Genomic DNA, 140,720 nt, shown 5'->3' with positions numbered 1-140,720 from the left:
CCTCATCCAAACTGCAAAGCAATAAAACCTCTTCTGTTTGTTGTTTTGTATCGTCCACCAGGCCCTTACACTCAGTTTTTGGATGAGTTGTCAGATTTCTTATCTGATTTGGTGTTAAATACTGATAAGGTTATTATAGTGGGTGATTTTAACATCCATGTTGACACTGAATGTGATAACCTTAGTGTAGCCTTTAAAACTATCCTAGATTCAATTGGTTTTGTTCAAAATGTGCATAAACCGACGCACTCTCGGCTCCATACTTTAGACCTTGTGCTGACATATGGCATTGATTGTGAAGAATTAACAGTATTCTCTCACAACCCTGTCCTGTCTGATCATTTTTTAATAACATTTGAGTTTAATCTAACTGAATTCTCCACCCCCAAAAGAGGGTTCCATTATAGTAGATCTTTATCGGATAATGCTGTATCAAAACTTAAAGAGTCTGTCCCCTTCTTAATATCCTCAGTATTGCAGAAATGCCCTGTAGATGGCAGCATTGCTGTTTCTTCCCATTCACAAATCGATACCTTTGCTAACAATGTGACTTCCTCATTGCGTTCTGCATTAGACAATGTAGCTCCCTTGAAAAAGAAGGTGATTATTCACAGGAAGCTGGCTCCTTGGTTTAATTCAGAGCTGCGTTCCTTGAAGCACAATGTTAGGAAATTGGAGAGAAAATGGCGCTCTACACACCAAGAGGAATCCTACTTAATCTGGAGGGACAGACTATTGTTGTATAACAAGACCCTCCGCAGAGTTAGAGTAGCATATTTTTCATCATTAATTGAAGAGAATAAAAATAATCCTAGATTTCTCTTTAGTACAGTTGCCAAACTTACCCAGAGCCACAGCTCTGTTGATCCATCCATTCCCTTAGCTCTTAGTAGTAATGATTTTATGGGATTCTTCATAAATAAAATTGATGCCATTAAAAATAAAATAATTGGCATCCTCCCAAACATGATTACCTCGTCCTCAGTAAGTGAGGCAGCATTGGAGGAATCTTTAGAATCTGCGCAGTGTTTGAACTGTTTAGAAGCAGTAGAGCTTTCTGAGCTATCTAAAATTTTAGCTTCATCTAAACCTTCTACCTGTATGTTAGACCCAATCCCAACCAAGTTGTTTAAGGACATATTCCCTTTGATCAGTGGCACTATTTTAGACATAATTAATCTATCCTTAGTAAATGGATATGTACCACAGGTTTTGAAAGTAGCTGTTATTAAACCTTTACTTAAGAAACCTTCTCTTGATCAAGATGAGTTAGTAAATTACAGACCTATATCTAATCTTCTTTTCTTATCTAAAATTCTTGAGAAAGTAGTTGCTAATCAACTTTGTGAACATTTACAAAGTAATGACCTACTTGAGGAGTTTCAGTCAGGCTTCAGAGCTCATCATAGCACTGAAACAGCTCTGGTGAAGGTCACTAATGATATTCTCATGGCCTCAGATAATGGACTTGTGTCTATACTTGTCCTGTTAGATCTCAGTGCTGCGTTTGATACAGTTGATCACAATATTCTCCTACAAAGACTTGAACATACTGTAGGGATTAAGGGGAAAGCATTAGGCTGGTTTAAATCTTATCTGTCAGACAGATTCCAGTTTGTTCATGTTAATAATAAATCTTCCTCAAACTCTAGGGTCACCTGTGGAGTACCACAGGGTTCAGTCCTTGGACCAATTCTCTTTACTATATATATGCTTCCGATAGGCAAAATTATCAGACAGCATGGGATTAATTTCCACTGTTATGCTGATGATACTCAGCTATATTTATCCATAAATCCTGATGAATCCAATCAATTACTTCGACTGCAGTCATGTCTTGATGACATCAAAAGCTGGATGACTTTAAATTTCCTGCATCTAAATTCTGACAAGACCGAAGTTTTAATCTTTGGGCCAGAGTCCTCAAAAAATAAACTTCTTAACCAATCACTTAATCTGGGTGGCATTAACCTGGCCTCTGGTAATAAAGTAAAAAATCTTGGTGTTATTTTTGACCAAGACATGTCATTTAAATCCCATATTAAACAGGTTTCCAGAGTTTCCTTTTTTCACCTCCGGAATATCGCCAAAATTAGAAACATTCTGTCCAGGAGTGATGCTGAAAAACTGGTCCATGCATTTGTTACTTCAAGGCTGGACTATTGTAATTCTTTACTATCAGGAAGTCCACAAAATGCAGTTCAAAGCCTTCAGCTGATCCAAAATGCTGCAGCAAGAGTTCTGATGAAAATCAACAAGAGGGATCATATTTCTCCAATTTTAGCTTCCCTTCATTGGCTTCCTGTTAAATCAAGAATAGAATTTAAAATTCTTCTTCTAACGTATAAAGCCCTTAATAATCAAGCTCCATCATATATCAGAGCTCTGATTACCCCGTATGTTCCTAACAGAGCACTTCGCTCTCAGACTGCAGGTCTGCTGGTGGTTCCTAGAGTCTCTAAAAGTAGAATGGGAGGCAGATCCTTTAGCTATCAGGCTCCTCTCCTGTGGAACCAACTCCCAGTTTTGGTCCGTGAGGCAGACACCCTGTCTACTTTTAAGACTAGGCTTAAAACTTTTCTTTTTGACAAAAATTATAACTAGTGACTCATGTTACTCTCAGCTACCTTTATAGTTTTACTGCTATAGGCTTAGGTTACTGGAGTATATCAGGATCTAATTTTCTCACTATATTGAGTTCTACTGTTCTTCAATTATGCATTATGTGTTGTCATTTCTGCTTTAACTTTCTGTTCTCTCTCTTTTCTCTTCATAGTAGGTACACCTGGTCTGGCGTTCTGTTAACTGTGACATCATCCAGAGAAGACGGCTCACCTGCTACTACCATCTAATGTAGAACAGATTACTAGATCAATGTGTGCTTCTGTGCTTTTTTGTTTCTCTTGTTGTGTCTCTGTTCTGTCTTCTGTAACCCCAGTCGGTCGAGGCAGATGACCGTTCATACTGAGCCCGGTTCTGCCGGAGGTTTTTTTTTCCCGTTAATGGGTGGTTTTTCTTCCCACTGTCGCTTCATGCTTGCTCAGTATGAGGGATTGCAGCAAAGCCATGTACAATGCAGATGACTCTTCCTGTGGCTCTACGGTTCCCCAGGAGTGAATGCTGCTTGTCGGGACTTTGATGCAATCAACTGGTTTCCTTATATAGGAAATTTTTGACCAATCTGTATAATCTGACCCAATCTGTATAATATGATTGAACTTGACTTTGTAAAGTGCCTTGAGATGACATGTTTCATGATTTGGCGCTATATAAATAAAATTGAATTGAATTGAATTGAATTAATCAGAGCTCTGATATATGATGGAGCTTGATTATTAAGGGCTTTATACGTTAGAAGAAGAATTTTAAATTCTATTCTTGATTTAACAGGAAGCCAATGAAGGGAAGCTAAAATTGGAGAAATATGATCCCTCTTGTTGATTTTCATCAGAACTCTTGCTGCAGCATTTTGGATCAGCTGAAGGCTTTGAACTGCATTTTGTGGACTTCCTGATAGTAAAGAATTACAATAGTCCAGCCTTGAAGTAACAAATGCATGGACCAGTTTTTCAGCATCATGTTCTCTGCTTTTGTAAGTAAGCTGCTGCAGTTCAGCATGCTTGTCTCAGTTATATCCAGATGTTACTTGACTTGAAATGTAGAGGAGATCTGAGTGTACCATTATAGACTGTTTTCCCCCCATGTAATCAATGTTTATATTGTAAAATAAAGCATTTGATTATTGTTTTAAATATTCCCGAATGTCCTGCCTTTAAAACAAGAGTTATTAATAATGCATTTAAATCGCACTGAAAATGCAAACAATTGATTATTTTCCTTATCCTACCAGACTGGGCATGCTATTGGGCATAATAATAGCATTAATAATAATATGAAGCTGAAGCTGTCCTCCAATTCACAGCTTATTTTTATGCATTTAAGGGGAAAATAAAAAAGAAACAGACAAACAAAACATACTGTATATGTAAATTAAATGAAACAATATCTATTCCTCTGTATCCCTTGGTAATTACCGAGGCGTAAAATCCTTCAGGAGTTCTATGACGGGCTGCTAAACATCTTGGAGAGGCAGTCTATTGACATGGAGGGGAGGTTTTTAGTCACAATTTAGTTTAATTAAGTGCTTTGGGTCACACAGTAAATCTAGGAGAAGACATCATTACTTACAAATTTAAATACTGTTTTCCAGCATGTACATAGAGCCTTTTTGTTCCAATACGGAAGGTTCACGTTGCATTTAGGGGCGATAAACATAACTTTTTACATTATTTTCCCCCCACAATAACAATAACAGTAGTATAGGCGATGGTGAGGAAGGACTACGCTATCTTTTAATACTTTACTTGGAAATGTAGAAATATAAAGTTAAAATAATCACATTCTCAAGACCTGTCTCACCCTAGCTTTGCTAACCTGCTGTACTCTCTGTTGTGTTTGGGACCAAGGACAGCTCCCAGGTCAATAATTGCCCAAAAGCCCAAGCTACTACCTCAGTTTGAGGCGATAGATGCTGTCAAACGGCCACTTTATTCAAAATAATTCAAACTTTATGGAAAGATACTAGCTAGACCTATATTTGACATGCAAAAGCCAAGCATAGCTCGCTTACTTATCTCACTATCTTACGCCATAGTTGCACAAAAAAAACGAGTAAAACCAATAATCAAACAAAGTATCATACCAAGCAAACAGCAAGCTAACCACATTAAGTTATATGTTTTACTTACTGCTTCATTGACGTTGCCACAATCCATGCTGAGGTCTGAACAATCTGAACTCCACCAGCCGAATGCGCCTAGTGCTCATAATAGGGTAGTTCACGCGTGACGTCAGCGCTACATCCGGGTCACGGTGGTAGGCAAAAACAGTACTGTTCTCGTCTACTATATGACAAAACGGGTGATTTAGAGCATACTTTTAGTTAGTTTATTTTTGGAATCTAAACAATGCCTACGACTTGTTGTGCTCCCGGTTGCACACAGAGGCATTCCAAATCGTTGGATGTACGTTTCTGTCGTTTACCGAAGGACGAAGGACGAAGAAAGAATTGGATATTTTCAATGAAAAGAGCGCAGACAGACACTCCCAATGGACTGTGGGAGCATCATACGACTTTTGCAGTCTACACTTCATCTCCAGTAAATACAACTTAATTCTGCTCTAGTCATTGTTCTACTTAAATAGCGGCGGAGGGGAGGTGGCGATCGCTACACGGGCCGGAGAAGCGGCAGTAGCAGCAGCAGCCGCTTCTCCGGCCCGCTTCTCCGGCTGTCAGGAGCAGCAGCAGGCTTCTGCTCCAGAAAGCGGCTCCATTACGCCCCCGTTCACACGCGCTAGTACTTCTGTGTTTACGCTGCAATGTCGCCAACACCCCCACCCATTTTAACAAGACAAAAACACCAAAATAATCCGTAGTGAACATTGTTTTTTTTTAACCTACCGGCCGGGTCTTCCTCTCTGCTGAGACGCAGTCTATGTCCGACTCTGCTTTCTGCTGTTACACAAACATGTCTGAACATCCATCCATTTTCTGACCGCTTAATCCCTCATGGCGTCGCGGGCGTTGCTGGAGCCTTTTTCCCGATATAAAATAATTGTAGCCGTCCAGTGGTTTCATGCTACCATGCTCTCTTGTCCGTACTGGCCTGCGTGTTTATAAAGCAGCTGTGTCGCGGTACGGAACACTTGGCCAGCATTTCACAGACTCGCTCCGTCCCTTCAGGCTTTTGCTGTGTGGATCTGGCAATCTGATATTATCAACCATCAACTTACTCTTAAAACGATCTTGTGATACGTTATCTAAAGAGGAAAAATACGTGGAGAACTCGTCAGTTTCTCTGTTTGCGTCCGCCATTGTGTTCGTCTTTTGCCTACCGGTCTGGCGCGCATGCGCGAAAAACCCGCATCAAAACAATAACAATGAACTGGTCTATACATGCATAGCGCTGAATGGTTGCAAATCATTCCCTGTTAAAAAAAAAGGCGTTTGTGTATCAAGTCTCAAAAATCTACACACAAATGCAGTGAAGTCTAAAGACCAACAGGTATTTTGTTAATCAGTTTATGATTGTGTATGGACCAGACATACTTTCGTAAAGCTTGTACTGTGTGTGTGTGTGTGTGTGTGTGTGTGTGTGTGTGTGTGTGTGTGTGTGTGTGTGTGTGTGTGTGTGTGTGTGTGTGTGTGTGTGTGTGTGTGTGTGTGTGTGTGTGTGAGAATCTTGTCCCGTGGATGTACAAATCACATATGAGTATTTGTAAATATTGAGACTCTTCTAGTTCCATACAGCCAGGGTAGAAAAATCAATGAGACAGAGACAAGGTCATAACGAGGAGATCAGACACTGAAACATGCTGGACATCTGCTAGCAGGAGCTGTCGGTATTCTGGTGCAGATCTGTAGGTAGGAGAGCGACTAAACAGGTGCAAGGCATGATCCTGACTGCAGCGGAGCGGGTGGGAGGTAAATGCCCAAATACTGCAGGGGCAAATGAAATTCAAACAAAGAATAGACCCCAGAACTGAAGTGATCAAACTGTAGCAGAATTAAAGGTTCTGACAGATGAAGATACTCCTTTGGGGTCAGAACCTCTGGATTAAAGCATCTGTTGTTCCTCACAGGCCTGGATTGGTTTGTATGACGATGTGAACAGCTGGAGGTGGTCCCTGTCGGATGAAGCGTTCTACTCCGGCTACGGGACTCTCTACAGGAACTGGCCGTCTGGACAACCGGACAACAGCGACAATGGAGAGAGCTGTTTGGAGATGCTAGGAAATGGAGAATGGAACGACATCGGTTGTGATGTTACGCGTATTCCGATCTGTTCTACCGTCAGCGGTGAGTCGTCCATGTTGGTTTAATTTAACTCGTTAGTTTTACATCTGTCCTTCTGTTTTTACTTCCCTGACCAGGTGAGTATTCCACAGGTCTCAAAGTACAAGGTGACAATTTATTGATAAAATGTCTTACAGATTTCTTACCCAGGTTTCAAAATATTCCAAAAAAAGTATATATTTTTTAAAAACAGAAAGGAAAGAAAAGAAAAAATTTGTGATTTTTATTTTCCACATTATTTGTGGAACCTCTGAGGAAAACCTCTGTTTCCCCACAGAAACAGTTGCAGCTCCACCACGGAGAAAACAACTGTCCGGTAGTGAGTTGGGTTGGCATGACCCTCATCATTCTCGCTCTGTCGTCTTTTTCAGGGACAGCAGCAACGTTCACGGTCGGCCCCTCACCAATGACCTGGGCTGCTGCTCAGAGCTACTGCAGAACCCACCACACGGACCTGGCCAGCGTGAGAAACGACAATGAGAACGAGCAACTAAAGGCAACTAAACCTGATAAGGAGACTGTCTGGCTCGGACTCTTCAGAGACAACTGGAAGTGGTCCAACGGATCCCAGGTCACATATACTTACTGGGGGTCTGCTGAACCCAGCGGTCCGACGGAGTACTGTGCAGCAGCAAACTTTGCCTCCCTTGGACACTGGGTGGACTTGGAATGTTCTCTGACAAAAGCTTTCATTTGCTACCACGGTGAGCTAAAAACTAACGGTTCACATTATTTTCTGGAAGCGATGCCATCAAAGTTGGAGGCAGAACTGAAGGAAAAAATTATGACAAACAAACGTGTAGCTTTTGCTTCCAACTGAATCACCACTTCTTTGTTCTAATTTCTATCTATATTTTATTCCTACTTGCTTTTATTCTGTTTTAATTTGCTATATTTTAATCATGTAAAGCACTTTGCATTGTCCCTGTACTGAATTGTGCTATATAAATAAATTTGCCTTGCCTTGCCTTAGCAGAACTGCTGCTACTAATAAAATGCTCTGTGTTTTTACAGAAGTGCCTTTCACAAAGCATGTGATAAAACTCAAGCTGGTGGGAAACTCCGCTCTGGACCTGAATGCTGCTGCCGTGCAGGAAGGCCTGCTGAACGAGGTCTTTAGTCCTGCAGCAAGTTTTTCTTGAAGTTTTTGCTTCCGTTTCTCGGTTTAGTTTGTCAATAATCGTTTTGAAGATCATTTTGTTAACGTCGCATCCTTATGAAACTGGCTTATAGTACAGTTTTAGTCAGAGTATCCCACCCACCTGTCATGAATGCCTGATTCATTTTGGGTTTTTAAGGACTTATTAGAACTATACAACTTACAGCAGCAATACATTTTTGAAAACCGGAATAATATGCATAAGTGTCAATTAACTATGGGTTTGGGTCTAAATTATACATATAAATGCAAATATATACATCCTAAAGCCCCTCTGTATTTGGATAAATGTGTTTTAGCTGAATGCTGACATTGTCAGTTCACCAAACTGCAGTTTAAACATAAAATCTGTGCTACAAGGATATGTCCTGGGATCATATTTAGAGGTCATGAGGAGGAGGAAGAGGATGAAGAGGAGAAAGCATCTGAAGCAGCGAATAAGGCTTGTGATATAATTACTGAATAGTCACAGCAGAACCCAGAGGAACCACATTCAGGCTTTAAGCCTCAGAGCGATCATCTTACGGCGATCAGTGAAAACACGTCACGCAGAGCGCTGTGCCAGGCTAAAAGGCTTACGCAAGATTACCGCCTCATTCTCAACCTGCTGGACACCTGTTGGAGCTGCTGATGGAGTTTCCTCCTCTAATACAACGCAGAGACTGAGGGTGGAGGTGCAGAAACTTTAAACACAAACAGGGAAATTCTGCAGTTTGTGAGAAAGGACAAAGAAAAAGAGCAGAAGTGAAACAGTTGCGAGGACATTGTGGGAGGAGGGCGTGGAAAGGAGCAGAGGAAACTGTTTTCCAGGAACTTTCAGAAGAAATTTAGAAGAAGTGGTTTTCTAAATTTGACACAAAGTTTAGATGAGAGGAACATAGCGATCCTTGATACTGTAGGTCGGTTTAATCTGGAGTGAGACTTTAACGGGTTGAAATGGGAACGTTGGGATGTTGACACCGAAGAAGTTATCCTGAAGATTTACTGGGACATTATTTGTTTTGCATTTTACATCCTTAGGTTTGCTCTCAGTCTCAGCGCCTTTATTATTATCTTAATGTGCATCGTGTGCTGTAAAATAGGTTTGCAGAGAATAACTTATTTATTTAAATTTCAGCTGAGAAAGAAGCTGAAGGAGCAGGGAGTGACTGCAGACGTCAGACTGAGCTGGAAGAAGCAGCAGGATGGAAACATCTTCCACCAGGAGAAGCAGGGCGTCCAGAACTGAAGAGTGGAGCGCGCTGACAGGAAGATCAGCAAAATCATTCTGTGCAAATGAAATAATACTATACTTAAGCCTTTTAGTATAAATATTTAAGGGTTTTTAGTGGAGCTTTCAGTTTAAATAGAATTCACTATATTGGATATTAAAGACAGATATTACTGTACATCTCTGTTATCGTTTGGCCCAGTTTGCTCAACAATGAATGTTAAATTGTGTTTAATCACAATATATCTCACATTTTGACTTCTTCTTCTGCTCCCTGTTAACTGCAGCTGATGATACTTTTTCTTAGTTTCCTAAATCTAGAATGATGTACCAGGCTGCAGGTTATCTGGCATCAGATAACCTGTTTTTTATTTAACAATGAGTTAAATAAAAAAACAGATAAAGAGGATGAAACTGAGTCATACAGCGACCCGGTCAGTCTCATGCAGACCCACAGTGTGACCGATAATAAACAATGTCGATAAATCTGCCTGATACTTGGACAACAACAGGATAACAATAGGACAATAGATTCTCTGCTCTTCTCCTAGAACCGCTCCTGCTTGTGCCGCCGTGTAACTCTCTCTGAACCTTTTTCTGCAAATCCTGAAAACCATGGATCTGGTCAGCTGGTCGCTCAACGCAATAGATCAAATTTTCTCAACGAGAAGACCAGACGTAGGGGAGCCGAGCTGAGGGTTTTTATCAGCGTCCTCCTACTGTCTCCCCAAAGAGACTTTTTCCCCTCAACCGTCCCAATAAATCCCTTTTTATTGAGACATGGCCTCAATGAACCCGTCTGCTATGTTTGTCTTTCTCTTGTTGAGTTATACGGAAACATGATTTCCCCCACGGGGGGCAATAAAGCAATTCAGTTCAATTCAACATTACTATATTTTTTTTGTTTTTATGTTTGGAAATTAGAGTCTTATGCATCAAAACCCTGCAGCAAGAAGGTCCTGGGTTTGCATCGTGGCTTGTGGTCTTTCTGCATTGAATTTGCATGGTCTCCATGTGCATGGCTAGGTTATCTCTGGGTACTCCCTCATTGGCCTTTCTAAAATACTGTTAAGTGTGAGTGTTTGAAGGGCTGTTGATGGACTGGTGAGCCGTCCAGGGTGGATCCCACCTCTCCCAATGGCCGCTGGAGATGGGCACCAGGCACCTGCAACCCTACAAGGATAAATCATTATACTGTACTGTGGTGAGCACCGTGTCCGTGCTCACCACAGTACAGAGACCGCCCTTATCAAGGTGTTTAATGACATCCATATAAATACAGACTGTGGAAGAACCGCAGTGCTGGTACTATTGGACCTCAGTGCAGCATTTAATACTGTGGATCACTCCATTCTGTTAGAACGCCTGGAGAACTGGGTCGGCCTCTCTGCTACAGCTCTCCACTGGTTTTAAATTCTACTTAAAGGACTTTTAGTGTCAGTAGGTAACTTTACATGAGATGAGAAAAATCACATGTGGGGTTCTCCAAGGGCCCATCCTGGGTTCCTCCTCTTCAATATCTACATGCTCCTCTAGCTCAGATCATAAACAACAACATCAGCTACCATAACTATGCAGACGACACACAGCTTTACATCACCATGTCACCAGGTGACTATGAACCAGTTCAAGCACTGAGTAAATGCCTAGAAGAAATCAATGCATGGATGTGCCAAAACTTTCTTTATCTCACTAAAACCAAAACTGAAGTAATCATTTTTGGACCAATAAAAGAGAGATCCAGAGTTATCTCACAGCTTCAGCTGCTTCAGCTAGGAACCACTGATCAGGCCTGAAACCTGGGAGTAGTGATGGACTCAGACCTGAACCTCCATCTAAAGACAAAGTGGACCTCTGCATCCTCCACCCTGCTCTGCAGCTCCCTGTGATGACGCCTGCTGCATCTTCAGCCTCCAGAGATCTGTCTGCTGGACCAGAGGCTGCAGCAGCGCCCTCTGCTGGACACGCAGGTTAAGGTTGGTGTGGTGCTGGCTTCTTGTTTGCAGTTACACAGATTATAATCTGACAGATTTCATTGTGTTTGCGTGATTTTGTGACTGCAGGGGTTCAGAGCGAAATGTGAGCAGGAGCAGAGGTTGAAGGTGAGGCGTTAGAAGGAGCTCAGAGTGGCTTTTTGTTAGAGCAGGAGGAGAGGAAACAGCTGCTTTGCTTCGGGATAAGGAGCTACAGGACGTAAAATTATTACAATCAACAGCAGCTGCGTGGACCGAACCTCACATCTAAATAACAGAAGCATCAAATGCGTGACAGCTGAAACTTCATCTGCCTCAGATGTTCACAAAGAGTTTAATCATAAAAAAAGTCTTCAATGAGAGGAGAAGTCAGTCACATCAGTGGTTGATGCTCTGCATCAGCATAGGGCAGGTGTTTAGGTTTAATACGATTTAATAAACTCAAAGTTGTTCATAAAGGTGGTTATTAAAACAGTGAAAGAGCAGATGGATGAGATTAAAGCCAGAATGTCTCTGCAGGATTTACCCGTTTCCTGCATAATCAAGATCCTCCTGCTCCTCCAGCAGTAAAACAGCCTTTACTGCAACCTGACTGAATTCATTTTATGTCAGTCTGGATTTAAAGCAGCCAGCAGCTCCCGCTCATCAGTTTAGAACAGGGGTGTCAAACATACGGCCCGCGGGCCGGATCCAGCCCGCCGAACAATTTTGTCCGGCCCTGTGGCTAAATGCATTATCATTATAAAAAAAAAAAATTTCCAGTGTCCTGTCTGGCAATGTGGCAATAAGAATTGTTGTCTTAATGGCAAAAAGAGCTCATCAGATTTGACTTTCACAAGTGGAGCAGTACAGTTTTTGCCATAGTGCTCCGCTTGATTTATGAATGTGAATAGTTTTATTATGATTCATGCAGGGATTATCTCAAATGATATGGACACTACAATGGGAAAGTAGGAGAGGAAAGGAAGAACAAGAAGAAAAGAAACAAAAGATAGAGAATGATAAAACAAATATTGAAAAAAACATGTACTTCGTTTAATTGAAAATATGCAGTTCCTATATTGTCCACGAGGGGCGCTGTGTTTTAATTAGCAGATTAAGCTTCAGGTGTGGAAAAAATTAAATAATTTCTTAATTTTTATCTGTTTGATGTATTTTGTCAGGTAGGACAGTGTTTTTAAGTTCCAAAAAAATGTGAATAAATGTTTTTCAGCATTGTATAATCACTGTGATCAGTTCTTGTGCATAATGCACAAGTAAATGTTTAACTGAGTAAAAGTATTGTTGAAATTGCACATACTTTTCTTAAAAACGCTGAGGTTATTCATAATATATTGTATAAAAGTGAAATTAATTTAATATAAAAATCAACAAGTCCACATTTATTAGTTCTATTTAATCTTGCAATTAGTTAACGCGTGTGGCCCTCTTGAGATCAGATTAAGCTGAATGCGGCCCCTCAACCAAAATGAGTTTGACACCCCTGGTTTAGAAGAATCAAATATTCATCTGGTTTCTGTTCTACCCAAACCTGTAAAATGACTGGCTGACCCAGACCAGCAATCCTCCACGTCTGGACTCCGCTCCGGATCTGAACAAAAGGGCGAGACAATCCAGAGGAAACTCGAGGCGCAATAAAATCAGAACAGAGTCATAAAAGTGTGGAGGAGACGAGAATGAGAAATATTTGATGGTGTTCTTACCAGAACTGGAGCAGGTTCTGGCCTGCAGGCAGAAATGGGTGATGAGATGCACAAGAGAAGCAGAACCCCTGCAGACACATTCACATAGACCAGTGCTTCTCAAATAGTGGGGCGCGCCCCCTAGGGGGGGCGCGGTGCAATACCTGGGGGGGCGCGTGTGACCCTGAGGAACAGGCTTTTTTTTTTTTTTTTTTTTTTTTGGCCGTACTAGTATAAAGTGTAATTGCTCATCCACTACAGTAGGGGCAGTGGCGCTCTCATTGTTACTTTTGTCACGTTTGCGACAGTGCAACATTTTACGACTTACAGGTTTGCCTTGGTTACCAGTGTTGAGTCAACAGAAAGCTCCGACTGTGTTCTGTCTACAGCCTCCGTTATTCAACATAACAACCCCCAACATGAAAAAGTTTTTAACAGGGATGAAAAGGAAAGCGGAGAGATACAAAGATAATGAGACAAAAGAAAGTCACCCGAAAGCTAAGACGAGGAAATACGACGAAGCGTATTTAGCGCTTGGCTTCACGGTGACTACAGTTGGAGAAGAGGAAAGACCGCTGTGTTTGGTGTCTAAAAATGCTCGCAGCGGGCAGCATGAAGCCAATAAATTAGCGCGTCACCTAAATACGTCATCTAAATACGTTACACCCCAATCACGCCGATAAGCCACTAGAGTTTTTTCAGCGAAAACGTGCTGAATATTGCCAACAGTCATCCCGCTTTGTGAAGGCTACTTCGGTAAACCATTGAGCGCTGTTAGCATCATATAAGGTGGCGTACCAAATTGTGCAGTGCAAAAAGCCCCACACCATAGCAGAGGAGCTGATACTGCCTCTTCATTTTGATCAAAAAAAGAAAGAAAAAATGAGCACAAATTGTTTAATTAATTTTGGTTTTGTAGGTTCAAGTGTTTTATATATTGTGCTCCTGAGTTAATGTTGCTGAACTGAATATATATTAGTTATTATTATAATTAAATATTTATTGATCGGATTTAATTTTGCAATGGTGCAATTAGTTGGTCAAACATGTTTACAGTTTAAACAAGGATTTATTTATTTTTAATTTCAGGCATTGATGCATTTAAAATCTTTTCTGTTGCAGACTTAAAACACGATTTAATAAAGTTATTTTTTGTAAATTTGACCATATGTCTTTCTTTTTTTCTTTAATGTTAATAAGGATAAAATGTTATGCAGGGATGGATAGTCACGGTGGGGAGTGGGGGGCGCGAACAGTTTTCTTCTTGCTAGGGGGGGCGTAACAGAAAATAATTGAGAAGCACTGACATAGACGGTCCTGTTCATGGTGCAATGAGAGGACCTCCTTATGCTCCATGAGAAGGAGATGGGTCCTGGTTCTGTTCCAGATCCAACTCAGGAACATGGATGCTTTAAGTTATGAGGACCTCAGTTCCTCCTGCATCAGCTGTTTAGATGAGTTGAAAGAAAAACTGGATGTGCACGCAAGCTTCCTGCAGGAAAAACCTGGAAACAGTACATCAGAGGTCCTCCTGCAGCATGGCTGCTGCCTTTTAGGTTTCTCACATTCTCCAAGACTTCAGCTAGCCTCGTGAGACCATCCTGATCTCGCGAGCTTTCAAGGTTTCACTCGCAGATCAGTCTGGCTACTCTCCGTTAAAGAAAATTTGGAGCCGTTCACCAAACGAACGTCCAATCAGCGTTGGCTTTGAGGCGGGTTGAGGTGTGACGCAACGAGAAGCGCGACAGTTCAGTCTAAAGAACATGGCGGCTTCAACCGATGAAACTAGCGTTAGCGTGGCTATCGAGCAAGTTTTATCGGAATTACAGAGTATTTATCTGCTGAGCTAACGAGCCTTTACCTGCAGCAGCAAGAGTAGCTTGGCTTGTGGTTGTGTTCGTCGTCGCTCTGTTACGAGCGACGACGAATCTGATTGGTTCATTTGGCCCGTCTATCACCAACATAGGCCAATCAGCTAACCAGTATTTTCGCCCCTTCCCAAAGTTACTTCAACGGAAGGTTTCCAGATGGATATGCGGAGCAAATCTATCTGGCGGAGTCAGGTAAGACTTCAGCACCTTTAGTCTGAGATCTCAGACCAGCTGCAGTTAAAACACAACATTATAATTATCATTATTACAGGCCAATGAAATGTGTCCTCTACATTTAACCCATCCAGCAGGGAGCAGTGGGCTGCCACTAGGTGGCGCTGTGGGAGCAATCTGGGGCTGAAGGTCTTGCTCATGGCCCCAGAGTGGCAGCCAGTGGGAATCAAACCCGGGAACTTGCATCCTTCCAGGACACAAGCATCCTGCTCCAACCACAAGGCCAATCATCGGTCTCCTTTAATTTCAACAAATGATGGGAAAAAAATCCTTTATTTAAGGTATTTAATTAGTTTTTAAAGCACATTGCAGAGTTTCTGCAGAGGTTAACCCGCTCTGAGAGTACGACCCAAATGCCTCACTGACTACTGGAGCCTCTAGATCTGGGGTCAGCAACCTTTTTGATTCTGAGAGCTACTCCATCGGTGCTGTGTCATATGTACCGAACTTTGAACTAAAGAGTCAGACTTCACTATAACTTCATGTTATTCAGAGGGGGCCAGTGTGGGGGGAAAGCATCGTAGCCGTCATGTAGGCACAATGCTCTCCACACAGAAGGTCATATAATCAGTGATGCATTCAGTCAGGCTGTTGATGTCATCGCCATGAGAGCTTTGGAACATGCTCCAGTCTGTGATTCTGAAACAATCCCTCAGTCTCTCACTGGCTTCGTCTGATCAAACTTTCACTGACTTCTTCTGTGCCATTGTCCTCCTCACCAGTGGAATGTAATGGAGGGGGGGGGGGGGGGGTGGCAGGTAGACAAGGTTGTGATCCGAGCGTCCGAGTGGGGGGCGGAGGTGTAGGCGTCCTTAACATTAGCGTAAAAAATGTTGTTTTTTTTTATGGTGGGGAGGGTGGAACGAAGGGAGGCTCGACTGAAATCTCCAGTGATGAGCTGTGTCTGCAGTCTGGTCCCCGCGTCGTGAATCCGATCACACGCAGCACTGGAAGGAGGGATATAAACACACAGCACGATCACGTGACCAAACTCTCGCGGCAAATAATAAGGTCTCATGCTCACAGCGAGTAACGCAGCGTTCGAGCAGCATATCTGCTCGAACGCTGCGTTGCACCATCTCTCATTCACAAACACCGTCAGCCCCCCTCCTCTCTTTTTTCCGCTCTCCGCCAAAGTTCTGTCCGTGCAGATACGTTTAAAGCCGTCCAGGGAGACCACTAAGTCCGGGACAGATCCATCTAACTACGTCTCCGTGAAGCACATGATACTTGGGTCCCTGTACCTTCTTTGGAAACGGGTTAGTGCTGCGAGCTCCTCGGACTTGTTGCGGAGAGATCTTACGTTTCCCATGACAACCGATGGTAAATAACTTTTCCTCCGCTTCGTCCTGCCACCCCTGCAGCCTCTCCGTCTCCTCCGTATGTCTGCGGGGATGTCTGGTTTCTCAGCGTGGTGGGGAGCAGGGCTGCAGGGCGTAGAGTCCCGTAGTCCGAGGAGCTGGTTCTGCGTGTAAACAACGGGACGCCCAGAGTCACGGACAAAGGGGTCCCCCTTGCAGCATCAAAAAGTAGCAGAAAGCTGAAGAACTTCTTCAGTGCACATAAGTTCGGGATGCCAGGTACGGTATTCATTAATATAAAAACACTCAAAAAAACACTATAAAGAAGAGAAAGTAGAAAAATAGAAGACAGAGCCGAGGTGACTGGCTGCTGACTGCACAGCTCCATCTTGGAAAAGACATCAGAAAGTTAAAATTCAGGGGGTGACTCTGACATCCATACAAGAAATAAGAGAGCTAATGAAATGTTGTGAATGTTTGTTTTAAAGACTCTGTGCCTTTCACAAATCAAGTAGTGAAAGTGAAGCTGGTGGGAAACTCTGCTCTGGATCTGAATGACCCTGCTGTCCTGGAAACCCTGCAGGAGGAGGTAAGTTACATCAGGAAATCACCTCCAGGTTCATTTAAATAAACCAACAAGGGCTGGACTTTGTAGATCAGATTACAGTGTTTTATATACATATTTGAAACTTTTAGTATTTAGACTAAAATATATTCAGCAACTCAGCAAATTTTGTTTTCCAGCTCAAACAGAAGGTGAAGGAGAATGGCGTGGATGCAGAAATCAGGCTGAGCTGGAAGAAACAAGTGGATGGAAAGATCTTCTACCAGGAGAAGGAGGAGAAGGACCAAAAGTGACACGAAGACATGTTGATGAGAAGCTGTTCAATTATTACTACATCCTTTAATATTAAACACACGCTAGACATAATATTAACTAATCAGCAAAAATATGTTTTGGTTTAGAACTACAACAACACTCTTTCTTTTATTACAGCTTTAGTCATGCTCAAGGGCTTCAATCCAAAAAAAGTGCGGAGTTCTGAGCTTTATAGACCTGCTGGCAAGGCCTCATTAGAGTTTAGATTTGCATGTAGATTCACCTGGAACTGATCGCCCCTACAATGGAGAGTTGTTAGGCTCATCATTTGCCATGGCTTAGAGGAGAAATGTTGTGGTTACAAGCAGGTCTATAAAGCTTAGAACTCCACACTACTCCAGACATTTTGAATGGAGAAAGCTTCCTGGATGGGAAATGAAACGTCTTCATCTTCAGAATAGAAGTCCAGTTGTTTTGTATTTTGTTTGTTATGTGTTTCCTGTGTTCTTTCCTCTGGGTATTTTGCATTATACACTCCTACTTCCAGTGATTTTATGTTAGTTTCAGACTTTCTTAGCTCAGCTGTTAATTACTGAGCCTCTATGGAGTAGGAAAGCTGTAAAACAGATATGTGTATGATTTTAGCAATTCAGATTCATATTTTTATGTCAATAAAAAGATAATACAAACATTCAAATACAAAATTCTGTTGTCATATATGTGAGTGTTAAATGTTGTGGGTTAGGATTGTCTATATGTGAGAGTGAATCTAAAACTAAGAGTCCAAAGTCTCCTGAATACAACTCTAATTTCTACGACTCAAATGGGGCAGTTCTCAAAAGACGTCATAATTTTCCAGAGAAACCGGTTTCCTGGCTGGTCAGACAGAAAGAGAGCAAATTACATTGCCAAAAACTGCAATGCTAGACATTGTGGAAGATCACAGCATCCCGGGAGCTTCATTTCAACGTGCTTCAATAGAGAGACCCAGCATAGAACAGCTGAAACTTTGGTTGAAATATAGAAGGCTCAAAATGAGTGGAAAGAAAGCAGTATTAGTTGAAAGGTAGGAGAGGCTGTCCTCTCCTCTCTCACAACGGATCAAACTCCAGGAAGAAACCCGCCGAATCTGCAAAGAATTGCAGCTAATGCTAAGAAAAAAATAGATGTATTATTACAGGTCTGTGTTTTAATTTATCATAGAGATCATTGCACAAAATAGACTTAAAAACAGTAAACGATTCCACTGTAATCAGACACTTAGATCCCGTCTTCTCTCCACACACACACAAACACACACACACCCTTCCACAGAGAAGGAACATCGGCTTGATCCATGAAAAGCAGAAAACCATTAACAAAACCACCACACGCTGCTTCTAATCGTCACAAATGCACATATTCTGCTGGTATTTATACACACCAGGACATTTACTGCTCATAAAGTAGTTGTTGAGAGAGGGGGGTCAGCCCCATTCTCTTGCTGCGCGTTGAGTTAACCAGAAAAAGGGGTTCGGTCTGAAAAAACAAAGCCCAAAAAAGTGACCGCATGTTCAGAAACAACACCAAGAAACCACAACCAGTGACTCATGATAATTACAAGTGATTTTAGAGAAAAACAAGCCCCATGTCGCTGATAATAAGTGGACTAAAGGCAACACTGAAGCTCACATGAACGCCCCTCATGAATTGTATGAAGTTTTAAAGCCACTGGGAAAAGCCAAATAAACATCACCTACCTGCACAGATGCTGCAGTCGCTGGTTTCAGGTCTGGACGTTCAAATGTTGGCTTCTTACCACCGAGGAAATATAGAGACCACATTTAGGTGTCTTTGGTCATATTCCACAGTAAAATCCACTTTGTTAGAAAGCTCGTATGCAACACTGACATTTCTCTGCAATCCTCCAGGGATTTGGAAAATCAATAGAAAAAAATCTATATAATCACCATGTCGTTAGTCAATCCAGCATATACCAATGCAACAGTGGTGTTTTGTTGTTGCCATATTATTGTCTGTTAAGATGATATTCAGGAGAGATATATTTACTATTCAAACATCCCTACTCTGCTTGTATGACCACAAGAGGCCACCAACGCGTCTAAATTTAATAATTTGACGTAATTTGAGGAATGCCCTATTCAAGTCTGAGAGTTTGAGTAGTAAAGTGTTGAAATGACGTCACAGGGGGCATATTGAGGAAGTCTTTGCAGAGAGTTTCTTGTTGCTTGGGAGGTGTTTATGTAACACATGATTGGTCAGATTGACAAGTTTGGGTGGGGTTTGAAGAAGCTACAGTGTTGGAATCATTATTTTATTTCCTCCGCTCCAGGCAGCTGCAGCATACAGCATAGCCGCTAACTAGTGTTAGCTAACACGCTATATAAGTCTTAGATACTTTTTAATATAATTTATCTAATATATTGATTTTATTAACCTATGCTCCTCGCTTCCAACTGTGCTGCCGTCAAATAGTGAGGCAACAATGACGGAGACAATCAACAAACTGTAGCTACGCACACCAACAGCTCACCAAATGCTTCCGCTCATTAGCCTAGCAATTAGCCATCATGCTAAATCTGGCTGCTGTTTATGAACAGTTTGCTCAAAGCTCTGTCAGCTCAGCAGATATTCCGTTAAATTCCCTTTATTTCCTTTATTTAGATCTACATGTTCATTTAAGCCACTGAAAGGAGTGACAAATGCTTTAGTTGTAGATTAAAGACAACTTTGTAATTTTTTATTGAATATTTCTACAGGATATATTGACGTAGACCCAATGAGAGCAGATTAAAGGTCCATTAAGCCAGTACGGGATCACAATGACTTTATAACTTGTTTAATTTATTGCTTAAATTGCTAATTTACTTTCAACTTCATTTGGTACTTTGTAAGACGAAGCAGAAGTCTTTGAAGGTGAAAAAAAGAGATCAATGTATTTCTGCCTGAATTAATATTAGATTCACGTTTTTCTAAAGAAAACAAAAAAAAACATTGTTGCTTTGATATTTGATTTATCTTTGCCCCATTTTCTTTTAAATACATAAAGTCTAAATGATTTTATTCTATATGGTGTGTTATATACATACATACAAACTTTTGCACCTTTGATTGTTTTGGGAAATAAACACTTCATGACAAAACAAAGAACTTTCATCAAACTGATTAAAAATGTTTTTCAGTTTTATTTTTAAATAAGGTTCAAACACACTGAAAATGATTTCTGTTTAGAGGTCGGCGTCTGTAGAGTTTTTCCTCCTTTAGTCCGCATCTTTCTCTGAACTTATTAAAACAAAGTCATGTTTAGTTCATGACTTTATTTTATTAAATAAAGCAACCATAAGTATGAAGTATTTCTGGAGTAAGTATTTCGGCAGTAAGTCCTTGAATATAAATACCCTGAGCCAGTTTAGGTGGCATACCAGCACATTTCCTTTAACCATAAATCCTGCTGTAAATTGATGGCTAGGTAGCTCTCATCATCAGCTGTTTCTGAAAGGTCAAACCCCAACATGGCAAAAGGCTAGCTGACTCACACCTTTTACCTTCGGCCATGCAAAGAACTGATGCAAAATGTTTTCTAACTAACCCAGGCTACCTAGAAGCAAGACGTGGTGGAGTATACGCTTAAATCTTGTTGTTGTTACACCTGACCTTCCTGGAGTTTGGTCTGAGGCGGGGCTGTGACATCATCATTTTCTTATACTTGAAAGCTGTTTTTGTTAATTCAATAATTTAAAATGCCTCTCCTAAAACGGACCTTTGAATTTTGTATGAAGGATAATGTTAACAAAACATTGATGGATAAAAATAAAATAAAAAACAACATTTGACTGCTTCAAGCCTCAGGGTCATAGACTACTGCCTCGGTAAACACTTTCTAAAGTCTGACCCAACAATCGAGGATGTCTGGTGGTGAAGCCTCTGGAGTCAAATGAGTAATTTGGCATTTAAACCCTGCTTTACTTGGTTTGATTTGATGGCATCTGTCAGAATAAACACCTGTCGTCTCAAATGCAAATCTTTTAATCAATGACTTTGCATTTTGGTGTTTAAACGCTGAAGGTGAACATCTTCAGTCTGAAACTGAACAGAGAACTGATGAGGATGGAAAAAGTTCTTCAGTACCTCATAGCTGCTTCAGGCAAGTGGATTTAATTCATTTCTTCTATCAAGTTTTTTATATGACAGCTTTCAATTTTTATATAAGTATAAATGAGTTACTTTGAGTGTTACAAAACATTCATCTTTAATTTTAGAGATCGTTTTACCAATGAAAATAATTTATTAATATCATGTAACAGATTTATTTTTCTTATTCTATTTTTTAAAACCCGTTTATGTTCCTGCAGCTCTGTGCACCGTCTGCTCTGGAACTGTACGCCAGTACCACTTCATTTATGACCCAAAGAACTGGACCGAAGCGCAGAGTTACTGCAGAGAGAAGTACACGGACCTGGTCACTGTGGACAGTTTGGAAATGGTGAACATGCTGAACAGCATGGCAGACATCAGCAGAATGGGCTCAACAACAGATGTAAGTTCTCTTCTTTTTTCTGTTTCCATTGAAAATATTCAGTCAGTCTACCGTTACAAATAATCTGAAGCATTGGACATTTAGAAGAAGTCATTTAATCTATAAAAGTACTTTTAAATACTTTTAACAGTTTCTATTTAACAGACCCATTTCATGTGTTGATGTATTCATTGTATTCTATTATACTCTAAGAAAGGGAACGCTGTTGGAGCACGCTCAAAGGAAAAAGTCTGCCAGAAACTAGGATAGACACTAAGGTTTTCACTTCCATTCTAATGTTACTAAGATTTTTTAATTTTCCGAGTTCAGATTTGTCAACCCTTGTTTTGCCCTATTTTGGAGCTAATTTCAAAGAATGCACTTGCAAATATCTTGTCTTATTTCAGGGTGTTTGTCTTTGCTCTACACCTAAATACGAACTCTGTAATCAAAGACTGACATAAAAGATACATCCATCCATTTTCTGATCTGCTATGTCCCTCATGGGGTCACGGGGGTTGCTGGTGCCTATCTCCAGCGTTCACTGGGCGAGAGGCGGGGTACACCCTGGACAGGTCATAAAGGATACATTTTGGCATAAATGTGTCCGTTTTTGAGGCACACCCTATTAGGAGTAATGAACACACCATAATTAAAGACCCATGTGAGTCCTGACTACATAATGATTTCACTGGGACAGATGCAGGAAGAATTTATGCTGAAATCAGGATTTAATGGTAGAACATGTCCCCATGTTACCACCACAAGCAGGTATAGGTTTCCCAGGACTGAAGGAACTGACGGATAATGAAACTTGAGAGTTACGCAGAACTGGGTTAGATTTGACTTTAAGTTCTTCTTTTCTACAGGCCTGGATTGGTTTGCACTTTGATGTGATCAGCTGGAAGTGGTCACTATCAGATGAATATTTCTACTCAAAAGATGAAAACTTCAGAAACTGGGCAGGTTCAGAGCCAAACAGCCTCTGGTACTTAAAAGAATGTGCTTATATGTATGACAACGGACTATGGTACGATATTCCCTGTCAGGGGCTTCATGGATTCATCTGTGCCAACATCAGCGGTAAGACTATTTAATCAATCCCGTTTTCTTTAAAAACAACTTTGACATTTTTTTTAAAGTTTATAAGAGGGAATATTCAGGTATTCTTTTCTCTGGAGTTTTTCTGAAATATTTTTTTGGAGAGCAGTCAGTGATGTTTCAGCTACTCAGAACCGAGCTTAATTAGGAGCAAAGTTTAGTGACGCAGAAAAAACTCAAACTAAAAAATCCAATATACATTTTAACAGCATCAAATCTGCATTACAAGGCTCAGGGTTTGGGTGAGGTTGCAATATGTTTCTTTTTAATTATTTAGGCCCCTCCACTATTTTGGCACCACTAATAAATAGGTGTTAAAGCCTTAAAATAACTTTGATATCTCACACTTTGCTGCAGTACAGCATGCGGTTTTTTGGGGGGTGTATGCCGGCAGACACAGGTTACTGGCCTGGTGGCCTTTCTGCTCCTAAGTGGGTCTGGGGTAGGTGTCAAAACTCATTTCCCCCAGAAACACGCCAATGCAATCCCAGGATGCAACCCCAGGACCATATGTACTGGCAATGCACTCATGAGTACATAGCCAGGGTGTTGGGCAGGTGCATGTACCATCATCTTGTTTCATTTGCTCTCTCCATCATGGAGTGCATTCTGCTGGTAGGGGGGATCTGAGGGAGGGTATGGTGTGTACTCAACCAGTATGTCTACTGTCGTTTTTCTGGGAGCTCTGTGAAGGTTGTGGTGAATGTAACTTTTATTCTGGGTTTTGGTGGGCAGCCTTGGGTCTGGTTGGGCATTGTTTGAGTTACGGCGGATCTGGTCTGGATTCCAACACCAGAGAGTCCCTCATTTCCCTCAGTTCTGGTTCAAGGCGATTCTTGATTCAGCTTCTGTTTGGAGGCGGGATTGGAGGGTTTTGCATGGTTTGGGTTGGCTGGCTGGCCGGAATTGCTTTTGGGTCGAGTGGTCACAGTGTCTCAGTGGGTTTTAGTTTTGGCTCTGTGGGCGTTTTGTCTTCTGTGGGCTTCAGTGTGGGATGTCTCGGCAGCCTGCATCTCGCTGGGGTGTAGGTGTCATAGGTCTTCATTTTCCAGGGATAAGTTCATAGGAGACTATTTCTGGAGGGCGTACGGGGTGCAATTGTGAGGTGCAGCTTTGTGCATGGCTCTTTGTTTTGCTCTGCCCTCCCTCGGATGGCATGCTTTGTTGGTGGTCCTGTGTTGCGCTGCTAAGGTCATTGCTGGAAGATGCGGTGGGGTGGGTGTTGCTGGGCTCTGTGTTTGCTCCAGGCTTTTCGGCCTTGTACTGGGGTGAGGTGGACTTATCTGTTGGGTGGTTTTTGGTAGTTGGTGTTTGCTTAGGGTTGGTAATTTTTCCCCAGAAATGTGTGGTGTTGGTGTGCCGTTTGCTCAGGTTAGAGTTGTTGCTTGGCTTTGCTCTGTTGTTGCTTGGCTGGCCTTGATGTTGGTGGTTCTGGGTATTGGCAGCCTGACTGACGGTGGCAGTTTCAATTCATTAGTCATTGGAGAGCTGCATGTGATTATAGTTGGCTGGGTGTTTGAGTTTGGGATGGCGAGCCACTCTGGGTTGGGTGTGGCATGTTGGACATCTTGGTATGGGTGTGGGGCTTGTTTTATTATTCTGCTGGTCTAGTTGTGGCTGTGATCCATTGCTGGGCTGGGGTGGGTGTGGCAGGTGGTGACAGGGGCTGGTATAGGTGGCTCGTCGCAGACTGGGCATTCTGTTGCGTTTGCATCATAGGAAACATGTTTAGGTCATGCTGTGTATTCTTGTTACGGGTGTTGCACTAGACAGACTGATCAGTTTATTATGCTGAGGTGGAGCCACGCAATTTATCACAACTTTACAACATCATGCTACACTTTTACAACACTTTGGACTGCCACAAACATTATCTAATGATTTACTTTTAGAAATAACAGGAGAACCATAGTCATGTAGTCTGAATGATCACATGGTTCTCATTTGGTCTGCTTTCAGGTCAGACTGCGTCATTTTTCTTTATCAGCACACCAATGAACTGGACTGATGCTCAGAGATACTGCAGACAACACTACACAGACCTGGCCAGTGCCAGAAACCTGCAGGAGAATGAGCAGATAAGGACAGTGAAGCCTGCAGGTTGGATTGCCTGGATTGGACTTGACAAAGACACCTGGAAGTGGTCGAATGGAAACTTTTACTTATTTTACTACTGGGCATCAGGAGACCCAGATGGCGGGACGCAAAAATGCACCGTAGCAGACTTCAGTCGCTCTGGTCAGTGGGAGGACTGGCCTTGTGACTCGAAGAAGGCATTTATTTGCTACCATGGTGAGACATGATCCATGTTCTGGGTAGACTAAAGGACAGAACAAGGACAGCAAACCTAAGCTGGTGTCATCAACCTCCAACAGAAATGAGTTTGTATCTGATGAAATGTTTCTTTGGTGTATTTCAAAGATGTGCCTTTCACAAGGCAAGTGGTGAAGGTGAAGCTGGTGGAAAACTCTGCTCTGGATCTGAATGACCCCAATGTCCTGGGAACCCTGTTGGACGAGGTAAATGTGCATTCAGCTAACTGGTTTCTTCAAAAAAGGTGGAAGACTGTGAATCAGACTGTCAATAAAATGAAATCAATTGTTCACAATATTGTTGAATATTCCTAAAACAGTTTGAGTTTCTATAAAGTTTTAGTTGTAAACCATTTATAACCATCACCAAGGACTTCCTACAGATGCATTAACTCACTTTTCTTGGCACTAAGGTTTCTGACAGCCTTAAACTCAGAGCTTCAGATGTTTCTGTGTGAGTCATCTTCAGGATGAAAATGGATGTTTGTCTTTCAGCTCAAACACAAGGTGGAGGACCAGGGAGTGAGAGCAGCCATCAAACTCAGCTGGAAGAAACAGCCTGATGGAAAGATCTTCTACAAGGAGAAGCAGGACGACCATAACTAACCCAAAGATACTTGAGGTGATAAAAAGTCTGTTTCGGTTTCTGTTTCAGTTTATTAGTCCATACAACCCTCTATCCTTTACCCATAACCAGGAAAGCAGATTATGCATTTTAGCAACATTTGTCCTGATAACACATTTTAGAGCCACATGTGATTTTTTATTTTTCACCAGCTGTAATTTTTAAGTATTGCTCAATGATGTATTGGAACAAACCACAGAGCAATAATCCAAATGTGACAATACTAAAGTTTGAAAGACATATGGGAGTGATGGTTTAGTCTAACCATTACTGTTACTTGATAACAGACAAACTACTACCCATTTTAGAGACTACTCTCTGGATGTGTTTATCCCAAGAGAGTTTACTGTCTATGAGAATTCCTAAGAGCTTCACCTCCTCTTCTTGTTTAACAGATGCATTCTTAATATGGAAATCCAGTTGAGGTTTAGCTCTCAGAACATTTGTGCAAATGACAATGCTCAATGTTTTCAAAATATTTAAAATGAGTTTGCTACTGTCCACCCACTCAACTATACACTTAAGTCTGCTGTCACTAAGATAACTACTGATAAACTGTAAAGCTGATTCTGCAAAGCCATTCAAGTTTCTTCAACAAAATTATATGATCAATAATGTCAAAGGATGCTGAGAAGTCACATAACATAAATCCACTCATATTATTATTTTCCATTTCCCATAACCAGTCATCAGTCATTTGAGTTAGAACAGTTGCGGAAGAATATTTTTCTCTGTAAACATGTTGATAACGTCTAATAATGTCATTGACTTTAAAATGAAATTTAATGAGTATAATGTATCATTTTCTTTCCAATATTTTACTCAAAGATGGCAGTAAACTGATGGGTCGATGGGTTTCTGTAAATATATTTTATTTGTTTTTGAATAGAAGCACTTTTATATTTTCCAAGCTGACAGGAACTTATTTTTATTAAAACACTGATTAATTATATCAAGTAAAGATGCTAGAGTCCAGGTCAAGTCACAAGTCTTTTCTTATATACCTGAGTCAAGTCTCAAGTCTTGACTTAAGTCTGACTCGATTGAAGTCTCAGGTTAAAGTCCACAGCTCTAGTAACTGCTTGGCTACATTTTCCCTCCTTTAAACCAGGCATGTAACAAGCAAAGATCCTCTGAGGTAAAGGTACTGCTCCACTAACAGATGTGAGGAACGTCAGGATGAAGCTCTGACTGCTGAGATGTATCGACTGAGACCATCAGGACTTATTTTGTGTTCTGTTTTGTCTGATTTTTAGGTCTGATCGTGTTTCTTGCATCAATAAACTGACTAGAACACCTGAAGACCTGGCAGGGTGGTAAAAGTTCATGGGCTCTTTGAACATGAGAGCAAGCTCTGCTTAAACTTCTTTTGACTGACAAACTTAATTTTACTTATTATCTGATGTTTTTCCTCACAGTCTGTGAGAATGATTATACACAGTTAGTGGATTTATGTTGAAACCAAAATATGTTTGTATCTTCATCCTTTTATTTCTGACATCTGTTTGTTTGCAAGGATAATCTGCTGATATAAACTAACATTAGAATAATGGGACTATGTATCAGAGTGTACTTTATTCAACAAGTTTATGCTCTAATATAATCTGCTTTTTATCAGAAAATATGTCTTTCTATTAGGTTTAGCTTGAGCTTATTGTATGTAGCTTATTAAAAGAATATATATTAACAAGCAAAAGAAGGTCAATAGTAAAGTATGATAATACATGTTTGATTCTGTATAAAATCAAACTTTGTTAGAAAATGAAGTTATTTAGCAGACCTCGTAGTCTGTCTGTTATCTGTTTTTTTTATCTTAGATTAAAATCACTAAATAGAACATCTTTTTCTTCCATTTTGAATCTTTTTCTCAAAGATCTACTTTTTATTAACTGTCATCATGTGACGCAGTCACGAATGAGGCCAGGTTTCCACCCTCCGACGCATTGAAGCTGTTTAGTCTTCCCATTTTTGTTTTCCCATTTTGTTCTGATCTGCTTTCTCTGCTGACAGTGATATAATATCTGCTTGATAGTTCAATTAAAAGAAGGGTTGAGAAAGATTGTGCCATATTGAGAGATTTATTTATGAGAAATAGAAAGTGCATGCTCTTTCTGATCTACAGTTCTACTTTATATCTGAAAAAAAAATCATCTGAATCAATATTTAACCTCAACTAGAAAGAAAACAAATTCTTTGTTGAAATTAGAAGATTCAAATTTTTCAGCTGTTAGTCTGTGGTTCTGCTCATTTTGGATCCCTGCCTGCCAGAATCTCTGACTCAGTCTTTTGCTTCTGTTTTAATTTAAAAATGTAAAATACGGTTAGTGGTATGAAGTAATAAGTCAAAAATTGGTTTTGGACATCAGCAACTGAACATGAACAACATCAATACGTTCGGAACCTAGGGAAGATTTTGAGAAAGTGCTTTTGAAAGCAGGGAGGGGTCCAAGTTTATCCTAAAATACCTTAAATAAATGAGCCACATTATGTGAACAGTGAGTTTTATATATCTAAGATGTGACTTTCTCCTTCTGCTGTGGATAGTCATTGTCTCTTTACCAATAAATCCTGTCTTGACACCCAACTCTCCATGATTTATTTTATTTTTGTTAAGGTATTAGGTACAAACTGAAGAAGAGAGCTAAAGGAATAAAAAGGACAGATATGAAAAAAAGAAACAAAGTACAGAGACAAAGAGAAAATATATAAACAGAAATTAGAAAAGCTGCTAAAAGAAGATGTCCAAGAGGAAACCTAGGAAATACAGCCTTGAACACGTGCAAAGGGATAATATTAGTAATAAAAAAAAACACATTAACAACAGCAGCAACAATATTTAACAAAACTGTTGATATTGATGGAGAAAACGTCAAAACAGCTACTATGTTATGAAAATAACAATAATTTTTCTTAATGTAAACCCCACTGAAGGGGTCTAACAAAACCAAAACTTGAGTCGGTAAAATGGGGGGTTAAACATATGCTACAAGGTCTGCCACAGTTTTCCTGCTGTTTTTTTCTCTCTCTGTAATATAGTTTTCTGCTGTTGGCATTTTTACTGCATGTTGACGGTGAACAACGTTCAATAAACTGAATGCTTGGTCGGATCTGGATGGGGACACCGCCCTCTGCTGGAGTCTTGATAATCTGCAAGACACGACATCTGGTTGCATGCATTAATGCACAGAGTGGTGGCTTTAGCCTTCTTTATAATCTGAGAATAAATTACATCTGTCATTAACACCTAAAATACATTTTACAGTGTTTACAGTGGTGGGAGAAACGATTGCCCCTCAAAGATGCCTTGTTTTGCTTTTTGTGACATTTTAATGTTTCAGATAGTCAATCTAATGATAATATTAGATAAAGAACACCTACGCCACAGAAAGCAGTTTTCAAATGATAATTTCATTTATGAATGGAGAAAAGCTATCCAAACCAGTCTGGCCATCAAGGGAAAATTAATTACTTTCTATCAGAATGAGACTAACAGAAGTGGAGCTTCCATACAATCAGTGCCACTGACAACAAACAGATGTTAAATATAAATGCATAAACTTTAGAGAAAAAAGTACATATCTGGGCATGTACATCCCATATTTTCTAAGCTTGGTTCTTAAAAATCTGTTTAAAATATGCAAATATTATTACCTGACTTTCAGAGCTACATGGTCAGGCTGTGAAGTGTTAATTGTCATTAATATCACCAGAGAAACAGCCTGGAGGAAGAAACTGTCTCTGTGGTGTCTAGTTTTTGTAAATAACGCTCTCTGAAGGTAAAAGTCTAAAACCAAAATAGAGTATTTGTGATGATTTTTTCTCCACAGATTCCTTCAGGTCTGTTCTTTATGTTGTTCCTCCGTCTGAGCTGCAGGTCTGTTTCTTAATGTGAGAATAAATTAAACTTTGTGGCGGTATTCCAGAGGTGAGACCACCACGTTTCAGTTTCAGAAAATATTTTACCAACTAGAACTATGCTTCTTCCTGGAAGGAGAACACAGAGGAGGTAAGCACAGGATCATGAGAGTACAAAGTAGTATTCTAGCATCAGTCTCAGGGATTCCCTAACTGTAGTTATGCTCCTTCTTATTGAACTGAACAAGCTTCAGCTGTGTAGACACACCTTCCAGTCACCAATGCACTTTGAGGAGGTGAGCACACACACCCAATGCTGCACACAACCCTGAGGATATAACATACAGAATATTAGTTTGACTCTTCTCTCAATTCAATTTTTTTTCAATTCAGAAGCACACATTGATCCAGTAATCTGTTCTACATTAGATGGTAATAGCGGGTGATCTGTCTTCTCTGGATGATGTCACAGCTAACAGAACGCCAGACCAGGTGTACCTTCTATTAAGAAAAAAAAGAGAGAGAACAAAAAGTTAAAAGCTGAAATGACGACAAGCAATGCGAAGCTGGAGAACAGTAGAAATCAGCAGAGTGAGAAAAATAGACCCTGATGTCTTCCAGTAGCCTAAGCCTATAGCAGCATAACTATAGAGGTAGCTCAGGGTAACATGAGCCACTCTGACTATAAGCTTTGTCATTACATACTATGAAGAAAAAAGAGAGAGAACAGAAACTTAAAAGCTGAAATGACAACAGTTATTTCAATGCAATGCAATGCAAAACTGGAGAACAGTAGAAATCAGCAGAGAGAAATAGACCCTGATATCCTCCAGCAGCCTAAGCCTATAGCAGCATAACTATAGAGGTAGCTCAGGGTAACATGAGCCACTCTGACTAGAAGCTTTGTCACAAAGGAAAGTTTTTAGATTAGTCTTAAAAGTAGACGGGGTGTCTGCCTCACGGACCAAAACTGGGAGTTGGTTCCACAGGAGAGGAGCCTGATAGCTAAAGGATCTGCCTCCCATTCTACTTTTAGAGACTCTAGGAACCACCAGCAGACCTGCAGTCTGAGAGCGAAGTGCTCTGTTAGGAACATACGGGGTAATCAGAGCTCTGATATATGATGGAGCTTGATTATTAAGGGCTTTATACGTTAGAAGGAGAATTTTAAATTCTATTCTTGATTTAACAGGAAGCCAATGAAGGGAAGCTAAAATTGGAGAAATATGATCCCTCTTGTTGATTTTCATCAGAACTCTTGCTGCAGCATTTTGGATCAGCTGAAGGCTTCGAACTGCATTTTGTGGACTTCCTGATAGTAAAGAATTACAATAGTCCAGCCTTGAAGTAACAAATGCATGGACCAGTTTTTCAGCATCACTCCTGGACAGAATGTTTCTAATTTTGGCGATATTCCGGAGGTGAAAAAAGGAAACTCTGGAAACCTGTTTAATATGGGATTTAAATGACATGTCTTGGTCGAAAATAACACCAAGATTTTTAACTTTATTACCGGAGGTCAAGTTAATGCCATCCAGATTAAGTGATTGGTTAAGAACTTTATTTTTTGAGGACTCTGGTCCAAAGATTACAACTTCTGTCTTGTCAGAATTTAAGTGAAGGAAATTTAAAGTCATCCAACTTTTGATGTCATCAAGACATGACTGCAGTAGAAGTAATTGATTGGATTCATCAGGATTTATGGATAAATATAGCTGAGTGTCATCAGCATAACACTGGAAATTAATCCCATGCTGTCTGATACTTTTGCCAATCGGAAGCATATATATATATATATATATATATATATATATATATATATATATATATATATATATATATAGATAGATAGATAGATAGATAGATAGATAGATAGATAGATAGATAGATAGATAGATAGATAGATCCGTCCATCCATCCATCCATTTCCCAACACGCTTAGCTGGTCCCTATCCCCAGCTGTCAATGGACGAGAGGCGGGGTACACCCTGGACACGTCTCATATGATGACATTATGGCTTATTTTGCTTCCAAAAAAGCAAGGAGAATCACAATTTGATGAAAATTTCTATTAAAACGAACAAACATTTTAAAATGGAAGTGATATTATTTAATTCTATTTTATTATAGTATTAAACTATATCCAAATGTATTTTGTTATTTATATTAACATTCTTAGTTAGCTTATTTTCTTTTTCTGAAGAGTTTTATTTATTGCTCGATGCCTTTTATTTTTTGTGAAAGCTTAAGATTAGAACAACTCTTTTAGGTTTATTAAATGCTCAACCTTTCTGAACCCTTCGTTCTGTACGCACTCTGTGCATACAAAATGACAATAAAGTTTGTCTAAGTCTAAGTCTATTTTTTGTTCATATATATATATATATATAGCCTATACACACATATATATATATATATATATATATATATATATATATATATATATATATATATATATATATATATATATATATATATATATATATGACCTTTAATAGGAAATTTACTATCAGGTTTAAGCCGATATGTCAATCCATTTGCTGTTGTTTTGGGATCTGAACCCTCCTCCTCACACTGCACTTTCAGCTTCTGCGGGACAGCTGAGTCTGCGTTCTTGCGCATGCGCTGCGCAGCCATCGGAGTATGAGGAGCAGCTAAGGAGCAGATGCGGAGGTAAACAGGCTTTCCGTCGCTCGTCTTCATGAATAACATCAACTGATCAGCAGGTTGGACGTTTTCTGAAAGCTTCTCCTCCAGCAGCAGCTCACAGTCAAACCAGAAGATGTTATTTAGGCCGAGCTGCTTCCTCTCAGCTGAGGCTAACGGTTAGCTGTTAGCTCATCTATTCAGTCAATGGAGATTCAGTCCGCTCAGCTGCACAGCGCTCAAACAAACTTGTCACTTTTGCTTCTAAATTAAGTTAAAGTTGAGCAGCGTGTGTTTGTGAGTAACTCTGAGCTATGATGCGTGTCGCTGCTTGCTGCAGTTTTACGCTAACTACAACAGATAGCATTAGCTTTTAGCCGCTGTCAAATATCTGAGAATCTGGGAGGCGGGGCTTGTTTTCCACTGACAGCCCCGAGAGCCAATCAGAACCCGCGGCTGGGAGGCGTGTATTTGTTTTTAACTCCACACATTTATAATGTGTTGTTTTGTCTTTTTGTGCATGGGAAATCTGAGCAGAAATATTATAAAAAGTTATTCAATAAACTTTAAAAAAAAAATAAAAAATAAGGATGGGTTGTAGGCCGGAGTTTGAAGTGGGCGGGGTTTGCCGGCTGTCACTCAGAAAGTTGCCCAGTGGACAGCGCCATCTGCTGGACGACTGCGAGAACTACAAACACAAACATGTATTCAACGTTTAAATAATTAATAGAACAACAATGGATTAATATAACAAATTCACAGCACGTTTCATTTCAAGGCACTTTACAGCAATTTAATTCAGTTGAATCAAACAGACAGATTCCTAGAAAAGTACATACCTTTCAACTGATTGTAGTTTTTGAATATACCGATAAAATCGTGTGTAACAGCAGCAAATATTATTATTAATATGGTGTAACTAGAGCAACAGAAAGCAATATATATATCATTAATATGTTGTTACATAACTACATTAAGTGTGCTGTGTTACCAAAATATGTGGCCTATGTGATATATATTTGTTGCCTTTTTATATAATCAAACTGGTGTCTTCTTTGGGCTTTTCCCTTTTAGGGGAACCACAGCGAGCCATCTGTCTCTATCTTCTCATAGATTTTCTCTCAGAGCAGCTACCTTCATGTCCTCTTTACCTCGGTCCATAAATCTCCTCTCTGGTCTTCCTCCAGGCCTCCTGCCTGGCAGCTCCAGCCTCAGCATCCTTTCCCCTTCTGTACATGTCTAAACCATCTCAGTCTGGTCTCTCTGGCTTTATCTCCAGAACATCTAACCTGAGCTGATGAACTCATTCCTGATCTTCTCCATCCTCGTCTCTCCCATAAAGAACCTCAACATCTTCATCTCTGCTGCCTCCAGCTCTGCCTCCCGTCTCTCCTCCTCAGAGCCGCCGTCTCTGAACCAGACAGCATCTCTGGTCTCACCACCACCTTGAACATCTTTCCTTTCTTTCTCGCTCAGACGCTTTTATCACAAAACACACCTGACACTTTTCTCCAACCTCCTTGGACACGTTTCTTCTCCAGATTTCCACACTCGCCGTTGCTCTGGACTGTTGAACCTCAGTACTTGAAGTCCTCCACCTTCTTCATCTCTGCTCCATTTGGGTTCTTCTCATTCACACACATGTTTTTCTACAGCTGACCTTTCCTCTCCTTTCCAGGGAAAACCTCCATCTCTCCATGATATTCCTCCACCTGTTCCCTTTATCACCTTGCTCTCCTGCTCTCACAGCAGATCAGCGTTGTCTCCAAACATCTGTGGAGGTTCCTGTCTAACCTCATGTGTCAACCTGTCCCACCTCCACCCTCTGCTCCTCCGTCACACCTACAGCACCCCTCACCCCCGTCTCACAGCTTTCATCCGTGTCCTGCACCGCTCTAACATCCTCTCTGCTCCTCCAGACCTCCTCCTGTAACGGAATCAGTGTCTGCTTCGGCTCTAACGGCCGTTCTGTGTCATTTTCTGCCAGATGAAGACTCCACCTGACCGGTCGGGGATCACCTTCGAAGTGGGAGCTCAGCTTGAGGCTCGGGATCGGCAGAAGAACTGGTCAGCACCGCCCTCTCACACACAGTGACCGCTTAAACGTTTGAGCAGCACGGCCCATTTTTCCAGTAACTCCTGGAAGCCGTCGCTGTTACATTCCTGCAGAATCTTTGTTTCCACAAATGGAACCTTTTAAACTCGTTAAATGTGCAACTTGTTCATAGATATTTTGGAAAAGGCTTTAAATATGTACAGGACTGTGTCAGAAAATTAGAATATTGTGATAAAGTTCTTTATTTTCTGTAATGCAATTAAAAAACATGAAATGTCATACATTCTGGATTCATTACAAATCAACTGAAATATCGCAAGCCGTTTATTGTTTTAATATCGCTGATTATGGCTTACAGCTGAAGAAAACTCAAAAATCCTATCTCAAAATATTAGAATATTTCCTCAGACCAAGTAAAAATAAAATTATAACCGCAAAACAAAATCAAACATTTGAAAATGTCCATTAATGCACTCAGTACTTGGTTGGGAATCCTTTTGCACAGATTACTGCATGAATGCGGCGTGGCATGGAGGCAATCAGCCTGTGGCATTGCTGAGGTGTTATGGATGCCCAGGATGCTTCAATAGCGGCCTTTAGCTCATTTGCATTGTTGGCTCTGGTGTCTTTCAGCTTCTTCTTCACAATAGCCCACAAATTCTCTATGGGGTTCAGGTCAGGGGAATTGGCAGGCCAATCAAGGACAGTAATGCCATGGTCAGTACACCAGTTACTGTGAGAATCTGATGTCGTCTCTTAACCACTACCATACTTGTGATTTAGTTTACTGAACCAAGCTGAGTGTTTTTCAAGGCTCAGGAAACCCTGCAGTGTTTCCAGTTAATTAGACCATTCAAGTGATTAGTTGAATAGCCTACTAGTATACTTTTTCACCATATTCTAATATTTTGAGATAGGATATTTGGGTTTCTTCAGCTGTAAGCCATAATCAGCGATATTAAAACAATAAAAGGCTTGCGATATTTCAGTTGATTTGTAATGATTCCAGAATGTATGACATTTCATGTTTTTTAATTGCATTACAGAAAATAAAGAACTTTATCACAATATTCTAATTTTCTGACACAGTCCTGTATATATTTTTCAAATCTGACTTTTGAAACCAGCTGATTTTATTTATGCTCTGACCTGGAAAATGTAAAGTTTGACACAGCAACACGTTTTAAAGAAGCTGGAAGTCGGGGAAGAACCATTGATCAGTTAGAGATATTATGGTCTGATGGTCCGGTCCTGGAGGTTCTGGTTCTGGCTTGTTCTGTCTCTGGCCTCCTCACAGTGGGACGTGCTTAGATGAACCTCCAGTGGGAGGTGTCAGGTAGGCGTCCTGATCAGACGTCTGAACCACCTCACGGTGAGCAGCAGCAGCGCTCTGAGCTCCTCCTGAGTAACGGAGCTGGACTCCTCTGTAGGATCCTTCACCTGCTTGTCGTCACGATCTTTCACTTCTGATCTTATGATCATTGGTGAACGTCTAAAGTTGGTGAATCCTGACCTTCTGAGGCTTCTCCATGATAGAGAAAATATCCCACCTGTCAAAGGGTTGGATGGCTTTTCTTTATTTTTGACGCTTCCCACATTGTTTGTTCATAGGGAAGACGTCACAACTATGAAGCAAAACGTATAGAATTACGTAGCAAATTAAAGGTCGTAAAATAATTCCAAACATCTTTTACATTTTAAGTTGTTCTCCAGTGACCTGAAGGAGATGATCTGGATAAATGGACCCAGATTCCTTTAGAAAAGTGAATCATGAGTTCAGACAGGAAGCACTTCTCCATTTCCTGAAACCTCCTGTTTTAAAGGGCCAGTTGTGGTGCAATGCATGATGGGAAACATTTCTAAATGATCCTGATTGGTTGTGTCTAGAAGAGAGGTGCAGCTGATCCTGTTAATTGTTCTGTGTCTGACCCGGACCGTCCGGCTTGTTGTCCCCTCAGGTACGCGGCCACCATCGAGAAGATCGACTACGACAAGGAGCGGGTTCTGGTCCACTACCGCCAGTGGAGCCGGCGCCACAACGAGTGGTTCCACTGGAGCTCGCCGTACCTGCGGCCGCTGGAGCGCGTCAGCCTGAGGAGGCAGGGCCTGAACGCGCAGCAGAGTCCGCCGGTACCGCTGGGTTCTGTTGCCTCAGAACCAGAACCTCTTTAACACGCTAGCCTGGTCTCTTCCATTAGCTGATTCACAAAGTTTCATCTGTAAAACCCAGAAACAGACGTCCAGAGTTAAAAGACATTAAATAAAAAGAGCTTTAGATCCATTTACAGGTATCAGTAGTTTTCTGAACCATTATTTCTAATTTATATTTCCAAAATTAAAAGGTTAATTCAGTTTATTAAGGCATTTTGCACGTAAACAGGAGAGTTATTGAATATAGAGGGAGCTGTGAAAAATAAAATAGAAATATGTTTGGATAATTTGCTCTTCTGAGCCAAATAAAAAATAACAATAAGTATGAAGACTTAATGCTGCTAGTTCCTGCTAAAACGGTTCAGTTTATTTATAGTCCAGAAATTTAGTGTTAGAGGAAAAATGAAACTTTCTTATTTTACTAATATTAATATGAGCGTTTTTCTTCTGTTTCGGGCTTGTCGCCTGACTTCATAAGCCTGATTATTTACTAAATGCAAACTAATAATAGAGCTGGGCAATAAATCGATTTAATCGATTAATTCGAATTTACAATTCTTTAAGATTTCATTTTTGTAAAATCTGGATTTTACTTTGCCAATACACTCATTGGGTTTCCATGAAGAGAACAGCATGTGATGCTGAATATATGTTTAGGCAAATATATTGTCAAAATATTGTTAAGTAGAAACTTTTTTTTTTACCATTATACCAGGTACTTCATTTCCTTATTTACTTTTTTTTACTTAGTTTGAAGTTCACAAGTGCAGTGAAGCCTGTTCTTAGCTCAATGTGTAATACCACTAGCAGCAAATGTTTTGTTATATTTTCATTGTTTATAATGGCACGGCTGCCATCTTGTTTTACATGTTTCACAGCTTGTTTTTAGTTGCACTTTGAATTCAGGTCAACTCCCTGACGAAATGCTTGACATAAAAGCAAGGTTTTAAAACAATTTCTTTAATTTCTTTTTATGAAACAAAAAGGAGGAAAAAATCGATTAATCGGATTTGGTATGATAAAATTTTATTTTTTAATCCATATCGCCCAGCCCTAACTAATAATTTTATAAATATGCTTTTATTTAAATTTAAATCTGATTATTTTCACACATTTTAGATTAAGTTATTTTATAAATATTAAATAAAAAATGCAAATAATTTTATAAATATGAAACAAAGTTGTTGTTTTTATTAATAAAAGTAAACCCTGAGAAAAATAAACAAAATTATTCTTCTAAATCAAATTATTTTTCAACGCATTTCAAACCAGGTTAGTTTATAAATATCTGTATAATTTAATCTGATTTTTAAAAGTTTATTTTTTAAAGCTTTTTTTACAGGAAGAGACTAGAAAAAGATTTATTCTGTAAAGTTTAATATTGTGCGTTATAAACTTTATCCCAGAGTCTCTAAACGAGGCAGTAAAGTGTCTGATGGTTCTGTCTCTGGGTTCCTGTCAGGGTTTAATGTCGGTTCCTCTGGTTTTCCTCTGATAGATTCCTGTTTCCTGTCTCTCTGTCTCAGGTCTTTGTTTCGGGCTCCAAGGTTCTGGCCTGTTGGACCGACTGCCGCTTCTATCCGGCAAAAATCCTCAAAGTCAACAAAGACGGTGAGACTCAGCTTGAACTTTCCACCCAGATTTAGTCTCTGGAAGAAAAATGTGTTTAAATCTGGATCTGGAGTGTCTGACGCCGCTGTCTGTCTGTGTTTTAGCAAAAAAAAAGACATTTCTGAATGTAAATCCTGTTCAAGCAGAGCTTTAAGCCTCTAGAAAAACCTTAACCCAGTCTCAAAGCTCATAAAGGTGTGCTCCCGCCGCAGAATCCTACACGGTGCGGTTCTACGACGGCGTGGTTCAGACGGTGAAGCCCACCAAGATCAAACCCTTCCAGGAAGTAAGAACAGCAACACCTGCTCAGGTGTGAGCCTCCTCGGCCCGCTGCTGGTCCTCATGATGTTTCTGTCTGATGTTCAGAGGTCGAGGTCTGAGAAGAGCGCGGTGGGGAGCGAGGGATGGGAGGAGGGAGAGAGCGAGGAGGAGGAGCAGAACCCTAAAGGAGAGGAAGGAGAGGAGCAGCAGCAGGAGGAAGAGGAGGAGGAGAAGGGAGAAGAGGAGACATCAGAGGAGAAGGAAGGAGCTGAGGAGGAGGAGGATGAGGAGGAGAGGACAGCTGAACCTTCATCCTCCCATTCACCAGCGAAGAAGAAGACAGAAAACAGTAAATGAGTTGACCCCTGACCCCTGATGGTGGCTCCGTCAGCCGGTTTCCAGGTGGAAGGTAAACATGTTTTTGTCTCTCAGACAGAAGCGATGGAGTCCAGAAACAACCAATCACAGCAGACTCCAACATGGCGGCCGTCCCTAACCCCGCCCACATCGACAAAGGTAAACACGGGGCTGCGGGTCGCGCCCAGATCTCTTCCCCTGTCTACCTGTGCAGTTCAGAACCGGCTACACCTGGTGGTGGTGGGGCACGGCCAGAAATACTCATGAAGGACGCAGGTCACATGATCCTTATGAAATACGATTAAACTAGAATAACCTCATGAACAAAATACAGAACAAAACACGAGAACTGCAGAACACATGTGACTAAGGCTACATTCACACTGCAGCCTGAAGAGACCCAAATCCGATTTTTTTTTTGCCCATATGCGACCTGGATCTGATCTTTTCATGACAGTATGAACAACACAGATCGGATTTTTTCAAATGCAACCCAGGTCGCTTAGATATGTGGTCCTGAATCCAATACGTATCTGATCTTTTCAAATGCGACCTGTGTCTGTACGGCCGCACTGCAAAAATGGATCTAAAAATAAGTAAAATGTCCTTAAAGTTAGTGTATTTGTCCTTGATTTAAGCAGGTAAATAAGATTATCTGCCAATGGAATGAGTATTTTGATCCCTAAAATAAGATAATTACACATCCTGCACTTGAAATAAGAAGATAGAGATGAGTTATTCCTATTTTAAGTGCAAAAGTCTTATTCTACTGGCAAATCATCTTATTTACCTGCTCAAATAAAGGACAAATGTACTCATTTTAAGAACATTTTACTTATTTTTAGTTCCGTTTTTGCAGTGCGGGTCGCATTTATCCGACCTACACGTCATTGATACTTGACAAACGTCACTAACGGTGGACCTGACTATGCCAAAGGTTGGCTATTGGCTGTTGTGCGGTAACAAGCACCTGTTGCAAGTCAATACAGCGGCACAGCAACGCGTTTACTCGCTACTATGGCTGCCGAAGATGTGTGTTTTTACGTGAGAGCGTTAAAGAGATCCGTTCAGACGGACGCACAAAGGTTGCCTTTGTCATTCGAAAATTATGAATGAAGTCCGTATCCGTAAAGCTGCTCACGTCGCTAAAATCTGGCTCTCTTCCTTTTTGATCTTCTTAAAAAGATTGTATTGGTAAAGTGCTGCTCCGGTTGGAGAATAACGTAAAGAAGGGAAGATACGCTGCAGCATTACGATCCATGTTTACTTCTGCAAACAATGAACACGCTTTGCTACGTATGACATCATCACGTCCTCTACTGCGCATGCGGGACACTTAGCCGTATGAATGCAGTTCACACAGGAGATCACATACAAGTCACATATATTTGGAAATGTGAACGGACACGCAAAAAAAATCCGATTTCACAAAAATATCGGAATTGAGCATCAAGGCCTGCAGTGTGAACGCAGCCTTAGAAGGCTTAGACAGAACAATTACAGTTAATTTTAACCCTTAAAGAGTTAACATCAACACTAATGATCACAGCGCTCCAGATGTGAGAAGAGGGGAACCTCTGGGAACGGATGCTGATCTGTTTTAGGAAAGATTTAATGTCTTTAAGCTCTGAATGGTTCGTCCCGTCCTGTAGTTCTGATCCCTGAGGTCGTCGACCCGGTTCTTCTTGAACGTCTGGGAACGTAACGTAAACACGGGGCTGACCGGGCCTTCTCGGCGGCGGCACCCAGACTCCCTCTGGATCGCCTCCATCACAATTTTCTAAGATCCAAAAGTTTTAATTCTGGGAGGCTTCTAAACAGGGTGCTTGCGCAAGTCTTTAAAGTCTTAATAAGTATGGAATTTTGAAACACTGTTTTCCAGACCTTGAAAAGTCTTGAATTTTGTGTGAAAGTCTTAATAAAGTATGGGGGAAAAAATGTGTGGTAGAATTTTACAGTATGCTCAAAGGCATTGTGAAATGAGAAATAGGAAGGTAGGCTATAAAACTATAATTTTACTAACTGGTCACGTACTGTATCAGCCTAATGGAATCAAACACTTGTTTGATGTGAAATTCATGTACTTGTGATTTTCATGTTTTGAAACGTTTTCATCAGTAAAAGCATAATTTACTGTGAATAATGCATTTGTTCATTGAATACTAGCCTATAAAAATTAACATTTCTAATAAACAGTTTGTACAATCTCAACCAATGAAGTAGGCAGTAGGCACACAAGTTTACAAGTACATAAAGTTAAGGTCTTGGGGGGGAAAAAAATATCTGTTTTAAAAAAGTCTGGAAAAAGTCTGGAATTTTTTTTTGTAAAAAGAGCAAGCACCCTGTCTAAAGGCTCAGCAGCACCGTGGCATTTTCTCCCAGATTTCTAACTTTTATCTGCTTCATTTTTTCCAGTTTTAACAGATTTTTTTAATGATTTTTACTGTAAAACTCTAATGCACAACAAAATGTCCTCAAACGGCTCAGAGCCTGAACCTGAAGTTTTTACTCCTTATCTGATTACGGGGAAAATAAAAACAGCTGAAGCCTCAGAATGTGTGGCGACGCCCCGGCCCCTCAGAGACGGAGGTAACGTGAGAGGAAGGTTCTCCAGATGATGGGCGGACCTGAAGCGGCCAATGATTGATCCGCTCGTGGCAGGACTGACATCTGTGACGATGTTCTGGAGTTCTCCAGGGTTAACGGTGTTCCTCTCTTCCTCAGACGTCCTGATGGAGCGCCAGGCTCACCTTCCCACCACGCACAAGTTCAGCAGAGAGCCACGTAAGCACCTCCACCCTCCACAGGCCCAGGGTTAGGCTGCCCCCCCCCCCGGTCCTGCTCACGACCTGAAGTAAGGAGAAAATTTAAAAAAAGCACTAATTTGTGGTTGATGCGGCCTCCTCTGTCAGTGTACAGGGTGATAAAGAACCAGCCTCCTCCCATTCTCTCCATCGAGCTGGACCACAACCCCTTTAAGTGTCCGGCCCCCGGCTGCTCCAAGTCCTTCAGGAAGGCCAGCCTGCTGCACTACCACATCAAATACTACCACTCAGACCAGCAGCTGGACGCCGGCGCCGAGCCCGAGGCCTCCAGGTGAGTCACCTGAGCGGGGGGGGGGCCGCCGCCGCCTCCGCAGGCCGCGCTCATCCGCTGTCTCTGCCGCTGCAGGAGGAAGAGGTCGGCGTCCGAAGGAGGCGACTTCCCGTCCAGCAAGAAGGCCGAGATCCTGACCGGCGGCTGTCGGCGCGACGACAGAGAGCAGAGCATCATGGGAACTGGTGGGTCCGAGCTCGGCCGCTCTCCAACAGACGACCGCAGCGCAAAGGGAGTCAGCTCCTCGTTTCTGTTCCCAGAGCTGAAGAAGGAGGAGCGGAAGGAGAAACTGGGAGGACACGACAGGAAGGACAGGAAGCACTTCCTCCGAGTCAAACTGAGGAAGAAGAAAAAGAAGAAGAAGAAGAAGAGGAGTCAGTCAGGTAACGGATGCTCTGGCTCCGCCCCGTCTTAGCGCCACAGATTTAACCTGCGCATGTTTCTCAGTTCAGCTCTTAGGTCTCACTGTTCAAATGAATCATATCTTTAGACTTATTACGCCCCAAAAACAACTATTGAGTTTCTGCTTGAACACAGAGGAAGATTCATGGTCTGCTGTTCATCAGGTTCTACGATTATTAAGGACGTATTCTCTGCAGCCTGTTGCTTTGCAACCCTAAACTTTGCAGGACGAGTTTTCTGACGCCGTTCCTGAATCAGACATAAAATGTGACCAAAGACTGCTTTGATTTAGCAGCTGTAATAACAGCGTCGCTACACGATCCGTACCGGAACCACGATCCGTACCGGAACCGCGATCCGTACCGGAACCACGATCCGTACCGGAACCACGATCCGTACCGGAACCACGATCCGTACCGGAACCACGATCCGTACCATCAGCTTCTTTGGTGCGTGTGCAAACAGAATAAATTCCAGGAAAGCAATATCTCTTACTTTTTTTCATTTATCTTATTTTAAGTTTTTCATTATAATCATGCAAACATTGCATGCTTTAAAGGGAATAACAAAAATATGGTTAAATCTCCTTCCAACGGACGCTCTGGCTGCTCTGAGCATGCGCAATGATCTTGTCACACTTAGTGAAAATTTAAATTGATTTGAATATTTTCTCTGTACTTCACTGTGGACTCTGATAGCGTCGATCACAGAACGGATCGGTTTTCAGTCTTTGGTCACCTGCAGTTTTGCTTTTGTAATAAATAAGCGATGTGGCCGCCATGACAAGGTCTCCTCTGGTCTGTGATGGGTCCACCAGGGGGCGCTCTGACAGCACAAATACGGCTCAATCAACACGTTTCATTAACAATTTTCTACTGCTACATATTTTTCGTACAAAGAAATTACAATTGTTCTAAAGTGAATTTTAACATGTTGTAATAAAGGATGGAAATACGTTGTTTTTTTTTTCCAGTCCTATTTAAACTAATAAATAAACTAATTCAACAGCGCTCCGTCTATCCATACATAAAGGAGCTAGCGGTTCAGATCGGGTAGTAAAAACAGCCCAGATATGTTAAACAGAGGTGCTGCACGCGTTTACAGACCACTTCCTGGTCCTGTACGCCCGAGTCGTTTAATCCAATGGGAACAACAATCATCTGTTAAACATTATAGATCAATTACAAACTTCACCAAACAAAAAATAAAGTCCACTTTCTGTCCGAAACAAAGAACTTCCCTGGTGTGAATCAGAGGCGGGAGTAACTTACATTTACTCAGTTACATTTACTTGAGTAACTTTTTGAACAAAGTGTACTTTTAGTAGTTTTACTGCACTGTACTTTTACTTTAGTCATATTATTACTAAAGTATCACTACTCTTACTTGAGTAAAATGTCTTGCTATTCTACCTGCCGTGAGTAACTTCATGAATAAAGAACAAACTTGTTTTAACCAAAAACGCACCAGAGACAAAAATTTAGAGTTTATGTTAAAGAGAGTTAAAGCTTTGTTATTTTAATGCTATTTTTGCATTATTTTATTCTTCGTATATGTTTTCATCTTTGTCTTTAAAATACCAGACCTTATATTTTTAAATATTAACTCATCAGCTGTTATGATTAGTTACTCAGTACTTATTTAGCCTTCTTACTGAATACTTTGTTACTCTTGAGTACTTTCTTGGCTGACTACTTTTTACTTTTACTTGATTCATATTTTTACTCAAGCATCGCTACTCTTCCTCCCTCTGGTGTTTATACACGCTTAGATTTAACCTCAGCGACATCTTTAACTCTGTTTATTAGCAAAGCTAAAATGGAAAACTGGTGTTTCCTCTGTAACTGTTTGCTCTGACCGCTCAGCGGGATTCGGCAGCAGCGACGATGAGACGCCCGACCGGCCGCCCCTCACGCTGAAGCTGGCGCATTCTCAGGGTAAGATCCTGCAGGAACAAAAACGTCTCCAGAGATCCCTTCTCTTCTGAGAAACACCAGAACCCGTTATTTTTGTCCCTCTGCTTCCAGTGGACGACGGCAGCGACTGGTCAACGCTGACAGCCGAGAGCGGCGAGGACACGCCCTGGCCGCTGGCCATGGAGACGGACGACTGTGAAGTGGTGAGGTGCGTGTGTGAGGTGGACGAGGAGAACGACTTCATGATTCAGGTAACCGACACCGACAATCAGTATCTATCTCTTCTTTTTAAACACTTTTCCTCTCAGACAACTCTTTGTGTGAAATAAAGACGAGTAAAATGGCTTTTTGAGTTGAGCTGTTAAAACCTGGGAATCATGTCTTCAGTAAAATCTCTCGCTCAGATTCTGCGCTACGATTGGATGACCAGACAGGACTGTGGCTCTTATAACTTTGGCTGCAAATTATATTTTTATTATCATATTTAAATGTAATAATGATAATAAATGCGGGTTTTAGCAGTTTCTTTCTTGGAATAATTGCTTTTAATTTTCACAACAGAATGATGCTGAAAGTGCCGATAATATTTCATTTTAAATCAGTATTTTTTCATTATCCACAAATCTCAACATCCTGTCCATCCTCTTTTTCTAAACCTCATAATAGACATAGAAGGGCGTTTCTTTAACAATGACAACATATTTCCCACAGTAGATCTTTATCAAAAATTATAACTTGTCTTTTTTCAAAAGGCCAATATTTGCAGCTCTGAACGAGTTTAATTCAAGTAGAAAAAAATGGCTCTTTGGACGGTAAAGGTTGCAGGCGCCTGGTCTAGCCTGTAACTCTTGAACAGAGCCTCTTATTTCATGCATAAATATAATAATTTCCCTCTGGAATTATTAAAGTATTTCTGATTCGGATTCTGAACTCACATATAACAAAGACACAAATCAAATATATAAATGTTAAAGTTGAATGCAACGACAACACTCCCTGAGAAGCTAAAACTGTGCAAAGATTTTAATGTTCAAGTTAAAAAAAATGGCTATAAGGGAACTAAAAGTTCCCTTTTTCTTGAAATGAGCGTATTTGGTTGTGATTTGAGTTGGTAAATATGATTATCTGCCAATGGAATGACTCTTTTACCCCCTAAAATAGGCTGTTAGATATACTGCAATTGTAATAAGATGATGGAGATGAGTTGTTCCTATTTTAAGTGCAGAAATGTTATTCTAATGGCAGATAATCTTATTTATCAGCCTAAATCACCGCCGTCCTTCTGCCTGTGTCTCCGCAGTGCGAGTCGTGTCTCTGCTGGCAGCATGGCACCTGCATGGGTCTGTATGAAGACAACGTTCCTCACAACTACATCTGTTACTACTGCAGACAGACCTCAGGTAGCAGCGCCTCCCGCAGCCGCCGCAGGAAGCTTCCTCTGACGGAAACCTTCATCGCCTGTCTTCCTCCCTTGTTGTGCAGGTTGGAGGCGGGCCCAGCGCTTCCTCTCCGAACCCGACCTGCTCCTCTCCGGTCACATGTTTGGCCTGTCCTGTGTGAAGGAGAACTACTCGGAGGTCAACGCCTCCAAGATCTCCCACACCAGCCACCTGCTGGCCCAGACGCACGCCCTCCATCAGGTCCTCAGCGGGCTGCAGCTGAAGATCAGCCTGCTGCAGTGAGCACAGCCATCCCTGACGCCGCGTGTCCGGCTGCCTCTGCGCCGCCGTCCGCTCACCGTGTCGCCCTCTGTGTCCGTCTGCCCAGCTCGCCGTCCCACCCCGACCTGCAGCTGTGGAGGTCCTCGTGGAGGCAGGAGGAGGCGATGAAGCTGACGTCCGGCCAGAAAGACGAGCCTCCCGTCTGTTACGTCAGCAGCGAGCACTGCTACCAGAAACCAGAGGCATCATGGGAAACGGCTGAGGAGATGCTGATGATGGTAGACGCCGGGGAGAAGGTAGGAACAGGAAGCAGGTCGACTCTAGGGCTGAAAATGTTTTTAAAAACGATTTAATATCCATATTCTGGCTTTCAATATACCTCCCAACCCCTAGGGGGCGTTATTACAGCACAGCATCACTGTTAACAGCGAGGAAAAGCAAGTGAGACGAATTTACTGAACGGCTGACAGGATTTTAGAAGCGGCTTCGCCCCTAAAATCAGACGTTTGGGACTTTTTTGGTTGCTGTGATACGTTAAATGCATTAAACCAAATGCACTTTATTTCCTGTTAATATATCAGTGTTTAATAAATGGAACATAAATATAATATTTGGCTGGTTTTGTTGATTGAATGACTTTGAGCATTAATTTGAAAGTATATTTCGATATTGGAGTCAAATCTAGCTGAGCTACGTATAGAGAATCGTATCGAATCATATCGGCTCATCTCAGATGACACCAGCCCTGGTCGACTCACTGGTTGTCGCCGTTAATGAAGCCTGACAGGCTGCTTTTCAGACCTGCAGCAGAAGCTTTAGATGATTACCTCCTGTAGACTGTGGCGTTTCTCCAGCTGGATCTTTAGTTCTCAGCTTCTCTCAGCTGGCCTGGCCTCCTCCATCCGCTCTGCTGGAAGCGTCTTCCTGGTTCCTGCACTGCTCGCTCAGAGGTTCCCTGTAAAACTCCTCTGTGACGCCCCCGGTGTCTAAAACTATTCAGATGAGTGGAATAAACGCGCTCCACTGAATGAACGCGTTAGCATGAAGCAGAGCGACTCTACAGGAAGCTGCTTCCTCTCCTTGGTCCGTCGTCTCTGCATCGCTGAGCATCTGCGCTGTGAGGGAGGAGACTAACCTCCTGCTTTACGCCGCTAACTCACACGGCCGTTCTGTCTGTGTCTCTGCCGTCTCCGTCTTACACAGAGACGAGCTTCCGGGACGGTATGAGGGACATTTCTGTCCTCTTGGACCTCTGCAGCAGCAGCAGCGGTACCAGCGCTGCCACACGGGTCTGAGCGGAGAAGAACCACCCAGGAGGTGCTGGGTCGACGTCTCACTAGAGAAAGGCTGTCTTCATCCCAGCAGTCAGAATAAATCCATGCCTGTTGGTCCCATTACAGTTTTTATTGATTGCTTTGACCTGTTTAAAAAAACTGGCAACCTCTCAGTTTTCAGCATCACCACCTCAGCAGAGCCAAAGACATCTCTTGCAAATGAGTTAACCCATTTTCATTGGTTTGACTCATTTTTCCCGCTCTTTTGCAAAACAGTTAACGCAGATGTCATTCATGCAGTCCAAACTCCATTGCTTTAGCTGCGGTAGCAAAACAGAAACTATATGTTCCAAGCTCTTAGAAACTTCTTGATCAGAATGAAATCACTGAAGCACCTGATTGACACCTCTTTACACAACTTTTCAATTTGCAGTCAGTTTGCAAGCTTTGCGTAAAAGGTGCCATGTTGTGTGTTGTTCTTTGCAAGCATGGGTGGTTTAAGGCAGATGAGGCATGATTGAAGATTTTTCCCTAAGTGCATCACAAGGGAAATTATTGAGTGTGATGAAGATGAGGCCATGTGACCTATTCATCAGGACAGAATGGACTAGAAGGAACAAACAGCCCTAGTATTTTCTGTTGGAATCTTTCATTTTTTGGAATATTTCATTTGTTTATCTGGAAAAAAAGAATGAAGAATCAATAAAATTTGCATCACATCATATTTGCCTCTGGATCAATTTTTTGCAAAAAGGCAAATTTGACTACAAATGACGCTGCCATGTAAGCTGCGTACAGTCTTTGGCTACAATGAACCAGCAATGCTGCACTGATTCACATTGAGTGTTGTATTCTGTATTTTGTTGCCCCTTGTGTAATGAATGATTGGAAGGGCTCAAACATTTGTGTGCAAGTTGTGTTGTTTGAGGGCAAATTTTGCTTTTGGTTCATTTTTTAAATGTTTTTGCAGAGTTGGAGCCTTTTGCAAACAAAATATTTAATTTTGACCATTGGTGCCACTGTTTAGGCCTCTGCGTTTACTGTTTTGAAAAATGTTGGCTTTGAGTTGACTGCTGTGTCAAAGCAACCTATAAAAACTGTAAAACGGTGAAAAGTGGACAGAACGTGAAAGGTGGACGTGTCCGGGCAGAAGAGCTTATCCTACACGGCCTGAGACAGGAATCGCTTTGTGTCGGTCTGCTGCTTGAAATCCCAAGAAGATGCGTTGAAGTTTGTTTGTGTGCCTTTGGGAAATGTTAAAGGCGTGTTTCTGTTTCTGCAGGAGGCGAAGCCTGAAGACCTGAGGACACCGGCGTCTCTCAGCACCATGACGCCCTCAGACAGCCACATCATCCTCAGCATAAAACCAGAGAACGACGCAGACGAGGAGGAAGTCGACCTCAGACCGGCGTCGGCGTCTGTGGCTCAGTGTCGGCTGAACCTGCTGGAGCACGTCGAGTCGCTCCACCACCAGATCAGCGCCAGGATGGACCTGATCGAGCGAGAGCTGGACGGTAACGCACTCAGAGCCGCCGCAGCTTGTGACTTTGTGTCCACTCTGATGAGAAAAGTGAGAAAAACCGCTTTCTTTCCTGCAGTTCTGGAGTCCTGGCTGGACCACTCAGGCGAGCTGGAGCCGCCGGACCCTTTGTCCCGCCTCCCGCAGCTCAAACAGCGAATCAGACGTCTGCTGAGTGACCTGTGCACAGTGAGACGGCTGGCGGTCTGCCGCTGACCTGAAGCTCAGGCCACTGTGGCAGAACCTTTAGGAAGCGAGTGGAAAGCCGGACGCTCTGTGAGTTGTTTCTGAACTGGAGGAACATTTTTTTCTACAGAATGATTGAACCAGGGCTTTTGAAACTGGGTCCAGCAGAACTCCATAATGTGTCCACTGATGGGCCCGGTACCGGCGCGCAGAACGGAGCCGGGTCAGTTCAGGCGCGAGCGCAGATCCTTTTGTAATCCAGATTTTGTAATTGCACTAATGTTAATACGGACTTGTAATTATTATTTTTTTTTTGCCTGTTTTTGTAATTTCAAAAAGACGAAAACAGCGACGAGTGTGTTTTTAAAGTTCGTTCGCACCACAAAGTGTTTCTTTCTGCCCAGCAGATGTTTCTAAAAAAACAGCAGTTTTTTTTTTTTTTTTCCATCCAACCGTAACCCCAGCAGCGTGATTTCTTCCAGTTAACAGCCAGAGCCGCGCTCCTGGCTGGCGGCCTGCAGGGGGCGCCGCCTGTCAGCGCAGGGGGAGCGGCGCTCAGCATCAGACCACAGGCCAAATGTTAGCGGGTCACTGGAGCAGATGGCTCCGCTGTGGGTCGGCCGGGTCAGAATGGATCAGAACACGTTTAGATGGAAGATCAGGACGGATTTTAATAACAGCTTTAACTCTTCAGACCTTCAGAGAGAAGATGACGGACCGATTAGCCTGAATCTTTCCCTGTTTTCTGCTTTATTTCCACGTTTCCTGCTGGAGTTTCTCCGTACGAAGCGAAGACGAGGTTTTTCTGGCCTGGAAATCTATCCGATCCTGAAGGTCCCTTCTTTAGTAGAATCTGTTCAACAGATCTCCAGACAATCTAAATGGTTTTCCCTGATAAATAGCTTTTATTTAAACTAGCTTCCAGTCCAGGACGGGTTCTAGTGGAGCGTCCGGTACCGGCTCAGTGCTGCTGACTGTCGCTCAGACTTTATGCTCCGGTCAGGGAAACTTTCTCCTTCAGAGGCAACAGTTCAGGAGTTCAGAGCCGGATCACATTTTTTTTATCATATAAAGTTTTATAGTTTTTTTTTTTTTTTTTTCTTCAGAACACAGTTTAACTTATTTGGGTTTTTCTCACTCTGACGTATCCCAGCAGCGTGACGATTGAAATCGTCTGTATATTTTTCTTTTTCTCTAAATTTTTACAGCGCTTTTTGCCATTTTAAACTGATATTTACTGTTAGCAAACCTTTAAAAAACCTTTCTACATGTTTTTTTTTAAGTTGCAATAACCTGATTTCATAAATGTGCCACAAACTAAAACCTTTTGAGGCGGCTCCAGTCTTATTTTCTGGACTCCATCAGTAGACGATATTCTGACTTTGTCACATTTATCCTCTCCTCCTTATAAAGGATCCTGAAACCCATCAGACTAGAGGACGCGTCTTCTCCTCGGCCCTCTGTGTGCTGGGATTTCTCTTTGTCTTCATCCTTTAGCGTCCCTGAAGGTGTTAGGCCCACTAATATTTGGAACCGGACTAGTTCTGTCCTGCTTTCCACCAGAAGAGCAGAAACCCCCTCAGCATGTTAGGCTGGGGGGTTTCTGGTGTTTCTCTGCAGATTATTTGGAGTTAACAAAGTTTAAAGTCTGCGCCCAACCAGTAAATGTTTCATTTTAGCCTCGCCTGGATGTGCTCTTCACAGGAAAAGGCAGCCTGACTCCTTATGTGGAGAAAGCAGATGGTTTTTGTCAGGCTGGAAACTCCTGCAGCTCCTTCAGGGTTCCCCAGCATCTTGACCAGATTCTGTTTTTAACCCGTTTGGGGGAAATCAGCTAAACGCTGCAAACGCAAAGAAAATCCCAACAGCCGATTCTTTGTGATTGATAACAGGTACCAGTAACGCTGCATCCTGAAACCTAATCAAAATATGCTTCACCAGAGCTTTTAGTTTAAACGTTCTTTTTTTTTTACACCACTTCTCCAAGCTGACTGGCTTTCAGGTAAATTAAACAGGGTAATTATCAGTAGTGAACGTTCAGCGTAGAGCAAAGCTGCAAGTCGATGCATTTGAGGCGAAATGTGTCCGCCAACAGATCTAGAGGAGGAAAAAGAAGCTGCTGCCTCATCCGTCTCAGTTCAGCCGATTATTACATGGGAAAGATTCTGGTTTAAAAGGAAAGAAAAAAAAACATCAAATAAAAATGATGTTCTGAGTGAAACTTGATCCATGTTTGGATGATTTTAACTATCCAGTTGTGCTTGCAGCTCTTTAACCACTAAGAAACAACAGAGAAGCTGCCATGTTGCTTTTTAAGGATCCCACTTTAACTTCTAGTTGCAACTAAAACCTGCTAATCAGCAGCGAAAGCTTCCAGCTGTAGCTTTTCAAAGCTCCCGGCTTAGACTCTGTGTTTTTTGACTCGTTTTAGCGTTTTTTAGATCGGTGCTCTATTAGATTCCCTCTCAGAGGGAGCAGATTCAGTGGTTTTATGTTATTTTACTAAACTAAAAAAAAACGCTTTATTTCAGTTTAGTGTCCAGAGAAGAAAGCTGCTGGTGCTGATTCTCTTCTTCCTCGGCCGTGTTGCAACACGAGCAGCTTTAAAATGTACAAATGTTGCTCTGAATCTTTTCACGCTTGTATTTCACGCTGTACAAACCTGTAGATTTATTTAGTTCTGAGTCCAAGATGAAAGTTTTTTGAGAAGAAATTAGATTTTTTTTTTTCTTCCTGGAAAATAAAGCAGTGGGGTGTACTGAACACATGTTTTAATGTTTGTTTTGAACTGATGAATTCTGACTTGTGTAAAACATTTCTGACTGGGGAAGATCTAGACCTCCAGCTCTAGATGTTCCTCGTTAACTCGTTCCATTTGGAAAAGTTCTCCTGAGTCTGGAAACTCGCTGAAGTTTTGCTTTTAATTTAGCTAAAAGCTGGAACAAAGTTTTTTTTTTTTTTTTTTTTTTTTAGTTTCAAAGAGAGATCCTTACGTTAAATAAAAATACTAAAACATTACCTGCTGCCAGTTGTGCCTGTTTTAGTTGTTTTTGTTTTGGGATTTTTGACACACGACCCGGATTCACCACCAGAACCTTTTTAGATTTGTTTAAATGAATCAATCCTTTGACCCCAGGTTGATCCTGAAGCCTCTGCAGTACGAGAACATCGCTGTGAGTCTGAATGCCTGTGAAGATGAGCCCAGGTATCTGTTATACGATTATTTTATGATTTAACCTGTGAACTCAGTGATTCGCTGACTTTAAATAGTGATTCATGCCTTCAACTCTGAAAGAGAAACTTGTGTTTATTCACAGTTTGAAGCCTTGAATGGAAACGCAGCTGCAGCTTTAGAAAGTTTTTCATCTACAGTTTAGCTGGCTGAGTTCAAACAATGGCTGAAAATTCTCCTAGATTTCATCTGATTGGTTGATTGACGACTAAAACCTCTCAGATTTGACTGGTCATTTTCATAAGTGTGTAGGAAGTTTATTCAATTCCTTTATAGGAGAAAGCAGATTATAGTTTCATGTTTTAGGAATGCTACGATCCCTTCAGGTCGTCAACCTTCTTATTCTGCTCATCGGGTCAGAAGTCCAAAAACAATATGAGGCGACAGATCACGAGGGATTTTAAAAACATCCGGAAAAGAGATTATGTTTTTAAAACTGTATCTTCTTATATTTGTTCAGTATATGGCAAAGGTGATAGTTGTCCTTTTCTCTGTGATTTTCGGAGCTTGATTATATGAAGACTCTTTTTATTTGTGATATAATCTCGGCTGCTGAGATTTATGAAATCTCAGCAGCCACTTCATGAGCTTTCTTCCCATGTCTATAAATAACCATCTTCATCATACGTCTGGATCTTTATCTCGTCTTCACACAACAGCGAAGGATCATTTATAGAATGTGAATAGCAGCTGGTTTTAGCAGACAGATCTCTGTAACGTCGACAGTAAAAGTCTAGACCAGGGGTGTCAAACATACGGCCCGCGGGCCGGATACGGCCGGCCGAACAATTTAGTCCAGCCCTGTGGCTATATGCATTATCATTATAAAAAAAGTATATGTTTTTGGGTTTTTTTTTCCCCAGTGTCCTGTCTGGCAATGTGGCAAAGAGATGCCACAAAGAGCTCATCAGATTTGATTTTCACAGGTGGACAAGATAAAAGGAAGAGAATGATAAAGCAATTATTGAAAAAAACATGTACTTTGTTTAATTGAAAATATGCAGTTCCTATATTGTCTACGAGGGGCGCTGTGTTTTAATTAGCAGATTAAGCTTCAGGTGTGGAAAAATTCAAATAATTTCTTAATTTTTATCTGTTTGATGTATTTTGTCATGCAGGACATTGTTTTTAAGTTTCAAAAAATGTGAATAAATGTTTTTCAACATTGTATAATTACTGTGATCAGTTCTTATGCATAATGCACGAGTAAATGTTTAACTGAGTAAAAGTGTTGTTGAAATTGCACATACTTTTCTTAAAAACGCTGAGGTTATTCATAATATATTGTGTAAAAGTGAAATTCATTTAATATAAAAATCAACAACATGTCACTTTTATTAGTTCTATTTAATCTTGCAATGAGTTTACTCGTGTGGCCCTCTTGAGATCAGATTAAGCTGAATGCGGCCCCCCAACCAAAACGAGTTTGACACCCCTGGTCTAGACAATGTGCAGGATAACATCTGCAGAGATGTTAGCTGATCTTTTCCAGACCCCAGACCTGTAAAGGTCCTGGATGGAGGGAAGGTACGCCGACTGTTAGCTGAAGTTTGGACCGGTGTTGTTTTGTGGATGAGCCGAACCACACATGGAGGAACACAGGACAGACTGAATGATGGCGGTGTAGAAAATGCCAATCAGCTCCTGTGGAAAGATGGACTTTCTTCTTCTGAGCAGTGTTTGTGTGAAAACCATCTAAGGTCCAGAGAAAGGATCGTTCCTACCACCTAAACGTGATCCACTGCAGTGTTGTGGGGGATGGTACAGTTTAGGGCTCTTCTCTGCTGTTTTGAGCGGGATAAACTCCAGGTGGTTCTGATGGCGCCAATAAACCAGCCAGTCACCTCCTGTCTGTCTGCAGACTCCTCACCAACGACAGCGTGGTCATCTGCAACCTTCAGGCGGTTCACAGACGGTTCTACTGAGGTGTCGTTTGTAAGCAGGGAGAAGATGGGACATAGGAAATACCCGGTTCTTCTTTCCAGAATATTGTTAAGCAGGAATAAATAACGCAGCATAAAGTTCACCTGCATTCATTCCCTGCAGTTGTTGAGTAAAAATGCAACGCAGTGTTTGGTGGTTTGCGTTTATGATGTCTGTTTCTCCCTCAGAGTCCTGCACTGTGTTTGTGTGTGTGCAGTAATAACAGCGTTGCTGTCCGTTGCAGCAGATGGTCCCACTGTTTGTTTTTACAGGGATGTTTCCTGCCAGTGGGCCGAAGCGTGTGTCACACACGCTCCAGCCCACCGAGCGCTAATCTAAATATGTGTCCTGAATGAGAGTAGGAGTGTTATTTAAGGTGTTGCTGGGTTCATCAGAGCAAAAAAATAAATAAACCAGCTGCATAAGTGGATGGGCTGAGAAATAAACTGTAAACATATGGATGGCCATTCAAATTCTTGTGGCAAAATGTTGTAAATCAAATCCTCAACATCAAAAAGGATCAAACTTCCAATTTTCACATGCTATTTTCAAATGATGACTTTGTATCCCATCATTTTCAAGCAATTATTTTCAGAAACACAATCATAACCTATTTTTGCTTTAGTATTTTAGGGTTGTTGTAACAGAATATCAGAGAATTGTTGTAATACTCCAAATAACCTAAAATCCAATGGCTGTTATGCTTCTTCAAAATTCTTGCTAAGCTTTTGACAACTTAGACATTACAGAAATATGCACATAAAAGGCGGGGAATACGACAACTACACATCTTCATACATACCAACACACATTTGAATATAGTGTAAGAAAATTGGGGTTAAAAATAAAATAGCTAACTTAGATATTAATAGTAAAAGATATATGCCTTGAAATTAAAAGGAAGATTTTAATAAGATTAAAAGAAATTTTTTAACTGTAAATGGGACACAATTGTATTTGTCCATCCATCCATTTTCTGACCCGCTTAATCCCTCATGGAGTCGCGAGGAATTACGTGAGTCAATTTGGCTAATTTGAATTAAAAGTTTTACTTTTTTAGAAAATTCATGAATGGATTCAAAAAATTAGGGGTCTAACGTACATATTCATAAATTAAAAAAGAAAATCAGAGTAATAAACATAATTAATCTTTATGTGCTTGGTATGTAAATGGTATATTAACTGACTCACCCTAGATTATAGTGGACTGTTCAGCATCCTGAGGTATTTAACTCTAATGTGTCCCATAAAACCTGTTAAACTTCAGTTTAGTGCGTAAACAGAGAAGGGCCGCGGCGCCCTGACTGGCCACCATGTTGGCTCCGCCCCTGTGTTTAGGTTTGTGACGTAGCTCCGCCCCGGACCGTCCGCGTGCTGCAGAGAGAGGAGACGGCACTCGCGACCAGATTAAACAAACTCCGCTGTTTACCAACGGTTACCTGCTGCCGAACCGGATCAAACCGGCTACCGACCCGCTTCCGGAGCGGACCGACGAACGGTGAGTGGCAGAAACTCGGTAAATCGCCCGGTTAACTAGCGACCGCTTACCCGGTAACCACTGGTTAGCTGATCAAACCGATAACCGAACGTCGTCGCTTGTGTTTAACGGTAACTGGAAAAACGGACCGGGTTCGGTTTGAGACCGGTTCCGTTCTGGTGAAGCTGGTGACGATGTTTCGGGTTACAGGTGTGTGTGTGTGTGTGTGTGTGTGTGTGTGTACGTGCGCGCGCGCGGGAGGGAGAAGACGTCTCCCATGGTAACGGCTGGTTGCTAAGGCTCCCTGTCTGCGTGGAGGTTACGTTGCCATCCGATCGTGGTTCTTTGTGCGCTGATGTGGGCGGACAGCTGGGCCAAAGACACCCAGAGGACCGCCAGCTGCACCACTTGCTGAACCCATCATAGTATTTTTAAACTCAACAGTGATTTTTATATATATATATATATATATATATATATATATATATATATATCAGTTACAAGCTGCTTAGATCCTGTAGTCAGTGGGCAGGTTGGCACCATCAGCTCTGTAGAAGCAGCAGCTTGTTGACCAAACTGCTGCTAATTGAGGGGCTTCCAGGTGTGTGTGTGTGTTTTCACACCATGCCAGGCAGGAAAGGAATCAGCAATAATGGTAGTAATGCTGCTGCTTCCATCCATCTGCAAAGCCTTGAAAGACGCCTCACGCCTCACACTGAGTCCTGCTCAATAAGATCTGGATTTGTAGTGGGAATCAGGACAGGAAAAGTTCATCCAGTCGACCAAACCTTTCACTGCATGCGCGGCTAATGAATTATTTTAGCCGACTCCATGTTCCATCCCAGAGGTCCTAAGCAGTGGTAACTATTGTAATGATTGTGATTCCAGCTGATCGCCTCGCCTCTCTAAAAACGTGGTGCTACTTACATTTTTACACTTTCATTTAAAGGAACGCAGTTCTTTAGAGAAATGAGACGTTTTCCCATCATGCACAGCACCAGATTTAGAAAAAATATGTCTGGAAGACATAGAAAGAAAAGCATGTCGATAAAACAGAAATCATATTGGTCGATATCGATAATTATCAACAAATTAAAAACATATATTTTAAGTGCGGCTGTTTCATTTTGTGCTGTTGCTTAGCAACCTGTTTTTAGATAGACACAAACACTGAATTCAAACTCAACCCATCATTCAACCAACTTTTTACCAAAACTGTAAGTTTTTAAAAAGAAAAAATAACGTGTGCTCTCTGAAGTCTTTAAAGGGGGCGGAGCTTGGTTCCTTGGTCTGCGTTGTGATTGGTTGGGAGGATATGTAATATTAACCTACATGATAGAATGTAAAAGGAAGGACAACTGTTTTATTTACCCTTTTTTATCATAGATGTACGTCTATTGATCGATATATCTTGTTATTGACTTATCGTCCAGGAAAAAGCAAACTCAGCATCAGTGTGGGGGTAGATTGGCAACTCAGCTGTTCTCAGACATTAACCAGCTTTAGTTCTCTGTGATTGTAAAGGTTCTCCTGTCACTGCGGTTCATGGTGGACCTCAGGAACCAGTCTGGCCCCGGGCCCCCGGCCCCGGCCCTGAAACGTGGCTCACAGGGGTCACATTTTAAGACGCCGCTACAAGCAGCTTTAACCCTAACAGCTGTGAAACATGTCAGCTAAACGCTGCTGGTTTCAGGTTTTATTCTGTTGATCGGGTCAGAAGCCGACTCTCAGGCCTCACACCTTTTATTTTAACCACAAGACAGATCAACACATATCTAACATTTTGATGCGCTTTGGACAGAAAAAATCAGATTTTAATCATATTTTGAGCCAGAGGCTGAAAACCTCTGGCTCAACCTCTGGAGAACAGAACCTTCCTCTGGAGATGTTCGGCACAGTTTATGTCAGAACGTTGAAGAACAGCAGAGCTTACAGAAGCGGCTCAGGAACGGTTTTATCCACTGATGACGAAGCAGCACCGTTTGGTTCTTGGGTCCAGTCTGGTTCTGACCCGGTGGTCCAGGACCGACTGGTTTCTAACAGGGAACACGGCTCCATTCGCTGCAGAGCCGCATCCTCACTGAGGTCTGAGGATAGAATCAGGACTTAGAGCGCTGATCACCTGGCAGCCATGATGGCAGCAGCCTGGAGACTCTGGACGGCTGCTGCTAACCAGGCAGCAGAAGAAGAAGAAGAAGAAGAAGAAGAAGAAGAAGAAGAAGAAGAAGATCCTCACGGCGCTGCAGCGACTTGAAGCTTCAGGTCCACCACGATGAGCAAACTGCAGGTTCTGGAAGGTGCTGGTTTGCTTCCTCAGGCGGACCACTAGGGGGCTCTGCAGGACCACTTCTGTCATCTGCTTTAATTAAAGGTGGAGAAATTAAAACTCTCAGGTTGTAGTTCAGGACCTTTCAGTGATTTGCAGAACCATTTTGGACCCAGTGACGTCCTGTTTGTTTCCCAGCTCCCTGACAGGCATTTAAAGCTGCAGTTAAAGCGGTTCTGTTCTCACCGAGTTCCCTCAGGTGGATCCTGGAGACGCCGCGTCTCCATCAGCGGCTGAACTTTTACGTTTCCTGGACTCTGTTAGAGGCGTGATCGAGATCATTGGTCCTGATTTAATGGTGCTGCTCTGTGCCTTTAAGGATGATGTCATTAATGTTTGGATATTTGTGATTAAACTGAACCGTCTTCTTCTTCTTCTGTCTATTTCAGGCGTCTTCTATCAGGCTGATTGGTGATAAACTGTCAGATTATGGAGGAGCTTCATGACGTGCAGCTAACTGAGATCAAACCTCTGCTTACAGGACAGGTGAGGGGGCGGGGCTTAGCACGGGTCACTTCCTGTGTTCAGACCATCAGCAGAGAATGCAGTTAGTAGAATATCACTCTGGTTTATATTTAGTTACATTAAACCTGTTGATAGTTTTAAATAAAGATGTTAAATCCTAAATTTAGAACCTCTGATGACCTGAGAAAGATGTTCACAGCCGAGTCACTAACAGCTTCTCTGTGTTGCTCCTGCAGAATGGGAGCAACCTGCAGGACTTCGACTGTCAGGTAAGGTTCTACCGACGTTCTCACAGGAACGGCTCTGTGGCTCCCAGGAGGCGTCAGGCTGTAGATATAAAACTGACCAGCAGGGATGAGAAGGTGGTGGACATGATGGGAAGAAGAACCGGTTTAGACTCTGAACTCATGAAGAAACTGTTCCTCTGGTCCTCCAGAACGATCCGTTACACTCTGACGCTTTTAGTTTGAGGTTCTCTGTCTCTAACGGGGCGGACTGAGGAAGATGGTGGACTGAGAGGGAAGAGCAGGAAGGAATGCAGGCGAAGGTGAGACGAGGCTTAGGGGGCCGACGGCAACAAAGGCTCAGCTGTTGAGGCGTTAAGACCTTCCACCTCTCAGCCAATGGCTGCAGAGATTAGTCCTGCTCATCCAATCCCTCCGGCTCCTCTTCGTCTTTCTTCAGGAGGCTGAAGGACGACGGCTAAAGTCTGGTTGTCCTGCTGCTGGCAGCGTCAGCCTCTGCGAACCTTTTCCCTCTGAAGCGTCAGGATGAGTGACTCTCTGGATCTTCACCAGATCTCCTGTTCTCTGGGAGTCGGGGTGGTGAGTTAGCTGCTGGTCTCAGGTCACTCAGTCAGCGTCTGACCCACAGCTGCTCCGCTGTGCCTCGTGTTTCTTCTCAGGTGTTTTAAGGCTCTATCTAACAAACTTCACCTGTTCCTGGGTGAAAATGATTGTTCCCTCAGCTCACCCGTTCTTTCATGATGTAAAACTATTTGTTCTTCACTCAGGTCCCAGTGTTCTTGTGCAGGAGCTGACCGAGCAGCTTTAGACAGAGCCTCTCTCCCTGAATGATCAGTGGTTGAGATTCAGACTCCTGTTGTTGACTTGATCTGAGTTTGAAGACAATTTAACTGAGCTTTGCTGCCAGAACGGTCAGAACCAGAACCTTAACCAGCGGTAAACGGCTCTCTGCCGTCTGGCCCGCTGCTCCAGGATCCAATCATCTCCAGTCTGCTGCTCTGTAGCCAACCAGAAGCTGGTGGTGGTTCTGTTGGACTCTGCTGGTCATGAGTCGCATTAAGTTTCCTCGCAGACATAAACCTGTTTGTTCTGTTGTTCCTGTTCTGCTTTATCAGGATCACCTGAGAACCCCGGAGCTCATCAATCAGAACCGGAGAACAGTGTGTGTGTGTGTGTGTGTGTGTGTGTGTGTGTGTGTGTGTGTGTGTGTGGGGGGGGGGGGGGGTTCTGGTGTTTAGTGGACCAGACATGTAAACGAGCCCAGTGGCACCAGGACTGCTGATCCTGTTGAATAATAACAGTATTAATAATAATTTTTGTTAGAAGAAGAAAGTGTTGTTGATTTTGGGGGAAAGAGAACCGGTGCACCCTGGGTGTGTTTTCCCTTTATTTAGAGCTCAGGTTCTGGTCCGGTTCTCCTCAGGTTCTGCTGTTGATGCTGAGTCTGTGTGTCAAAGTTTATTTATTATTCTCCCTTGAGAGAAATTCGCCTTGGATGCAAAGATCAGCTGCATTGTACTACATATTAAATCATTGATAAAAGGAGTCTCAGTAAAATAATAAATATACGTTAGTAACAACCGTTCATAAATCACAGTTCAGCTAAAACGATCATATTAAAACGTGCAAATTAACCTTTAAAACCAGAATAATTTAAACACCACTGCAGCAGTTTGCTGCTGTAGATCATTAAAGACCATAGATGTAACTTCTCCTGTTAGTCTAATCATTACAACCATGCGCTGATTAACAGGTTTTATAGACAATGGGATGAACGAATGTTTAAATCTGTTATATTTGCATAATGGTTCCTAAACCTTCCTGTGGAGTTCAGCAGCACATTCAGAGTGAATGATGGTAAATCCTGTCAGCCTCTCTGAGGATGGAGCGCTCTGTGGAGACACCGTTTAACATCCGGCTCTTTGTGTCGCTCAGGAACACGACGTGGAGACGGCCCACGGCGTGCTGCACGTCACCATGAGGGGCGTCGCTAAGGGCAACCGACCCACAATCCTCACCTACCACGACGTGGGGCTGAACCGTGAGTGAACCAACAGGTGGCTGCGGCCTGCAGGCGGACGTGAGGAGCAGGTTGTGCTCTGACTGTGGTCTCTCTGCAGATAAGTCCTGCTTCAACACCCTGTTCAACTACGAGGACATGCAGGAAGTGACCCAGCACTTCTCCGTGCTGCACGTCGATGCTCCGGGACAGCAGGAGAACGCTCCTGTGTTCCCCGCCGGGTAAAACACGCACGCCTCAGGGCTTCAGATGTATTCACCAGACGCACCTTTAAAGGTGCTCAGATAAGAACACAAAGGAGTCCCTCCGCCTCTAAATGAAGTCAGCCGGGGTGAAAATGTCCCAGGAGGCTTTTATTCAGGCTCTGTACCGGCGGCACCATCACATGCTAACCACCTCCACTCATTAGTTAACCCACAGCGCCACATGGTTCCACCTAGAACATCTTAGTGGAACCTACCGATCTAGTCCATATTACTCCACAGTAATTCAGGTAAACTGAAACTAGTTTCTGTTTTTGGTCTAAACTCTGATTCTAAGCTGAGCACCCCAAAAACTGCAGAAATATCAGGAAAGGTCCTAATTTCTGCTGCTTAGGATAAAGTGTGAGAAACAGTTAGTAGGATTATTAGAGAGAGAGAGAGAGAGATCTGTCTTTTTTAATCATTTATTGGTTTCAGACAGAACCCAAGGCAAATTTATTTATAAAGCACATTTCAGTACAGAGACAATGCAAAGTGCTTTACACGATTAACATATAGGAAAATAAAACAGGATAAACACAAGTTGGAATAAAACATGAGAGAATAGAAACTAAAAGCAAACATTAAAAACAGTTTAACTAGAACAGTTGAAGGTAATCGTGAACAAATGTTTTAATCTTGATTTACAGGAACTCTTTCAGCACTTTTCCAGTTTTCATGTTGTTCTGTGTGAGCCTGACAGCAGCCTTTTCTAGAAAAGCTGCTTTAACAGGAAGGAGACTTGTCTGAGGAGCAGTGGTGAGTGTGGTCTCTGAAGTGACTGTGGCTTTTCAGGTACCAGTACCCCACCATGGACGAGCTGGCTGAGATGCTGCCGTCCGTCCTCACACAGCTGCAGTGAGTCTGCCGTCCTCTGATCAGCTACAGTCGTGTTTGTTGAGCTCCTGCTGACTGTGGCTCTGTGCCGGCAGGGTGAAGAGCGTGATCGGTCTCGGAGTCGGCGCCGGAGCGTACATCCTCGCCAAGCTGGCTGTAATAAACCCAAAAACCCAGAAATGTTGCGTCTGGACTCCGTTGGGTTTCCACTAAAGTCGGCTGTTGCTGTCGTTTCAGCTGAATGAGCCCAGCTTGGTGGACGGCTTGGTTCTGATAGACGTCGACCCCTGCGCCAAAGGCTGGGTGGACTGGGCCGCCTCTAAGGTAACGCACCGCACAGACAGATCCAAACGAGCCCAGAGCCTCAGAGAGCCGCTGGTCTCACTCAGGCTCCGTCTGTTTCATGCAGCTGAGCGGCTGGACCAGCAACCTGGTGGACCTCATCATGGGACACCACTTCAGCTCTGTGAGGACCCGTCCTACGCTCCGCCCGGTTCTCCAGCACCGTGTCCGGTTCCGTTCTGACCCGCCTGTCTGTGTGTGTGAGCAGGACGAGCTGACGGAGAACAAGGAGATCGTCCAGACGTACAGACTCCACGTCTCTCAGGACATCCCACAGGAGAACCTGCTCATGTTCTACAGCAGCTATGAGAGGTGGGCCTGGCCGCTCGTTGCCTTCTGCCGCGTTTACGGCCGTGTCAAATAAAACCGTGTCTGTGCTAGTCGTAGCGAGCTGCAGATGGAGCGGCCCGTCCCCGGTCTGAACGAAAACACCGTCAGCACGCTCAGGTATCCGCCTGCCAGCATCTCTCTGGCCGTCCCCGGGACATGCCGCCCTTTCTGATTGGCCGTCTGTTTCCCAGGTGTCCCGCTCTTCTCGTGGTCGGAGACACGTCACCTGCAGTTGACGCCGTGGTGAGTGATGAACCTTTTCCTCCCACCGAATCAAACCAAACCGTTTCCAGCTTCCTGATTGGACCACCCAGCTGAGCGGTGACGACTTGGAGCTGGAGGCTGCGAGGAAGAGACGCAGCGTCTTAAAGACGGGGACCAGCAGCACGTCCACGTTGCTCTCTACAAGCCTAGTTTAAAAAAAATAATCTCAAATGACAGATTTTTAAAAAATATTGTCTGTTCTTACTTGAGAACGTATTTATTTAAGGATTCAGCTCCATTTTAAAGACGTTTTATTTGTGGCTGTGCAGGTGGAGTGTAACTCCAGACTGAATCCCACCAAGACCACCCTGCTGAAGGTACCCGACTCTTTATTTACTTAATTCTTTGTCTCCTGTGTCAATTAAAGCTTCAGATCCGCCTGCTGTTAGCGGAGACGTCTAACCTCATGTTCTCATCGTGTAGACGTCTCCGCTGAGAGTCCAGCAGATCAAACTGGTCAGTTTCTGATGCTGCTGCTATTCTCTGTTTCTCCACTAGATGGCGGACTGTGGGGGGCTTCCTCAGGTGGTCCAGGTACGTTTCTGACCCTTTAAAAATACCAACGTTCCTGGTTTGGTTTGAGATTTACTCCTTAGAAGATGCTGAAGTGTCCCTGAACTGAACTGAAGGACTGTTTTCCCTCTTTAGCCTGGAAAACTGGCCGAGGCCTTCAAGTACTTTGTCCAGGGGATGGGCCACAGTGAGTACCAGAGACCGAGCCTGGACGTCCAACGTGTCCCCTTCCTGTCCCGTCTGCGTCTCGGTTCCCATGTTTTCACGTCATGCTGACGTCTCTGTTGTCTCTTAGTCCTTCGCAGCGTTTGATGAGTTTTAGCTTCAAGTGGAGCAAGAACCCGGTGATCAGAGCTGCTCCGTAGCGTTCATGTCCCAGAGGAACGGCCAGCGGTTAGAGCAAGGCACTAATGTCCCAGGAAGGCTGCAAGATCCCTGGTTCAAATCCGAATATATTCCACATGTTATGAACTTTTTATGCTAATGTAAAATTTAGCAGTTTGACAAAATCCGGTGGCAGCAGCTGCTTTGTCTAAAAAGCTGAGCGCCGCGTTGAGGAGTTAGACGCAGTAGAAGACAATTCAATTAAATTAAAATTTATTTATATAGCGCCAAATCATGAAGCACGTCACCTCAAGGCACTTTACAAAGTCAAATTCAATCAGATTATACAGAAGATTCTATCTAAGGAAACCCAGCAGGTTGCATCAAGTCTCTCCAAGCAGCATTCACTCCTCCTGAAAGAGCGTAGAGCCACAGTGGACAGTCGTCTGCATTGTTGATGGCTTTGCAGCAATCCCTCATACTGAGCATGCATGAAGCGACAGTGGAGAGGAAAACTCCCCTTTAACAGGGAGGAGAACCTCCAGCAGAACCAGAACCAGGCTCAGTGTGAACGCTCATCTGCCTCCACCCACTGGGGCTTAGAGAAGACAGAGCAGAGACACAGAAAGCTCAGAAGCTCAGAAACGTTCTGCTCGACACGTTTATTACATCTGTGCAGGTCAAAGGTCACGTTGATGCAGTTTAACCAGAAAGCTGTTTACCTGTTAGTCTGATGCTCTGACCTCAGGTGTTCTCATCCTGTCCTCCCTCCTTTCTCTCTGTCTCCTGCTGTTTCCCTCAGTTCCCCATGTTGCGTTAAACCACCTAAGCAACCAATCAGGTATCAGGTACCCCCCCCCCACCCTCTTGTCCCGTTTCTCTCTGTGTGACGTCGCCTGAATTCATCCTGCATGTCACCATGTCTGCTCATGAAACTGAACCCGTGTTCAGATCCTCAGAGCTCCTTTCTCAGCCTAAAGATACTCTGAGGAGACGACAGGTTGTAGTGAGGAGGACGCGTCGCTCTGTTTGTCTCTGAGCACCAATGTGCTTCTAGTGATGAAAGGAGAGAAATCAGACTGGATAAATGTGTCATAATGATGAAAACCTGCAACACCTACTACTGTCACCCAGCATCAAAATGTTCATTATTTTCATTTCCCTACCTTTTACCGGTCACTTTATGACTTTATTTCATGTTAATGCATTTTACTGGGACTGCCTGCTCCTATAAAACGGTCGTATTTGGTAAAATGACCGACATGAAATGGGAAGAAAAAGGTAGAAAGTGAACAGCTCTGGGAGGAGAATAGAGGAGCGTTTATTGCTGCAGCTTTTTCTGCTTTAACGCTGAGAGGTGAGAAATAATCGAGAGAGGAGACGACATCACACAAACTTCTACATGAACATTTATGCTTCTATCATGGTTAATATAGAAAAATACTTTCTCACCTTATTTATAAATAGTCTTTGTAAATTTCTCCGCTATTTATTCATGAATAATCCGACATTTTTACTAATATTTATTTATCCTCAGTAAAATTACGTAATTAGATGGACTGACACTGATTAAATTTCCTCTAAGGAAACAATAAAGTTTATCTCATCTATTATTTATTTGTCTGATTGTTTCTGTGCTCATTTACTCCACTGTTCAGGGATCAACCAATCAGCTCTCTCCGTTCAGATATCAGCCAATCAGCTCTCTGAACACCTGAGACTGAATAACTTTTATCTCCAGGTCCAAATCTAACTTTCCCTGAAGTGACGTCACCAGCTTTTACACGGCACCTGGAAACTTTCTGAGCTCAGATTTTCTGACAGCAGGTTTATGGCCAAAAGCATCAGAACCCGCAATGTTTCCAGATTCCTTCAATTTCTTTATATTTTGTACCAAGTTTAAAAAATAAGTTAACTTTGATATAATTCCATATAAACCTCCACTGGGCCTGAACTCCTCCGGTTCCGCTCTTTAAAAACAAGGAGCTGGGGACGGGTCGGGAGTTCTGGAGCCGTGGTTCCGTCTCTCTGCGTGGATCCATCACGGCCCCCTCTCACCGTTTCCCTGTGTGTCGCCCTCTAGTGCCCACGGCTGGTATGACCCGCCTGGTCCGCTCCAGAACCCACTCGGCCTCCAGCGTGGGTTCCGCCGAGGGAGTCCGGAGCCGCAGCGGGCCGGAGGCCGCCGCCTGCTTCAGCCCGCAGAACCGGGCGGTACCGACCATCGAGATGACGTCATAGGACTCCCGCATGTAGAGGTTCTTCAGCTTTTCCTCCGGTGCCGGTTGGGTCCCAAACGGCACCGGTTCTGAGTTCTTCCCGAAGAATCCAGACGTCTGAGAGTTTAGGCTTTAGATGGGAGCGCTGTGGTGATGGTTCTGTTCCTTCCCTAGCCTTTGAGCAACACGTTACGTCTTCATGGAGTCCAGAGGCTGTTGTTCTGTGGTTCTGGTTTTCCTGGATTAGATGTTCTTCTTTCTTTCTTTGTGGTTCTGATCCGATATATTCATCGTTATTGATTATTCAGTTCTGACTTATTGACAGGGACGTTTGGTGAAAACGGACCGGCTCGGTTCTGAGGTTTCCCAGAACTGGGTCCAGTCACCGAAACGCATTCATGGACTAATATTTGATGGGAGGTCCGATTCACGGCTGAACGCGGCACCAGAACCCCGATTAGATGCCGTTCCTGGGTCCAGTCCAGCTCAGGGTCCTACTGACCCAGTTAGAACTTCTGTCATGTACCGAGTTTAAAAACGCTGGTTCTGCAGGCCAGGATCCTTGGATCAGCCTGGCCCGGTTTCCTCAGAATCTCACCGGACCCGGTTTGTTAGCATGCCGAGCCGTGGCCCGTAAACTGTGCCGTGGTTCCTGTGACTCTCATGTTGTTCTGCAGAACCGGGCCCTGACCCACACGAAACCGTGTAGCGTCTCCCAGGCTGTTGGTGTCGGTCCGGTTTTCCCTGCCGTTTGGTTCTGAAGCATGGCTAGCCCGTCACCCCGGGTCCAATTGATGTTTATTTCTGTACATTTGTAATGAAATAAAGCTGATTCATCAGAGCGACCCGGTTCTGAGTGGTTCTGTTTAGCTTGACCTCATCGGATCTCCGGGAAACGTTTATTTTTATCCAGCCGATCAGAACCGCTTTAAAACGAAGCAAACATCCAGCTGGTTCTGGACGACCCGGTTCTGATGATCCAGGAGTAACAGAACATGTGAAGACCTCAGCAGAACACACAGCAGAGGGTCGTCTTTCTGATCGGACTGGATCAGAACCTGTCGGACCTTCTGGACCCGCCAAACCCACCGGTACCAGCAGAACATGTCTGAGTAAGAAAACGACTGTAGTTCAGAACCATGTGGTTTATGCAAGTTTAACAGTTTATTATAAAAGGAACCGGACCATGGCGCTGACCCGGGTCGGGTTTACACAGAACACAGAAGAACTAATTACATATTTAACCTTTCAGAACCTCCAGCTGGTCCAGAACCTCTGAAGCCCAAACTTAAACATGAGTCTGTTACAGTCAGGTGAGCCTGGGGGTCCACAGCTTCTCTGATCCCATCCGGACCAGAACCAGCCGGTGTTCTGGTGAGGACGGTCCGGTGGCGCTTAGCTCAGCTGGCAGCGGGCGGCGCCGTCTTACTGCACAGCCGACCCAGAAGGCCCGCCATCTGCAGCAGCGAGTTCACGCCTTCAGCCACGCGCATGTGAGTGAAGCCGATCTCCTGCGGGACAGAACATCAGAACCGTTAGTCCAGAGACGTCTGGAGGTTCTGGACAGATCTGGGTCCAAACCCCGGATGTTCCAGACCAAACCACTGAGCTATGTTATACACTGGAGTGCTGATTTTGCCGAAAAACTGAAGTCACTGGCGGCCATCTTGCTACTCCCTACTCTCACAGAATCTCACAGGATTTGGTTGCAACAACAAGCAGTTTTCTGGCTGTGTGAAAATGTTTCACAGGTAATTCTACAGTCAGAGGATGTACTAACACTATCAACTACTAGGAAATCAGGTGCTGAAATATTTTACATGTTATTCATATTATATATATATATATATATATATATATATATATATATATAAAGAAAAAAATTTCAGCACATGACTTTCTCAGTACTTGATATTTTTAGAACATAAAATCCTCGTTATTCGATGCTTTAACGCACATATTCCCTAGTCACTGGGGGGAAATAGGGAGTACCAATATGGCGGCTGGTGGCTTCAAAGCGACTCGTTCTAACAGCGGCGATTAGCACTCCAGTGTATAATAGAGATCAGTGGACCAAACTAGAAGAAAAAAATCCACACCGATCAGAAGGAAGTGTTTATGTGCAGAATGTGGAAATGCAAACTGTTTTCTTACACGGTAGAACCCAATAGAACCCAATAGAACCCTGTTGGATGATCAGTTGCTTTAAGTTTCCTTCAGTTAGACTTTAATCTCTTCTTGCTGCAGCTTAAATTGTGTTTTTCAGCCCCACAGAGGTTTGGGTCTCCGGTTTATGTAACAGAACCAGAACCGACATGTACTGCATGCCGGGCTTTCAGTTAGCGGTTCTGATCGGACCACAGAACCGGGTCACCCTAAAGCATCGGTCGCTTTACAAATGAGCAACACACCATCCAGCTGGGGGAGGACCCAGCATGCACCACGGGTCTGGCGTGCTCAGGGGTCCAGGACTCGGACCCAGGACCGGTTCTGAGCAGAACCTCACCTTGATGAACTCCAGTTTCAGGTACTCGGCCATCTGGAAGGTCTTGCAGACCCTGAAGATGTTCCCCATGATGTCCTCGGGCGAGTAGCCCAGCGCCCACAGCTGCTCCACCACCTTGTAGGCGCCGTCGATGTCTCCGTCCACGCAGCGTCCCAGCATGCTTTTCACCAGCAGCGGGTGGGGCTCGTCGCACACCTTGAACACGTTCTCGCTGTTGACGTAGCCGAAGCCCGAGTTGGTGGACTGCAGGTTGTTCAGCGCCTGCAGAGAAGCAGAACCGGGTCCGTCAGCGCCGCTGTAGGTACCAGATCGACTCGGGTCCTGCGCCTTCTGATGACATCACTATATGGCAACGCCACTCAGACAAACTACATTGAGCCCGCGGTCTGCATTTGTAACGAATCAATTTTATTAAGTTAATTTAGCGGTTTCTTTTTTCTCAAAAGCTTGAACAAATATTCAAGCCATTTTACAAAAAAAAAAAAAAAAATTTGACAATTGGCTCAATGTTTGGAAGAATATTAACAAAAATGGAAGGGCTAGCCAGACTAATTTATCCAGCATATATCTTAAATGTACCAAATACCACAATAAAAAAAAAATCAAATTCATCACAATTTCATCTGGAATAATAAAAAAACATGTGATCAGAAAGAACAACATCATTACAAAAAGGAGGAATGAATATTATTGATTTTAAAGTGATGAATGCCGTGATAAAATTAAATTTGGCTGCTGACTTTTAATAAAAATGAAATGAGTTTATGGTTTAGTTTCCCTTCGAAAATTTAAAAAAAAAATTGGAGGAATTAAATTTCTCTAAGGTTGTAACTTCTTTGATCCGGCAAAATTACCGATTAAATTGTCAGACTACCACACAAGTATTCCAGAATGATGCTAAAAGTTTTCATGCCTCGACTAATTTACAGGAAAATAACCGTAAATTAACAAAATAAAATTGATTTGTAACAAATGGAGACAGCGGGCTTAATGTAGTTTGTTTGAGTGGAGTTGCCGTATGATGATGTCATCGGGTAGACACCAGCCCACCTGAGCTCAGACGCCTGACTCCGCCCCCCTCACCTGTCCCTCACCTGTCTCATGTCCCCCTGCGCCGTGAAGATGACGGCCTCCAGCCCGTCGTCGGACACGGCCAGGCGCTCCTTCTCCACCACCTCCTGCAGCCGGGTCAGAACCTGGGCGTCGGTCAGCTTGGCGTAGCGCAGCACGGCGCAGCGCGACTGGATCGGCTCGATGATTTTGTCGGAGGCGTTGCAGGCGAGGGCGAAGCGCGTCGTCTTGGAGTAGATCTCCATGATCCTCCGCAGGGCCTGCTGGGCCCCGTCTGTCATGCTGCAACAGAGCGTCGTCTTTAGGCCGGTACCGCCGACACCGGACCGGACCGGACCGGACCGGCGACACCGGACCGGACCGGCGACACCGGACCGGACGGGCTCAGGGTCTCACCTGTCGGCCTCGTCCAGGATGATGATCTTGTGTCGGCCTTTGGGCAGCGTCACCTTCTGCTGAGCGAACATCTTGATCTTGTTCCTCACCACGTCGATGCCCCTGCGGACCACACGGCCACGTCAGCGCCGGCGTGGCCACCGAGCAGAACCGCCCCGGCAGAACCCGGGTCTCACCTGTCGTTGGAGGCGTTCAGCTCCAACACGGCGTCTTTCATGGCGGCGCCCAGCAGAGCGCGAGCCAGACACAGGATGCTGGTGGTCTTCCCCGTCCCCGGCGGTCCTGGACGACACACAGGAAGACGGTTCTGGTTCTGGTTCTGGAGTGTTGTAAACGAGAGCTGAAGGCAGAACCAGCCACCGCATGGCTGCCGGGGAACGATGGTTCTGTTCTGACGGGCTCTAAAGGTTAACAGACCGGCTACCGACCCGTTTAGGTTCATGTATGAATAAAATGTTTAGCAGAAGTATAAATATTTCCACATGTCAGGCCTTAAAGGCGCACAGCCACGTTATTTATTTATACGTCAGTAGCTCACTCTGGTCGCATACAGAGCTTTTATGAAAGATGATCACGTCCTGCTGGGGTATTAGTTGTTATTTAGGTGTTTTTGCTCATTTGTAATTAAATAAAGCCTTAAGTGTTTATTTACAATATTAACAGAAGTACGTACTGCACATGCCCGGCAGGGGTTAAAACCACTGAGCTATATAATACACTGGAGTGCTGATTTTGCCGAAAAACTGAAGTCACTGGCCGCCATCTTGCTACTCCCTACTCTCACAGAATCCCATAGGATTTGGTTGTAACAACAAGCAGTTTTCTGGCTGAGTGAAAACGTTTCACAGGTAATTCTACAGTCAGTGGATGTATTAACACTATCAACTACTAGGAAATTAGGTGCTGAAATATTTTACATGTTATTCATATTAAATATATATATATATATATATATATATATATATATATAAAGCAAAATATTTCAGCACATGACTTTCTCAGTACTTGATATTTTTAGAACATAACATAAAAGTATATGGCATTTGACATTTTAAAAGTTTTAAGCCCCCCCTGAACATGAGAAAATCCTTGTCATTCGATGCTGTAGCGCACATATTCTCTAGTTACTGGAGGAAAATGGGGAGTACCAATATGGCGGCTGGTGACTTCAAAGCGACTCGTTCTAACAGCGGCGATTAGCACTCCAGTGTAGAATATAGCTCAGGGTTAAAACAAGGAAGTGGCTAACGGCTGTTAGCATCTCCCAACGAAACAATGAAGAATGCCCAGTGAAAAAATAAATAAATAAACGTTGACAGAAGTGAGTTAAAGTTCTGATTTCAGCTCTTAAAGTTGCTGTAGATCGTTTTATCTCAGGGGTCACCAGCCTTTTTCATTCTGAGAGCTACTTCACGGCTACCGGGACTGATCTTTGAACTGGAAGAGGCAACGCTTACCAACAAACATATTAACGATGCTCTTTTTTTTCCTTAAATCTATATAAATGCAAGTGTGATTACAAAAGTAGAGAAACAGACTAAAATAACCTTGTAGATGCAGCTCATTGGAGGGTTGTGCTGCTTTTAGAACGGGCAGCAGGGCCCCACATGGGGTCCCTGGGGGTCACCTGTTGCCCGCGGCCATCATAACCCTGGTTTATTTAATTTATAACAGATCACTCAGAGCTGCTGCTTCACTACAAGATATAGCAGAGAGTCAGGGTCTGTTTATTTAATTTTGATTTATTAAGTAAGCAAACTGGCTTTATGATAGTTCTGCAGTACTGACGCTAGATGGCGCCACATTATAGCTGCTATAACAACATTATCAGGAGGGAGGCTTGGTGTATATAACCTTATTTTATCATGATCAAATGATTTTTGGTCTTAAAGCATATAATGTGACTATGCACCTTTAAATGCAGAACCTGCAAAATGTTGAGCTTAGATGGTTAGAAGAACTGATGAGGAGCGATAAAGCAGAATAAAAACATTAAAAGGAGGATCAAAGTGGGGAGACTGCAGCTGAAACAGACAGTTTAGGCAAAAAGGAGCAAAGAGGAGGATTCTGAGAAGTTCTGCCCAGAGAGCCGGGCTGGTCAGATGGGCTCATTTTAATGTTTCTGTTATAAAAGCAGAACCTTTGGAGCAAAGTGAAGACATGAAGGGACCCCATGTGTCCCTCAGCCACAATCCTGCACCATCCATCCCATAATATGGAGAATAATGACTGATTAATAAAGTCTAGAAATACAAACATTTGTCCATTTTCTTCCTGTTGGTGAAATTCCCCTCAGTCCCAGACTTTGGTCCAAAGTGTTCTGGTTCATTTCGGCCCAGCTTAATAAATAAATAAGTGATGCTGCCATATTATTTTTATTATAGAGGCTTTTTTTGCCTTTGACTCCCGTTTCATCCGCACCGACCTGCGATGATGATGTTCGGGACGTTTCCCTCCCTGGCGAACACCTCCAGGCGGCTCACCGTCTCCTCGTTCCCCACGATCTCGCTCAGCTTCAGCGGCCGATATTTCTCCACCCAGGGCAGCTCGTAGGAGCTTCCGGGGCCTTTGGACGAGGACTCCCCGGCGTCGGTGTCCGTCTTCGCCCCGCTGCCGCTCCCGCTCGGTGTCTGGTGGCTCTCTGTCTCTGCCATCTCGACGTCCATGTTGCCTTCTCCGGCTGTCAGCCCGCGAAACTAACACTGAAGCCTCATTGGCTGATGGTGTGTTTTTGTAGGAGCTGATTGGTTAGTTAAAGCTCGCGATAGAACGCGAAGAAGCGGCGTGGCTCCGCACCATTTACCCACCAGGCGAAGCAAACGCTGCCCCGGACTGGGCGGAGTTAACGCGCCCAGTTTCTAGATCACTGTGTGATCTAGAAAGTGCAAATTTCTTTCTTAAATTATTGAAACATTAAAACTTTTATGGTAATTCCTCTTTCAGCGCTTTTGGTGGTCAGCATGACTGGAAAAGCCCCATATAAGTTCAGTCCATTTACCACATATTTTATCTTTTTTTCACACCACAAATGAAAATGTTCTTGACTGGTTAAGATTATTCAACTTGGATGAAGCAACCTTTACATATGGGCTTAATGAGGGCATGAATGGGGCTAAAAAACGGGTCCCAAAGCAGATTGTCTAAACTCTAGAGCAGGCATGACCAATGTGCGGGCCATTTGTGGCCCCTACACTGCTTCTGGGTGCCCATGCTGAGTGGAATATCATGTTTTATGATGAAGACCCAGACGACTTACAGAGGTTGCCCAGTTAGTCATGACTAAACGTTTTGTGTTCATGTAACCCAAGTAGTTTCCATACAAGCAAAGCCCACTGTCAGCGCAGACCTACATGGTACCCATCCAGTTTATACACAAATCCATATGTAGCACACATGCTTCCTGGGATAAAAGTGTCAACGTTCTCAAAGAAACTAATGTTTTAGCAAAGATTGTTATTTTATTATTTTATTTTATTCTTCTTAGGTTTATCTAAAATTGTATTTATTCATCTAGAAATTATTTTGTTGTGTTTATCTGTTTTATTGCTCCTTGTTCCACAACATATTTATTTATTGTCTGGATTTCTGAATCTCATATTTATTATTAAACAGTTAATGACAATTAGAACTCCTCCCACAGCGTCTGACCTCGGTCTGCGTCAACCAGCGGCTGATTGTTAACGAACAGGTGCAGTTATCGGTTAAAAATGCCAGACTTATCTTCATCGTCATCGTTCAGATTTGCTTCACCAAATGCACGTCTGGGCAAGTTTGATTGCAATCTTTCAGGAACAGCAGCATCGTTTTGTATGAAGTGAGCAGAAGTGCAACAAAACTAACCCCAAAACACAAGTGTATAAAAAAGATAATGTTAAAAATACTAATAATTGTAATAATTGTAATTATATTGTATTCAATCACTTATGATTGAAAATTGTCAATATTGCATATGGGGAAAAAAAGAAAGAGCAGCAGGTGTGTCACCCCCCCTGGAGGCAAGTTCCACTTTGACAAAACAATGTCAGTACTGGACATTTTTTAGTGTTTATTTCATCAAGACAGTAATACATTATTAATCTACATAAAAGCTCATTGGGTCCCCACCAGGCTTCTGGCTGAGTACCAAATGTTTCATTTGTTAAAATCTTGGCTAAAAAATGTTTAGAAGAAATCAATGCATGAATGTGCTGACATTTTCTAGCACACATTTTCAGCTGCTTCAGCTAAAAACCACTGATCAGGCCTGAAACCTGGGTGTAGTAATGGACTCAGACCTGAACCTCCATCTAAAGACAAAGTGGACCGTCTAGAACCTGGAGAACATTTCCAGGATTAAAGGACTGATGTCTCAGCAGGATCTGGAAAAACTAATCCATGTTTATCTTTAGTAGAACTGATCACTGCAACGGTGTTTTCCCAAGTCTGCCTAAAAAGTGGATAAGAACGCTGCTGCTGATCCAGAACCTGCTGCCCGCGTTCTCACTAAGACTAAGAACGTAGAGAACATGGACCCGGTTCCGAAGTCCTTCCACTAAGTCTAAGAATGTAGAGAACATGGACCCGGTTCTGAAGTCCTCACTAAGACTAAGAACGTAGAGAACATGGACCCGGTTCTGAAGTCCTTCCACTAAGACTAAGAACGTAGAGAACATGGACCCGGTTCTGAAGTCCTTCCACTAAGACTAAGAACGTAGAGAACATGGACCCGGTTCTGAAGTCCTTCCACTAAGACTAAGAACGTAGAGAACATGGACCCGGTTCTGAAGTCCTTCCACTAAGACTAAGAACGTAGAGAACATGGACCCGGTTCTGAAGTCCTCACTAAGACTAAGAACGTAGAGAACATGGACCCGGTTCTGAAGTCCTCACTAAGACTAAGAACGTAGAGAACATGGACCCGGTTCTGAAGTCCTCACTAGGACTAAGAACGTAGAGAACATGGACCCGGTTCTGAAGTCCTCATTAAGACTAAGAACGTAGAGAACATGGACCCGGTTCTGAAGTCCTTCCATGGCTCCCTGGATCTCAGAGAATAGACTTTAAAATCCTTCTGTTAGTCTATAAATCCCTGAATTAGCTCCTAAATACATCACAGACTTGTTATCAGGGCATCAACCCTCCAGACCACTCAGGTCTTCTGGCTCCAGCCTGCTCTGCAGAACCAGAACCAGAACCAGACATGGAGAAGCAGCATTTAGTTCCTATGCTCCACTGATCTGGACTCCCAGAAAACTGTAAAAGTGCTGAAAGCCTGAGTTCCCTTAAAATTTAATCAAGATTAAAAACTTATTTCTTCTAGAACTGCCTTTAAATGTTAATGATGAAGTTTGCAGTTAAACTTGTCTTGACCTGCTGCTGCTACTGTTTTTTTTTTTCTTATGTCTGTTCATGTTCAGCACTTTGAACTGTCTCGTTGTGCTACAAATAATCATTTTAAATAGTTTTTCTTTACAGTTTATGTTAAAGTATATTTATTTTGTATTATAATTTGTAAGTTCGGATCTTGAAACGTGCTGTTTTAATGTATTTAATTTTTTTGTTTCTGTAAAACAGTAAAATAATCTTTCACTAACAGTCTGCCGTACAGGCAGCACAGCGCCCCCTGCTGCCGGGCGGCGGAACCGCAGCAGGTTTCTATCAGGAAGCCGTCATCGTCCGGAGCCCAACCAGTTCCTTCTTCCGCAAACACAGCTCTGCCTCTCGGTTTATCGGCTCATCAATGCAGCGGCTGCCTTTCGCTTCCTGGCTCTGCTCTACACCCCTCTCTGCCCCGACATTTATGAGCGATTGATCGACGACATGACGGCCAACAGCCGCTGTTCGGTCGCGGAGCCGCCGGGTCTGGAGACCCAGCGGCGGGAGATCGAGTGTCTGCTTCGGGAGAGTGAGCTCCAGGCTGGGGACAGCTGGTGAGTGCCCGCACAGACGCACACAAAGTCCGCTTGAAAAGCTTTCCCGGTGGCGCCGCCGGTGTACACCCGCCCTAGCTGGGCCTGTGGGGTTCTGGAGCGGTTCCGGTGTGAGATCGACTGGTTTGGGCTTTTTAACGGCTCGGCGTTTCCTGTTAGCCTGAGCTAGCTGGCCGTTAGCGATGCTAGCTGCTAATGCTAACAGGAGGAACCAGAGTTTTAACTGCTGTCAGTTGGTCTTTTGGTGTTTATCTGCGCTGGGTTCGGTCCGGACCGGTTCCTCCCAGACCAGATGGACACAAACTCCCAACAACTTTCACATTTTCTACATCTTCAAACCAGAAACCTACGCAAATATTTTCAGTTTCGATTCTCTAGATAAGCAGAACCGCACTGAAGGAATCTCCTTATTTCTGTCACAATTTCCCCTGAAACTGGGAAGTAATTCCACCCATTTAAATAATAATAATAATAATAAAAAACCTTCACATGAACGCTAGTACGTTATGTGAAGCAGAAATAAATCTCAATATGTATCCATCAAAAAGTTTATTTTGTTTCACTGAATTAATAAAAAAATTGTGAAACTCATATTTGTTTTTATATAATTCAACCTCTCGTTCTGTTCATTTGTTTTACCAAGACTTACAATTTATGAGAACCGGGATTATTATTGTCAGAAAACTAAAATAAACCCCCTAAAAAACCAAACAGAAGGCATCAGGGTTAAATGAGGATTTTAAAGCAGGTTAAGAATCAGAAGATGTTTAAAGCTGTAGCTGCTGCTCAATCCTAAAAGTTTGACTTCATGGAAGAAATTAACTTCTGCTGTTTACCCCAATATTCTCACTAATATAAAAACAATGAACACACCCAGTCAGACCTGGTATCTTTATCATCTGCCGTTTAAATCAGATTTCACTGCAGAAATCTCTGTCTGTGTAACAATCATGCATAACATGAGTTGCAGTGACTGGAATAAATAAACTTTTCTGTAATATTCTGATTTATTTGCCTAACCGTTGATGTTTGTCTCACTTCCTTCATTTTTAATCACAGCCCAAACCTTCTGCAGGAAAACTCCTCCAGACTCTTTAAAGCCATTTAAACATTTTTTTGTCCTGATTTCTGTTGACCTGATCTCTATAAAATCAGAGTCTGGGCCTGAATATTTTTTTTCTGCTGTGGCTGCTTTCTGTTGGGTGTGAGGCTCTTATCAGCCCTCAGGGTGTGAATTATAAGCCGATGTATCAAAGTATTCACACCCAAAGACACAAATAACAGGATAAATAACATTAAAGCACCAAGGATTCACTCAGCTGTACAGTTACTGTAACTTGGTGATTATCGTGGTTTAGTCGTGTGTAACAAGTGGAACGTCGTACGGTTCTACGGTTCAGTGTCTTCTTCTGGTTCTACGAACACGTCCTGCAACGCTCCCTGCCCCTCCCCCACCTGTTCCTGAGCACTGCTGCTCAGCCGGCTGAAAGGCTGCTGCACCGTTATGTTTATAAGACCTAGACCTTCATGATGCAGAACCAGTGAAGAGGATTTGCTGGTAGGCAGAACCGGAGGGAAAAGCAGCCAAAGAACTGCAGAAGAACTCACAGCATCGGGCTCAGATGAGTTCTGGGTCTGGGCCCGGATCAGTGGACCACCTGAACCTGGACTCAGCCGGTACCGGTAACGGTTCTTCATGGCGGTCAGAGACGCTAAGTTAGGAAATGTTTCTACCTGGATGTTTGAAAGTTCTTCACTTGGATCGGATCGTTGATGGACTTCCTGCGGCTTGAAGCCTTTTTTCTGGTCGGATCTTTCAGAGTTTGTCGTTTTCTGGAGAATTTGTTTCTGTGACGGTCCTGGTCTGCCGGCGCCGTCCCTGAAAGCTCGCTGGTTGTAGCAGGAACTAAACTGGGAGAAACCAGCAAACCCAGGAGGCAGAGATGAAGTTTAAAACCCGTCCAGGTTGAGCTGAGGAAGGTTTAAATATTAGTGGATCTGGCAGGAACCGGGTTTTTGTTCTTCCAGAAGCTCTGAGAGATTTTCTTTAACCTTAAAATATTCTTGACTTTCTTTGTTTCAGGTTTTATTTACAGAGAAGGCAGCAGGAGTTCATTGGCAAGTTTTAAAGGTGCTAATTAATTATAACCCAGGTGGAAAATCATGTGCGCCTGTAGAAGAGCTGATGGCTGGTCAAAGCAGAGGTTCTCCTCTCAGAACCAGAACCAGAACTTCCTTTTATTGTCATTGTTCAAAGAAGCTCAAGGACATTTGAACAATAGCGACTGCAGTGAAAGAAATCTAATAAAATCTAAGTATATGTCAATAAAACAGAACAAAGGGAGTGTTTCCACCTTCAGCACCATGACTCGGCGGGTTTCCTCTTCTCCTGGTTTTACTTTCTGTTCTCCGTTAATTAGTCATAAAGCAGCTCAGGAACCGGCGACCCGTCTGGTGGTTTGTTTCAGGTTCTGCTCGAGTTTCCATCTTTGATTTTTTTTTTACGCCTACAGAAAACGAGCCAAATGCACCAATGTTTTTTATTTAAGGACTCATTTATTTTAGCTTTATCTGCGTTACCAGCTGATTTTTTTTTTTTTTTACCCAGGCTGGACGCAGCAAAGCATAAACGGGTCTGATGCGTTTACTGATCTGCGGGTTTAGGAGCTCCGTTCTACAGTCGGTTCTCCTCAGTTTATAAAACATTTTTAACACATTTCTTCGCCTCATATCGACCTTTTCTCATTCTATAACATTTAGAGTATAAACTTCAGTGGATTTCATGTAATAAAGTAAAATAGTAAATTGGACGGAAAAAGGCAGTCGGTTCCTTCTAGAAACTCCTTTTCGTTCTGGTTCTCCAGTCGCTTAGAACATAAGAAGACTAAAATATTTTCTAGGTTTCTGCCCATTTGCCAAAGTTGAGGATTAAATACGACAATCAGGAGAGTTCAGGAGCAGCAGTAGAATAAGCTTTGTTAAATATTCTCTTCTTTATATCAAGCAGACTGTCCTGCTTTCAGTTTCTTGGTTTTTATAGATAAAATGATGATAAAGTAGCCAAACATTAATCCTGGTAACGCCCTGCTGCAGGAAGTAGTTTTATGGCCTCAGCTGGGAATAAATCAGAGATTTTATAGCGTCATGTTGTCCTGGGATGTCTGCGGGTTTCCACCAGGACAACCGGACGCTCCGCTCTCTTTACAGAGGCGGAGGAAGAAACGGGCGTAGCTGCCGGACTCATCGCTGCGTTTACAGAGCGATTGGCTGTGGACTCAACATAAAGGTTCTTCTAAACTTCTCAACCCACGGAGGAGGAAAGACCAGCATGGAGGAGAAGATGCTGAGAAGTTGAACTTTCTGGTCCACATGCAAAATGTTTAGTCTGGAAAAGATCCAGAAGGGGATCTTGGAGAGATTCCTCTGCTCCGTCATGAAGGAACCCACTCAGTCCACGTAGAACCAGATTTCTGCCTCTCCTCCAGCAGGACCAGCAGACCGAGGAGCAGCTTCCCCTGATGAGCCGGTTCTGTACGGACCACGTCAAGCTGCTAACCCTCCCTGGCACAATTTCTACAATAGATCACTTTTCCATTCAGTCACTACCTTAAATATTGCCATTATAGTCAGATTTACACATTCTAAGCTTATCTGCTGTGTTTTTTGTTTAGTTTGCCTTTTTGATTCTATTGTGATTTATCTTCCTACGTGATTCTGTTATTGTTGGTACCGGGAGCAGCGTAACAAACATGGTGGTGGCAGCGTCATGCTGCGGGGAGGCTTCTCTAAATGGAAGATGGATGGAGCTAACCCCCCCCCCCCCCCCCCCCCCCAAACATGCAGCCAAATATACCGTGGGATGATGTAGACCAGAGCAGATTTATGGGTTAAAATGGCCTAGTCAAAGTCCAGACCTGAATCCTACTGAGAACGTGTTTCCAGATGTTGTCCACTCAGTCAGGCTGAGCGTCCAGAGCTGCTAGACGAACCGGCGGACCTGCTGGACTGATTCTGCTGATCACTGATTCCCTCCCAGCTTCCTGTCAGTAACTTTATCTTCATGCTGCAGTTTGTGGTCATGAAGGCTGCCGGGTTCTGCGTCTCTGTCAGAGCTGCTGCTGAAGGCGGTTCTGTTCTGTGTGCCGTAGGTACGTAGTGGACCGGCGCTGGTTCGAGCAGTGGAAAGAGTTCGTGGAGAGCGGGGACCAGAACTCCTCGTCCTTCCCGGGTCAGATCGACAACACCGAGCTGTTCGAGGGTCAGTGAACGCCTCGCCCTGCAGCGGTCCCATCCGGCCGGGTCCGATCCCAGCGGCTAACCGTGGTGCTTTCTCTCTCTGCCGTTTCAGACCTGGACTCGTACCACCTGAAGGACCGGCTGGTGGAGAACGAAGACTTCATGCTGGTGCCGGCCGACGCCTGGCACAAGCTGCTGCTGTGGTACGGGATGATCGACGGCCAGCCGGCGCTGGAACGCAAGGTAGCGGCGCCGGAGCCCGGCCGCCACAGCGGGCGTGTCTGGGTCCCACTCTGAGTGACGTGGGGGGGGGTGTGCTCGTTCCTCAGGTGGTGGACCTGCCCAGCACGCTGAAGGTGGAGGTCTACCCTGTGGAGGTCTTCCTGTGTCTCCATAGCAACATGGAGAACGTGATCAGCGCCCAGTTCAGCCGCACCGACAGCGTCAGTGAGTGACCTAGAACGTTCCCAGAGAACCGCCGGCTGTCTGGGCTCAGGGTCATGCTGAGGTTCTGGTCCGCTGGCCTCGCTGTACCGGACCAGAACCTCAGATCCATCTGCACTGCAAAAAGGGAACTCAATATAAGTTAAACTCGCTTGATTTTTTTGTGTTTTTCCTTGATTAGAGCAGGTAAATAAGATTATTTGCCAGTGGAATAAGATTTTTGAACTTTAAAATGAAAACAATTCATCTCCATCATCTTATTTCAAGTGCAGGATGTCTAATTATCTTATTTTAGGGGTAAAAATACTCATTCCTTCTTATTTAGCTGTTCAAATCAAGGAAAAATATACAAATTTTAATGAAATTTTACTTACTTTTAGTTCCCCATTTTGCAGTGTGAGCAGGCGCCGCGCTCCTGTAGAACCTGATAAAACCCAGAATTAAACGCATGTTCTCCACAGCATCAGGTTGTGGGTTTTTTGCAGCAGAACCATGATTCTGGCATCAAGGCTGGAGATGCAAGTTATCGAATAACGAGTTCATCGTATCGATTGTTTAACCGTTAAAACTCAGTGTTCTCTCGCATCAAGAGGGTCTTTCCAGGACACGGGGGCTTGTGTTGTTACAATAAGCTGAATTTTAAGAGGCACAGCGTTAGATTTTAACAGTTTCTTAGGGTTAGGCTGAATAAACATTATTAAACTCATTGATAAAATAGAACAGAAGGATTCTCTAGTTTTGCTGAAAGTGGATCTTTTCTCCACTGCAGCGTCAGACAGGATTTGCTGCTGCTGCTTAGTTTAAAATGGCCGACAGTGTTGTGGTGTGTGTGTCGCTGCAGACGCCATCCAGGCGGCCATGTGTCGGGCCTTCTCCGTGCCGCCGGGCTCAGAGTGCCGCCTGTGGATGAAGAGCTCAGACAGCAGCTGCGAGCGCCTCAGGAACGTCCATGTGAGCGTGCTGGACGCCTGCTTGAGCTCGGGCATGGTGAGCCCCCCCCACCACCACCACCACCATGCAGTGTGAAATAATCCAGGTTGTCTCAAAGTTCTCAGGAACACGTTTGTGTTTCAGACGGTGATCATGGAGACGAGGAACGCCGACGGCACCTGGCCCAGCTCCAGACCTCAGATCATGTGAGGATAAATCTGCTGCGGTTCTGTTCCTCAGCTCTCTGCCTGGTTTTCCTCCGCAGGTTTAATCCTCATCATCACTCCTTGGTTCCTCTCTTTGGTTCCCACTCTCTGTCCTGATCCATCACAGGTTCCTTTAGTTCCTTCCTCTGTTTTAGTTCTCAGCACAGCCTGTCGGTCAGTGGAGGGTAAAGAGAAGTTTCTAGATCTGACAGAACAATGTTCACGAGACCAACGGCACCTGAAAGGAACGTCGTTAAGGAAGGAAGTCAGGAAACTGCTTTAAAGGACAATTTCTGTAAAAATCTCTCTAAGAACTAAACTAAAACTTGAAGTTCCTGAAGCAAACATCCTTAGAAGAGTTTTAAAACATCTCGGCGGTTCAGGGACGTGTTGACGGCCGAGTTCAGACGCTCGGCTGAGTTTCTTTGTGTTCTTCCTGCAGGAGGAACTCTGCGGAGGAGCAGGACTCGTACCGAGGACAGCCGGGGGTCTGCGGCCTCACCAACCTGGGCAACACCTGCTTCATGAACTCCGCTCTGCAGGTCTGACCTCACACAGGGGGGGGGGGGGGGGGGGGGGGGGGGGGGGGGGGGGTGTTAACGTTCCTGACGAGTCTGCAGGGTCTCCTCTAGGATTTCATTTTCTAACTGTGGTGGTGGTCAAAGGGGGGGGGGGGGGGCTCACTGTCGTCAAAATGTCATTAAAATGCAGCATATGTCAACATTACTTTATAAAATGAATTTTATACGTTGCCTGAATCCAAACATCTAGTTTCACCAAAAAGACAGTAGTCAGAGGCGCACATTGAACGAGGTGAATAAGCGATTGAAGGTGATTATCAGCTAATTAGTGCCACAGTTTCAGATAAAAAAAGAGTCTAGATTAAAAACTATATTATATTATATCCAGTTTTGTAATCCAGAGCAGCAGCAGCTCTGCATGTTTGTAGTGTGAAGACGGAGCGGCTCTCCTCTCTGCTCTCTTTGCTCTGACAGCATCCAGGGCTTCAGGACGAGGCAGCTGCCTGTCAGACGGCGCTGAGGGAATAGTTGGATCCCTAACAGCTCTAGCTGCTGTCCTTCTGTTTTATTCTCCTATATTTTAATCACGTAAAGCACATTACATTGTCATTGTACTGAAATGTGCTATATAAATAAATCTGCCTTGCCTAAGATGCTAAATCACCAAAAACAGAAAATGGTCACTAGATTTGTTTTGCTTTTTTTATTAAAAATTGCTAGAGGGATCAGAAAAGTCCTGATATGAGTCTCTAGTTTTCCTTCAGCACTGAGCAGCGCAGTAATCACCAGTAGCTTCATTTACCAGCAGTAGGAGGACAGTCAGGAGCCGGAGGGGTTGGTTTTTCAAAATAAAGTACATTTTAACATCTCATGTTGTTTAAATTCCCTTTAAACTCGTTTTTATGATTAGAACCAGTGGGCAGATGGACGGTAGCTATGCTTTATATTGTTTTAACACATTTTCTATTCATTCTGAAGGCGTGGCTCTTATTTTGGTGTAGCTTTGTGTCTGGGCCGATATTTCCGGGGCTTTCATGAAACACGTCTGCTGCTGGCTTTGTGAGAACCGAGCTGTTGCTGCGGGGAAACGGTCCCGGCCAGCGGGAGGAGAACCAGGCTGGGTTCTGACGGGCCGGCCTCTGCTTCCTGTCTGCAGTGTCTGAGCAACACGCCTCCCCTGACCGAGTACTTCCTGCGGAGCTCCTACCTGGACGAGCTGAACTTCACCAACCCGCTGGGGATGAAGGGCGAGATCGCCGAGGCCTACGCCGACGTCATCAAGCAGATTTGGTCCGGCCGCCATTACTCGGTGGTGCCGCGCGTCTTCAAGGTACTGCAGCCGCCCTGTGGGCTCGTAGATGTTTGTGGTTCTGCTCGGAGGCTGAGAAGTGTCTGATGTCTGTCTGCAGACCAAGGTGGGCCACTTTGCCTCCCAGTTCCTGGGCTACCAGCAGCACGACAGCCAGGAGCTGCTGTCCTTCCTGCTGGACGGCCTCCACGAGGACCTGAACCGGGTCAAGAACAAAGAGTACATCGAGCTGCGAGACGCCGACGGCCGACCCGACCGGGTAAGCGGCGCCTCCAGAACCACGGCCTCCAGCCTGACTTCCAGGAAGTGAGCTCTTTGTTTCCCGTGTTCAGGAAGTGGCGGAGGAGGCGTGGCGGAACCACCGGCGGCGGAACGACTCCGTCATCGTCGACACGTTTCACGGCCTCTTCAAGTCCACGCTGGTCTGTCCCGAGTGCCACAAGGTGTCCGTGACGTTCGACCCCTTCTGCTACCTGAGCGTCCCGCTTCCTGTCAGCAAGGAGCGCGTCATGGAGGTCTTCTTCGTCTCTCTGGACCCCCACGCCAAACCGGTGCAGGTGAGAGGCGTGGAGCCGGCGCCGCTGCAGGAGCCGCTCAGAGCGCCGCCGCTAACGTGTTTGTGTTCCCGCAGCACCGCGTCGTCGTTCCCAAAGCAGGAAAGGTGTCGGACCTCTGCGCCGCTCTGTCAGAGATGACCAGCGTCCCGCCCACACAGGTCAGAGGCTGCTTCACTGGGTCCATGTCTGCAGGACCGTTTGCCTTCGTTCTCCTCTATGGTCGGGTTTTATCCGCTGCTGTTGTAACCAGAACGTCTTAGAACATCTGAGCTTATTTTTACTCCTTTTAAAGGTATACTATGCAACCGGGGTTGATTTTCCAGCGAGGCTCCCCCCAGAGGGAGAAAGTAAAAGTGCACTGTCATAAAGATGCTCAGCTGTTCTGGTTTCTCCATCAAGCCAGGCGCTTTGGTTGTTTTGAGCTTAGCAGACAGGCGAACGCAACGAAAAGTGGAAAAAACGGCAGTACAAACAATGACTAACACAGTGAAGGTATGAACATCAGGGTTTCCTGCAGCGCTATTTTTCTCACGCTGCCGCCTCGCCAACATTAAAAAATAAAATAAAATAATAATAATAATAATAAAACTCGATATGCTTGCATGTTTATTTAACACGCGGTTCTTTGTTGCTTTCGCGCGTGCATATAGTGATTGGCAGGGCAAAAATACATGGAGTTCTCGCCGTAAAGAGAGACTTCTGTGTGTGCGGGCCGTGAGCTCTTGCAGTTGAAAGTGCGGTATTTCCCCCACAGACCCCCAGGGCGGCCGAGAAAACCTTTGTTCGACCTGAAATGACTCATTTAATCATCCAAAACGGTATGGAACACATTAATGAACTGAAAAATGTTGCATAGTATGCCTTTAAACCTTAAAGACACCTTCATCGTCGGTTGTTATGGTAACGGCCTGCTGTAAGTCGTTCGTTGCTCGAACTTTGGACAAACTGGCCGAAGTGGTTTGTTCTGATGTCTGAGCGGCGGGCCGCGGCACACCGGCGGTCCGTTTGAACGGCGCTGCAGAGGAAGCGGGTAAACCTGTGGCTCTAACATCTACAGCCCTCCTCAGCGTTCTGATGGGAAACTAATCTAGCTGTAGAGTTTTAGTCGATGCCTGGAGTAGAAAGTTACTCCGCCCCACAGCAGCAGAGGACACCAGGAGGTGAGACTGAACCGCGGCTTCTGCCCCGGATTCAGAACCAGTCAGCTTTAAGACTTCAGTCCAGGAATGAAGACAGAACTTAGAAGACATAATCTCTAACCTGAAATTAACAAAACTGCACAACACACTCCAACTTTTTAAGCAACAATCAGGTCAAAACATTTTTGTAAAATAATCACACCCCAATAACCTGAACTATGTTCAGACAGTGTTAGCCTTTTCTACAGCTGCTGCTAAACTCAGTTTAAACTCATTAAAAGTGAATAAATTCATGTTCTGTGGCTGAACTCTCCAGCACTAAATAAAGTCCTTCTACATTAATATTACAAATTATTCAAATTAAAAATGACAAAATAAAAATGCATCGTCAGTATTATTAACTAATAACTGACCTACAAATCCGATTTATGGATCCAAAGAACCGCCCAGATGTTCAGCCTGACCCACCAAGACAGGAAGCTGGGCTGTGACCCACCTGGAGGTCCGTCTGAACGCACCTGAACATGGACTAGACCAGTTCAAGCTGGTTTCAGACTCTGTAGCTGTGGACGGCGCCACGGTGGGAAATTGAGCCGTGACACGTAGACAGGATTCACCAGAGCTACACGCTATTAATTATTATTAATATGAATAGAAAGCTCATTTAAAGTTATGAGACGAGAATGAATTTATCACAAAGGACATTTTTCCACAATTATAACGCGGATGTTCAGATAAAAAAAATGCAATTTTCACGTCAAATGAGGAGAGACGGCGTCAGATTTACAGAACAATGTGAGAAAACTCAGCAGCAGCTGAGAGGCGGAACTCCAGGTTCTGATCCGGTTCCCCTGAAGCGAGCCTGACGCTTCCTGTGCTCTCTGTGTTCCAGATGGTCGTCGCCGACGTCTTCAACCATCGCTTCTATAAAATCTACAACCCAGAAGAGTCTCTGAGCTGCATCCTGGACCGGGACGACATCTTTGTGTGAGTGAACCCGCTGCCTGTGGCGGCAGAACCAGTCGGCCCGTCCGCTCACAGAACCTCCGCTGCCCTGCAGGTACGAGCTGAGCGAGCGGGACGAGGACTCGGTGCTGCTGGCGCTCTACCTGAGGGAGCGCTCCCACTACCGGGACTACGGCTCCAGCGGCAGCTCGTACGGCGCGGCGCTGTTCGGACACCCGCTGCTGCTCTACGTGCCGCGCGGCGGCTGCAGCCAGGAGGCGCTCTACGGCCTCTTCCTGCAGAGACTGGCGTGAGGAGAACACCCGGCACGGTCGCTCTGCGCCGCCTCCACGCTCTTCCGGCTCACGCTCTCTGGCTGTTTGCAGGCGCTACGTACGACCTCCTGACCCCGCCGAGGAGCTGGAGGAGGAGGAGGAGGAGGAGGATGAAGAGGAGGAGCTGTATAAGACTCAAACCAACGGCATCAGTGATGGTAGGAGGCTTCTGCTTTCTCCTCTTGTCAGTAGAACCTGGAGTTATTACTCTGCTGATTACTGCCTCGCTAAGTTGGAAATATTAAAATTTAAAACTTTGTTCAAAACGGCTGATGATCAAATAAAACCTCAGTTTAATTAGATTTTCTGTCTTTTGACCCAGATTCTCCCCTAATCCTTTAGAGAGGTCGACCAGGTTCTCTCTGACAAATGTCTTTGAGTTTTTCTGCTTTTCATTCAGGTTCAACAAAGATGCATCAATAAAATCCGTCATTATCCGTTTAAACGGAAATATCTGTTATATTCCATGAGTGGCTGACCCTTGGGAACTTTGCCGGGAACTTTGCCACGTTTAGCCTTCCTGTTGTCTCCTGAAGTCTGAACTCTCTGGTTGTGGCAACCTGAGGGAACAGGAACTCCTTTTCTCTTTCCTCTGATCGCATTAATACTGAAGAGAACCGAGTTTTCTCAACTCAGTAACAACATCCACACTGAAGAGTGTTCCAGTTTCAAGGAGAGTCGCAAGATGATCCAAATTTCTTACTTTACATTGTCAAAGATATGATTTTAATATAGCAATTGCATGCCTGTAAGCATGGAAAAAATATTTAGAATTTTTTTTTACATTAGTTTTTTACCACAAATATATGGGTGGAAATGAATCCCTTCTGTGGCCAATAATTGTTTTCTTTTATCTACAATGGCCGTCATCAATTTGTCAAAATTATGAGAACAAGGGCAAATTATTCCCAGAACAAAGTTCCAGTAATTTGTACAATTGATTCAAAGTCCTGATACTAATAAAAATTTGATGCTGATGTGCTAAAAATATTTTCTTTTTTGTGAAATCAATACCAATGTATAATTTTACACGATCCTCAACATCCCTAAGTTTTAAAACGGGGGGCAGAGAGTATAGTTTTGTAAGCGTTATCATGAAATTACTTAAAAACAAGAGAATAACTCCCTGGCCTACATGGGGCCACCGGTGTCTGAGAGGAATCCCAGTTTTCAGAGCTGTGGACAGAAAATAGGATTTCAGCTCCAGATTCTTAGCAGAACAACTTCCAGCAGATGATGAGCTAAAGGGTGGAGCATCAGCAGGTCACAGCAAGACGAAGACGCTCAGATGTTAAGAGCTGGTTAATATTTCACAGATCTGCTCCAGCAGCCATGTTGGCACTCAGAACTTTCTGGATCTGTGGATTCAGAACTGAACTGTTCCTGATGTGGAGCAGCGCAGCGACAAACCCTCAGCGGTTCTCATCCTCTGACCCATTTGTTCTCCAATCAGCCGGTTCTGTTGTTTCCTCAGACGAGCCGGAGTCCTCAGAGACCGCCGGGCCCCCGGAGCCTGAACCAAGCTGCAGCAACGCGTCAAACGGGCCATCGGACGGCGCCGCCGCCGCAGCCGAGCCCGTAGCTGAGGTCAACCACACCCCGACCTCTCTGGACCAGGGAGACACCGAGGTCAGGAACGGCTCCCTGAACCCGGCCGAGGCCGCGGCCTGCGAGGGCGACGCCAGCGCCTGCGGCGACCTGGGAGCCGACGGCGAGGCTGAAGGCGCCGCAGAACCGCCGGCGGAGGAACCCCAGCAGCCGCGTGCGTCCGCAGACGGAGAAAAGGAGGAGGACAAGCAGGAGGAGGCTCGTTCTCCCAGCCCTCCAGCCAACGAGCATCCAGCAAAGAGGCGGGCGTGTCGCAAGAGGAGGCGGAGCCTGTTCACCATCCAGGCGGTCAACTCCAACGGGACGACCGAGCGAGACACGGGAGAGGGAGGCAGCGCCGTGTCCTTCAGCTGTGAGTCCCAGACCTGCTCTGCTTACTGACTGAATGCCCCAAACACACCGAGGTTAGCAGTTACTGACCCCTGGTGGTCACTGTGGGGAAAACAGCCAGATTTATCTGACGGTATGCAGAGACCTGAACTGATTTAGGCCAGAAGCAGCCAGTGATGCTTGTTTATGCAAACCATTCAGAACAGAGACACGACGGTCTGATTGGTCTGAACTGGTTCTGGTGTGTTTCTGCAGCTCAGCCGTACGTGGCCATTGATTGGGACCCAGACATGAAGAAGAGGTTCTACAACGAAAACGAGGCCGAGGTCAGTGAGGAGAGGGAAACCTGAGACGTTTGTTCCTAACCGAGCCTAAAAATGTCCGTGCTTGTCTCTGATGCCTCCGCCTCTCTGGACCTGCAGCGCTACGTGAAGCACGCCAGCATGGAGGTTCCCCAGCAGCAGACCACCGTCCAGCTGCAGGAGTGCATCGAGCTCTTCACCACCGTGGAGACGCTGGAGGAGGAGAACCCCTGGTAACCAATCAGCTGCCAGGATCTTAGATCAGCTGCAGGAATCTCAGAATTAAAAACTACTACTGGGGGGGAGGGGGATAGTGGAAAATTATATTTTAAAAACACAAATAAAAATCCTAAATCAGTTTCTGAACATCTTTAATTTTTCATCATGTGGAGAAACTGAAGAGCGGATCAGACTCACTTCACGTTTTATTTTATTTAACCTTTATTTATACAGCTTCTCATTTAGACCCATGATCATTTTTACCAGATACCTGATCCAATTAAAAAAAAAAAAGTTGAAGAGACCGTAAAAATACAATAATTTAAAACTTTTGATTTGATTTAAATAAACAAATTAAATGTGACGATTTGACTATTTCCTAAAGTAAGTTTAAATCATCCCAGAGGATAGTTTCAGGTTAGGGTTATTAGGAAAAAAAGTTCTGATGGTTCTGACAGGATTGAAGGAGATCCAGTCCTGAGGCTGGACTGTTGAAGTGACGTGTAGGAGGATAAAAAAGGAAGCATAGCTTTACAGATGAAGAGAGCTTTATGCCCAAGCTGAAGGATGTAGTTCATCACACCGTCCCACAAAAAAATACAAAAATGGCCGAATGGGGAGGAGTGGGAGGGGTTTGAAGTGCTTCTTTAGATTTAAAGAGACGGCACCACAACGATTTGCTCTTAGACGTTCCACTTTATATAGAGCAATTAAAAAGCATGATATGTCATTTAAATGAACGCTTATTGTCAATTTCTAAACTTGTAACTCTTGTAAACCTCAAACTCAATTGGTGAACCTGGTGTTTCGATGGGAGAGTTTGTGGCGTTTTCTTTCTGTGAGCAAACAGCAGAAGTTTTGTCCCATCGGTCTTTAGAACAGGCCTCAGACGAAGAAAGTCCGATTGAATAAGCTGCAGCCACCTCAGCTCAGCAGAAACAGTTTTAGCGCGGCAGTAAACCACAGAGTCGTCAGCATAAAGTGCAACATTTAAACACTGTTAAGATTTAAAACATCGCTGGGCCTAAAGTAGAACCCTGCGGTACGCCTGTTGGGCCGTTTAGCTACTCTACGGTTTGAGAGACGATCAGCAGCGGTTCTGAAGAGAAGGCGGTACTGCAGCCACTGATCACTGAATGTTTGCAGGTACTGTCCGGTGTGCAAGAAGCACCAGCTGGCCACCAAGAAACTGGACCTGTGGTCTCTGCCGGAGGTTCTCATCATCCACCTCAAGAGGTTCTCCTACACCAAGTTCACCAGAGAGAAACTCGACACCATAGTGGACTTCCCCCTCAGGTACCGAGTCAGAACATTTAACAGCGGATCCACTGCAGGTTCTCTGCTCCGTCTAAACAGCTCCATCCAGAACTCCTGGAGCAGAACATTGTTTCCTCAACAGCTTCTGTAGTTTGGACCGGAACCAGTCTGGGTTCTTTGCTCTGTTCATTTCAAAATTCCAGAACCAGAACTATCAGGCCAGTTTTTCAGCTCATCTTTTATATTTAAAGTCAGAACTTTGAAATTAATTTCCAGCAAAACTACAAATAGCATGAAAACCCAGAGACTGTTGGTGAAGTTAGGAACCAGAAACATCTCTGCTGTTTCCCCTTCATGTTCTCGGCACCAGAACCAGAGAAACACCTGCAGCCCGACACTTTCTACCGGAGCGACCCGACTCGTCCCATATTTCATTTTAATTAGAAGGATTTCTACATAAATTTATTTTTCCCTTCAAACTTCTCCAGACCTGGGCCAAACTGGGCCTGGTACCGAACAACGCTCTAAAAGTGCCACTTTGATGAATTTAACAAACAAAATCAACGTTCTGGTTCTAGTCCAGGATACATATTTATAGATTTTCACTCAGTAAATCTTTTTATGTTTTTATGTTTTAAAGATCAAACTGGAACCAAACTGATTCTGTGTTGAAACGTAATAGACTTACCGTATTTATCAGACCATAAGGCGCACTAAATATTCTTCCCAAGTGTGTAATATCACTCCTCCACCTCCACAGCTCTCTATCCATCTCTGTCAGGAGGACAGAGTAGCTGGACTACACTGCCCTGTTTCTAACATCAGGCTAAAATAAGCTTTATATTTAATTAACTTACTAGGTTTATTGTTGCTAGCGCGTACTCCAGGCTGCCTTACATGAATGCACTTCTAGTTTAGACATTACAGTCAGGCAGTCTGGTAGACAGCTCAGGGGTCCTCAGGTAGTGACACAGTGTACCGTAATGCTCCTAATATCCACTGAGTGGAGCGGCTTTGTTGCTAACCAAAGTCATAATTACACATTTTAACAGATTTTGGGCACATTGAACCACATAAGATCAGTCAGTAAACACAACGGTGATGAGACAAGATGCACCATCAGTTTTTGAGAAAATTTACAGATTTTAAGTGCGCCTTATAGTCTGAAAAAGACGGTAGTTTTTTTTGTATTGTTTTAAACAGCTGATCTAAACTAGTCCAGATGCTATGAAAGCTGCTGATTGGTCTGATCCCACGCAGGAAACCAGAACCCAGTTGTTTCTTTGTTGGTGGGACCCAGACATGATGAGACCCACTTTGTCCTTAATGTCCATGAGAAGCAGAAACTGTCTGGACTTTTGTAATGAACAATGTAAAGGAACCCAGAACATAACTGCTTGTGCTGCAGCCGTTACCTCCTGACAGCTGCAGGTTGTTCTAACGACGTCTGGTTCTGGTCAGACGTACCAATGCGTCTCTGAGGCGCCGCGGCAGCACCACCCCTCACCGCTGATGTCGTTGCAGGGATCTGGATTTCTCCGGCTTCCTGCTGAGGAAGGACGTGTCCACCGAGGAGCCTCCCAGCCGCTACGACCTCATCGCCGTGTCCAATCACTACGGAGGACTCAGGGACGGACACTGTGAGTCTCGCTGCGGCCATCTTGGTTTTTTTTTACTTCCTGTTTGACCGGTCACATGACCTGCCCTGACCCGTTTGTCTGTGCAGACACCAGCTACGCCCAGAACAAGGACAACGGCCAGTGGTATTACTTTGACGACAGCAAGGTGACGTACGCGGCGGAGGACCAGATCATGGTCAGTATCACGGAGCCGGACAGGAAGTGACATCAGAGCTGACTGCTTCTGAACCGGGTCGTGTTCCTGTGGAGGATCCTTTCTCCATTTTTATCACATTATTTCCTCACAGAACATAAAGAACGGGTTTTTTCTAAATCAATTCTCTATAATTTAGTGAAGGGTTGAAACTTTTGGGTTTAGATTCCAGTAACTCAGAACCAGGTTCTGATCAAACGGAGCCTCGTGTCTCTGCGGCAGAGACTGGCAGGAAACGTCCATATTTGGGCCGAGACTTCCAAGATGTTCCTCTTGGGTCGCTGGATCCGACCCAAGAGGAACATCTGATCGGCGCCGCGTCTAAAACCCAGAATTCGTTTAAAAGTGAAACAAAAACGGAGCGTCTGCCTGAATAAAAGGTTCCTCGGTTCTGCTGTTCATGAGCTCGGTGCCGTTTACCTCCTGCTTGCAGCGGGTCGGTTCTGAGGCAGCAGAACCTCCTGGATGTTCTCCCGGTTCCACTCATCAGAACTTGATATCTAGCTAAATCCAGCCGTTGGTGCCAGCTGTCCAAGCTGGATGCCGGTTCTGGAGGAAAACTGATCAGAACCGGTTCTAGACGCTGGGATATCATCCTGGACATGATGAGCCTAAGTGGTTCTGGAGAAGCAACCGGATCAACAGTCCAGTTAGTTGTAGTCTGAACAAACCCACTGGTTCTCCCGTCCTCCGCGGTCCAAACACGTCCCACTGTGTGAACGGCTCCAGAACCACCTGAGGAGACGGGTCAGACAGAACCCGGACCTCGCCGACCCGTATTCAGACGACGCTCCGTTGAGACGTTACAGAACCGATGCGTGTTGGGCCCTGAGTTCTGCAGCCCGACCCGTCTGCCCAGCTGGTTCTGGAGCATTCTCTCCTTGGGCCCGTTAACTTCCCTATTGGTGTGATTTCTCCGTTATTTCCAGCCGTGTTCAGAACCGAAGCCGTCTGGATCGCAGGTGAGACGTCTTCCAGAACCGGAGGAGTCGGGTCGCCTGACTTGTTCTGTTTTCTCCTGCAGACCAACGCCGCCTACGTCTTGTTCTACCAGCGCCAGGACAAGATCCGCAAACCCACTCTGCCCGCCCCCGCCACAAGCTCCGCCCCCTCCGCCGGCTCCATGGAAACGGACTGAACCAGCCGTTTCCCTCCGTCGCTGCAGCGGGCGTTCGTTTTTTTCCCTCTAGAACTTTATCGGCACATCTGACGCTGGACACTCAGGGTGGTTCTGCTCGTTGATTCGGACTCGGACCCGTTCCAGGCGCAGGGAGCGACCCGCAGCCTTTAAGACGCTCACGTTGTCAACCTGCAGCAGAACATTCCACTAAACGTGAGCAGAACCGGTTCTGCCGGAACCAGACTTCCTGAAACACCAGCTGCGCCGGAAGCTTTCAGGCTTTTCACTTTTCCTTCACTTTACAAACATCCAGCTTTGATTTCTCTTGATTTTAGGAAGAACCGCTGCGGTTCTGGCGCCCGGGGCCCGGTCCGGTCCGGGCGGAACCGCAGATTATTTGTACGCTGAACAAAGCTGTCAGGGATTTTAAACAGATGTTTGTATATTTAGCTCATTTCCTCCAGATATTTATTTGCAATGAATCCTTTAGACGATCGGCTGGTGACAGGATTTATTTTCATATTTATAGATGACATTTATATTCCATTGGAGGGGGGGGGGGGCTCTGTACAGTATTTTTTTATTGTAAATGTGAGATTAATATCCTTCCTGGGTGGAGCAGCAGGGAACACGCGCTCGTTTCTTTCTTCCCGGTCAGATATCAGAGGAAATTATTTTACTGTACTTCAGATCTTTTGATAAGAATTAAAGGATAATTATCACCACCAGGGGGCGCCGTGTCGGCTTTCTGACTCCTGAAGCACCAACAAATTCATTTTGATCCGTGATCTAAACATCCGATTCGTTACTTTAACCAGAACCGTCACTGTCCCATTAGAACAGAACCAGAAACGTTGCTCATTCTTACTTTGGGTCGTCGGCTCTGAAAGAAACGGGTTCTACTGGATGCAGAACCTGAAGGTCTGCTAATTCCTGCAAACTTCCCGCCTTCAGAACCGAGCAGAATGAACCCGCTACAGAACCACAGTGAGCATCAGAAGGATTGTCTACGCAGCGGATCGGACCTCAGCTTTATTCCAGAAAGTTAACAGCAGAATCTGAAACAAAACGGTCCCAGAAAGTTCTGATCCAGTCCTGGTTCCTTTGTGGTTCCTTTCCAAGCAGCCAGAACTTCTGTGGTCCATGAAGGTGTTCTGGATCAACAGTTCTACGGGCTTCCTGAAGGTCTTTCCTACTGTTCTGGCTTTTGGTACCAGTCACTGACCCAATTTGTTCCCGACGCTATGTGCTGTCGGATGTTCTGGTTCTGGCAGAAAGATTTCAGCTACAAGGGAAGACCTTCAGAAAACCCGGAGAACCACTCATCAGAACCTCTGATTTTACACTGAAGTTTGGGTCGGGGGAGGCAGAACAACGCGAGACGCTGGAACCGTCGGGTCCGGTCTAGCTCGAGCGACCCTAGAGTGTGAGAACAGCTTCAGGTCCGGTTCAGAACCGGGTGGACCTGACGGCGCCGCTGAAGAGGTTTCCAAAGTTCAGGTCTCCAGACACGAGCTCCTCCTCCACGTTCTCCAGGGCCCAGCTGTGGCTCACCACCTCCAGCGCCTCCCACTCGCTCTGGAAGAGACGGGCCGAGGCGTCACACGGCGCTCACAACAGAACCAAAGCAGCCAATCAGAGCGCCGCTCTCACCTTAAAAGCCTTGTTGGGGTCAGGGGGCATCGCCATGGCAGCGCCGGTCATCTGGTCCTGCATCATCCGCGATTGGTCGGCCGCTGTGGAGGAGACGGACCAATCAGAGAGCTTCCTCCACTACTGGAGCCCAGAACCCGTTTGGGAGCAGAACCCGTTTGGGAGCCCAGAACCCGTTTGGGAGCAGAACTCACCGTTGTCCTGACCCAGGATCAGGGCGTACATGCTCCTCAGCCCGAACACGTTCAGGAAGTACCAGGAGGCCGAGCTCACCCTGCACAGAACCCATCCGTTAGAGAGCAGCCGGTTCTGGACCCGCTTCTGCAGCAGGAGCTCGTCTGGACCACGACCAGAGAGCTAATGTTGGGTCACTTTAACGTGAGCCGGTCTGAGCGGTGTCGCCACCTGGTGGACAGGAATGAGAAGCTCTGAACGCCAGAGACCGTCCGGCCCAAAACATGCAGGAGTACCAACAGAATCTCGCGGGACGGTGGGATCCAAACAAAAAAACTGCAGAAGCTTTTCCACAGAAACATTTTAGGTTTAAATCTGCTGCGTTCTGATTGGCTGTCGGGTTTTACCAGGAAGCGTCCAGGGACAGCAGGTCGATGCCTCTCTGCAGCATGGGCTTGAACCTCAGGGTGAGAGGGAACGGCACCTTGGCTGGAAAACACACACACACAGTTTGGACTTTGAGCCCGGTCGGACCCGGACGTGTGCAGAACTGCTGAGGAGGGGACTCACTTATCACAAACCCAGAGAAGGCCCAGTTGATCCATCCACCAATCAGAATCATGGGCAGAACGTTGGTCAGGTTCCCCTTCATCATGTCCATCAGCATGCTGGTGTCTGAAAGGGAACCGCCGTCATCAAGATGGAGTCAGAAAAAACACACACACACACACACACACACACACACACACACACACACACACACACACACACACACACACACACCTGTCATGGGGTTCTTGGGGACCACCTTCCTCTTGACGGTCTTGAAGAAGCCGGTCTCTGCGTGGTTGAAGTAATGTTTCCTCATGGCGAACGACTGAAACGAGAAGCGAGCGTCAATCGTCTCCGCCAGCAGCACCGACCCGATTTATGTTTACGACACGCTGCTGGGTTCTGGTTCTGAGCAGGAATCGTTTTTTGCAAATGGACCCCCAGCAGCTGCTGTGGCTGTAAAATCCTGCATGTTGTGTAAATCGGCTGCTTTTATTTCCTGTTTCACTTCAATGCAGCATCTTTCTCTGAATGCCGTATTATCAATAATCATTCAGTACTTTTTGTTATTTTTTTGATCATTTCTCGTTCTGTTGCTCTAGAACAGGCGAGTCCTAAGTGTGGTGCGGGGGGGGGATGCACAAAGAAACTTGTTTTTAATTAGGGCAAAATTATTAGTTAAATTAAGTTAAAATCTTAAATTTAAGTATGTTACAGCAATGTTACAGCACACATGGGTTTAAAAAAAAAAAATCACTTTTTGGCCCTTTAGTGCTTTTGACTTGACAATTTTGGCCGACAACTAAAAAGTTTGGACACCCTTAACTTCAGATTAGCTTGTTTTTCATCACTAATCCAGTGTTTAACTGTGTCACACACAAATGTCCTCTTTATGGGACAGTAAAGGTATTTATGTTCTAAATCTCAACACATCAAGACTCTTCAGAGTGAATTCAATCAAATCCTCCAGGCTGGTCCAAAGTTTTCTATCTGCTGAAACCAGCAGGTTGCAGGTTCACCGTGTCCGGGTGTGTAAATGTGCAGACGCTTCCCTTTGTCTCATTTTAATCAGATCTGTGCTGTTAACATCTAAAAGAATCAGGAAGTTTTAGAAACCATACAGTTAAAAAGAAAAGCCTAAAGTTAGAATCGACAGTAACTACTTAAACCTAATTAGAGCGTTTGGCAGAAACGGATTTTCCTTGAATACATATTTGAAAGTGAAAATCAGATCTCAATAATCCTGGACGCTCTGCGCAGCGAGAAGATTTCTGGGCCAACTGGACCGACTCCACAGCTGATAAAACCTTCTTGCTGACGATATTCAGCCACAGGTTTTGTTTCCTTGTGTCACGCAGGCCTGATATAAATCTTTGTTTACATTTAATTGTGCACATCAAATTAAAATGTTTACGGTTAAAGGCGCTTTTTTTGGAGTAAATTGATTGAGATTCAATGAGCAGGATGAGCCTGGAGGCCGCTGCTCTGACCTGCTGCAGCTGAACGCTAAAGTTCTGGATTAACCCGTCCGTCCACATTCCATCCATCATCCGTGGTTCTAGGATACGTTTCATGGCCGTTGGAGCGCAGCTAAGAGGAGTTTCCTCTGTGGGGAGGCTGGACTGTGAGCAGAGGAGCTCCAGGTATCTGCACGCCACCGTAGAAGCAGATGATGACGCCCCGCCATGCATGCTGAGGTGGCCGACAGTACGGCAGCCAAACAGAGCCCAGACCGGAGCAGCAGAGGCGGTTACCTGTCGGGGGATGTACTTCCCGTTCTCTCTGAGGACGCGGCTGCGCAGCAGAACCTGGCTGAACAACAAACATCAGAAGAGAGCTTTTCATCAGAAGTAAATCCCCAAAGACCAACTGGGAGAGAAATCCACCCCAGACTCTGCAGGCCGGGTCAGAACCGACGCACCAGCAGACCCGCTGCTCCCGCCTCACCTGTCAGACACCTGCTCCAGGTCCACCTTCTTGTCGCTGTGCAGCAGCTGGCTGACGTAGTGCCGCAGGACCCCGACGAAGAAGGTGATGAAGACGATGGGTAGGACCACCCACATGCGAATGCTGGAGTCCAGCAGGAGCTCCGGACCGGCCATCGCTGTCAGCTCGACCCGCTCAGGAGAACGCAGGCAGGAAGGAGCCGGAGGAGAGGATTCAGATCCTGATGTTTGCTGACGGATCGGATCTTTAGGTTGTCCGTCTGAAACCAGAGAAGCCTTTAGAGGTGACTAGAAGGACCAGATGACGGGACGGTTAGAGACAAAGTGTCCGACTGATGTAAAAAGAAGTCTTTTAATTGAATGATTTGTTTTGGGAAGCCAAACTTCCATCGTTGCAAAACATGTCAGTAAGAAAGAATCTGGAAACGAGCTGCTTTCCTCTCTGGTTTGTCAGATCTGGGACATCCCAGGAGGCTCTTCTGTCCAGGTTATAATCTCTGCATCGGCAGCGACTCAGGATCATTACTGAGATTAAAACATCATCATTATCATCATCATCATCTGCAGCGAGACACCCAACAGACGGTCCGATGGGCTTGATAAAACATGGCGGTACCGTTCTGAACCTGCCCATCAGTTTAGGATCCACATCTTGTGCATCTTCAAACTTTAATAAGTTTTCTTCACATTCCTATTCAGACTGCGGTTATGCCTGTTGATTGCACATGTTTTACTACAAAACTTTTTCCTTCCACTCAACTTTCCACATCAACAAGCCTGGATGCAGCTTCTATGGTAATTCATTTTTGCAGCTTACCTTCCATGTGGGGGGTGTCAGAGACGGTATGCAGGACATTATCTACTCACCAGACCTCTCCATGTTTCTGGAGGCCAGAACATTATCAGAATAATTGGTGTTATGGGTAATATTACACCTTATGGGGATCTGAATGTTGGCTTATTTTTACCAGCCAGAAATAATCGGCTAAATTAACAACACCTCTCTGGATACATTATCTTTGCTGATAGTTCAACTGAACTTCGCAATAAAGGAGATTTCTTGTCTATCCTATAAATAGATTTATGTGTGTAAAGAATACCTAAAATATATAAATGTCGCTTTTTTTATTTAATTACAACAATAATATAAGTTTTCGCTGATATTCTACTTTATTTAGACGCATCTTGCCTCAAAAGCCCAGTTTCGGTTCTAACAATGACTTCTGGTCTCATTAGCAGCAGGTGACCTCAGTTCAACCTGCTGAAGTTTGGTGGCTAAGCTAAGCTAACGCGTCTGTTAGCTTGCTTTAACTCGCCGTTTCTATAAACTCTTTCCTTCTCTCTGTCAGGTTGGTTTCTGACAGCCGCTGCCGATAAAACCGACAAACTTAAAATACTGCGAACTCACCACATTTAGCAACTTTTCCCCTGACTCCACGAACGTGTTCGGTTGCCCCTGGAGACCTTCCCCTTCCGGTTTAAGCGGAAACGCCGACATGGTGGCTTCGCTGCGCAGTGTGATGCGCATGCACATCCGCCATATTGCGAGTGTCGCCTTGGAAACTGGAGAAACGAAGCGTTGAGGCAGAGAAAAGCACCTTGTCTCTGCCTCTAGTCTCCTGTTTAAACCAGCCTCTAAGAACAATTCTAACAGCCCGGTTCTTCCAGCCTTCAGTCTCTGAAGTTGAATCTAATCTAATATGTGTGTATAATATATATATATATGTGTGTGTGTATATATACTGGGTGCGATTTGCCGAGGGGGGGATTTACCCCCCTCTGGTCATTCATGTTTTATCCCTGGGGGGGATACATTCCTCCCCCCCTCTGGTCTGAATTTAAAAATGTATATTAATTAGGGCTGTCAGTTTTAACGCGTAAGACCACAACGCCGACATTTTTTTGGTCGCCGTTAATCGCGCGTCAAAACACACCGTTCCCTAATGTTTTTTCCCCGCCGCGCTCTCCGGACTGTGTTTCTTTTACCCTCGGTGCTTTCCGTAGTTTCAAGAGAGCTAGAGAACTGTAGCAAAACAGACCCCACGCTCAACAGATTGTTTATTTCATGCGACTTTGGGCTTCTTTTATTCTAAAGGCGATTGCCAATTTTACGGGTTTGCGTTTTTTTTGGGCACGTTTCTGAAAGTTAAATCGCTTATTTGGGCTCTAAAATAAGTGACGAAACAGCGGTTATTAAGAGACCTGCCTGCACTAGACACTATCCAGCTGAAATATCCCTCCGCCATAGGAGCCGACGGTAGTAAAGGCAGACAGAGCAACTCTGCACGTATTTTCTGCAGTTTACGGTGCAATAACCGGTGATAACTGCTGAAAGTAGATTACTTGGTGCAGATCACCATTTTGAGCAGACACTGGTTCTGAAGATGAGCTTTTACACGTTGATAAAATTGCAGAAACCCAACCCATAATCCGTACTTTAATGCTTATTCATTTGTTATCTCTGTATTTGACAAACTAATGCTGAATTACGTTGCCAAACGAAGGACCTGGAGTTACTAAACAGTTCCTAAACAGTCTCATTCAGGGTATTAAGCTCCTTTCCCAGTTGCAAGCAAAGTGTAAGACTGGAATGACCTGGAAATTTAAAACCTTTTTCCAGGCTTAAACTGTATGAATATGGATAGAAACAGCAAGCAAAAATATTCAAAGAAGTTATTGTTGGTGTCAAAGCTCAGAATTAGATTGAATACATAGATTGAGAGTGAAAAAACGAACAATAAAACTTATGACTTTATTGAAATGTACATTTTTTATTAATGCCTAGCATGTCTATCTTTGTTTAAGAGGCAAAAAAATATATCGGCATGGTATTTATTTACAAATTTATTTACACATTGTGTAAACATCAGGGTGTCATGATTAGTCATTTAGCCATTATAGTCCAGAGTTTAACATTTGTCACTAGGATGTTTTCATTCCAATTCTCAAAAGAACTTGAAAAATAACAAAATAAAAATATTTTTTGTACAAGGATGTATTTTATTAGTGTCATTTATTGCAAAATTGCATATGAAAATGCCCAAACAAGCTATTACGCTTTCAGAAATAAAAGGATATAACATACAATTACTTTGCAAATAATCTCGAGTTACCTATCGACATTATGTGATTTATCAAGGAAATGATCCCCCCCTCTGGTTTTTTTGCAAATCGCACACTGCATATATATATATATATATATATATATATATATATATTATATATATATATATATATATATATATATATATATATATGCATTGTATATATATATATATATATGCATTGTATATACTATATATATATATATGCATTGTAATATATATAATATATAGCATTGTATATATAATATATATATATATATATATATATATATATATATATGCATTGTATATATATAATATATATTATATATATATATATAGCATTGTATATATATATATATATATATATATATATATATGCATTGTATATATATATATATATATTATATGCATATGTATATATATATATATATATATATATCTATATATATTATATATGCATTGGTATATATATATATCTATATATATATATATATATATATATATGCATTGTATATATATATATATATATATATATATATATATATATATATAAATGTGTCCATGCATTTGTTACTTCAAGGCTGGACTATTGTAATTCTTTACTATCAGGAAGTCCACAAAATGCAGTTCGAAGTCTTCAGCTGATTCAAAATGCTGCAGCAAGAGTTCTGATGAAAATCAACAAGAGGGATCATATTTCTCCTGTTTTAGCTTCCCTTCATTGGCTTCCTGTTAAATCAAGAATAGAATTTAAAATTCTTCTTCTAACTTATAAAGCCCTTAATAATCAAGCTCCATCATATATCAGAGCTCTGATTACCCCGTATGTTCCTAACAGAGCACTTCGCTCTCAGACTGCAGGTCTGCTGGTGGTTCCTAGAGTTTCTAAAAGTAGAATGGGAGGCAGATCCTTTAGCTCTCAGGCTCCTCTCCTGTGGAACCAACTCCCAGTTTTGGTCCGTGAGGCAGACAACCTATCTATTTTTAAGACTAATCTTAAAACTTTCCTTTTTGACAAAGCTTATAGTTAGAGTGGCTCATGTTACCCTGAGCTATCTCTATAGTTGTGCTGTGATAGGCCTAGGCTGCTGGAGGACATCAGGGTCTAATTTTCTCACTCTACTGATTTCTACTGTTCTCCAGTTTTGCATTGTATTACATTGAAATGACTGTCGTCATTTCAGCTTTTAACTTTTGCTCTCTCTCTTTTCTCTTCATAGAAGGTACACCTGGTCTGGCGTTCTGTTAACTGTGACATCATCCAGAGAAGACGGCTCACCCGCTACTACCATCTAATGTAGAACAGATTACTAGATCAATGTGTGCTTCTGTGCTTTTTTGTTTCTCTTGTTGTGTCTCTGTTCTGTCTTCTGTAACCCCAGTGGGTCGAGGCAGATGACCGTTCATACTGAGCCCGGTTCTGCCGGAGGTTTTTCCTTCCCGTTAATGGGTGGTTTTTCTTCCCACTGTCGCTTCATGCTTGCTCAGTATGAGGGATTGCAGCAAAGCCATGTACAATGCAGATGACTCTTCCCCAGGAGTGAATGCTGCTTGTCGGGACTTTGATGCAATCAACTGGTTTCCTTATATAGGACATTTTTGACCAATCTGTATAATCTGACCCAATCTGTATAATATGATTGAACTTGACTTTGTAAAGTGCCTTGAGATGACATGTTTCATGATTTGGCGCTATATAAATAAAATTGAATTGAATTGAATTGAATTGAATTGTTTCTGTATATAGTAATAAAACAATATAAAAATGTATCAGTGGTGTTTTGCAACATACATACATCCTGTCAGAATATTCTACTACTTTTAATCCCACTAATATTATTTAAATGCACTGGACCATTTGTTATAATAGCTATTGTCTTAAAGTTTTCAGCAAAAAAAACAACAACGTGAAAATTAATTCAATATTCAGTGAGTTATAGTTGATTAAAATTGATTCTGCTCCTGGTCAACACATTACACTGAGCTGAGCTGTCGACCGCCCCAAGATGGCGCCCCCAAATCTCGTCAGTGCACATAGGCGAAAGCGGTCGATGCGGGGTCTACTCTTATATTATTTCTATGAGTGGAACAGCCGGTTATTAGACTTATGGGTAATTTACCTGTTTATACAGAACCGGGCTGATTTCCCCTTAAATTTAATAATTTTGTGCTCTGGTGACTGTGAAGCATCTTGAGGGAAATTAGCCGTGTGTAAAATAGGATGTAAATAAGAGAGTTTGAATAGTATGGAGTTTCATGAGTGGGTCGTGTATTGTAAATAAAAATGCAAATAGTTTGCATTGTTTTGCATGTCCGTGACAAGAATATCATAAGTACAACAATAAAGAGCTGCAGATGTGCAGTCACACACTGTAGGAGCAAAGAAAAACACGAGGAAGATGGACCTTTTTCACTTCATCACAGCTGCATCATGTAAGTGTTTTATGTTTCAGGTATTTCCTGATTACGTGTCTTTATTTTATTTATCTACTGCAATGTCATGAGGTTCATCTTTGAAACATTTTCCATTCAAATATTTTAACACCCTTCATATTTAGAGGCGGCTCAAAATACCTTTAAATCAATCAAGCTTTATTAATAGAGCTATTTTTATAGAGCGTAATGTATCTCAACGTGTTAAACGGAGATTAAAACAGGAGGATAGATATAAAAGCAGAGACGAACACATTAGAAATGATCAGAACAGGTGATCAGTTGCAGACATAAATAAGATGTGGAAATATGCCTTTAACTTGTATGGATGATATGACTGAATTTGACTTGGTAAAGTGACTTGAGATGAGTTGAAAACTGGGAGAAATGCACCTTTTTGGAACAGGTGGAAACAAAAAGTTAAGGATTAGACATGAAAAGTTGTTTTGCATCTGTGTTGCAGTGCTGTGTGCCGTCTCCTCTCTCCCTGAGCGTCAGTATTATTTTGTCAACGAGCTGAAGACCTGGACCGAAGCTCAGAGTTTCTGCAGAGAAAAGTACACCGACCTGGTGACCATAAGCAGCATGGAGGACGTGACAAAGCTGAGCAATGTGGTCGATCTGAACACAATGGTCTACACGGATGACTTTTCCAAACATGTAAGTTCAGCTGTTCAGTCTGGTCTCTGGTCTAAATATCGTAATGAAGTAAACATTTGAGACAATGATAATAATAATTAATTTTCTTTTTTAATGTTTTGAGATGGAGCCTTTAAAGGCTGAATTGTTTTATGTATTTATTTATTTAAACAGGAACCTAAGCTCCTTCTCATGATGGCAGATGAGTTTGCCAACACTAAAACTGTTGTTTGCAGCGAGCCTGGATTGGTTTGTTTGATGACGTGAACAGCTGGAGGTGGACCACCTCTGACACAAACATCTACAAAGACGGAGAAGCTCAGTTCACAAACTGGGAAGATGGTGAACCAAGCAATTACCAGAGTAAACAAAACTGTGGAATGATGCTGGAAAATGGATTCTGGAACGACAAAGACTGTGAGAAATACTACAAAGCAGTCTGCTATGATGCTCAAGGTAAGGGTGAGATCAAACTGTGGATTGATGTGATGTGGCACTCTGCGTCTGATCATTGTAAATCTGGGTCTGCTTCCATCTAATCGTTTCTGGAGGGACGTTTAGCAGAACTTTTTAGAACCGATTAGGTGAAGCGACACCTGGTGCCCGCCTACCAAAGGTTGGTTTTAGCCAATCATGGTATCAAATGAAAATGAATACAGCAGATGTCATGAGCAACCACAACAAATTAAGCTAGTCAAGGGACTTCTTGCTGTTCTTCTTTCAAAGATGAAATCATGAATTCTGACCAAAGAGATGAGATAGCAGCAGATATGCGAGTGTCCTCCTGCGCTGCCATGTTTATTTAGGATATTGAGGAGGCCGAAGTTGAGGGTGATGTTTTTCAGTTTGACTGGAGGCTTAGCCGACTTAGCTGGGCTGGCTAGCACGCGGTGGTCCACAGTCCGATGGGGTTTACCTTGAGAGCGGCGAGTTGTGGACCGGTAGGATTTAACAGGTTTGGAGTCGCTGGGATGGAAGAGTCAGCGAGATCCGTGGTGTGTGTATTTCTGGCGGGGGAGGAGAGCAATATCAGGGTAGAGGTTTAAAGATGAGAAGAGGCAGCATGACGATCGAGATTATTAAGGTTCATGTAAAAATCTGTGGAGGCCACATCATTGGCAGCAGCACCTGGACTGGAGGGTCGAAGGGCTGGAAAGAGAGGCAGGTAAGCTTACGCTTTTGCACGGAGAAACTTGACGAAGCAGAAGGAGTACCGATAACAAAGTTTCAGGGTAGCTCCCAGCGTTGGCTTGTGGAGGATTGTTGAATTAGTGCATGAAATTATTCTCAAAAGTTGGATCAACAGAGTAGATTGCAGCTGACGGAGAGTAGCAGTGCCAAAAATCGCGGCAGCGTCCACTTAACGGACCACATTAGAACCAAGATGCGTTATGGGTAATTGGGAGTGAGACATTTCAGGAAAACATCCATTTCTAACAGAAATTAGCTCAATGTTTAGAGAAAGATGCTTTATTGTCTGAAGACTTCATTTTGTATCAAATAAATCAGCAGATCAGCTTCAATGAACAAAGAAACAAAGAGTCTTTGGAGGTCAAAGGTCAAATTGTCCTACAGTTTCACAGATTCTACCAGAGAGATGATTGAAGGGTCAAACTGACTTTATCTGCTGTATAATTTCAGGGCAGGATGCTTCATTTATCTTCATCAACCAAAAAATGAAATGGGCTGAAGCTCTGAGCTACTGCAGAGAGCATCACACAGACCTGGCCAGTGTGAGGAACACGACGGAGAATGAGGAGATAAAGGCGCTGATACAAGCAGGAGGAGAGCCTCAAGCCTGGATCGGTCTTAACAGATCCACCTGGACGTGGGTGGATGGTAGCATCTTCTCATTTCAACACTGGAAATCAGGAGAACCTAGCGGAGCAACTGAGAACTGTGTAGCAGCAGTGATGGACGATGGAGGAAAATGGGAAGACTGGGATTGTAACTGGAAAATGCCTTTTTTCTGTTATGATGGTAAGCCTGGATTCAGCTGCTCTTTAGGTTTTTCTCAGTAAAATGATTGATTTTCATCCTCTGCTCTCACACTTTGTTCTAATAAATCAGACAGATTAGAATTATATTTTCAAAAATATTTGAAAGGCTTGAAACAAAACCTTTATTCTGCAACTATCACCCTCAGGTCACTTGACCCCGGCTGCCTGACCACTTTGAATTCATCTGCTTCTTTAAAAAAACTTTTTCAAAAGCCACAAATAAGAAATCCTAAAACAAATTTAAAGCAAAGAAAATCAGTTTTCACAGTAGATTCAACAGTTTTTCACCACAGACACAAGTGTTCCCTAAAACATGTCCCCTGCGCAGCGCTGCGCCTCTTGTAGTTCCGTTTCCACAGTTATTTTTTAATTAATTAATTAATTCATTCATTTTTTATTATTATTTTTTGGCCAGTTTTCCTTATCCTTATCTGGTCCTCCCAGATAAGGAATGCCTTGCCTTATCCAGCTGTGCATGAAGCTGGTGACTGATCACCATCCGCAATAAAACTTGATCCCTTCTTTGTTTTCAACCCCCATGTTGTAAATTCCTGAATCCTCCTGACCCTTTTTGATGTGTGACAATAAAGGCAAAAGGACAGAGATGGCCCGGCGCAGAAGATCCCAAACTGTCAGGGAGTAAAAGTCCTCTGCTTGGGTTTATCCTCTGTCCTCTTCTATAGAACAGTCTAAACTTGTGTTGTGTGCTTTTCGTTCTAGGATAAAAAGGGTTATCTTTAATAACCCTAACACTATGCAAACAAACAAATATGTTTTCGTCTTCATCCAAAAGGGACTCTAAACCCGGTTTCCTAGACTACAGTATTTACTGGAGACTGGAAACAAGGTCTACTGGATTCATCACTGATGTAAAGTCACACGCAGCTACCAACCCATGTGAAAACAATTATCCTGAAACATTCCTCTGCCCTTACAAGTTACAAAACTTCTGCTCACAGAGGATCTGACATGACAGCTCTGAGAAATTTAAAAAGGGAAATCTCACCTTTTTTGCAGCTGCTGCTGTGATGTAATGTCTGTGGACCTTCTCAAAGAAATAAAAACACCCACTCAGACCAGGCGGAAACACCATTCCTTGCTACACTGACCTGGCTGCTGGTTCTTTTGCTGAATAATGTGGGGTTTCTATTGTAGACTTCTGTAATTATAAAAAGACTCGTGCAACCGAAACTATATTTTTTACCATATTTAATCTAAAAGGTTAGAGGGATATTTACAGCTTCATTACTGGGCTCTCATACACAACAAGGGCAGATGTCTGGATGCCGGGGAGAGCCCTGTTCATTCCTCACACAGACATTAAGAAGGACCCATTGCGTCCATCCATTCGGTGTCGTGCCCAGTATGACATCAGTGTTCATTCATCACATTGGTGGAAAAGATCATACTGTAATGCAGACGTGTCCAAGCTGACACATCTTCCTCTAATCAGTCATTCTGTCCAATCTAAGTATGTCAGACTCTGTGCCTCCAGAGCCCACTGTCTATCTGTAATTTCCATGATGACCGGTTTTACAGTCCAGTCTCTGTAATCTCATAATCTCTAACACTCAGGTTACCCTGAGCTATCTCTATAGTTATGCTGGTATAGGTTTATGTTGCTGGAGGTTTCATCCTGTTAAAGAGGCGTTATTATATCCACTCTCACTACATGCATACCTTTGAGGAATTGCAGAAAAGTTAATGACTCCATGCAATCCACTGAGTTTCTTTAGACAAAAAACTTTTTACCCAGAGTCATAGCTCTGGTGATTCATCCATTCCCTCATCTCTCAGTAGTAATAACTTTATGGGATTCTTTTGGTTTCTGTGTCTCTGCTCTGTCTTCTCTAACATAGAAAGTACTCCTGGGTCAATGTGAGCTTCTGAGCTTTCTGTGTCTCTGCTCTGTCTTCTCTAAGCCCCAGTGGGTGGAGGCAGATGAGCGTTCACACTGAGCCTGGTTCTGGTTCTGCTGGAGGTTCTCCTCCCTGTTAAAGGGGAGTTTTCCTCTCCACTGTCGCTTCATGCATGCTCAGTATGAGGGATTGCTGCAAAGCCATCAACAATGCAGACGACTGTCCACTGTGGCTCTACGCTCTTTCAGGAGGAGTGAATGCTGCTTGGAGAGACTTGATGCAACCTGCTGGGTTTCCTTAAAGCCCCGCGTACACTGTACGAGTTTTTGCCCTTTTTCGGACCGATTCTTCAGTCGTGCGAGCATTTTTGGAATTGGGCAGAATTTCAGCTTGATCGTACAGGGGGGAGGGGGGGAGGGGGAGGGGCGACTGGCTTCTCAGGACTACCTCCCAATCAGGAATCGGACGGTCGGTTGAAATCAAACATGTTTGAAATTCAGTTGGCCGTCGTGAGATTTTCGTGAGCACATCCTGCTTTTCAAGCAGAGCTACGACAGTTTACGAGGCGTTTTTCCCCCAACCTCGCGCAGTGCGCACGCGCAAACAAGGAGATTTAACTGACTATCGTGACATTGTTGATAAACAATAAGGAAAAGGCCTGGGTGTTAAATGTGCACGGCCGCCAGCTTACCTCAAGACTTTCTGCACACAAAATTGCACATATTGCCAAAGCAGCGCGTTTCTCTCCGGTAATGTTTACAGTAGCCATACTGTAAACATTACCGGACAAACAGTGTGAGCACTCCGGTCGCATCCGAGCGATGCGCCGTACACAGATCGTGAGCGGTGAACTTTTAAACCCAGCGGTTCCGTCGCACAGTTTGAGATGTATATAAGTACCACGACTGAAAAACTCGTACAGTGTACGCCCGGCTTTGAGGGAGGAAACTTTCTGACCAACCTGGAGGATCTGATGGAGTCTGACTTTGGAAAGAGCCTTGAGATGATGTGTTGTGAAATGGTGAAATATAAATAAAACTGAATTAAAAATTTAATTGAATTTTACCAAAAGGCAAAATAAACTGAACTTGACAGCAACATTTCACAACTAGGTTTGAATTTAAATATATGAGGTAGACTTTAGATGTTTCTGTATATTTAAAATGCATTGATTACATATTTCTCTGTATAAAATTCATCTGCTTGTCCTGTAAAGCGTCAAGAGAAGACATTTGTCACAAATTTGCATATTCAATTTTAGACTTTCTTAGAGTCTAAATTCTGAAAACCTACCTAAAATTGAGTAATTTTTGATACCAGTTTGTTTTTTTAAAGTTCCAGTTTCAAAGCAGGTGGTGAAGGTGAAGCTGGTGAAGACCTCCTCCCTGGACCTCAGTGACCCTGCTGTGGCTGAAGCTCTGCTGAAGCAGGTAACCATGTTAGTTTCACCACTAGTCCTCTGATTTATGCCATCCTTCTTCACCTTTGTCCATATTAATACCATTCTAAGAGATGACATTAGAACCAGAACCTCTGGAGGATGTTTTACAGACATGGACATCATGATATCTTTGTGCTTTTAATTATTTATTTTAACTAATTTTGTTCCAGGTTGCGATGATCATACAACTGCATTGTTTAAAACAACAATAATTTATTCAATACAGGATCAATACTTTGAATAAAAGCTCAAATATCTACATATATTTTATTAATAATTGGATAAATGTTGCTCAGCGCATTGCACCTCATCCATAAACTGTTTTTAGGCATCAACTTTCTACTGGTGTCATTCTGGCTGGATGGTTCCATGTTGTGTTGACAGAATGGGTAAAGCTCATGTAAACTGGTTGACTTTTCAAAGTTCACAAAGTTTCAACTGGGTTGAGTTCTGGTTCAGGATTCACAGTTGTAACCTTTAAGATGTGAAGTTAAGTTGGAGAATTTGGAAATTCTAAATCAGCTTTAGTCAAGAACACAGATAAGGAACTTTGCTCTTTCAAGACATTTTAGGCAAAAAATATAAAAAAGGCAAGAAAGTTAACTTTTCTTTTGTAAATATGTATATAGACAATGCTTTTACAAAGAGGAAGTGCCATAAGCTGCTGTCTGTCGTTTTGTGTTCACTGCTTGATCTATTGTCCTTAGGGTCATGTCAAGACAATGTGAGACTAAATGACCAAAGAATGCCATCTTTACTCTTTCACACTACCCTAATTATTCATCTATGGATTTTTTAATTGATAATTATTTTAATGGTTGAACATAAGTGGAATTAGCATGATTACATTATTTTAATTGAAAAAGGTTAACAAGTAGTTTGAAGAAAAAATTATCCTTATCAACAATTAATCAAACAAAGATTTTCTTTATTTCCAGAAATAATATTTATTTAGTAAAATTAAATAAAAAGACCCAAGGACTTAAGAACAGTTTGGTATGGTTCAAGTGATAAAGGAGTTTTTAATATATTTTAACAAGATAAAATATGTTGAGAAAAAAAACAACAACTTTAAATTAAATTAAACCAATGAACATGTATGGTGAAGTTAAGCCATAAGCCTAAAATAGACTTGAGTAAGACTTGACAAAGAATATTGTTCTTTTCTACAACACCTTCAACTTTATGATGACGGTGATAATGGGTTTACAAATGTCAACCCTCTAGGATGCTTCTGGACAAATATGTCTGTGATTTTGTCATCTGCAGTGTATCCACCACTGCAGATGACTTTTAGGTATTATTTCCTGATGTTCATGTGGTGTCCCAGCTTTGTAAGTTTAATCAACAATAATAACTTGGGTATTAATTGCCTTTGGTACTGCTTAATAATTCTTAAATGCAGCCTAAACACTAATTTTTCGGTACTTGAAAGTCACCTTGCTCAGAAAACACAAACTGTTCAAATCAATCATTAAAGTCCAGACTTTGTGTGATGCAGAGACCTGAAACAGAGCTTCCAGTAATTTCAGGGAGATCCTTTGTTGAACTTGGAGAAAATATTTCTGTTTTTTTTGTGTCCCAGTTGGAACAGAAGTTGAAGGACAGCGGAGTGGATGGAGAAGTAAAGCTGAGCTGGAGGAGCCAACCAGATGGGCAGATCTTCCACAAGGACCAATAAGCTTCAAACAGGAAGACTTGTCTCCTTAAAATACATCCTGTCCCTTATTCTTTATTAATCTGTTTAGCTTTTATTTAATGGTCAGAATCCTCCTAAAGGAGGTATTAAAAATTGGGTTTACCGGCCTGCTGTTTCATGTCTATTAAAAACCCATCTAATCCCGGTTCCGGATTTGGCCGCAAGTGAGAAAACATTAATCAGGAGGTAGAACAGTTTAAATGCATATTTTATTCATAGAATTTAAATATGGAGACAGAGTATACATTTACCAATCAAGATGATTTCCCCCGCACTGTCGAGAAGTCTGTCTGAAATAAGTTTTGGACAAACTATTTTTTTATCAACTTTATAACTCCTCCTGCTCGCTCAGGGGGGGATGACTGACCCCCTCTCCTTCTGACCACCGCCTCAGCAATAAAACTGAAGCTGCATGTTATCTTACGCTGGAGCAGGGAGAGACAGACACCACTCTGCTTAACTAAGATATTTTCTTAACAGAGGGAATGAGTATATTTGATATATGTGTAATGTAATTTAAAAATCACTTTGGTTGTTGCTCTGCCGAGGGAGATGATCTGTGTAGCTGAATATATCAATAAAACACGACAAACACTAGAAACTGGTATTTTTGTGATTTATTTATTAGTTTTACAATCATAATTTCGTCCGTCTTCTTCCTCTTATCCGGGGTCGGGTCACGGGGGCAGCAGCTTCAGTAGGGAGGCCCAGACGTCCCTCTCCCCAGCCACTTGGGCCAGCTCCTCAGGAGGAATCCCAAGGCGTTCCCAGCAGAGAGGCATAGTCCCTCCAGCGTGTCCTGGGTCTTCCCCTGGGCCTCCTCCTGGTGGGACGTGCCCGGAACACCTCACCAGGGAGGCGTCCAGAAGGCATCCTGACCAGATGCCCGAGCCACCTCAACTGGCTCCTCTCGACGTGGAGGAGCAGCGGCTCTACTCTGAGTCCTCCCCGGATGACTGAGCTCCTCACCCTATCTCTAAGGGAGAGCCCAGACACACTACGGAGAAAACTCATTTCAGCCGCTTGTATCCGGGATCTCGTTCTTTCGCTCACGACCCAAAGCTCGTGACCATAGATGAGGGTAGGAACGTAGATCGACCGGTAAATCGAGAGCTTTGGCTTTTGGCTCAGCTCTCTCTTCACCACAACGGATCGGTACAGCGCCCGCTTCACAGCAGACGCCGCACCAATCCGCCTGTCCATCTCCCGCTCCATCTTCCCCTCATTCGTGAACAAGACCCCAAGATACTTGAACTCCTCCACTAGGGGCAGCACATCCTCCCCAACCCGGAGAAGGCACTCTACCCTTTTCCGGTTCAAGACCATGGTCTCGGATTAGGAGGCACTGATTTTCATCCCGGCCACTTCGCACTCGGCTGCGAACCGCTCCAGTGAGAGCTGTAGATCACGCCCTGATGAAGCCAATAGGACCACGTCATCCGCGAATAGCAGAGACGCAATCCTAAGGCCACCAAAACGGATCCCCTCAACACCTTGGCTGCGCCTAGAAATTCTGTCCATAAAAGTTATGAACAGAATCGGCGACAAAGGGCAGCCTTGGCGGAGTCCAACTCTCACCGGAAACGAGTCCGACTTACTGCCGGCAATGCGGACCAGACTCTGACACCGGTCGTACAGAGACCTGACAGCCCTTATTAAAGGGTCCGGTACTCCATACTCCCGGAGTACCCCCCACAGGATCCCCCGGGGGACATGGTCAAATGCCTTCTACAGATCCACAAAGCACATGTAGACTGGTTGGGCAAACTCCCATGCCCCCTCCAGAATCCTGCTGAGGGTATAGAGCTGGTCCAGTGTTCCACGGCCAGGACGAAAACCACACTGCTCTTCCTGAATCCGAGATTCGACTATCCGACGGACCCTCCTTTCCAGAACCCCTGAATAGACCTTACCAGGGAGGCTTAAGAGTGTGAGAGTATCATAATTTGTTTTTATCAAAACCATGATAGTAGTCAAACATGTGAGTTTTCAGGTAACCCTAGCAAGTGAAGTCCTGAAACTTTCAGGATGGTAACTACAGACAGAAGAACAAGATGCAACTTCAGAAAACACTTTCAGAAAGAAGCAAAGAAAACATTTTTATTTTTCAAGAGATCCCTTCCTGTACACAACGTGTCAAACTCAAGGCCCACAGACAAAATCCGGCCCACCAAGGCAATTTATCTGGCCCTCGAGAGCCAAAAATTGGCTTCAAATGAGGGCCTGCAATGTCAGGCCCTCATTTGGGCCTGCAATGTCAGGCCCTCATTTGGGCCTGACATGTCATAAAGTAGAGGCATATATCCCTTTAAAGTGTATAAAGTGACTAAAACTGAGCCTCCTGTAGCGAATGTTGATTTTTTTTAACTGTGTAGTAACAGCATCCTGCCACTAGATGTCAGCTTTTTCACAAAACATTAAAACAATCCAGAAATGTTCAAAAAGAGAAAAAGTGATGCATAATGATGAGTTTAAAGGGTAACTCACCCCAACATCAACTTTAGCAGATAAACAGTTTAAGTTGGACCTAAGGGTGCTACTTACTTTCAGAAATAAACAAAGTAAAAACAATTTATTCAAAGAGATTCCTTCCTATACACTCTTTATGGTGAAATGTGATTGGCTCAGAGAACAGGAGGCTTGAAAACTGAGGACTGCAATCAAACCCTTTTATGAAGGAAGTCTTGTTACATCTGATTGAGCAGGTTGATTTAATTTAATTTGACCCAGGGAGATTATTCACTGGATCCAAAGTCTGACCCATCACTGCCCATAATTGTCCTTGGACATCTGGACTGAAATGGACTTGAATCTGGTCTAAAGGTGAAAGTAAAATGTAGAAATGGTGTAATGCTCAGAGTTTGGACCCCATAATTCAGCTAGAAAACAGGAGTGGTAAATCACTTATTTAAAATAAGCAGGTTAAGCTCCATCAGGAAACTGCTGGGAGCGCACACCGGAACCACTGTAGGAGGAGAGGTTTCCCAGCCCTCCAGCCCTCCCTGCTCAGAGACAAACTGAATAGCATGGGAGAGGACCCTTGCCTGGTGGCATAGATCTCCAGCTACCTCACTGACAAGTCACAGTATGTCAGGCTCAAAGACATCATCTCTGACACTGTGGTCAGCAGCACTGGAGCCCCTCAGGGCACAGTGCTGGCCCCCGTCCTCTTCACCCTATATACCTCAGACTTTTTTTTACAACTCCGAGCTGTGTCACATACAGAAGTACGCAGATGACACAGCCATTGTGGGGTGTTTCAGGGACAACAGAGAGGAGGAGTACAGGAGTCTGGTGGGGGACTTTGCCACCTAGTGCCGCACCAACCACCTGAAGCTCAACATCTCTAAGATGAAGGAGCTGGTCATAGATCTTGGGTGGAATGGACCAAAGACTAAACCGGTACTACTGGAGGGGGCTGAGGTGGAGGCTGTGGACTCATACAAATACCTTGGGGTGTGGTTGGACAATAAACTGGACTGGTCAACACACACCAACCACCTGCATACGAAGACACATAGCAGGATGTACTTCCAGAGGAGACTGAGGTCGTTCAACATCTGCAACAAGCTGTTGGAGATGTTCTACCAGTCTGTGGTTGCCAGTGTCCTCTTTTACATTGTGGTGTGCTGGGGGAGCAGCACATCCAAGAAGGACACCTCCAGACTGGACACACTGGTCAGACGAGCTGGCTCAGTGATTGGCAAGAAGCTGGACTCTCTGGGGACGGTGGCAGAGACAAGGACACTTAACAAACTGCTGGACATTATGGACAATGCCAGCCACCCTCTGCACACTGTCTTCACCACTCAGATGAGCCTGATCAGTGGGAGATTGCTCCTCCCCAAAATTAGGACTAACAGACTGCTGAACTCCTTTGTTCCTCAAGCCATCAAGCTGAACAACTCCTCACTTGGGGGAAGGAGGAGGTGATAGGAAGAGTGACAAGGGTCAGCACCCCCTCCTTTGCCATCTTCTGCAAAACAGTACCTATTGTCACTCAAGTGCAATATTCTTCTTTCTCACTGTGCAATAACACATGCCAACTACTGTGTAGTCTGGGTAATTTCTTTTAATTTATTTATCATATTACAGGACTTTACAACTTTTTAATGCTGTTTTTTATATAGTATTTTATTGTCTGTTGTATTTTATCTTTAATGTCTCTAATTCTGCCCTGTGTACTCTGTATACGCTACTGGAACCAGAATTTCCCTGAAGGAGCAATCCCAAGGGATAAATAAAGTTGAGTCTAAGTCTAAGTCCAGTGTCAGAAACAAACTTAGTGGAGGTGACAATACATTGAATAAAAGCCACTAACTCCACTACAAGTAACTCCATGGCTTCTCAGTCTGCTGGTCCAAAGTGGTCTGCTATCAGATTCCAAAACACGGAGGGAGACTGTTTTATTTTGTGACAGTGCAGTTCTGCCAGTGGCCTTCAGGGGCACTAAACCTGGAAGTTACAGGTATGACACCCCTCGTGGCCAAAAGTACACTGAGCTGCTTTAAATAGGCCACTGCAATTTTTTTCATCTCTTTCATGTTAAAATCCTTTATAGATAAAACTTAAACCTCACATACCAGTACAGATTTCACATGGGACGGGAACAAAATCTACTTTGCGATGATTTGTTAATGACACAAAAATGAAAGGTGACCAAAATAAATGTTGCTTTTAATTTTTGAAACTCCCAGGATAAATTACAGGGGTTAAACATTCAGAAAGTTGCATATATTTGCAACTTATGTTGACTACTGAAGGTAATACTGGCCTCATCCTTTGGAGTGAGGTGACACGGAAACCTGCTGGAGGGATGAAACACAGTGAAGCTTAAAATAATTAGGCATAAAGCAATATTTTATTTCACAGCATGTTCCTTTGGACTGAAATGATAGTATTATAATGGAGTGGTGCCGCCGGAGTCTCACCTTGAATCTGACAGAAAAACTTTGGTGGGAGTTAATAATTAAGGATAAGGCACCAGCATCAGTTTCAGCCAAACAATTAAATTTTCCTGTCTTAAAACCTCCGATAGATTAGATCTTATTTTAAAAACCACAATCCAGAAATAATTTTTCAAACTAATTGTGTTTATGGTTGTGAATGACAAGCCACCAAACTAGTAAAAAAGAATATTAGCAATAAAATGATATGACTGTAACAACACAGAATCATCAAATAAAACGTCAAACTGGATAATACAGGAAGATGTTAAATCCTGCTTGGCATTGCTGCCTGTCGCACCTCCTCTGGTGCCCATGGGTCAGCTGCAGGGTCGTCAGCCAGGAACCACCATTCACCAACGTTTCGCCCCTTTAATCCTGGAACGTCTCCTGGTGGCGGGGCAGTGACAGGGACGTCTCCCTGTCACCCCCTGCAGCTGAAAGATGTTATTCCCTGCAACTGTTGTCTGGGAGTTAGGTGTTATTCCCCCAGGTTCTGTCCTTCCTCCGCAGCCAGAGCCAAAAGCTCCCTTTCTCCGCCTCCTCAGCCAGTTCCTTTGTTGTCTTCCTCAGCCTACCTCCCGTGACTCCCACGTCTTTCAGGAGGCGTATGGTCGACAACCCCGTGAAGCCTCGGCATCCGACCTCCACTGGGTAGATGGTAGTCTTCCAACCTGCCTCCCGGCACTCAGCAGGCAACTCTGAGTACTTAGCCTTCTTTCGCTCAAAGGCAGCTTCGATCCCTTCCTCCATTGGCACCGTGAGCTCAATGAGGGCTGCCGCTCTTGCCTTTACGGACCACGCCACAATGTCTGGTCGGAGAGATGTGGTGGTAATTTCTGTGGGAAACTGAAGCTTCCTGTCCAGGTCAACCTTCATGCTCCACTCCTGGCCAGCAGTGAAGGGCCTTGTTGTTTCTCTTTGCTTGAAGCTTCTGATTCCTCCTTTCGCGACAAAGATGGTGGGTCCTCTGCCGGCGGTGGTGTTCTGCTACCCTGTCTGCGCTCCTCCAGCACTTTGGCTAGCTTTCTCAAAACCTGGTCATGGCGCCATCTATATCGGCCCTGTGAGAGGGCCACTTTGCAGCTTGACAAGATGTGCTGGAGGCTTGCGTTGGAAGCATTGCAGAGTGCACAATATTCCTCATTTCCGAACCACTGGTGAAGGTTTCGAGGACAGGGAAGCGTGTCGTATGTTGAGCGGATAAGGAAGCTGAGTCTTGCCTGTGGGATCTTCCACAAGTCTGACCAACTGATGTTCCTGGTTGAGATTCCCTCCCAGGTTGTCCAGCTTCCTTGCCGTCCCTGAGACACAGCCTTGATCTTGTAGCGGTCTTCCTCCATCCTCGTCACCTCCGCCACCACCTTTTCCTTTCTTTCCTTGCGGTGGGCCTTGAACCAGAAGCGTGGTGCTTCTCCCCATCCTAGGCCTGCCCCTTCTACCTGCACTCTGCCCACAATCTCCTTGTGCTGCAGCCGGCTTACAGCTTGGTCGACCTCGGTCTGGGCGTTCCACTTGCGGCCAGTCAGGACCCTGGCGTTAGCATTCCTAACCGACTCATCTGTGGACTCCCGAAGCTTGAGCACCAACCTGGTCTTTTCTTGCCTGTAGCCCAGCTGTAGCGATCTTAGAGGTAGCTGGAGCATGTTCCTCCCAAATAGGCCGGCTTCAGAGAGGCACCGTGGCAGCCCCAACCACTTTCGGATGAATGAGTTGGCTTTCCCATCCATCCTACTCACGGTTGATGAGGGGATCTCACTCATTTTCAGGGGCCACAGCAGCCTCTGGTAGAGGGTAAATTGGTAACACCAGACCTTGTATTTGCCCGGGAGTTGGCTTTAGTCAATTCTCTTCAGGCCATCAGAGAGCTGCTTCATAACGGTTTTCCCCATTTGCTTGTCAGAAAGCTCGGCAGTGTACTGCCTTCCAAGGCTTTTGGTGGGCTGCTCTGCAAGGAGTGGGATCTTTTCTCCCCCGACGACGAAGGTGGTGTTGTCGTTCCGGGCTCCTCTCCTGAGTGACAGGCTACGGGACTTGGAGGGCTTGATCTTCATCCTTGCCCATGACATCAGCTCATCAATCCTCAACAGTCTTGCTGTGCATGGTGCTGTCTGAAGGAGGGTGGTGACGTCGTCCATGTAGCTCCTTAGCGGGGGAAGCCTCTGGCCAGTTGGCAGTTTGATTCCTCCTGCCATTTGCCTTTCACCGATGAGGATTATTTCAAACGCTGCTACAAACAGTGTAGGCGAAATGGCTCACCCCATCACTATTCCGACTTCAAGCCGCTGCCATCCAGTAGTGAAGTCCAGGGCAGAGAAGCACATCTGCAGGTTGTTAAAGTAACTTTCTACCATGCTTCTAATGCAAGTGGGCATGTGGAAGAACTCCATGGCGTAGATGATCAGCTGGTGTGGGACAGATCCATATGCATTGGCCAGGTCAAGCCAGATGACGTGCAGGTCAGTCTTGTCCCGCTTAGCCCTCTGGATCTGGTCCCAGATCATTGTGGAGTGCTCCACACATCCTGGGATCCCTGGCACCCCTGCCTTCTGGCAGTTGGTGTCGATGTATTTGTTCTGGAGCAGGTAGGTCGTCATCCTTCTGGCTAGTACTGAGAAAAATATCTTTCCCTCTACATTTAGAAGGGCGATGTTACGGAACTGCCCAATATCCTTGGAGTTTGTTTCCTTGGGAATGAAAACCGCTACCGCTCTTTGCCACTCGGCTGGAATGAGTTGTTTTTTCCAGACAGTTCTCATTAGGTACCATAGTAACTCTAGTACCTTAGGGCAGTTCTTATAGAGCTTGTAGGGGACTCCATTGAGGCCTGGTGCAGAAGAAGATCTCGCCTTCTTCACAACTTGCCTAACCTTACTGAGCTTGGGAGGCATGGTGTTAAACTCAGTAGTTGGTTGTGCAGGCCGCGGTACGTATCCTGGTGTTCCTAAGGGGACATTCCTTTGTGGATCGCTGTACTGCTTTCTGACATGCTGTTCCAATTGCTCCCTGGTAGCTTCGAGCTTGCCAGTCTTCTTTTCCTCCAGCAGCTGTCTGGCATGCTTGAAGGGATCCTTGAAGAAGCTGGCTCGCTCTTTCTGTTTCCGCTTGTTGCGTTTTCGGATGCGTTCAGCTCTGCGAAGCATGGCTAGTCTTTTCCTGACCTCTTCCCATAAGGCTTTCAGCCCTTCTTTCTCCGCAAGAGTGGCCTTTCTCCAGCTTTTCCGGAGTTGGTGACGCTTTTGTTCCAGCTGGAGGATTTCCTTCTCTCTCCTTCCCTTCTCTCTTTGGATGGACCTCTGTCTGGAAACGATCTCTCCAAACCTGTCCTTGCAGGTCTGGTATATGATGTCCCCCATACAATTCAGCTTGGCCTCTGCCCCTCCTTGCAGTGACTCCTGTAGGGTCTTGATCAGGTCTGCGTCCAGTGCACACCATGCCTCTGCTTCACTTAAACTATTGTTGACATGGAATCAGTCAATTTTTTTCATGCTTTGATATTTTTATGCAAAACATTTAAAGACGCTGATGCACGTTTCACTGACAGTGAAAGACCTTCATGCAAATGAGTCATTTGAGAGGCAGCATGTAAATGAAGCCACTTTGAATTGATCAGATTTCTCAGCATGTATCAGGCTGAACGTGTAAAGCCTAAAATGCAAACAGTTTGCGTCTTCCTTTTGCATGTGCGTGACCACATTGTGATAAATAAATTCAGCAGCTGCAGCTCTGCAGTCACCATCTGAAGGAGCTGGAGGGAAAGATCCAGGATGGAGGTTTTTGAGTTCTTCACAGCTGTAACAGGCAAGTTTTAGACTTCAAACACTTTGTTTCATCATGTTGTTGTTTTCCTATTTAGGGTTAATTAAGATTTATCCTGATCTGGTATCCTGATCGGTCCATCAGGATACCAGAGCCACTGGGGAGCTTTTCATAGATCATGTTAATGTGATGATGCAGAAGCAGAGGAAACAGCAGGTCTGGCAGATTTATCAATGCAGTCATAGATCTAACAGCTCTGTAATGCCATCAAGCTCACCACACCTAAAAGTTTCATTTTCCCACTTTAAATCAGAATAATTAGCTGGTTGAAGCTTTGTTCTCAAACAACATTTGAGTAAATCTATGAAAACTACAGCCAGAGAAGATACGTTTTCATTTTGAGCTGTTTTATCTTTTATACATTGCTGAAAAATACCATCTGCTGAAAGCTGGTGGTGACAGAGAAAAGACAGTGACCTGCTCAGGGACAGGATTTACAGAACAGGTCAAGGTTTGTCAGAGAAAAAAGAACAAAATCTTTGAGCTGTTGGGGAGGCCGGTCTGATGTTTTTTCAAAATAATCTTTTGATAAAATATTTTTGTGTAAACTGTGCATAAAATAATCTTTTTAACATAGAAATGTCTTGACTGAGGAACTTCCCATCAGGCGCATCAATTTTATTTACATAAAGGCAAGGCAAATTTACTTGTATAGCACATTTCAGTACAGAGACAATGCAAAGTGCTTTACATGATTAAAATATAGGAAAATAAAACAGAATAAAAGCATGTTGGAATAAAATGTAGAAACAAAATAAAACATAGAAAAATAGAAACTAAAAGCAAATATTAAAAACAGTTGGACTACAAAGTTGAACTAATGATGTTTCAGTAAAACAGTTTACCTAGAACAGTCGAAGGCAATCCTAAACAAATGTGTTTATAATCTTGATTTAAAGGAACTCAGGCTTTCAGCACTTTTACAGTTTTCTGGGAGTTTGTTCCAGATCAGTGGAGCATAGGAACTAAATGCTGCTTCTCCATGTCTGGTTCTGGTTCTGGTTCGGGTTCTGCAGAGCAGGCTGGAGCCAGAAGACCTGAGTGGTCTTCTGGCTCCACGCTGACAGCTTCTGGCTCCACGCTGAAGACGCTGAAATCTGGCTCACGCTCCACGCTTATCCCAACAGGGATAAGCGTGTAGGAAAATTAATGGATGGATGGATGGATGGATGGATGGATGTATCAGCACTGAGATCTAACAGGACAAGTATAGACACAAGTCCATTATCTGAGGCCATGAGAATATCCTTGGTGACCTTCACCAGAGCTGTTTCAGTGCTATGATGAGCTCTGAAGCCTGACTGAAACTCCTCAAGTAGGTCATTGCTTTGTTAATGTTCACAAAGTTGATTATCAACTACTTTATCAAGAATTTTAGATAAGAAAAGAAGATTAGATATAGGTCTGTAGTTTACTAACTCATCTTGATCAAGAGATGGTTTCTTAAGTAAAGGTTTAATAACAGCTACTTTAAAAGCCTGTGGTACATATCTATTTATTGCTGATGACGAGGTAATCATGTTTGGGAGGATGCCAATGACTGTTTTTCCAGATCAGGTAGGATTCCTCTAGATGTGTAGAACACCATTTTCTCTCCAATTCCCTAACATTGTGTTTCAAAGAACGTAGCTCTAAATTAAACCAGGGAGCCAGCTTCCTGTGAATAATCACCTTCTTTTTCAAGGGTGCTTGGTTGTCTAATGTAAAACGCCATGAGGAAGTGACACCATCAACAAAAGCATCAATTTGTGAATAGGAAGAAACAACATTGCTGCCATCTGCTGGGTAATTCTGTGATAGTGAGGAAATTAAAAAGGGGGCTTATGAAACCAGAAGTAGCAATGTACATACAATTTACATAAAACACAGCAGAACTAGTGTTAATCATTACCCTTTAATTTAACCACTAAACATAACACTATAATGATGAACAAAAAACTGAACATTGGCTTGCTGTTATTTTTGTAAAGATGAACATGTGGTAGTTCCTTGTCGATCACTGTTGTATTCAGTGGCTCATGAGGTCAGCTTCATGTTTTTATCAAGTATATTAATTGCACTTTCTCTGCTCTTTAATTGCACTTTCCCTGACAACCATTTGTAATGATCATTAACAACATGCTTCCAACCTCAATGCATTCATAATGTAAAACCCTGGAATGTTTCCAGAAGTAAAGGGCGTGCAGCTCCTTTCAGGTAAGGTGCGTTGTACTATTGAAAAATTTGTGATCGCTGATTGGTCAGTTTATAACGAGCCTCCAGATTGATTGACGGGTAGCATTACATTAATTGGGCAGAAAACCCTCCAATCTGGCAACACTGGTTGTACCACACTGACCTTTACTTTTCCCTAAGCTGTTGCACCTTACATACCTACACCCACAATCAGTTTACAAAGTGAAAATAGAAGTTATTAAAACTGATTATATAAATGTCAAAGCATTAGCAAAACCGAGGTATACATCATGTTTTTTCACATTTCACATCTTTCTAAGATGAATAAACATGAACACAAAAGTAAACAGTTTTTCATTTACAAAATCTTGTTTGTCTCAGTTTGAACAGAAGTTAAAAGACAACAGAGTGAAAGGAGACATCAAGCTAAGCTGGAGGAAACAACCAGGTGCAAAGATCTTCCAGGAAGAGGAATTATGAGCTTCAAACTCTCATGTTCTGGCCTGGCTGTCTGTGTAGCTGCCCTGAACTCGGTAATTAGGATCATCGGCTGCAGCTGCTCTCCTCTGCTACATGCTAATCAGCTCTACTCCTGTCACCTGTGTACGGGGTTTCTCCTAACAAGCTCCAGGGCTTTTTACTACATCAAACCTTAAAACAAAACAGTAAAATCATTTTAAATAAACCATTTGACTTTCTCTGCCTAACTCTGCCAAACCTGTCTGTGCTTCTGTTTCAGTTTGGTTCCCTTTGAAGCATCCAGTTGGAAGCAGTTGAAGCGGGGTGAAGGCTGGTTGTCTGAGCAGGAAATAAACTCAGTCAAATCCTCGCCTCGGACCGAGGGGCATGGATTGGTTAGCGCAGGGATCACCAACCTTTTTGAAACTGAGAGCTACATCATCGGTACTGTGTCATGTGAAGGGCTACCTGTACTGATCTTTGAACTACAAGAGTCCAAGCTCACCTTAACTTTACGTGATATAAATTAGTGTTTAATACTTTTGTCCTTTTATAATCTATGTAAACACAGGTATGATTAAAAAGGAAGAGCAACCGAATAAAATAATACTTTAGATGCAGCTCACTGGAGGATTCTGTTACTTTTTTGAATATGCTTGAGGGCACCACATATGGTCTTGGGGGGCTACCTGGTGCCTGCGGGAACCATGTTGGTGACTCCTTAGTTAGAGTTTGTACAGGCATTCATCTCCCACAGAAAACTATTTTTAAACCTCCTATTTGTGAATACATAATGTATTTAGTACTTTCAGGATAGAAGTACCATTTTACACAGTATTACAAAAAGCGTTTCTGAACAGGATAACCAACTATAGCTTTAATTTGCCGTTGTTATTGGCAAAATTGCAAATGGGGAGCAGCACCTAGGCCCAAAGTTCAGTGCACAACATGAAGATGCCAGTTTTTCCCGGTGCAGCACCTAAATACAGAGTGGTGGAAAGGGATTAAAATGTGTGGACTGGAAAGAGCAAGTGCATGGACTTTCGAATGCTCAAGAACTAACAGTCATGGAAAGTGGATATTTTGATAGGGGCTTCAGCTGGAGAAGCAAAGCAGCAGGTGAATGTTTTATAATGGTCTTCATTTAGATATTTTAAATACTCCATGAGGCCAAACTGTCTGTGCTCCCGTTTCACAAGCAAACATGAGGTTAAACCTGCCTCTTTCAATCATTAATTTAAGAATCAATTTAGTCACAGAGTAGCTCTAATCCACCTTCTAGCAATTAGCTTTGTTTAATACAGAACAGACTAAATCTGTGACCAGTTTAAGATAAGGCTGTGCAAGCAGCTTATAGTTAAGCCAGCTCAAACAGCATCATAGCCTGGGAGTAAGCCTTAAGTCTTGTCCATGAAACCGGCCCATCATGTATTATCAGGTGGTACAAAAACGTGACAAAATCAGATCAAAAGGGGCAGCTTAAAGTTGATTAAGTTTATTATGTTTAATATGGTATCATCTTGAAATGCTGATATGTATTCTGATCCTTTCTTTAATAAATAAGCGGAAAATGTAATTCTTGACACTTCTCTAAAATTGAATGAACATATTTTCTTTGTTTCTGGTGTTGCTCAAAGCGTGTGGATGGATGGTGTAGGATGTCCCGTTGGATCTTAAACCGAGTCAGATATTTAGTTCCTGCATATTCTAGAAACATTATAGAGTCCAAACGAGATAGAAATCTGACAAAAATACACCAGAGACACAGCAAGAACAAAAAAACAACTAATTTCAGAAATCTGTTTGTGAAGTTTTGTAGTTTTGTGATGAATGTTGTTTAGAGTCATAGAGTTAACATATTTTATCAAAAGTAAATTGGGTAAAATTAGAAGATCTTAGAGCTTCTGTCTTTCTCCCTCGCTTTAAGTGGATCAAAAGCTAAAACAAATCAGATTAGATCATAGTTTAATGTTTTTGGGTAACTTCTTATACCAAAGCGATTAAGCAGATGTTTTTCCTGCTTTCTGAAGCATCTTGTAAATAGTATGCAAATAAAAGTATTTTGAATACTTTGAAGTTTCTTGAACGGATTAGGTATTTGGAGTGATACTACGATGGGTTTGCATCCTCCGTTTGCATGTACGTGACAAGAACGATATAAATACAATAACCAGCAGCAGACCTGCAGTCCCAGACCGAAGGAGCAGAAGAAGAAAAACTGAAGCATAATGGAAATTCTTCAGCTCATCACAGCTGCATCATGTAAGTGTTTTATATTTAGCATAGCTTCTGATTTCATGTTCCCATTTCCCCAGTGAGCTGTCATGATGGCAGCTTTACTACAGCCTCCATTAAAATATGCAGCTGAAAGCAGGTAATTAAACCCACAGTAAAAACTTTATGTCTCGTCACACGTTTAAACAGACTAAACTTTTTCTGTTTTAGGCCAGTTAGGAGATTTATTTCTATCTGCTGAATATCAGAATAATTATAAATGTCTCTTAAATTACTCTCTTTAAATGCAGAAATAAATTTCCTTTACATGAAAGACTGGATTTCAAGCAAAAACTAAACTTGATTGTCATGATTTATAAAATCATCATAACAATAAAAATTGTATAAAACTGACATTATTGTAAAATATGAAACAGTCAGTCCAACTGGATTAATTAGACTTTATACTGTATTTTTGTGTATAAACAGGATGTTCTATAAAGCGCCTTCAGGCGACATGTAGAGTGAATTTCTGGTATATTAAGGAGCTGAATTAAACTGTATGATTTCGCTCATTATGGCCCATTTTCCCGACAGAACCAGTAGAACTGGGTCAGGCTGGATGTTCGGTGGTTCTGAAATCAGAGCCTTTCCAGAACTTTTAGCCACTTTTTAACTAACTTGGCGGCATTATTAAAGGCAGTGTCTCTGCGCCTGCTGTAACTTCCTGGGTGAAATCTTGAGATTCAGCTTTAATATTTCCACACATCGTTCTTCCATCTTGATGCCCTCTAGTTGGTGAAAAGCACTGCTAGCAGACTAGAACTAAAATACAAGGAACCAAAGTAAAGTAAATCCTTCACAAACACTCTGTCCAGTCATTTTGTGAGTTGTAATAACTGGATGTGGGACCCGTGAATAAGGCAGCAGCCAGAAAGACGCATCCACACCGTTGAAATCTTGGTTGTTGTTGAGGGAAATAATCATAACTGATTCCTCATCTACTTATTAAATAAAGGAAACTGTAATTCCAACAAGTTCCAGCACTTTATTGAGAACCAGGGCAGAGATAAAGATCTCCTCCTCACACCCTGCTAAATAGGTTGATTAGCAGACTTAGCTCAAATGTCTCAAATCCAAACATTTACAGTCTCACACAGAAAATAGGGAAGCGTTGACCTTGATTAACCGGGGGAGAGTGAACCCGTCTTCTTCCTGAGTACAGATGCTTACATGTTCTTAAAGAGATAGGTCTGGGGTGATTTTAGAACCCCAAGCTTTAATGTTTCCATCCACAGTTGTAAATGGCCAAATAAAACATAGAACTGATGCGTACTGAAGAGCCAAACTGTGACAATACTACATGTCTCCCTGTGGATCAACATGGCTATTACATATTTTTCAGAGACTGGGTTCTACAAGGCAAAGAACACATTAGTACTGGGGTTGAAGCATCAGGGTGTTTGTGCTTTGCTGCAGAAGACATCGGTCTGTGGACAACCCTGCTACAAGCTCCCCCTTTTCTCTCTACTAGCTCATACTGAGTTGCAGCATAAGGTTGAAGTAGCAGAGTAAGCTTGGATAAAAGTTTCATTGGCATTGTCCTTAAAGGTGCGTTTTTCTATGATGTCCCTTTGGCTAAATGAGTCACTGGAAATGATTTGTGATCTATGTTTGTGTGTGTCGGCTGTTTAACATGTTGAGTTATACCAAAGTGCGTCACACAGTACTCCCACAATTATTAAACAGTCGTAATCAACACAAACCACTAGGAGGTCATTAAGATCATTAAAAAAGTTTGATTTGGACTTCGGAGGCCTGTAAACATTCTGAGGGGTCTTTCATCCCATGTCTGCACAGGACCCGCTCCTCTCTCTCCCCAGCTTCAGCCAGCTTCCTCATAACACCTTTTGCTTTTGTTCTGCAGTTCAGAATCCTGGTTTACACCAAATCACGTTCATATCTGGAACACAGAACCTCCTATCAGAACAGTATTATGGCTGGACATTCCCACACTGTGTCTATGAGTGTATAGACCAGCTAAATGTGGAACATGAACCCAAGGATGAACACAACTCTCTTCCTGATGTCTTGGCTGATTTCTACAGATTTTTCCATCAGGTCACAGAAGGTGTTACCTTAAAAAACATTCACAGGTGTGTCTCAATTAAACTTAAATGTTATAAATTAGCCCTGCGATAGACTGGCGACCTGTCCGGGTGTACCCCGCCTCTCACCCATTGACAGCTGGAGATAAACACCAGCAGCCCTCATTACCCCACAAGGGATAAGCGTGTTAGAAAATGGATGGATAGTTATAAATTAACCTATAAAAACAAAACATCTTCATCTGGGTTGTTGCAGATTGTTTGAGGGCTTGGTATTCTCAGTGCATGAAACCTCTAACATGTAAAGAAAGGAAAGAAATTAGGCATTCAGCGATTAGCAATAGTTTAATTTGCCATAATAGGACAATTTTTCTATCTAAAGACAATAAACATTTATTTATCTGTGCATATTTACAGAACTTTCTGTGTCTGTGTTGCAGTGCTGTGTGCCGTCTCCTCTCTCCCTGAGCGTCAGCCTCGTTTTGTCAATGAACTGAAGACCTGGACCGAAGCTCAGAGTTTCTGCAGAGAAAAGTACACCGACCTGGTGACCATAAGCAGCATGGAGGACGTGACAGAGCTGAACAACATGGTCGATCTGAACACGATGGTCTACATGAACGGAAAATTCAGAACAGTAACTTCAGCTATTTTAGTCTGGTCTCTGGTCTAAATATTGTAATGAAGTAAACATTTGAAACAATAATAATTTATTTTCTTTTTTTCTTCTTTTTTAATGTTTTGAGATGGAGCCTTTAAAGGCAGAATTGTTTTATGTATTTATTTATTTAAATAGGAACTTAAGCTCCTTCTCATGATGGCAGATGAGTTTGCCAACACTAAAACTTTTGTTTGCAGCGAGCCTGGATTGGTTTGTTTGATGACGTGGACAGCTGGAGGTGGATCACCTCTGACACAAACATCTACAAAGACGGAGAAGCTCAGTTCACAAACTGGGAAGATGGTGAACCAAACAACTACGCAAGTAAACAAAACTGTGGAATGATACTGGAAAATGGAGTCTGGAACGACGAAGACTGTGAGAAATACTACAAAACAGTCTGCTATGATGCTCAAGGTAGGGGTGAGAGGTCAAACTGTAGATTGATGTGATGTGGCACTCTGCGTCTGATCATTATAAATCTGGGTCTGTTTCCATCTAATCGTTTCTGGAGGGACGTTTAGCAGACTTTTTAGAGCCGATTAGGTGAAGCGACACCTGGTGCCCGCCTACCAAAGGTTGGTTTTTATCACGATATCAAATTAAAATGTAAGCAGCATGCATCATGAGAAACCACAAGCTAAGCTAGTCAAGGCACTTCTTGCTGTTCTTCTTTCAAAGATGAAATCATGGATTCTGAATAAACAGATGTGATAGCACCACTTACGCATGTGTCCTCCGGTGCTGCCATGTTTATACTGGTGCAGCTGTTTCCTTTGCCACAGGGATTTTTTCCGCCTTAAACCATAAAACTGCAACGTGATTGGCCTTCTCCCGCCTCTAGGTTGAGGCCAATCGGCTGTTTGCTGTTTGAGAACAGCAAGCAGCAAGGCGCAAACTATTTCTGTCCAGAATACAATAATTTATTAAAAAATACTTCAAATTTAAATTAAAGTACTTTAGTCTATGCTGGTAATCTTCAACTAAAGATAAGCAAGATATTAACTGTAAAATCAACCTAAATCATTCTCATTTGATGGAAGAAACATTCCCTAAAAATAATTGGTCTTCTCCATCGACAAATGTCTTAGTCACGTTTTTCTCCTTTCTAACTTAGAGGTACGGTCCAGAACGACTTCGGCTCAGTGTGTGTCCGGTGTTTACTTCCTGGTTCCTCAGCCAATCACATGAGATTTCCCAGAGTTCCTAAAACAGACTTTTGGTATTTTATCTTGGCAAAACAGCAGCAGCCTACAAACATGGAAGCCAGTAAGAGAAACGGACCAGAAGTAGAACAGAATACAACATCACAGATCTGTGCTGTGGAAGTAAAGATTCAGTGGAGTTTCACAGCAGAAACGGACCGAGAAAATGGCGAGTCTCCGTTAAAGGCATTGTTTAGGTGTTGTTGCATTGTTAACCACTAGGTGTCATTATTACTTATTTTACTAAATAAGTAATAATGTAAATAATAATAATAATAATAATAATAATAATAATAAGTAAAAATGAAAAGAAAAAAACAGAACTTTAACTATAAAAAGTGACTAAAAGTGAACAAATGAGGATAAAACTGAAACCAATAACTAAACGATGCAGTGATATTATAGTTTAGTTTGAATATGGATGTTTAGGAACCAAGATGCATAATGAGTAATTACGAATGATAAGCGTCCAATAAGCATTGAACGTTGACAAAGAACATCAGCTGATATTCCAACAACCAGAACACAACGTAGAGCAGAAGAGAAATTAAACATTAATCTTTTATAAAATAATGGTTCAAAATTAATTTGCTAGCTTAGAAATCAATATAATATAATATAATATAATATAATATAATATAATATAATATAATATAATATAATATAATATAATATAATTAGGGCTGGGCAGGTTAACGCGTTAATTTCGCGTTAATTCGTTAATTCTATTAACGGCGATATTTTTTTTAACGCGCATTAACTCATGTTGCTCACATGCTTTCAGTCAGTGTCAGTCAGCACGCGCGCTGACAGCAGCGCGCTGTGTCACAGCAGCACTCTGCTGCTCCCCCTCCGCTCTCGTACATGGCTCAGCGGCGCCAGCCAATCAGCACGCAGGCTCAGCCTGGCCCGCCCACTCAGTTCTCACACAAACTCAACACACAAACAGCTGAGAGAGACCGCAGCAGCGGAAAAACATGAACAGGGGAAGTAGCACCATTTGGCTTTATTTTAATACCATAAATGAAATCAAGCTGTATGTTTTGTAAAAAGCTGGTTAATTTCAGTGGAAACACAACATATTTATCTAAGCACGTGAAAAAACATGAGCAAGAAAACGTCGAGCCACAGAAACGGAGAGAGGAGACGAAACTTCTGTCATTGCCCCGACAGACCAGACCCACAGACAGACGACTCTCACTGAGGCGTTTCAGTCCTCCATGGAACATCCAGGTAGATCAGTGGTCATCTTCAGCAGCAGTTCATGTTAACTTTCAAAGTAGATATTATCTATCATATGTTACTGGAGCCCACACAGAAAATGTAATTAAGACCTTGAAAGAACCAAGTACATATATTAAAAAGTGTTATTTAAGATAAGATAACATTAGCTAATTCTTTTTTTATCCCACGACGGGGAAATTTATAGGATTAAAGCAACAGGCAGGTGCACACAACACAGACAAAATTACAAAAGGATTGAAATATATAAGAGGTGGATTAGCGAAAAATTATTATTTAATTGTAATAATAAAATAAAAACCCAAAAGGTCAACAGTTTCATGATACATCAAGCTTAGGGACTGGCTAATATACAGCAGGTCAAAAAAGGCCATATTTTGGCTGCAGTGCTTGCTGTTCTCTTATGAAGAAAAGATCAACTAGTGCACTAAATTCAATAGATGGGTTGAAAATATCCTGTATAAAATAAGATAAGTGCTGCAAATGTTAAAACACTTTTGTTCATATGGCAGCAGAACATTAAAATAAAAGTGTTCTTTACACTACTTTTGAATTCATTCTTGGAGTTTGCTCATACAATGCGATTAATCATGATTAATCGGGCAAATTATGCGATTAATCGCGATTAAAGATTTTAATCGTTGCCCAGCCCTAAATATAATATAATATATAATATAATATAATATAATATAATATAATATAATATAATATAATATAATATAATATAATATAATATATTTGGACTATTGATTCTTAATGCTGTATTGACTAGTCATACTGAGGGATTGATTGACTGAACAGACAGATGGCACGGTGATGTCACACCTGGAATCAGCTGATCCAAAATGCTCCAGCAAGAGTTCTGATGAAAATCAACAAGAGGGATCATATTTCTCCAATTTTAGCTTCCCTTCATTGGCTTCCTGTTAAATCAAGAATAGATTTTAAAATTCTTCTTCTCACGTATAAAGCCCTTAATAATCAAGCTCCATCATATATCAGAGCTCTGATTACCCCGTATGTTCCTAACAGAGCACTTCGCTCTCAGACTGCAGGTCTGCTGGTGGTTCCTAGAGTCTCTAAAAGTAGAATGGGAGGCAGATCCTTTAGCTATCAGGCTCCTCTCCTGTGGAACCAACTCCCAGTTTTGGTCCGTGAGGCAGACACCCCGTCTACTTTTAAGACTAATGTTAAAACTTTCCTTTTGACAAAGCTTCTAGTCAGAGTAGCTCATGTTACTCTGAGCTACCTCTATAGTTATGCTGCTATAGGCTAAGGCTACTGGAGTATATCAGGATCTAATTTTCTCACTCTATAGAGTTCAACTGTTCTTTAATTATGCATTACGTGTTGTCATTTCTGCTTTAACTTTCTGTTCTCTCCCTTTTATCTTCATAGTAGGTACACCTGGTCTGACGTCCTGTTAACTGTGACATCATCCAGGGAAGACAGATCACCCGCTATTGCCATCTAATGTAAAACAGATTACTGGGTCAATGTGAGCTTCTGTGCTTTCTGTGTCTCTGCTCTGTCTTCTGTAACCCCCAGTTGGTGGAGGCAGATGACCGTTCAGACTGAGCCCGGTTCTGGTTCTGCTGGAGGTTTTCCTTCCCGTTAATGGGTGGTTTTTCTTTCCACTGTCGCTTCATGCTTGCTCAGTATGAGAGATTGCTGCAAAGCCATGGACAATGCAGACGACTCTCCCTGTAGTTCTACGCTTCTTCAGGAGTGAATGCTGCTTGTCGGGACTTTGAAGCAATCAACTGGTTCCCTTATATAGGACATTTTTTACCAATCTGTATAATATGATTGATTTTGACTTTGTAAAGTGCCTCGAGATGACATGTTTCATGAATTGGCGCTATATAAATAAAATTTAATTAAATTTAATTGAATTTAACTCAGTTAGCAGCAAAACAACGGCAGTTAGACTCAAATACAGCTGCAGATGACTTTAACAAGAATAGACTGAAACAACAACTCAGCATTTCAGGAAGACATCCATTTCTAACAGAAATTAGCTCAATGTTTAGAGAAAGTTGCTTTATTGTCTGATACTAATACTCAGTGGAGGCTGGCCCATAGGGGGCGCTCGGGCGCTGCCATCCCTAGATGTGGAGGGGAAAAGTTACATTATATATGGATTTTAAAAGCATTATTAATGTCAGTTTTTACTTAACAGTACGTGGCTACATGTAATAAGAATTATTAAAACACTTCTACTAATTGACTCTACCAATTGACATTTAACAGTGCATTTCCACCAACAGAACGTATCATTTCTCTTCTTCTACACTTGTGGGGCTGTCACTCAAAGCGCCCCACAATTTTAGCGAAATAACCAATCGTATACTGTTGTTAGGGAACATTTATATATATTTGGCCAATCAGCATCGCCAGAATGAATGGGTTTGGGGCTCCTGGAGTCTTTACCCTTGCTGCACAGTGATAGATGCACTTCACGTGTGACGTCACGAGCTACATCCGCACTACATGCGGGTCACGGTGGTCGGCAAACACAGTACTGTTTTCATCTACCAGCGTGACAAAACGGGTGATTTAGACCTTACTTTTAGTTTATTTTTGGAATCTAAACAATGCCTATGACTTGTTGTGCTCCCGGTTGCACACAGAGGCATTCCAAATCGTCGGATGTACGTTTCTTTCGTTTACCGAAGGACGAAGAAAGAAATGGATAATTTCAATGAAAAGAGCGCAGGCAGACAATCCCAATGGACTGTGGGAGCCGTCATACCACGACAGAATTTGCAGTCTACACTTCATCTCCGGTAAATACAACTTAATTTTGCACTGGTCATTGTTCTACTTAAATCATTATATAAATAAAAAAATAGGATATATATTTAGGTCAAGACGTAAACGTTCGTTTCGTAATAATATATGTACATGTACAATGTATGCAAACCCTCTGACATGAGTCTGTGAAAAGGATTAAAAAGACAAAAACACCAAAATAATCCTTTGTGAACAATGTTTTTTCATTAATTAAATGCTTATTGTGGAATCGTAGTAATTTTCCGACTTTTAATTTGAATACATGTACTGGGTTAGGCAGGGAAATCTATTTCACCAGCCCCACCAAGACTTTTTTTCACCAGCCGCCACTGCTGATACCTCATTTTGTATCAAATAAATCAGCAGATCAGCTTCAATGAACAAAAAAGCAAAGAGTCTTTGGAGGTCAAAGGTCAAATTGTCCTACAGTTTCATAGATTCTACCAGAGAGATGATTGAAGGGTCAAACTGACTTTATCTGCTGTATAATTTCAGGGCAGGATGCTTCATTTATCTTCATCAACCAAAGTATGACCTGGGCTGAAGCTCTGAGCTACTGCAGAGAGCATCACACAGACCTGGCCAGTGTGGGAAACACGACGGAGAATGAGGAGATAAAGGCGGTGATACAAGCAGGAGGAGAGCCTGGAGCCTGGATCGGTCTTTACAGATTCTCCTGGACGTGGGTGGATGGTAGCATCTTCTCATTTCAACACTGGAGATCAGGAGAACCTAACGGAGCAACTGAGAACTGTGTATTAGCAGTGATGGAAGACGGAGGAAAATGGCAGGACTTGTCTTGTGACTCAAAATTTCCTTTTTTCTGCTATGGTGGTAAGCCTGGATTCAGCTGCTCTAAAGGTTTTTCTCAGCAAAATTATAAATTTTCATCCATTGCTCTCACACGTTGTTTCTATTTAAATATATGAGGTAGACTTTAGATCTTTCTGTACATTTAAAATGCATTGATTACATATTTCTCTGTATAAAATTAATCTGTTTGTCCTGTAAAGCGTCAAGAGAAGACATTTGTCACAAATTTGCAAATTAAATTTTAGACTTTCTTAGAGTCTAAATTCTGAAAACCTACCTAAAATTGAGTAATTTTTGATACCAGTTTGTTTCTTAAAGTTCCAGTTTCAAAGCAGGCGGTGAAGGTGAAGCTGGTGAAGACCTCCTCCCTGGACCTCAGTGACCCTGCTGTGGCTGAAGCGCTGCTGAAGCAGGTAACCATGTTAGTTTCACCACTAGTCCTCTGATTTATGTGATCCTTCTTCACCTTTGTCCACATTAATACCATTCTAAGAGATGACATTAGAACCAGAACCTCTGGAGGATGTTTTACAGACATGGACATCATGATAGGTTTGTGCTTTTAATTATTTATTTTAATTATTTTGTTCCAGGTTGAGATGATCATACAACTGCATTGTTTAAAACAACAATAATTTATTCAATACAGGATCAATACTTTGAATAAAAGCTCAAATGTCTACATACATTTTTATTATTAATTGGATAAATGTTGCTCAGCGCATTGCACCTCATCCATAAATTGTTTTTAGGCATCAACTTTCTACTGGTGTCATTCTGGCTGGATGGTTCCATGTTGTATTGACAGAATGGGTAACTGTGGCTGGGTGTTACAGGCCTCCATCCAAAAGTCCAGATAAATCTACCTTGATTCACTTGATCTCAACTAATGTGCCTCATAAATTCTCTTCCTTGGGTGTCTTCTGTAATGACCTAAGTGATCATTGTGTGGTTGCTGCATGTAGAAGCACTAGCATTCCAAAATGCAAACCCCGTATCGTTTGCAGAAGGAATCTTAAAATTTTTATTGAGCAAGCCTTTCATCATGATTTATCTATGGTGAACTAGGATATATATAAATCTAATTCCAGATAGCTTGGACTTTTTTCAGAGACATTTTCATGCAACTTATAAACAAACATGAACCTTTGAAGAAATTCAGGGTGAAGGGGCGAGAATATCCCTGGTTTTCTCCAGATCTGGCAAATGGCATTCATGAGCGTAATAAAGAATGGGACAAGGCAAGACAAAGTAAGTCTGCCAATGATTGGTCATTTTTTACACAGCTTCGAAATAAATTCACTTTTCTTATTAAAATTGCAAAAGCAGAATTCTTTTTGTCTGTGACCACTGAAAACCTCAATGATCCACAGAAATTCTGGAAAGTGATCACATTTCTGTCTTTTAATAAAAACTCACAGACTCTTCCAACATTTGTACTTAAAGACTCGGTCCATTTTTATGATCGAAGTAAAATCTTGAATTGTTTTAACCAGCATTTTTCATTGTCTGGTTCTCTATTTGATTCAAAAAGGGACATCTACCAAGAATATTTGTACAGAATTGCCAATGTTTTATGGAAATCCTTTTAATTTAGCTACTTTTACTTGTCGCAAAGTGCATAAAGCTTTAAGAACATTAGACAGAAAGCCCCCTGGGCCTGACTTGATTGAGCCTTACTTCCTAAAACTGCCCATTATTTTTAATCTTTCAATTAAAAACAAGGACATTCCATCTATTTGGAAATCTGATTTTGTCCTTTCTTTATTAAAAGGAGGTGATCCATCAGTTCTTACCAATTATAGGCCAGTTTCAAATGTATGTGTTTTATCCAAAATTCTGTAGTCTCTTGTTTGTGATCAATTGAAAGAGTTCCTCCAATCAAATGAAATCCTTTCTAAATATCAATCAGGTTTCAGAAAAAACACAGCACTATCTCTGCTTCTATGAAGGTGGTAAATTATATAATTGTAGCACTTGATAAAAAACGGTACTGTGCTTCACTCTTTATTGATCTTTCAAAAGCTTTTGACACTGTAGACTATCCTATTTTAAAACGCAGACTACTTTTCATTGGATTGTCAGAGCATGTGGTTGTTTGCTTTTCAAACTATTTGGAAAACAGGTCCCAGTGTATAAAATGTGAGGGTCTTTGTTCGGAATTGGTGAATGTTCACAAGGGTGTGCCACAAGGATCTGTTTTAGGGCCCCTCTTATTTATCTTGTAGATCAACAATGTTGAACAAAATTTCTCTGATGCTAATATGCTTTTTTTATGCTGATGATAAAATTATTTATTGCTTTGGGTCATCTCTTGAACAGGCTATTAATTCCCTACAGAAAGGCTTTGTTGCTGTACAGTATTCATTTATTAACCCTAAATTATTTCTTAATGCTAACACGACAAAGTTAATGTTATTTTCAAATCACAAGAAGGTTCCTCAAACTCTACCAGTAGTGTCCACTCTGGAGAGGAATGTCATTGAAGTGGTACATGAGTATAAATACCTTGGAATTGTAATCGATGACTCCCCCACTTTCAAACCTTTTATTGATAAACTTGTGAAGAAATTAAAACTTAAATTGAGTTTCTTCTTTCGTAATAACAAATGTTTTTCTTTTGGAGTAAAAAATATTGTCTCTGCTACGTTTTTATCGGTCTTAGATTATGGTGACCTTTTTATAAGAATGGTAGTTCTTCATGTCTTCAAATGTTGAACACTGTTTACCATGCTTCATTAAGGTTCATCACAAACTGTAGAGCCATGACACATCACTGTGATCTGTACTCTCAGGTGGGATGGCCTTCTCTCTCTACGAGGAGGGAGTGTCAGGTACACTTTGATTTACAAGGCCCTTCTCAGATTACTGCCCTCTTACATTTGTACCTTAGTTACACAGAAAAGCGTGGCCTCTTATGCCCTGAGATCCAACGATCAGCTGTTGCTCACGGTTCCTTTTGCTCGCACAGAGCTAGGGAAGAAAGCCTTTAGCTCCTTGTGCGTGGAATTTTTTACAAAGAGACTGGAAGTTGACTGAGTTTTTTTATCCTTAAATGCTTTTAAGTTGAAAGTTAAAGAATTTGAAACGGCCTCAATTATCTGTTTTCTTTGATATGTTTTTTTTGTTTTGTTTGTGTGTGTGACGGATGACTTTTAGGTATTACTTCCTGATGTTCATGTGGCGTCCCAGCTTTGTAAGTTTGATCAACGATAATAACTTGGTTATTAATTGCCTTTGGTACTGCTTAATAATTCCTAAATGCAGCATAAATACTTATTTATTGGGTCTTGAAAGTCACCCTGCTCAGAAAAACTGTTCAAAAAGAAAAAAAAGAGGAAAAAAAGGAAAAAAAGAAAAAAAAGGGGAAAAAAAAGAAAAAAAGAGAAGAAACCCCCCCCCCCAAAAAAAACAACTGTTTAAACCAATCATTAAAGTCCAGACTTTGTGTGATGCAGAGACCTGAAACAGAGCTTCCAGTAATTTCAGGGAGATCCTTTGTTGAACTTTGAGAATATATTGCTGTTTTTTTGTGTCCCAGTTGGAACAGAAGCTGAAGGACAGTGGAGTGGATGGAGAAGTAAAGCTGAGCTGGAGGAGCCAACCAGATGGGCAGATCTTCCACAAGGACCAATAAGCTTCAAACAGGAAGACTTGTCTCCTTAAAATACATCCTGTCCTTTATTCTTTATTAATCTGTTTATCTTTTATTTAATGATCAGAATCCTCTTAAAGGAAGCAAGTAGTATATTTGATATATGTGTGACGTAATTTAAAAATCACTTTAGTTGTTGCTCTGCAGAGGGAGACGATCTGTGTAGCTGAATATACGAATAAAACACGACAAACACTAGAAACTGGTATTTTTGTGATTTATTTATTAGTTTTACTATTATAGTTTGTTTTTGTCAAAACCATGATCGTAATCAAACATGTGAGTTTTCAGGTAACCCTAGCAAGTGAAGTCCTGAAACTTTCAGGATGGTAACTACAGACAGAAGAACAAGTCGCAACTTCAGAAAACACTTTCAGAAAGAAGCAAAGAAAACATTTTTGTTTTTCAAGAGATCCCTTCCTGTACACAACGTGTCAAACTCAAGGCCCACAGATAAAATCCAACCCACCAAGGCAATTTATCTGGCCCTCAAGAGCCAAAAAAGGCCTGACATGTCATAAAGTAAAGGCATATATCCCATTAAAGGTATACTATGCAACCGGCGTTGATTTTCCAGCGAGGCTCCCCCCAGAGGGCGAAAGTAAAAGTGCACTGTCATAAAGATGCTCAGCTGTTCTCCTGGTTTCTCCGTCAAGCCAGGCGCGGTTGTTTTGAGCTTAGCAGACAGGCGAACACAACGAATACAAAAATCGAAAAAACGGCAGTACAAACAATGACTAACACAGTGAAGGTATGAACATGCACACAGAGAGAGAAAAACCATTCCAATGCAGTGTTTCCCTTAGAAATTTGCTTACCAGTTGACCGGCGGAGCGGGGGAGAGAGAGACGAGCTTTGCGCCGATGACCGGCTGAGCGGAGCGGGGGGGGGGGGCAAGTTTTGCACGCATATCGAGTTAGTTTTATTTTTTTATTATTATTTTTTTGGAATGTCGGCGAGGCGGTAGCATGAGGGAAACCCTACAATGTTACTAACAATCGCATCAGCAGAAACGCGAGGTCCGCGTCAGCCTTGCAGCGTTCTTTTTCTTTTAGCTCTCGCCATTCTGAAAAAGCTTGCCCGATGTTCACCCGTGTACGACTCCTCTCTCTGTCCAGAGCCTTTTTGCTCATTCTTGCCTGCTCAGACATGGGCTTTTGCTGTTTTGTCGCTGGTTCCGCCATGATAACTGCACAAATATCGCCACTGCGCTACCAACGAGCACACCTTTCACTGCGGGCGTGTAGCAGTTCTCGCCGTAAAGAAAGACCGACTCTCGCGATGCACACCAGACTTCTGAGCCTGTGTGTGCGGGCCGAGGGCTCCTGCAATTGCAAGTACGGTATTTCCCCCACAGACCACCAGGGCGGCCGAGAAAACCTTTGTTCGATCTGAAATGACTCATTTAATCATCCAAAACGGTATGGAGCACATTAATTAACTGAAAAATGTTGCATAGTATGCCTTTAAAGTGTATAAAGTGGCTAAAATTGAGCCTCCTGTAGCAAATGTTGATTTTTTTTAACTGTGTAGTAACAGCATCCTGCCACTAGATGTCAGCTTTTCCACAAAACATTAAAACAACCCAGAAATGTCCAAAAACAGAAAAAGTGATGCATAATGATGAGTTTAAAGGGTAACTCACCCCAACATCAACTTTTGCAGACAAACAATTTAAGTTGGACCTAAGGGTGCTACTTACTTTCAGAAATAAACAAAGTAAAAACAATTTATTCAAAGAGATTCCTTCCTATACACTCTTTATAGTGAAATGTGATTGGCTCAGAGAACAGGAGGCTTGAAAACTGAGGACTGCAATCAAACCCTTTTATGAAGGAAGTCTTGTTACATCTGATTTAATTTCATTTGACCCAGGGAGATTATTCACTGGATCAAAAGTCTGACCCATCACTGTCCATAATTGTCCTTGGACATCTGGACTGAAATGGACTTGAATCTGGTCTAAAGGTGAAACTAAAATGTATAAATGTTTGATAAATACAACATTTTTTGTCAACAAGTGCAGATTATTTTAGATCTTTGTTAAATCAAATTGTTTGGTCTAATTGGGGGGGGGGGGGGGGGGGGGTTAGTGGCCGAGCAAATGCTGTGGAGGTGACAAAACAGTGAATAAAAGCCATTAATGGTCTCAGAGTCCCGGGCGTTGAACAGGAACTGATCTTTGGGTCTGAGGCCTCCAATAAAGTGCTGGAAAGGATGCAGCTGGCAGCACAGACGTTGAGCTCAGCAGGAGCAGAAACAGGGCTTGGCAGGTAGGAACTAAGAATCAAGGCAATGGTCAGAACCATGAGACAGATGCAGGCAGAGGTTTCCAGAGGGCTGGGCAAAGGGCAGAATCGAGGGTCAGTGTCCAGATCTCAGAGTCCAAAGAGGACAAGACAAGGCTGGGAAATTCAAAGAACAAACAGGGTCACAACTTGGCAAAACAATCAAGGACTGCTGGATGGTCAACTCACACTATGGCTTTCAAGAATCTGGCAGAGACTGGCTGTGAGAACAAGGCATAAATAGGCAGCGTGGCAGGTGAAACTCACGATGAGCTCAGCGCAGGTGCTGCTGCCCAACTAATCAGTGGAGCAGAGCACAGGAGAGCAGCTCACAGCCAGTGAATGATCCTTCCTGTCTACTGGTGGCGGTAATGCACTAAAAGCAGTCTGCCAACCAACATTGAATCAAAAAAGAAGAAGAAGAAGCAGCCAGGGAATCAAAACACCCGAGCACAGGGAGAGCTTTGTAATGATTTCTTTGTGTTTTTTAATGCCTCTGCAGAACAAAAACCAGAATCCAGAAATTATATTTAAAATTAATTGTATTCATGGTTGCGAATGACAAGCCACCAAACCAGTAAAAAAGAATATTAGCAATAAAATGATATAACTGTAAAAACACAGAATCATCAAAAAAATCTTCTTAGAACTTGTACGAGAATAAAAAAGGCAAACTTAAACTATTGCTGAAATGGAATCAGTCCATTTTTTTCATGGTTTGATGTTTTCATGCAAAACATTTGAAGACGCTGATGCACGTTTCACTGACTGTGAAAGACCTTCATGCAGCATGTAAATGAAGCCACTTCGAATTTCTAAAAAAGTTAAAAAAACAAAACAACTGGACTATTTTCCGAAGTTTGAAGACATTTCGCTTACTATGCAGAAAGCTTTCTCAATTCAAATGTCTGGAGTAGTGTTGAGTATCAAGCTTTATACTACGGCCCAACAAAGGCCTCGTAATGGCTTAGATAACATGCAGATTGAACTGAAACAGGTCCACCCTCTTAAATTGAACCTGTTTCAGTTCAACTTGCATGTTATCTAAGCCATTACAAGGCCTTTGTTGGGCAGTACTATAAAGCTTGATACTTCACACTACACTGCTAAGGAGGTAGTCAGGAGCTCAGGAGCACCACAGGGGACTGTACTTCCACCATTCCTTTTCACTCTTTACAGCATCTGCAGAAGTACTCAGATGACTGCAGTCGTTGGATGCGTCAGAGATGGATTAGAAGTTGAGTCCAGAGAGCTGGTGGAGCGCTTTGTGGCACCGTGTGGAAACAATCATCTTATTGTGAATGTGGATAAAGACAAAGGAGATGGATGTAGATTTCAGAAGAAACTGGGATAGGACCAACAGTATTACCATGCTGGGAGAAGAAATGGAAAAGGTAGAGGAGAATAAATAAATACCCCTGTGTTCATCTGGACAACAAATTGGACTGGAAACGCCGCTGTAAAGCCATCAACAGGAAGGGACAGAGCAGACTGGACTTCCTGAGGAAGCTTAGCTCCTTCAGGTTTCCAGCAAGATGCTGCAGATCTTCTAGAAGTCTGTTGTGGAGATGATCTCCTCTGCCATCATCTGCTGGGGTTAGCACCATTAGAGCAGAGCAACTGACCTAAACAAGCTCAACAAGCTGAGAAAGACGGCTGACTCTGTTCTGGGGACTCCTCTAGAACCTCTGGAGATGACATTGTGAAGATGAATTCTTCATTAAATTAAGAAAATCATGGACAACAGTCAGATGTTTCTCCAGATCAGACAGGAAATCCTTCCTGCCTGCAGCCATCAGCATCTACAACTCTGAAGAAAACTCCTGTGAGTTCCACCAGCATTCACTTTCCCTTTGGGTGAATAAAGTAGTTATGAATTGAATTGACATGATTGGTTGGTTTGACTGTCATTCATGACGCTTCTCTCATAGAGTCACGACTGATGATCACAGATCACAGTCCCTTTGTCTGCCTCGCAACAGAGCAGATAAATTAAACACTTACTGAGCGCTTGGTTCATTTATTCAGAATCTGATTAGAGGTCCTATGACATATACTTTATTTTTGATTGTTTTTGGTCCATCCAAAAAAATCTTTTTGAAATGTATGGGGTCCCTCCCAGAGAGTTCTTCATTTACATAAAAAAATCCCCCACTTTTTTCAAATCAAACTAAATTGGTGTTAATCAATTCTGCTACGTTTCTGTTGGTTTGTGCAAAATAAATTGTTGTTTGCGCTCCTATCACTTTAAAATTATGTCATAGTTTCACATGC

The 140,720-nt window shown here is 43.0% G+C and overlaps 8 protein-coding genes and 1 long non-coding RNA gene across 12 annotated transcripts in view; 7 read left to right on the top strand and 2 right to left on the bottom strand.

The window, feature by feature from the left end:
• LOC105918719 overlaps nucleotides 1-22,719 on the top strand; it is a 30,101-nt gene extending 7,382 nt beyond the window's left edge. The window contains exons 3-10 of the mRNA XM_036127797.1: nucleotides 6,643-6,859; nucleotides 7,228-7,560; nucleotides 7,871-7,968; nucleotides 9,133-9,231; nucleotides 11,136-11,201; nucleotides 11,289-11,304; nucleotides 21,459-21,643; nucleotides 22,492-22,719. Of these exons, the coding sequence (XP_035983690.1) occupies nucleotides 6,643-6,859; nucleotides 7,228-7,560; nucleotides 7,871-7,968; nucleotides 9,133-9,231; nucleotides 11,136-11,201; nucleotides 11,289-11,304; nucleotides 21,459-21,643; nucleotides 22,492-22,719 (1,242 nt within the window). The remainder of the gene's footprint in view (nucleotides 1-6,642; nucleotides 6,860-7,227; nucleotides 7,561-7,870; nucleotides 7,969-9,132; nucleotides 9,232-11,135; nucleotides 11,202-11,288; nucleotides 11,305-21,458; nucleotides 21,644-22,491) is intronic.
• Nucleotides 22,720-25,157: 2,438 nt separating this feature from the next.
• On the top strand, nucleotides 25,158-26,946 carry LOC118564561. Its single transcript, XR_004931929.1, has 4 exons — nucleotides 25,158-25,242; nucleotides 25,531-25,657; nucleotides 26,772-26,824; nucleotides 26,917-26,946. It is a non-coding gene; the product is annotated as an uncharacterized LOC118564561 (long non-coding RNA).
• A 5,134-nt stretch (nucleotides 26,947-32,080) lies between these two features.
• Nucleotides 32,081-51,414, top strand: LOC105918716 (PHD finger protein 20). 3 transcript variants are annotated; one of them, XM_036142982.1, is made up of 18 exons: nucleotides 32,081-32,188; nucleotides 34,149-34,228; nucleotides 36,176-36,347; nucleotides 37,895-37,979; nucleotides 38,192-38,265; nucleotides 38,346-38,589; nucleotides 38,673-38,756; nucleotides 41,322-41,381; nucleotides 41,510-41,693; nucleotides 41,769-41,878; nucleotides 41,954-42,076; nucleotides 43,961-44,032; nucleotides 44,123-44,262; nucleotides 45,312-45,411; nucleotides 45,494-45,689; nucleotides 45,779-45,968; nucleotides 48,229-48,460; nucleotides 48,545-51,414. In XM_036142982.1, the coding sequence occupies exons 2-18, from the start codon at nucleotides 34,149-34,151 to the stop codon at nucleotides 48,679-48,681; spliced, it is 2,283 nt and encodes a 760-aa protein (XP_035998875.1). In that variant the 5' UTR covers nucleotides 32,081-32,188; the 3' UTR covers nucleotides 48,682-51,414. The 3 variants fall into 3 exon arrangements, with proteins under 3 accessions (XP_035998875.1, XP_035998868.1, XP_035998871.1); XM_036142975.1 differs by having other exon boundaries at nucleotides 41,769-42,076; XM_036142978.1 differs by having other exon boundaries at nucleotides 32,142-32,241; nucleotides 41,769-42,076.
• Nucleotides 51,415-55,140: 3,726 nt separating this feature from the next.
• On the top strand, nucleotides 55,141-66,252 carry LOC105918723 (protein NDRG3). Of its 2 annotated transcripts, XM_012853864.3 has the most exons (16): nucleotides 55,141-55,304; nucleotides 57,999-58,095; nucleotides 58,311-58,343; nucleotides 60,255-60,360; nucleotides 60,440-60,560; nucleotides 61,377-61,439; nucleotides 61,514-61,574; nucleotides 61,656-61,742; nucleotides 61,828-61,884; nucleotides 61,969-62,072; nucleotides 62,142-62,207; nucleotides 62,282-62,333; nucleotides 62,624-62,671; nucleotides 62,853-62,888; nucleotides 63,003-63,054; nucleotides 65,275-66,252. In XM_012853864.3, exons 2-16 carry the CDS (start codon nucleotides 58,039-58,041, stop codon nucleotides 65,430-65,432), a joined length of 1,101 nt encoding a protein of 366 aa, XP_012709318.2. In that variant the 5' UTR covers nucleotides 55,141-55,304; nucleotides 57,999-58,038; the 3' UTR covers nucleotides 65,433-66,252. The 2 variants fall into 2 exon arrangements, with proteins under 2 accessions (XP_012709318.2, XP_035998991.1); XM_036143098.1 differs by lacking the exons at nucleotides 55,141-55,304; nucleotides 57,999-58,095; nucleotides 58,311-58,343 and adding an exon at nucleotides 58,363-58,898.
• A 300-nt stretch (nucleotides 66,253-66,552) lies between these two features.
• Nucleotides 66,553-72,086, bottom strand: rfc2 (replication factor C (activator 1) 2). Its single transcript, XM_012853862.3, has 6 exons — nucleotides 71,809-72,086; nucleotides 69,560-69,665; nucleotides 69,384-69,485; nucleotides 69,011-69,269; nucleotides 67,917-68,177; nucleotides 66,553-66,921 (listed from the first exon to the last, which is right to left on the bottom strand). The coding sequence occupies exons 1-6, from the start codon at nucleotides 72,047-72,049 to the stop codon at nucleotides 66,811-66,813; spliced, it is 1,080 nt and encodes a 359-aa protein (XP_012709316.3). The 5' UTR covers nucleotides 72,050-72,086; the 3' UTR covers nucleotides 66,553-66,810.
• A 2,940-nt stretch (nucleotides 72,087-75,026) lies between these two features.
• Nucleotides 75,027-93,312, top strand: usp11 (ubiquitin specific peptidase 11). Its single transcript, XM_012853861.3, has 21 exons — nucleotides 75,027-75,292; nucleotides 79,441-79,550; nucleotides 79,641-79,771; nucleotides 79,858-79,975; nucleotides 80,814-80,959; nucleotides 81,047-81,108; nucleotides 81,551-81,650; nucleotides 82,786-82,959; nucleotides 83,039-83,197; nucleotides 83,271-83,495; nucleotides 83,570-83,653; nucleotides 85,527-85,621; nucleotides 85,695-85,889; nucleotides 85,966-86,072; nucleotides 87,389-87,874; nucleotides 88,108-88,178; nucleotides 88,275-88,387; nucleotides 89,520-89,669; nucleotides 91,155-91,270; nucleotides 91,357-91,445; nucleotides 92,488-93,312. Exons 1-21 carry the CDS (start codon nucleotides 75,183-75,185, stop codon nucleotides 92,599-92,601), a joined length of 2,955 nt encoding a protein of 984 aa, XP_012709315.2. The 5' UTR covers nucleotides 75,027-75,182; the 3' UTR covers nucleotides 92,602-93,312.
• Nucleotides 93,313-93,584: 272 nt separating this feature from the next.
• zgc:86609 (TMCO1/EMC3 family protein) lies at nucleotides 93,585-98,413 on the bottom strand. The gene is made up of 9 exons (XM_036143141.1): nucleotides 98,317-98,413; nucleotides 96,910-97,168; nucleotides 96,717-96,774; nucleotides 95,194-95,287; nucleotides 94,981-95,085; nucleotides 94,818-94,899; nucleotides 94,431-94,510; nucleotides 94,237-94,319; nucleotides 93,585-94,161 (listed from the first exon to the last, which is right to left on the bottom strand). The coding sequence occupies exons 2-9, from the start codon at nucleotides 97,062-97,064 to the stop codon at nucleotides 94,033-94,035; spliced, it is 786 nt and encodes a 261-aa protein (XP_035999034.1). The 5' UTR covers nucleotides 97,065-97,168; nucleotides 98,317-98,413; the 3' UTR covers nucleotides 93,585-94,032.
• Nucleotides 98,414-102,793: 4,380 nt separating this feature from the next.
• LOC118564558 (C-type mannose receptor 2-like) lies at nucleotides 102,794-110,081 on the top strand. The gene is made up of 5 exons (XM_036143108.1): nucleotides 102,794-103,087; nucleotides 103,303-103,522; nucleotides 104,708-105,046; nucleotides 108,261-108,355; nucleotides 109,952-110,081. The coding sequence occupies exons 1-5, from the start codon at nucleotides 102,815-102,817 to the stop codon at nucleotides 110,045-110,047; spliced, it is 1,023 nt and encodes a 340-aa protein (XP_035999001.1). The 5' UTR covers nucleotides 102,794-102,814; the 3' UTR covers nucleotides 110,048-110,081.
• Nucleotides 110,082-123,639: 13,558 nt separating this feature from the next.
• LOC118564559 (macrophage mannose receptor 1-like) lies at nucleotides 123,640-136,299 on the top strand. The gene is made up of 6 exons (XM_036143115.1): nucleotides 123,640-123,726; nucleotides 126,227-126,423; nucleotides 126,645-126,864; nucleotides 132,186-132,524; nucleotides 132,822-132,916; nucleotides 136,045-136,299. Exons 1-6 carry the CDS (start codon nucleotides 123,693-123,695, stop codon nucleotides 136,138-136,140), a joined length of 981 nt encoding a protein of 326 aa, XP_035999008.1. The 5' UTR covers nucleotides 123,640-123,692; the 3' UTR covers nucleotides 136,141-136,299.
• Nucleotides 136,300-140,720: the final 4,421 nt, after the last annotated feature.

The sequence above is a fragment of the Fundulus heteroclitus genome, chromosome 1 (genome assembly GCF_011125445.2).
Source record: "Fundulus heteroclitus isolate FHET01 chromosome 1, MU-UCD_Fhet_4.1, whole genome shotgun sequence".
NCBI lineage: Eukaryota > Metazoa > Chordata > Actinopteri > Cyprinodontiformes > Fundulidae > Fundulus > Fundulus heteroclitus.
The sequence above is the reverse complement of the archived record's forward strand: the minus strand, read 5'-3'. Positions and strand labels throughout refer to the sequence as shown.

Excerpts from the sequence above, each read along its gene's own strand:
- LOC105918716 (XM_036142975.1), top strand. The coding sequence starts at position 34,149 with ATGAAGACTCCACCTGACCGGTCGGGGATCACCTTCGAAGTGGGAGCT. Across the intron at positions 41,382-41,509 it reads CAAGTTCAGCAGAGAGCCAC|TGTACAGGGTGATAAAGAAC; the intron begins GTAAGCACCTCC and ends CTCCTCTGTCAG. Across the intron at positions 44,033-44,122 it reads GAAGCTGGCGCATTCTCAGG|TGGACGACGGCAGCGACTGG; the intron begins GTAAGATCCTGC and ends CTCTGCTTCCAG.
- LOC105918723 (XM_012853864.3), top strand. The coding sequence starts at position 58,039 with ATGGAGGAGCTTCATGACGTGCAGCTAACTGAGATCAAACCTCTGCTT. Across the intron at positions 61,440-61,513 it reads TCCGTCCTCACACAGCTGCA|GGTGAAGAGCGTGATCGGTC; the intron begins GTGAGTCTGCCG and ends CTGTGCCGGCAG. Across the intron at positions 63,055-65,274 it reads TGTCCAGGGGATGGGCCACA|TGCCCACGGCTGGTATGACC; the intron begins GTGAGTACCAGA and ends GTCGCCCTCTAG.
- rfc2 (XM_012853862.3), bottom strand. The coding sequence starts at position 72,049 with ATGGACGTCGAGATGGCAGAGACAGAGAGCCACCAGACACCGAGCGGG. Across the intron at positions 69,666-71,808 it reads CCCGAACATCATCATCGCAG|GACCGCCGGGGACGGGGAAG; the intron begins GTCGGTGCGGAT and ends TGTGTCGTCCAG. Across the intron at positions 66,922-67,916 it reads TGAAACTGGAGTTCATCAAG|GAGATCGGCTTCACTCACAT; the intron begins GTGAGGTTCTGC and ends TCTGTCCCGCAG.
- usp11 (XM_012853861.3), top strand. The coding sequence starts at position 75,183 with ATGACGGCCAACAGCCGCTGTTCGGTCGCGGAGCCGCCGGGTCTGGAG. Across the intron at positions 79,551-79,640 it reads CAACACCGAGCTGTTCGAGG|ACCTGGACTCGTACCACCTG; the intron begins GTCAGTGAACGC and ends CTGCCGTTTCAG. Across the intron at positions 86,073-87,388 it reads AACCAACGGCATCAGTGATG|ACGAGCCGGAGTCCTCAGAG; the intron begins GTAGGAGGCTTC and ends TTGTTTCCTCAG.
- zgc:86609 (XM_036143141.1), bottom strand. The coding sequence starts at position 97,064 with ATGGCCGGTCCGGAGCTCCTGCTGGACTCCAGCATTCGCATGTGGGTG. Across the intron at positions 96,775-96,909 it reads CTGGAGCAGGTGTCTGACAG|CCAGGTTCTGCTGCGCAGCC; the intron begins GTGAGGCGGGAG and ends TTTGTTGTTCAG. Across the intron at positions 94,900-94,980 it reads CTTCTCTGGGTTTGTGATAA|CCAAGGTGCCGTTCCCTCTC; the intron begins GTGAGTCCCCTC and ends TGTGTTTTCCAG.
- LOC118564558 (XM_036143108.1), top strand. The coding sequence starts at position 102,815 with ATGCACCTTTTTGGAACAGGTGGAAACAAAAAGTTAAGGATTAGACAT. Across the intron at positions 103,088-103,302 it reads CGGATGACTTTTCCAAACAT|CGAGCCTGGATTGGTTTGTT; the intron begins GTAAGTTCAGCT and ends TGTTGTTTGCAG. Across the intron at positions 105,047-108,260 it reads GCCTTTTTTCTGTTATGATG|TTCCAGTTTCAAAGCAGGTG; the intron begins GTAAGCCTGGAT and ends GTTTTTTTAAAG.
- LOC118564559 (XM_036143115.1), top strand. The coding sequence starts at position 123,693 with ATGGAAATTCTTCAGCTCATCACAGCTGCATCAT. Across the intron at positions 132,525-132,821 it reads TCCTTTTTTCTGCTATGGTG|TTCCAGTTTCAAAGCAGGCG; the intron begins GTAAGCCTGGAT and ends TGTTTCTTAAAG. Across the intron at positions 132,917-136,044 it reads CTGAAGCGCTGCTGAAGCAG|TTGGAACAGAAGCTGAAGGA; the intron begins GTAACCATGTTA and ends TTTGTGTCCCAG.